This window comes from Berghia stephanieae, chromosome 5, assembly GCF_034508935.2.
Source record: "Berghia stephanieae isolate SIO BIC M18660-M18661 chromosome 5, UCSD_Bste_1.3, whole genome shotgun sequence".
Lineage (NCBI taxonomy): Eukaryota > Metazoa > Mollusca > Gastropoda > Nudibranchia > Aeolidiidae > Berghia > Berghia stephanieae.
Genome location: NC_088364.1, coordinates 65,473,000 through 65,605,499, shown reverse-complemented (window position 1 = coordinate 65,605,499; position 132,500 = coordinate 65,473,000). Strand labels below are relative to the sequence as shown.

Sequence of the window (132,500 nt, the reverse complement as noted above, 5' to 3'; positions counted from 1 at the left end):
TTAAAAACAAAACAACAATTTAAAAAACAACTCAGCATTGAATAACTTGTTATTGTTTAAGTTATAAGACCAATTTCATCACAGTTTGAATTGATTATGTAAATCCCAGGCAAAAAAAAAATAAAGATTAGGATAGCAAAAGTCAATCTCATTTTCATTTTCAAATTTGGTAAGAGTAGAAATTAGGGATATTCTGTGGAAAATGACAAAGTTTAAACACTTTCTTTAATCTTGAAACTAGGCTTCATATCACATTTAATTTTGTTTTTGGAACTAATATTTCATTATTTTTTGTTTATTTCAGGAGAAATTAAAAACGGAGAAAAATTATTTACAGCAGGAACATGACAAATTATCACAAAAAATAGTCCACTCCCCTGACCGCTTCAAACAGGATCAAGAACGTTTGAAGAAGAAAGTACTGGAGTTGAAAGAATTAAATGACGTCAAATTGAATAAACTGAGTACAGAAAAAGCCATAACGGTAATTTCAATTTAGTTATAAAGTTATGTCTTACTATCTATAGATTTATGTTTTATTATTTTCCTGTTTTCTTATTCCTAGTACCAACCTGAAATGAGAGATTTCAACTCTCTTTTAACTTTAAATGAAAGTGGTTAAAGTGACTGAATTCCATTGTAATCTGATCCTCCAGGTTTAAGTCTCATTTCAGGCACTTTATTTTCTTTTCTTCATCTTCTTTTTTTTGTTGTTGTTGTTGTTGATATTTGTTTGTTTGTCCATGTGAGATAAAGATTTTTTGCCTCCAACTTGTTCACTTGGACAACATGGGCAACTAGCTGCTTTTTTATTCACTTCTCTAGGAAGCCTGGACTATTTGAGAACTCCTTACCAAGAATCTGCTCTGGGCATCCGAGGCTTGAGATACCTAAATGATATCTAGATGCAGATGACAACTATTTTTCTAAATAGAGAGATTGCTTTTTTAACCAATTGATTTACAGGCCTTCATATTTATCTCAACTCACTTATGTTTTCTATTCTTTAATGCTTCTCACAGGAACAAACTGCCAATAATAGGGTTGCATCAGAAAAAGTTGTTCGTCTTATTAAAGAGGTTTTGTCTGATTTTGAAAAAGCAAAGTAAGCATTTTGGTTCTTTAATTTTGCATGCGGGTTTTGATTTTACCTTAACTTTACATCATATAGGTCCTACTAGCAGTCCAACCTAGAGAGTAGTGACACAAAACTGCCATTTTTACAGATTTAATAAATCTGTAGCAGATTTTTTAGGAATCCAGATTTGGTCAAGTTGAGATTTTTTTTCTCTCCAAAGTCAGGTTTTATGACAGGAAAATTGATGAAAATAATTTAGATTTAGATAGAAATTGATAGCTGAGCAAAGTGTACTGGACTGTATTTATTCTAAAGCATTTAAGTTAAGTTGATAGAGAGCTTTGTCTCTAAGTTTTTCACAAAACATGCATATATTTTGTTCATTGCCTTATTTTGATTCCAAGACCAGCTAACTACAAGTTCCATGCTGATTGTTCTCTGTCACTTTGCCCCTAGAACATCAGATATTTTACTAAAGCCATAAGGGAGGCTCTTATTGCACTCTGTACATAGCTCACTTGAAATACTTGTACTTACCTTACTTGCCTAAATGTTTTTGATAGCTATTATCATACTTCTTTTGTTCTTATATTGAATTTAATATGTAATAATATCTACCCGTCGATTCAATCGTTGATTGGAAATTGTAAAATTGTTTTTATACTTTTAATTCATGAAAATTGCATTGAGCTCTATTGTTGATCTAGTTATGCACATATCTATATCAGTATCAGTGCCCAAAATCATGATTGTTATTGTTTCGATTGGGTGGGAATGGGGTCTTTTGACCTCCTTATCTCTGTTTTATGAATTGCTCTGTGTCTTTGTCTTGGAATGAGATTACTTGGTTTTGTCCTGGCCTGCTGGAGTCCTTAGCTGAGAGGGAAATAGTCAAATGTATATTGTGTTTTGAGAGGTGACATTTTTTCCTTGTAAATTTTATCTCTGAATGCATTGTTATATTTGTTGTTTTGAACGTATAATGGAAGCATTTGAGTGTGTTCCTCTTAGTGGAATCATGTGCTGGTGACTTTATGGTGGTCTCAAACTATGCACAATGATAGAATGCTCTTTGAATCTATATTCGTTCCCTATTTAAACTATTCCCCTTTGTCTTACTTTTTCTTGTGTGCTTTCAATTGTAAATCTAGAATTTTTTTATTGTCCCAGTTTCAAATAGGGTATTTTGTAATTTTTTTTCTTTTTCTGATTTTTAGCGAGCTTCTAGCAGAAATGGATGACTGTAATGAGAATTTGAGAGAGCGTCAGGAAGAGTTGACGGCTCTGTACGCAGAATGCGATGATGTTAAAGAGAATATTGCCATACGCCAGGGGCAGAAGCACACCTTAACACACCAGCTAGATTTGAAGAAGCAGTGTACACAGCAACAAAAGGTGGATGTCCAACGGTGAGTACTAGTCTTGGACTCTTGTTAACTACTTTCTCCAGAGTGGGAAAGATGCAATTTAATGGATAAGAGTGCTAAAGATTAAGTTCCATATTATAATTATTGTTGTTATTATTATTATTGAATATACACAAGGCCGCATAGTTATATTTTGCTGATGGATTTATTTTGGGGACACTGCCTCTACTAGAAACAGCAATCAATTGAAAATATTGTTTAATGAAGAATGACCTAGATATAATGTGATATCCTTTATTCATGTTGTCAAACTGAAGATAATTATTTAATTAATAAGTGGGGACTGGTGGTCTTCTATTTGTTGATCTTAGGGAGTGGATTTCTTTCCTTGCTCTGACATAAGCTGTCAGATGTGAGCAGGCTTTTCTATCATCTAAAGGCAGTACATTTGTTATAACAAACCATCAGTCTCCGTTTGTTTAGGATCTGTGTGAGGCATTGTGTGGCCTCAGATTGGGTAAAAGCGTAGATTGCTGCATATAAATATATATTTGAATCTTGAAATGTTCTCTCTCTCTCTCTCTCTTTCTTTCTTAGGCATCTGTAAGTAAAAGAGTGTTGTACTTTCTGTGTATGTGTAGCCTACCATTTTCCTTTTTTTTTTAGCACTGATATGCCATTAACTTATCACAAGTGATGTGTAAACTTCTATGACAAGACTCAAGAAAGATATTACAATTATTTTTATTTTATTATTGTTTACAGAAACCATGAGATCTACCAAGAAAAACTGGACAGCATCAAATTGCAAGATGAGCAGATCAAAAAGAAGATATCGGAGTCCAGACAAAAGATTCTTTCATTGGAAAATCAAAATGATAAAGCGACAAAGGAATGGCATCAAGAATTATCTGGAATTTACCAAGAGGTATGGGATTATTTTAATAACGTTCCAGGTTGGATCTAATCAGTATATTATTTTGGAGAATCTCAATCACTCAATGTAATGTACTCTGAGACTGAGATGCTCTTTTTCTATATTCTCAATATGAAATGAAATAATATAGCAACTACTTTGAATCTTTTTCCAACTATTGACTAGCGAGACATGAAATATTTTTTTTTTCTAATTTATTTAATTTCTGGGTATTTTTTGGGGACTTGAATAGGAAGTATGGACTAAACCATAATATGTTAGGGATGGTAAGAACATTGTTAGAAATCTAAAATTTAAAACTTAACAAATAAACAATGCTAATCTGCTATTTGCTATTTTTAAAAAAAAAAAATTTTGGACCTCTTGTTTGTTTTTGTCATTTTAAGCAAAGTGTTTTATTTTCTACATTAATTATATAAATGAACACAAACAAAATCTAACAACAGCGTGCATGAGGAGTTTAGTTTGGTTAGAAATAATAGATCTCACAAGTCATTTGTATATTTACAAGGCGTGTTATGTTTAGGGTATATATAAATATATCATTCTTGATAATATACAGATCCAAAATTCCATTGGTGTTTCACAACTTATTTAGTATTTTTCTTCTTTACTTTTTTTATATTATTCACAGTTGGACATTCTTCACAACAACATTGCAAATGGATGCAAAGACTTCAAAGCACTCCCCTCGTGATTTTGTATAAAATATAAAGATTAAAATTAAACAGAATTATTGAAACTCTTATCTTTTTTTATTGAGTTCCTTGATAATGCTTCAGCTAATCATTTGCTTTATGATAAAGCCATCGTCTTGACATGGGTGATACACAGTTGAGCAACAGTTGCAAGCTCATGGATCAAATAAATAACAATTTGAAATTGAATGTAAGGATCAATTTAATTACAGGATGAATCCTGTTTTGTTGATAAAGGGGAAATCCGAAATGTTCATTTGATCTGTAATTAAATTGATCCTTACATTCAATTTCAAATTGTTATTTATTTCTTTGAGCTTCGAGCAGCAACAGTTGCAAGTTCATGTATCAGGAATTTAGCTGGAAGATTATAAACCCATTGCACGAAAATCCCCTCTTAAAATAAATAATACTTTAAGATTTAGCAGCATGTTGTACAGCCTTATCCAGTAGATAGCTTTTGTTAAATGCAGGGATATTTATATTGTCTGTTTAAGACTGCTTCATTAAGTCAATTGAAATGATTACTACAAAGACAACTGATTCGTTCAATACATTTATTGTTACAATTACAATACAGTGGGTAATTTGTAAATACACTGGTAGAGAGTGTCAGTCACGTTCAATTGTCTATTTCTTAATAATCACATTTTTTTCTTTTAGCTTTTTATATTAAAGATGCTAAGACTTTTGAGGAAAGAGAGGAATGATTAAGAAGATTCTAATTCTATGATTTTTCCATTTTCATGTTTAGATCAACGATTCAAATGTATTTCTCATAATTATTTTATCCATCTATCAGCAGTAACTTTAGAATTTACTTTGAAATATTACTTGTAATGTTATCATATATAAAATGTAGTGAAAATGAGTGATACAAATTATTAAATTATCTTTGTCTTTTATCCTTCAATTCCTGGTTGTTACGAATATGAGTGGTTGCCCCATTATGAACGAAGGTTTAATTTATGTGGGCATTGTAAAGAAATAAATCTCATCTCATGTAGTTCCATATCTGAAGCAGACGTCGGAGGTCATCTTCCGCCAAGCTGATCTATCTCTTGCCAATTCTATTAAAGCAGCGCCACCTTTCTCAGCTTCATCTGTCCAAGTTCTTATCCCTTTCAAATACGTTATTCTTTGTCTTCCTCTTATTCTTTTTCCATTCATCTTTCCAGTCAAGGCGAGTATTTCCAAACCAGGGTGGCGGATAATGTGTCCTAAAAATTCCATTTGGCGTTTGATGATTTTTGTTATCAGTGATCTTTTTCTGTTTGCCATTTCTAAAATTTCTTCATTTCTTTTCCTTTCCATCCATGACACCCTCATCATTCTTCTGTAAAACCACATTTCCACTGCCTCCAGTCTTTTAACCATGGTCTTGTTTATGGTCCAGCTCTCACAACCATATAGCAGCACAGACAGTACATAGCAATCCAGGACTTTGATTTTTGTTTTCATGCTAATATTCCTGTTTTTCATAATTGTATGCAGCTGGTTGAAAGCATTCTTCGCCATACCTATTCTTTTCTTTATTTCACAATCTGATTTTCCATTGGATGTTACATTGAAGCCTAAATATTTGAAACATTCAACTTGTTGTATTGTTTGTCCTCTGCTTGTTATTACACAGGCTGGTGGGTTATTATTTTTAGATACCGTCATACATTCTGTTTTAGATATATTCAGTTCCAGTCCCATATTTTCACTACTCCTGACTACAACATCCAGTAATTCTTGTAGTTCATGTTCAGATTCTGCCAGTAGAACCGTATCATCTGCATACCTCAGATTTGTTACATTCTTTCCTCCAATACACACCCCCTTCTTATGTTCGATATCTCTTAATATCATTTCACTATAGAGGTTGAATAAATCTGGAGACAAAACACACCCTGCCTAACTCCTCTTCTAATAGGTGTAAAACTGCTTAGTTCATTGTCAACACGCATTGCTGCTTCTTGTTCCCAGTACAAATTTTTTTTTTTTTTTTTTTTTTTTTTTTGATAAAAAAAAAAGAAATAAATATAGGTCAATAAAGAGGATTTCCGTGGTTTCACCGTGCTCAATGCACTACAAAATGCTTCATTTATTCCCCCAGCAAGTTATATAGAACTAAAATAATCCACATATATTCACAGGACAAATTCCCTGCTAGATAACCTTACAATGTGTTACTACATACCTACAGATGGCTGCTTATTTATCCCTGATTCAAAAAGGGTCTAAAATGCCTTATCCAAAGACACAGTGCTCCAAAGTTTTTCAAATCATAGTCACCTATTGGAGTTAATATTGCTCGATTTTGGTGACGAGACACCACTGAAGTCACATAGCATGATCAAACTGAACTTCGCTTGCTCTAAAGCTCTTTATTTGAAATCAAATTCACATTAATTTAAGGGTAAAGCCAGGTATTTTGGGTTGATGGAGTTTTTATTCCTAAGATTTAGATTTAAAGAGACAAATACACAATTTTACAAGTTTTCTGCGGCATGTGTGCTACTTTTTTTTTTGACAATCACAATAAGTGACAGAATGGACAAGATGGTTTGTGCTTTTTTTCAGTAGGAAGGAGGGGGAATGGCAGAGTGGATAAGCAGGGCTGCCATTTGGGTTCCATGTGACTTGGAAAACATTTTTATAATGCGGGTTACCCTATGTGTCTTAAAAAACTGACCAATCAATGTCGTTTTATATATACCCTTATGTTGATTAATAAACTTTAAAAAGAAATGTAACTTGTTATTTTATTTCTCTGGAGTTTTTATTCAGATACAGTGGAATTCCCATAAAGTCAACTCAACGTCTTTTGTTTGTACCAAATTTTCTGTTCTTTATCTAAGTGTGGTCCAGTTCCATTGATAATGGAAAAGTCAATCTATCTTTCTGGCCTTCAGTGTTGACGTTATCAGGATTCTGTTGTACTTAATTAATCAGTAGTTTCCAGGATTTTGGTCAAAAAGCAATGATCATTTATAAGACTAGTGGAGTGGCTGCATTAAAAAAAACACCAAAAAATGTAATGTGTTGGTTCTAAATTCTAAATGTGCTCAAAGCCAACAGCATCACCTAACATTTGCAAGGTGCTCTCACTTTCACTTTCACTCATGGACTCATATGTTTGTTGCTGACAACAGCTGTTTTGCCAAATACACTTGGCACATCTTGGTTAATAGAAGATGCATACACTCGAGCCACCTAGGACAACCAACTAAGATGTTCTGAGATTATTAAATTCACAATAAATGTATTCCTTTTTATACTTTACTGTCAATTCTCTGTACGGACCATTTTGTTAATGTCCTAAATGCAACAAAGAGATTTGACAGAACGTGTAATTGGAACCAGCTTGTCAGTAGAGATGGGGAATCCAACTCCATAGCCCAAGGCTAACTTTTCACCTTATGGGAATTTTTCGTTTTTAACGGTTTTACAGCGCTTGTGACACATTTAGGTCATATTAGCGTCAGTAAAAAGGAAGAAAATGGGAGAGTAAAAAGTTAATAAATACAATTAAAGCACCCAAGGAAAAGTAAGACAAAGGGGAAGGGTTGAAATAGGGAACAGATGTAAATTCAAAGAGCACATTATCAGTGCACTTAGTTTGAAATCTCTAAATATCTCATCCTGACACAAGAACGGGTCTCCACTAAGCGGAACACACTCAAATGTAAAACAAAAAATAATACATATAAATATAATTATAATGAATAACAGATGATTTACAAGACAAAAAATATCATCTCCCTGTACTCTAACTATACATTTGACTGTTTCTCTCACTCCCAGCCAGGGCCAGGACAAACCAAGTAGTAATCTCATTACAAAACAGAAAGAAAGTTGGAAAACAGATATCGAGGGATAGAAGTCACAGTAAGTTACCTCCCTACTCACTATGGATGGTCAGAAAACCCCTTATGAGAATTCCACTTCCACTGACTGCAAGATAAAATTTACAATAACATAACAATAACACCAATCACAATTAGTCATTATTTTAACTATCTTTTATTTATGAATATGAAATAAAGATAGCATCAGAATAAATAATATGCATATTATTGTTCATGAAAATGAGAATGGTGATGGTTTTATGAATCAACATAATGAGAACATATAATAATAACAACAATAATAATCACACTCTGTAATACGGGATGCTAGAACAGGGTGACCTCAAATTTTATCTAAATAATCAATCATTGCCTCCCATGAGCATTAGATTTTGGCTTTCTCCAATGAGCAGGACAGAATCCAGTAGTCGTGTATTTAAACAGTTTTCGCGGGCATATTTTGCACTGATGAAATAAGTTATAATTTTTAAACATTTTCGTTGCTTATTTTTACTGGAGATTACCTGAAATTTATATCAACCCTTTCCTTACTAATGCGACATTACCGATTACTTGCTAATGCGACTGGATGCGACATTACCGATCACATGCTAATGGGACTGGATGCGTCTCTCGCGAACGGCCTCATTTTAGCGTAACATAGCAACGAGCTCTCGAGAAACTTCGTTTCAGTGCGAAATCCACGTTTTTAATCGGGGTTTGATGATTCCGAATATCAAAACCGGATGTGTTTATTCAGTTTCGTTTTGAAACTGTGCCCAGTTGAAAATCGCCTACTTTCACGTTGTTCCAAGCAAAGTTTGAGACAGAATCTGGTTGCAATGGCCTTTGAATTTTTGAATTCTATTGTTTTTGAGAACGATTTTGAGGAAGATGATAATGAATCAGACATCGATGTGGAGCCAGAGAATCTAGAACCAGAGTTTAGATCTAACTCGGACTCTGATTCTGACAGTCAAGGTGAGTGTAAACAAAGAAAATGACGTTATTCAAGTGATATTGATAACTAAACTTGAGTTGCTTTGTGTTTGGCTTCTAAATAGATAAATATAATACAGTTTATTTGTAAGTTAAGAATATTTCACAGTAATATGACATCAGTAATTACTTAGCTCCCCCATCCTTCCACTAAGCAACACATGTTAGGCCTTTATAAGCAAATACACGTTGCTGGGACCTCCCTGAACACATCATCATTCATTATCTATCATTTCGTCCTTTATGTTGTCATTCAGTACTCTCCATCTCTTCCTCTTTCTCTACATTTTCAACCTATTTAATCAGTCACTGACCTATTACTAAATCCATTTTTCTTCTTTTTTTTCTTTCATGTCAGCATCTGATGATGGACAAGCGGCGATGGGCGATCAGGAAATCACTTGGTCAGCCATTCTATCCGACGTGACACCACGGATGCAACCCTTCACCGAGGCCTCAGGACCTGTCCATTCACTTGAAGGGGATGAGCCTTTTGATTTATTCAAACTGTTTATTGGTGATGAGCAGTTGGAGAGGATGGTGACAGAAACAAACATATGAACCAACAACAGCAGCAAGGAAAAGGCGAAGAAGACAAATATTGGAAGCCAGTTGACTACAGCGACATCTGTACGTACATCGCAATCAACATCTTCTTCGGCCTCAAAAAGCTTCCTCAAACAGCACTCTACTGGTCCTCTGATCCCTTTTGGCTGATGTAATGGGTCGTCAACGTTTTACCAAGATCCACCAATATTTTCACTTGGCGGATAGTTCGCAACAACCAACTCGTGATCTTCTGACGTTTGATCCTCTGTACAAAGTACGTCCTCTCCTCGATCATGTCAGGGGACAATGCTATGCCCTCTACAAACCCAAACAAAAACTTGCAGTAGATGAAGGAATGGTGGGCTTCACGGGTCGACTGTCATTCAAACAATACATAAAAAATAAACCTACTCCATGGGGCATCAAGATCTGGTGTCTCGCCGAGTCTGACACTGGCTACCTGCTAAACTTCAGGGTCTACACCGGTAAAAACGAGGCAGCATCTCCCCATGGCCAGGGCTATGACGTTGTGTTTTCTAAGGTGCAACCTTATCTGGATCTTCATCATATCGTGTATTTTGACAACTTTTTTAACTCTCCACGTCTGGCTGCTGACCTCCTCCGGCTGGGTACATACTGTTGTGGGACAATTCGACCCAACAGGAAGGGATGGCCTCTTCGCAAACAGAAACAGAAGAGAGGGGATGTGGCCATGAAGCAAAATGGCCTTATGGTTGCTACCCAGTGGATGGACAAGAGGCAAATCAATGTGATTTCTACTTCATCGGACCCTTCCACAACTGTTGTTCCTCGTCATTCCAAGGTCGGAGTTGTGAACCTGGAGATTCCACGACCTGTTCACGATTACAATTCAGGGATGTTTGATGTAGATTTAAATGACCAATACAGGTCCTACTACTCTGTGGGTAGATCAGGGAGAAAATGGTGGCGCTATGTGGTGTGGTATTTACTTCAGGTCTGCATCATCAATTCATTTCAACTCTTGAGATCTGCTCGCCCACGTGCACCACGGGACACATCAGCCTCAAGTCACCTGCTGTTCAGGACTTCCATTGTTAAGTCACTACTAAGGAGAGCAGCATCAAAAAGAAATCCAACTGAGGAACCATCAGCTGCAGGACAATCTAGGCCTTATGCATCAACACACTCCTTGTCAGCTATGCCTGGACGCAAGCGACGCTGCTATCAGTGTGCTGTGGATGGCATCAAAATGGCAAGTGGCAGAACAAGGGAGACCACGACAGGGTGCCATTTGTGCAATATCCATCTTCATGGAGGATCGTTTGTTTTTGTTTTGTTTGTTTTTAGGTGTTTAACGGCGCTTTCGACACTATTTAGGTCATTTAAGCGCCCGTTTCTGTCTTTCATCAATCTTTTATCGGCCCCGAGGGGCCACAGCTGATCAAAACGTGTACTGTTGTAATAAAATCTTTATAAAATCATAATAGTTACATGTTTGTTAAGTAAAAATATCTATTTACAATTTCTGCAGGAGTTCACATTCCTGCAGATACTTTAAAATTGTAAGCGGATCGACCGACTGGAACAGAGACTTCAAGTCTCTGTTATCATAATGTTGTGACCTTATTTGTTCTAATTCTGTACATTCAATTAAAATGTGTTGAACTGTCAGGTCACAGTTACATGTTCTGCAGAGGGGTTTTTCATCCCTCTCCAGAAGGAAACGGTGAGTGAGGGCAGTATGTCCGATCCGGAGTCGAGTTATTTTTACCTCGTCTCTTCTTTTTAGCCCCGAGTTGGGTCTGGGGCCGAGGTCACTTTTAATTTGTTTTAATTTGTTATGTACATCTCGACTCCAGGATCGTTCCCATTCCTTTCGGACATGTTTTTTAATATTGATCTTTAAATCCGCGTGTGGGATTTTACTGCCCTCTTGTAATTCTTGGCTCACCGCCTCTTTTGCCAGTCGATCCGCTTCTTCGTTCCCCTGGATACCCACATGACTAGGTACCCAGAGAAAACAAACTTTCTTTTCTTAATAAATAATTTATTTGCACCTTCCAAGATACTTATGAGTCTTGGATCGGTGCAATAATAATTTGAGATCCCCTTAAGTATGGACAGCGAGTCAGACAAGATCAAGAATTTATTTTTATTCGATCTCTCAGCCAAACGGAGAGCATTTAGGATTGCTCTCGATTCCGCTGTAAAGATCGAAACATTTCTATCCAGGCGAAGTGATCCTGTGCCTTCCGATGAGTGATAGGCACATCCTACTGCATCTGCGCTCTTTGAACCATCCGTAAATATGTGAGTATGGTTTTTGTATGTTTGTAATATTGCTTTTAGTGTCTGTTTGTAAATATGTGGGTCTGTTTGTGATTTTTCCAGTTTTGTTAGGTCCAAATTTATGTTTGGTCTATGTATGGACCATGGTGGTGTCTTTGCCTGGACGTATGGATGTATCCTATCTAGACTGATGTTCATGTCTGCGATGTCTTTTTTTATTCTGCAACCTAATGGTGGTGTCATTTTTGGGTGCTTGCGAAATTTTTCTTCTAGTGTCCATCCGTGTAGTGTACATGTTGTGTGCTGGGTTGTCGTGCAGCGATGTGACCTTAGTAACATACTGGAGAGCCAGTTTTTTCTCTGAGATGGAGGGTGGCTCATCTGCCTCAGCATAAAGGCTTGCCACTGGAGAAGTGCGGAAAGCCCCGAGTGCAAGCGCAGTCCTGATGATGATTGGTCCAGCATGCCTAAGTAGGATGGTTTTGCAGAGCCATATACAAAAGATGCGTAGTCCAGTTTTGATCGATAAGGGTTCGTATATCTTTAGAAGAGTGTTTGTGTCCGAACCCCATTCCATGCTCGACAGAACTCTCATTATTTCATTGCTTTCATGCATCGCAGTCTGAGATCTTTGATATGGCGAGGAAATTTAGTTTCCTATCAAAGATCAAACCCCAGGAATCGGGCTTCGTCCTTTACCATCAATTCTGGAATTGTTGAGATAAAGGTCAGGCTGTCTAATGCAGGTGCGTTTTCGGCAGAAGTGGACAGCTACTGTTTTTGATGGGGAGAAGGAGAAACCATTGAGATTTGCCCACTCCGACAGTTTGTTTAGTTGGAGTTGTAGCTGTCTCTCAATGGTGTCCATACTCGATTTACTTCGATAGCATACAAGAAAGTCATCAACATATAAGGAACAGTCAACATTCTGTCTCATTGCATTCACTATTGAGTTTATTTTAATCTCAAACAGAATGGGAGACAGAATGCTACCCTGTGGAACTCCCTCTTCCTGATCAAATGGATCAGAAAAGGTGGATCCTGCTTTGACCTGAAAGGATCTGTTGTTTAAAAATGCTCTGACAAACATTGGAAGGTTTCCTCGCAGACCAAGATTGTGCAGATCTTTGAGGATTCCGAATTTCCAAGTTGTGTCAAAGGCCTTCTCAAGGTCAAAGAAGATTGCTACCAAGTGCTCACCTTTGGCAAATGCCTCACGAATGAAGCTCTCTAGTCGAACAAGGTGATCAACAGTTGATCTGTTCTTTCGAAAGCCACATTGGAGGTCGGAGAGGGAGTTGTTGTGTTCCAAGTAGAACATCAGACGCTTGTTGACCATTTTCTCCATCAGCTTGCATAGGCAGCTGGTGAGGGAGATTGGTCGGTAGTTTGAAGCGTCCGAATGGTCTTTCCCAGGTTTTGGGATTGGAATCACAGTGGCCAGATTCCAACTAGGTGGAAAAGTCTGTGTTGTCCATATCTTGTTATAGATATTCAAAAGGACAACCAGACTATCTTGTGGAAGATGTCGGAGTATTTCATAACTGATGTTGTCAGGACCCGGTGCTGTGACATTTGTGTCACGGAGGCAGGCACCCAACTCCTCAAGTGTAAATGGTTTGTTGTAGTCTTCAGTGTTTGTAGATGTAAAGTTTATTGGTGTGTTTTCTGCGTTTTGTTTATGGCGCAGAAATTGTGGTGTGTGGTGTGCAGACGAGGAGTTGTGCGCCAGCCTCTCGGCCAGAGTGTTGGCAATTTCTTGTTCTGTTTCAGCCACAAATCCATCGGGACGTGTCAAGTGATTTAGTGAATCACTATCGGATCCCTTCAGTTTCCGTAACATCTTCCACACCCTATTCAGGGGTGTCTGGCTATTTATTTTTGAGACAAAGTTTTGGAAGGATCTCCGTTTGTTTCCTCGGAAGATCTTCCTACACTTTGCTCGTAGTTTCCTAAATGTTGCGAAATTCTCAGGGATTGGGAATCTCATCGCTTTCCGTAGGGCCGCTCGACATTCCTCTGAAAACCAGGGATTGTGTTTTCTCGGTCTACCAGAGGTTGTTGGTATTGTCGAGCTGCAGATATTTGTTAAAATATTTTTGAATTTGTCATAGCTGTCCACCTCTGTCGTAAGGAGTCTGTGACACTCCTGTGAGAAAGTTTCCCAATCTGCTCGCCGTACACTCCAACGTTTGGGCTGTGGGGCCCTTGAAGTCGGGGTGATGTCGAGGCAGACTGGAAAATGGTCAGAACCGTGATCGTCATCGATCACAGTCCAGGAGAGCTCTGGAGCTAATGTAGGATCACAGAAAGTGAGATCGATGGCAGACGTGGTAAGATTGTGAATATTTACCCGTGTTGCCTCGAGACCGTTTGCCAAGTATACATCCATTTTCATTATGAAAGCCTCCACTGCCTTTCCCCTCTGGTTTGTGTCTGTGTTTCCCCAGAGAGGACTGTGAGCATTGAAATCTCCCATTATCACATAGGGAGGGGGAGTTGGTTTAGAACTCCCTCTAGCTCGGCAGACTGGAGGCGATGATCTGGTGGGATGTACACAGAGCAGATGGTGATTGGTCTGTGCAATGTCACTCTCACTGCTATTGCCTGTAGATTTGTTTTCATTGGTATCAAGCGGTGGGGGGTGCTCTTCTTCGTGAGAATTGAAACTCCCCCACACGCTATCTGGCCATCAGAGTGAATCAGATGATTGGCCGTATATCCTTTTACTGTGTAGTCGTCTGCTGGTAATTTTGTTTCCTGCAGACAGACTACATCAGGATTCCTCTGGAGGAGGAGGTCCAATTCTGTTCTATTTGATCTGATCCCTCTGATGTTCCAGGAAATTAATCTTGTCTGACTAGGTATCCTAACTTTTTGTGGGGAGGTTAGGCAGTATGCCTGCCTTCAACCCTTTTACTTTTATTCTCCTAGGAGGAGAGACTTCCATAGGAGAAGGAGGCCCTGTGGAGGGCCTCTCGGTTTTTTTAGGGCTGAGTTTTTTTGAACCCTTGGGATTTTTAGGTCCCTCTGGGTTCTTAGATTTTTTGGGGCTTTGAGGCCCCTCAGGGGGATTTGTGGATCCCCCGACTGGTGTTGGTGGCTCCATATTCTGGGAAGGGGTGGAGTTTTGTTTTTGGGGGGATAGAGAGGGCTCACGGGAATGGAGATGGGGGGTGGGTCCAACATCCACGCCCATGAGGGGGAGAATTTTTTTGTTTGGGGAAGGAGGGGGGTGGAGGTCGCCTTGGAGGTGGATGTGGAGGGGCTGCAGGTTCCACATCTTGAACCTCCAATGTGTCAAAAAGATTTTTGACACATTTGCGACCTTGTTTTTAGGTCTTGATGGCTTTTTCTTTTGAGGACTGTCTTTTCTAGTCTGTGCGATTTTGCCATGGCTGTTTTGGTTATTACCAGCAGCCCTGGCAACTTCTGCATAACTCTTGGCAGATGGAGGATCATGTTATTCAACATTTCATGAAAATTTTAAAAAGTGACAGAAAAACAGTAAGAAAGAACAAAAACACTGCCTTTTCATATCCGCTTTTTTCATTTTTTGGATTTTATTAATTTTTTACAAGACATTGTGGACAAGAAACCCAAACAAAGTATATATTTTCTTAAAATGCATTCTTTTGGCTTTAATATGGTGTATTAAATTTGATTCTAAATGAATTTGGTGATTTTATATGATTTTTATTTTTTTAAAAATATTAGTGTGTTTGAATTTAGAGTTATGTCCCTTGGCTTAGCAATTGGGGGTGGATCTGTGAATTTCCCTTAGCAATTCAGCCTGACTTATGGTGAACCTGTTAGCAAGGAAAGGGTTAAAAATCTGCTTTACTTAACTGGCTGTAGGTCCTGAAATTGTATCTCTGACAAAAAGTCACAGATAAGGCATCCTACATTACTAATGCTGTGATACGGGAGATGCAAATTGAATTGTGAGGTGCTTCTCTCACACTTTGAATTTGATCATCCAGGACTCAATCAAGAAGACAAATGAAATAGATGAGACAAGAAAAAAAGCGAAAGCCATTGTTACATTTTCCAACCATAGCACAAAGGGAAGTGACCACCTGAAAGACAAGCAAAAGCATCTGGTGTAACAGAGAAAAAAAAAAACTCATCTGGGATGTGGAGACAAGGTGGAATTCTAAGACAGCAATGATGTGGTGTTACTGTCAACAACATGAGCTGGTGTCAGCGACGCTGTGCAACCTTGGCAAACAAGATTTGTGAGTCTTGATTCACCCACATCGATGCACGAAGCAACTTGGAGTGACCAGCAGGAGTCATTTGATTGGCCGACGAACCTATTTTTTTCTTCTGGCTTATAGACATTACTAAATAACGCAGGGGGACACAAGATAACTGTAACGTCGCCCAGTTGTTGTAATAACATTTAAACATTTTTTAAAAAAATTGAATTTAAACGATAAATAAATATTTTTAGTCTTACAGTATCCATATTATTAACTTATATTTGAAAAAGCTGGCGGAAAATACTTCGGGATTTGGAAATATCGATGCAGTACCGGTAATAACCTATACCACCCGATTTCAATGGACTCAGCCATTTTCCACGAATCATGTTCTTTGATCCATACATTTCATTTTAACCATATGTTTCTATTTTATATGTTTCTCCTTTTCTTTCTGTTATTATTTTGTTATATCTTCTAAAAATGTCTTCTTATATCATTTTAACTTGTTTATATCCCCCCCCCCCCCTTCTCTCTCTCTCTCTCTCTCCCCATCTCTGCACTTATATGTGTGTCTGTAGTGAAATAATCTGGTTTTATGATAACAAATTCAGGTTTTTCTCACTATGGACCAACAAGACCTCATCAAAAAGTATGGTCCTCCCACTAGCCTGAACAATGGTATTGTTATTGCCATTCATAAAGACATTGGGGATTTGCCTATGATCACATTAGCTAACAAATTGTTGCCTTGGCTGGGCAAAGAAAGATCGATCTGCACCAAAACTTTAAGAGCAAAAATCGTCAGAATAGTCAGAACCGCTTCCTCTAAAATAGGCCAAAATTTGCTGATTAAAAAAATAGTATGTATTAACCTATATCATTCTTTATCGTATTCTTTATTCTTATGGCCCTTCCATTACAACACAGCTCAAGTTGAGATAAACCAAGATCAGGATTTGATCTTTTTGTTTTAATTGACCATTTGTTCTTGATACTTGAGGGATTATGTTATTTATAATGATATCTTATATTATTATTATTATGAACATCATTACTATTATTGTTAACACTGTCTTATTACATCTAGTTTCAAGACTAGGCATTGAAATTTGCCTACATACATTTTCTATTGGTCTCTGATTTATCTCTCTTCTCTTTGTCTTCATTCAAGATAGGGTTACTCGTGTAGCTAAGTACTATAGTGTACACAAGGAGCCAAGACCTGAAAACCGTGGAGGTAGACGAAATCCAGACAATGACACTTCAAAGAGAAATGCCATCATTGATCACATTAAAAGTTTTCAATGTAAACCAAGTCACTACAATCGCAGCAGTGCCCCTGGCAGGAGATATCTGCCTTGTGATTCAAATGTTCCAGAATGTATAGGTTTTTTCTGGCACAACATTATGTTGATATGAATGTGTCATATTCTTTGTATTATTCTGTGTTTGACTCCTCCTTCAATCTCGGATTTGGACATCCCGCATCCGATGATTTTGGAACGTGCCTCCAATTCAGAAATCAGGTTAAAGACAATTCAAAAAGTGATGAACAACATAAAGTGCTGGCTGCACAGTTCATTCTTCATCGCTGGAAAAGTCAGGATGTTCTACAACTTAATGAATTATGTAAATGACACCATAACATTGTGTTTTGATGTGATGGAGAATCTTGTCCTACCACGGACCCCTGTTGGACAGGCCTACTACAGTAGGCAATTATATTTGTATGTGTTTGGGATGGTCATCCACCGTGCTGATGGTTCCCAATGCAAGGAGGACATCATCTCTATACTTGGCAGGAAAATCAAAACAGGAAAGACTCCAACATAATTTCCTCTGCTGTGCCAACATTTTACCTCGTCACCTCAATGGGAGGACGGATTGACGCCTTTTCTCCAACTCTTGCTTCGGACAAAATAAAAACATTAATATGATTTCCATGCTTCTAGCATGGAGAACCAAAAACATCCAAATTTTAAAATTACGTACACGTTCCCCATCAAGGGCCACAGCTTTCTTCCTGCTGATCAAGTTTTTGGCAGAATTGAGCAGGACATCAGAACCCACAACACTATTCTGTTACCAGACGACTATCTGCCAATTCTGTCAAGACTGGCATGCCTTCAACTTTAAAAAGGAGACGGTTTGGGATGGTTTTTTTCTTGTATTTTTCTTTCTTGCTTTTTTTTTTTCTGGCACCTTTCATACACACTTCTTCAGATCTTTAAAAATCAGTTGCAAACTAGTGACATTAAAATTAGAAGTACAATTAAAGTACCCAAGAGAAAGTAAGAGAAATGGGAACTGGGAACAAATAGGGATCAGATGTAAATATGTATAATTTTTTAAAAACCAAACTGATTAATTATACTTATATCACGAAGTTGTCTTTAATTTTTTAAAAATTCAAAATATGGATTTATTTCTTCAAATACATTGTACTTTCCAATGTTATGAGTATGAGTGGGAAAGGGATCCTGGTTGCAGATAGATTAGCAACACAATTATTTATATTAATGTTCTAGACAACATACAAAACTTTATTTTTCATTTAGTTGTCTAGAAGTTTTTTGTTTTGCCTAACAGAGTTTAATTGTACTGCTACCCATTCAGATGATTATGACCCCTCTTAATTTGTTTTCTCTGTTAGGTGCTGCTTGCTTACCCTTCAATCCGAGCCAGCTTCTTATTGATGTTTTCTACTATTTGGATAAGAGCAGCAAGAAGCAGTCCGATCTAAAATGCTGTCAGCTGTTCCACCATATTCAGGAAACAAAGATACTGAAGCATGTGGCTACCAGATGGCTGAGCATTGGAATATGCCTTCCTAGGCTCATCAGTAGTTGGGATGCCCTCTACACTTTTTTTTAGGGAGGAGGAGAAAGGCATGAAATAGGGCCGTAACACAAAAAAGATGGTCAGAGATCTAAAAACCATCTTCAGTTCCACCACAAACAAGCTTTACTGTATGTTTCTTTTTTATGCCGTGAAGCAGTTTGAATCTATCAACACGGAACTCCAATGTGACAAACCCATGATTCAGGAATTACAGGCAAAATTAAGGAAATTGTTTAAAGACACCCTGATCAATTTTGTCAAACCATCTGCCATCAAGGAAGTTGACATTTTGAACGTCGATTTTCTCTCTCCTAATAACACCAAACAGTCCTCTGATATTATCATTGGAGACAAAGCTCTCCAGCCAGCTTCTTATTGATGTTTTCCACTATTTGGATAAGAGCAGCAAGTGGCAGTCCGATCTGAAATGCTGTCAGCTGTTCCATCATATACAGGAAACAAAGATACTGAAGCATGTGGCTACCAGATGGCTGAGCATTGGAATATGCCTTCCTAGGCTCATCAGTAGTTGGGATGCCCTCTACACTTTTTTTAGGGAGGAGGAGAAAGGCATGAAATAGGGCCGTAACACAAAAAAGATGGTCAGATATCTAAAAACCATCTTCAGTTCCACCACAAACAAGCTTTACTGTATGTTTCTTTTTTATGCCGTGAAGCAGTTTGAATCCATCAACACGGAACTCCAATGTGACAAACCCATGATTCAGGGATTGCAGGCAAAATTAAGGAAATTGTTTAAAGACACCCTGATCAATTTTGTCAAACCATCTGCCAACAAGGAAGGTGACGTTTTGGACGTCGATTTTCTCTCTCCTAATAACACCAAACAGTCCTCTGATATTATCATTGGTGACGAAGCTCTCCAGCTGGTCTTTGAAGGAACTCTACTCTCAAACCAGAGAGGGTAGAAACCTTTTACAAAGATGTCATCAAATTTTATCAGGCTGCATGAAAAAAAAACTGCCCCTCACTGATCCACTTCTCAAACACACATCAGTATTGCTGATCCTGCTCAGCAGAACAACACCACATTTACAGACATGCTCTCCTTCCTCGAAAAATTCCCTCAACTGATTAGCAATGCAACATTTACAGGCATACAGAAAGAATTTTCAACATACCAATGCACAGACACATCACACAAACAGACAGAGCAGACACTTACTGGCACCAAGTCGGCCTTCTCAAGGAAGATAGTAAATTCTTTTTAACCACCTGCCTAGGATAATGCTTTCTCTCCTCACCATTCCTCATTCTTCTGCTCATTGTGAGAGAATCTTCTCTGTGGTTAGAAAAAACAAGACGGACTTCAGAGGCAGCATGTCTCACCTAACACTTGAGTTGAGGCTCTGGTGGTGGCCAAGTCTGGACCTGGGGATGCACTAGGGAGGAGCTACTCCAAAAAGGATTTGAAGAGTTTGAAGAGTGCCTACTACAGGTCTCTTCAGGCTTAAATCCTCCACCCTCTTTCTAAGTTCACGTATATATGACTGTGCCGAATAAGCGAAAAATGGGACACCCGACCTTTAAGTGTGGATAAAAAATTATTAAACGGTTATCATAACTTCTTACTCCTGGCTAAGGGGATCGCAAATTGCTTGAACTTTGACCTGTAAGAGTTTGAAGAGTGCCTTCTACAGCTCTCTTAAGGCTGAAATCCCCCACCCTCTTTCTAAGTTCATGTATATTTGTAAATATAATGTAGCTGTAAATATTTTGGTGAGTAACTTTTTATCTTTAAAAACTGTCAATATTATTAGTTAATCTGTTTACCAAGCTTTGCATGAGTTGGTGCTTGCATTCCTCGCATGGAAAATATTTTTCCACGTAAAGTGTTCCTGAAGTTTGAAATCTGGGGTAGGCAGCCCCTGGATTATACAACAGATAGAAGGATATGGCGATATAGCAGTTGAAGTCTCTCTCATTAGATTATCAAGATAACAAACTAATGTCTGTTGTCACTGGACTGGCACTTTTTGCTACTTTTTAACTTGTCCATATTGGAAATTAATGAACAGTTCCACTCCCTATGGTCAGTTCCCAATGCATGTGAAATCAATGAAATCAGCATTAGATTGATGGTCAGAAGAAAGTTTTTTAGTTACTGATCTACAAGACAAAATACCCATTTTTGGTAATGAATTTAGATGCTTCTACCTTTCGGTTAGTTTGTAAAAATAGTGGTACAGTTCTTGTTCGCCAGCTTTCAGATTTTATTGAAGGTGGAGTATATGGTGGTGTCTTGCCCACAGATATTCAGGAGTTGCTAGATAGTTGTCCATTAACAAATGTGATGGGTGAGAGGTTGTTCGGGGATCTTGATTATGACATGACCAAACGAAGAACGGCCAGCACATTTTTAAGATCTACAATAGTAATGTGCAAGCACAATAATGTGTCCCAGTATTTGGAAACTAAAGGTGTCAACGAGTGCAGATCAATTATGCTTTCAGGGCGTAAGGTGGGAAAGGTATTGAAAGAGAAGCACCAAGCTGCCAATTAGCGAGCTAGAGAAATATTAAAAGAAAAGTTAGTTGAAAATTAACGACTTAAGAAAGAGAAAGAAATGCAAAGTATTGAGAAACGAGCTGCTCTGTTGACAGATAATCTTGATCAGGGTGGAGTTTGTTACACGAAAAATGACTTGGACGAGTTGATGAAACAGCCAAATAACATGACAAATTAAAAAATACAAATCAGATTTCATAAATACCATTTAACCCATTACTTGGTAATGCGCCCGTTTGCGACTGATATTTCCCTTGTCTTGTCTTGATAATGCGCCCGTTTGCGTCCAGAGCATTCAGGAAGTGACTGGGTTGCCATGGAACTCATTTACAAAGGGAAATCACATTACTATGATGAATTACCGTGATTCCCGTGAACGGCTGAAATTTAAAACGAAAGTAGTTTTTTTCAGAATCCAATTTGAGTAATATCCACACTAGTTACGATTTTTTAAAGTAAAGCTTTGTTTTTGTTGGAATTTTGATCCTATGGCATTTGATTTTCTCAACTCCCTCTGGGATGAGGGTCTAAATAACGATGAAGATGACGTTAGTAGTATCTCCAATGAATCAGACATCGATATTGATAATATAGACGATGAACCAGCTGATGTGACTTCAGTAAATGATGATGTCAGTGGATCAGACGACGAGTTATCAGAGTTCCTGTCAACTGAGCTTGATTGGAATGATGGTGATGACCTCTCCCATGTGAATATTAACAATTTTACTGGATTTTCTGGTTCCCTTGTTGATCTTCGACCTGACATGACACCTTTAGACCTATTTGACCTTATTTTCCACCTACATTGTTTGAACTTATTGCTGACCACACTAATCTATACGCTAGACAAACCACCCCCAATGACAAGTTTTGGCAACCATGCACAGCCAATGACATCATGAAATATGTCTATATAAACATCATGTTTGGCATCCACTCTATGCCTGACATTAATCTTTATTGGTCCAGTGACCCTAAGTACAGAGTACCTGCTGTTGCTGATGTTATGGGGAGTCCAGATACATGAAAATAAACCAGTACCTTCATGCAGCTGACAACAGTACACGTATTCCTATTGGAGAGAATGGATATGATCCTCTTTTCAAAGTAAGGCCAATTTTGGATGTTGTGAGGAACAAATGTAAAGAGCTCTACAAACCATCACAAAACATCAGCATTGATGAAGCAATGGTGAAGTTTAATGGAAGACTTCAATTCAAACAATAAATCCCCAATAAGCCTGCAAAATATGGGATCAAGATATGGTGCGCTGCGGAATCAAAGACCGGTTATTTGCTTAACTTTTCAGTTTACACTGGAAAGCAGGACAGAGAAAGTGGACAAGGCCATTTTGTTGTGATGAATGTGGCAAGGGATTATCTCCATGCTTATCGTGTGTTTTATTTTGACAACTTTTTTTTTCATCTTTACAGCTGGCAAAAGACCTTTTGGACAACAACACTTACTGTTGTGGTACCATTCGAAAAAATCGAAAAGGGTGGCCATTCAAAGGAGAAAAAACAAAGAAAGGAGAAATAAAAATGAAACAACAGGGGAATTTAGTTGCCACTTCATGGCACGATAAGAGGGAAGTTAATGTTTTATCCACCAACTCAAATCCAGAAATGAAGACAGTCACACGGAGAGGGAAAACAGGACCTGTGGAAAAAACCATCCCAGCTGCCATCGCTTCCTACAATGATACATGGGCGGTGTCGATCTTGCAGATCAATACAGAGCATATTATCAAGTAGGGAGAGCTGCCAAAAAATGGTGGCGGTATATTTTTTGGTTCTTAATCCAAACTTCGATCGTAAATTCATATCTTCTCCTGAAATCAATGGTTTCAAATCATCGTCACCGTGCTGGTGTGTCCCATCATCTGTCATTCAGAATAAAATTAATAGACCATCTGCTTGTTCGAGCCACATCTAATGCAGTGCCAAGGGCCCCTGCTGTCCTTCCATCCGTGGCTTCTTCATCGGTGCCAATTTTATCAACTTAAGAATTGTGTGCTTTTTAGTAAGTTCCATTATTTATTTTGGGTTCAGTGAATTTTTAAACTGAGACAAGTCGTGTTTATGGAAGAGTTATTTCCCTTTGCTTAGTAAAATGGGGTATCTTGACCCCAGTGACCTTATCAAGTAATGGGTTAAATGCATCTGATCTTAGACTTACTGGTAATTTTCAGACATTGTATGCTGGCCTTTGCAATCACTTGAATCCTCATATTGAAGAGCAAGTTGATTTTGACAGTGACTCTGCTTAGCATTTGAGTTGGAAAATGTCCTTTTTCTGTGTTATTATACTGATATCTTTATTTGTTATTCATTATCTAGAAAAGTATTAGATCATAACATCCAGTTTAAATTGGCATCTTTGATTCATGTTATGATGTTATTTATTGTTTGCATTCTGCAGTGCACATTATGACGTTAAATTTGGTATGTTTGATTCTTATATAGCTTAGTTGGTTACTTTTTTATTGACTTTATTGTAAAACATTTGTCATTCCGACTTAGTCATTTTATGTTTAAAATGTTCTTATTTTATCCTATTATTGTTCTAGGATATAATTTGACTTGGTATTTGTTATTTATATTGTGTGGTGCACATTGAGACGTTTGATTTGGTATCTTTGATTCTTATACAGCTTAATTGGTTACTTTTTTATTGACTTTATTGTAAAACATTTGTCGTACCGACTTAGGTCATTTTATGTTTAAATTGTTCTTATTTTCTCCTATTATTGTCCTAGTATATAATTTAACTTGACATTTGTTATTTGCATTGTGTGGTACACATTAAGACGTTTAATTTGGTATCTTTAATTCTTATATACCTCTTTTAGTTAATTTTTTATAAGCATTTTTTGTATAAAAATGTTTGCGAGCGTGTGACCGGATATTTTATTAAATTTTCCTTTTCTCGCATTCTATAGTTCAGATTCAATTTAATCTGATAATTATGATTTTCAGTATGTAGTGCATAATGTAACGTTTAATTTGGTACCTTTGATTTTTTTGTACCTATTACGGTTCATGTTTTATGAGCTTTTTTATCAAGACATATCGAGTTTTTTCAGATTTCTTCCTTTTTAGCTTTTTGAGCTTAGTAGTCATTTTATAGATCCTATAAAATTGTTATTATTGACCTGTAACCTCTGGAAAAAATTGGGCGTATTCTCTGTGTATATGTTATTTAGTATATGTAATTTCAACCTACTGTCACTGTAATTTTTTTTTAATATACCGCCTTGAATATTGTTATTTGAACGATAAATTGTTGCTAAAATGTTCATTTTTGTTGTTTTTTTTGTCAATTTTGCTGCCTTATTACAAGCCCAATAAGAAAGTTACTGGTATGGTTCTTTTTTAAACGTTACCCAGTGTGGTGAAGTTTATGAAAAAAGTGTTTTTTGGATTTTGATTACATAACTTTTTTTTCTTGCTGCAGCTTAAAAATTGTGCCGCAGCGCTCTTTCGCAGGCGCGCGAAATATTGAAAACTTTGAAGCTTCGTTAAATAAGTATTTATTGTCCGATTTTCAAAATTCAAAGTGCTTTTTTCACGATTCATCGAGGAGAATACATTGTCACCAATTTCGTTTCCATACACTATGATCAGAATTTATGTTTTCCACACCTAATAGCACTACCAGAAAAAAAAACCCTCTTTATCGAGTGATAATTAGAAGAAACCAGGTGAAACAAACAAAATGTCCCAACATTTTAATCTAATGGTTCCTTAAACAATGAATGGCACGGTAGGTGACAGTGACACCCTCTCCCTTCCCTCCTCCCCCCCCCCCCAATCCTCTCCCTCTAAACTATCAAGTATATTGTACTTGGAATGCGACGTCTTTATCTATTGCAGGTGATATGGTAACATCGTGGATCACTCCAATTCGGACCAGTTATCTATTCCGGAACAGGAACTAGAGCTTTTTTTACACTAGAGCTTTTATATAGCGCAATATCCACTTAATGTGCTCAAAGCGCTTTACAAAGGGTCCCTGATCCTGACATCAAAAACAAACTGGGAACAGGAACACGTTCCTCTTAATGCCGGCACTGATCTTTACAAACAAATATTTACACTTAAAAACAAACCAAATGCCTATTTTCTTGATTAAATTAGCGTGTCCCATTGTTCCCATTTCAAGAACCAATCTGGCAAAAAATGGAATGCTTCATCTCCCTTTCCTTCCAACACCAGTTGAGACCCTGGTTTCCAGTAAAATACATATGGACATCTGTAAACAAAAACAATATAAATAGAAAATAATTTTTTAAATATCATTTTAAGGAAAAAGGAAGGGGAGGGGGAGAGATTCAACAACATTAACATCGTCTATGTACTGATATTCATCCTGTAAATATAAAAAAATCATCTTTGCTTTAAATATATCAACAAAACTGCTCCTTCATATTTATGCAACTTTATTCCTTATTGTACTCTCCTTCCAAAACTTTAAGATCTAGTGATCATCCCTGATTAACTGTTCCCAAAAAAGGCTCCAAAAAGTTTTCGGATAGGTCTTTTTCTCATGCTGCCCCTTCTATTTGGAACTCTCTTCCAATTTCCTTTAAAAATTGCAATACAGAAGCTACTTTTAAGACAAATATTAAGACATTTTATTAGGAAATATTTGATAGATTAAAACCAGCTTCCATTTATGGATTATTTTTCATCATATGAACGTCTTAAGCATGTTTTGTGTATGACCTGTTACTGCAGCTTGGTGTTTATATTGAAAAGACGCCTAGAGCTGTTTGTATATGGAATAGGTGTGGTATAAATGATTTACAATATTATTAAATAAAAATCATCACCTAAAGACTCACAAAAATCTTAACTAACATTCATCTTTCAAATGTCTTTCATCTAAATTCCTTTGCAAGTTTCATCTGAAGAAATACATGCTTTTCTTGCTCCCAGATGAGCATACTTCAGTGCTGATGGTGACAAAAAATGAGAAAAAAAAAAGGAACTTTAAACTATTGCCTTTTAGCCCCATATTTTCTTACTACACTAACCCCCACATTTAGAGCAATTGAGATGAAAAAGATATCATTGATACTCTAGCTAACTTCTGGAGAATGGGAAACTGCACTTGTTTGGACCACTAAACATGTTTCTCCCACTGCCAGTACCAGACTTGCCTAGTTCCACAAATAATTCGTAGAATTACGAATTTTTGACTCCAGCTACAGAACCTCATTTGCCTCTTTGACTCAATAAATCTTGGTGAAAAGGAAAATTTAGTTCCTTAGATCCTATATTCAGAACATTGAAGCATTTGTGGATCATGGTGATGGCAAATTTTTTATTTGTAAAGCCATCTGTAATGACTTTTTCATTTTTTTTCCCCTTAGAAACTACGAATTTTAAAAATTTCAAGTAGGCAGCTCTGAAGTATAGTTGATTTAGGGAAATGTAATTTTTGAAAGGAGGAAATTCCTCCTCTTACTCCAAAATCGCGGATTACTGCGGATCCGAAGAAAACCATCAGCACTGATAATTTAAAGATGACTTACTTGTCATTATCATTTGGAATATTTGTCTTCACAAAGGTGAGGAAAGAATCTAAAAAATTGAAGCAAACTGCTGGACTCCATCCATTTTTAATGACAGACTGAAACAAAGGGTAAGTAATAAAAATAAATGATGTCATTAAAAATAATATATATAGATGTCCAACCTGATTTTTAATTTCTTAGATAAAAATCTGAAAAAGTGTGCATGAAACAATCCCAAACAAAGCAAAAAGGAAAATAAATACCACTTCCCCCCCCCCCCCCCCCCCCCAAAAAAAAAAAATTCCTAAAAAATCAGTTTTCCTCAACTGGGGATCGAACCTCAGACCTACTGATTACCAGTCGGGTGTGCTACCATTAGACCACAAATTTTGTAACATGGTGAAATAATGCACTAGATCAGTTTATCAGGGTTGGGTACTATCTTGGTTTTAAAAACCAGCAAGGTGTACACGACCAATATATTTTCACGAATACCATGTTGCAATTATGTTATTCCTAAAGCACCCACCCCCCTTTTCTTGCTAAGCCCACTCATCTCACAAACCCCTACCCCCCCCGAAAAAAAAAAAAACTGCAAATGCGCAAAAATCCACATAATCTCCAATCCCTGAATAACATTTATTTTACTTCTGCACTGAAGCCAATGAGAAAAAGAAAAAAAAAAAAGGAAGAAAAGATATGAATAAATAAGCTGGTTTATTTGATAATACTAACAATATGAGCAGCAATCAAACTAAAAAATGCTGAATTTGAGATTTATTGCATGACATTGTATATGTATTATTTGGGTTTTTTTCGTTTCTTTTTTTGTTGTTGTAAAGCGCCAAGAGCTTATGTATAGATTAAGCCCATAAGTTTCTTATTATTATTTTATCATTATTATACAACTTTTTAAAATGAGAACAAATGCGAAAAAATCAATTTTAAAAACTTACACTAGAAAGTTTTGGGATATCTTTGACTTGGTATTCTTGCAATTGATGTACAACTCCATCATCATCCCGAAAACCACAAATAATCTTCTTATCATTATTATTATTTTATTATTATTATTATTATGTACCATTTTTTAAAATGAGAACAAATGCGAAAAAAAAAAAAAGGAAAAAAATCTTACACTAGAAAGTTTTGGGATATCTTTGACTTGGTATTCTTGCAATTGATGTACAACTCCATCATCATCCAGAAAACCACAAATAATCTTCTTATCACTATTATTATTATTATTACTCTTATCATTATTATGTACTATTTTTTAAAATGAGAACAAATGCGAAAAAAAATTTTTAAACCTTACACTAGAAAGTTTTGGGATATCTTTGACTTGGTATTCTTGCAATTGATGTACAACTCCATCATCATCCCGAAAACCACAAATAATCCTCCGGATCCCGATCAAGAAACTTTGAGCCCAGAACTTGATTAGCTTGAATCTAATTTCAAATTGACAAATTTTGTTTTGATTTTAAGGGTTTTACAGTGCCTGCAACACATTTAGGTCATATCAGTGCCAGTAAAAAGGAAGAAAATGGGACAGTAAAATGATTATAGATTTACAATCAAACCAAGCAAGAAAAAGGCGAAAGGGGAATTGCTTCAAATATGTAGATTCCAAGAGCACACAATCGGTGTGCTAAGTGTGAATCACTTAAAATATCAGGGTGGCCAACTTTTCAGAAACTGAATTAGGGAAAATTTTTGGTTACCGCACAATAATGTTAAGAGTGAAGTAATACACAGCCTAATACTAATTTAATACTTTACAAAGAATGAAAATGAAGACAGACATTAAGTTGACATACCTGTAAACCTTGGAAGTGAAAGGGGTAACTTTTGACATATGTATCCTCTATCCAAGCTTAGGAGGTGCATTATGCCCTCTATTGAATTTGGCGCAGAAGTCACAGCCTCTATTCTATTAATAAATATGACTTGACAATTTAAAACTAAAAAACTACACACACATTGAGACCACATAATCACTACAATACTTTTTACACTATGTACATGATAACAGGCTTTGTTTACTGCTATTATTTGCCTTCTGAATGCAGGCTATCCATGGTGGATCTCTTGCATTTTTGCAAGAACTTGTCAGTCAATTGGACAGGTGGCATGCTTGATGAGGAGACCCTAACTTTATTAACTAAAAGACTGTTTAGAGTGGCATTGCTCAACTGAGATCTGCTTTCAGTTCTATTCTTCCTAACCAAACTAAATATCCTCTCTGATGCTGCATTACTGTGAGGAATTGAAAGAACACTCAGGGCTAGCTGTCCCAGGTTCTGGTAAGGCCTACTTCCATCTAGTGGAGATATGTAGTGATGGAGCTGGTGCCATTGTCTATCACATCTTGGCTCATTCAGCACTGAAGCATTAAGTGGAGCTGATTGGAAGTTTGTAAACTCAGAGTGCAGTACATCCATTGAGCATTTGAGAGAGGCAGGCATTTTCTTGTAAAAGTAGAGTACATCCGAGAAGGAATGCTCTGCCCTCTTATGGATATCCACAAATTTGGCATGAACAAGGGTGTCTGTATTTAATGGAAAAAGCAGCAATGTAGAATAATTTTATGTTACTGATGATTTCACTTCTTGACTGAGCCTTCAAATCACTTATGAATCTGGAAGGAATTTCACCAATGTATAGGTCTTTGTCATGAATATGATTAGCTTCTGCCTCAAAATCAATACTGGTCAGGTGAGAAGACTTTGCACTGATGACTTTGGGCTTGATGAACTTAGTGAGTAATTCACGGAACAGTGCTAAATACAAATCATTGAGTTTGTGTATTTGTAGATCTCTAGATTCTCGATCGCCGATAACTCGATCTAGACGTCTAGAATATCTAGACTACTATCTAGATCTAGATATCTATATTTAGTTAGACACGTATTTAAGTAGATGTACCAGTGGCCAAAAATGAATCTAAAAGTCACATCAGATAACACACGATAGATGAATCACGCAGTTTTAAAGAAAAATCCATTGGGAAACACAAAACACTAAGCAAGGATCGTCAACGAAGTTAAATATGACGGCAAATGCGCAAAGGCGGCAATGTAATGTCAACAAGAACAAAGAAGAATCAACACTCCACTTTCGGGAGATAAAAACGGGCAACTCAAATTTGAACACCAAGTATGTCTGTATCGAATGAAAAAGTCGAGTAGCTAGATTTAAAATTTGATTATTATAATAATAGAGTATAGAGCATAATCGATACCCAGAAGACGATCGACGCTACACACGATTACTAGGCAAAGAGTACGTACTAAAAAAAATTCGTACAGATTTTCATTCGCAATTCGTCTTTTTTTACGATGGTTTTTTTTCGGGAAAAAAAAAACGCAGTTTCGGGACATCGGGAACGGTGGATCCATTTAGGGAATTTCCCGAAATAATCGGAACCGGGAAGGTTGGCCACTCTGAAATATATATATATATTACTATTATTCATATGAATCATCACTTATCATATATATACAGATCAAGTTGAATTACAATACATCAATTCCAAAGCATTTTCAAGTGATAATTCATATATGAATAATAGTAAACGTAAAAATAATGCACTTTGGTTCAATATTAATACAATTTATACAATATATATAGATACCAAAGGAAAAATATATGTTTTTTTAATGCAATTTTTTTTGTTTAAAAATCTGACTCCTGAGTCTGAGTTTTAAAAAATAAATAAATAAATAGGGATGACTTAAAATTTGTCAAGATGAATTGAATCTAAATCACCTTTTTAAAAAAAATCAATATAATTTCCTAACTGCAAGACAAAAAAGACACATCACTGAACGTGGGAGAAAAGATAATTTAACAGTTTGTTGATACATGGTTGTGAGTTAACATTTACCTGCAAAAATTTTCATATTGTCGCCTAGATTCAATCTTTCGAGACGTCTTTAATTCCAAATATCTTTGAGATTCGGGGTTCAGTGGGTCTGTGCAATCAACCTCAGCCCCATAGACTGTGAAACAAAGAAAAGGCAACATAACCTCTCCACTGAAGTACAAGTTTCAGGCCTAAAAATCGTCCTCAGCAACAGCACAATCAAACATTCACCAATCATCCATTTGGATTCACACTGTATCCATAGTTTTACTACATTTTTGTTACAGTACTGCCATTTCATTTGCTCAGAAGGGTTGAGGCTCAAAAAGTTCTTTGATAGTAATTAACTTTCTGTACGTTTACTTTGGTAGCTTTATGATTTAAACAGAACTCTTGATTCTCTCTGTGCAGAGAAGCCACCAGTCCCCGATTATTTGCGCAATCTTAAAATCAGTGTCAAATGAACCAAATCTTTTAAGTACTATAACAGTGCTGATGGTGACAAAAAGTGAAAAAGGAGTAAAATTTTGAACAATTGCATAAAGTCCTATTTTCTCTACACTACCCCCTACTTTTAGAGCAATTGAGATGATAAACTATCATTGATACTCTATCAAGTATATCTGACGGGGGAAATTCCTCCTTTGAATCCAAAATCATGAATTTTTGCAGATCTAAATAAAACCATCAAGAACCTTTACCTAAAAGGGTAACATTGCTTCTCAAACCAAAACAATAAAAGTGTCTTTATCTAAGTTGCAAATAAAATTCTTTACCTAATGAATGAGATCCTAGTCTTGAACGTACGACAACTCCATATTCTTCATTGTTATTTACTGGCTTGCTAGTGTCAGGAGTTCCATGGGCCTTGTCTGGTGTTCGGAAAATGATAACATTTTTAAATGAAAAATTACCAAAAATTACAATTTAATTACATTCATAATTATAAGCTCATTGTGCAGTTAAATCTAAAGGATACAGAAAGGTCTTTACAAATGATTTGTAGCATGATGACTTTTCTTTGTTAATAGAAATACCCCTGATAATATTTATAATCTTCTAGGTGAATTTCTCATTAATCCAAGTTTGAAAGCCTTGTTTGTCATGATACATCCATTATCCATAAGCTTAATATAGATAATTAATCTGTCAAATTCAAATGCTCATCAAATAAACCCGGCAAGCAATACAAATACAAATCATTGACGTTAATACATGACCGTTGATTAGCCACTGTATTTTCAAAAGAATACTTTGAGAACTCATCACCTTTCTCGTTTGAATTTTTTTAAAAACAGTCTTGGACAAGTAACCTCACCTAGCTCAATGGGCACAGTTCTTACAGAGACCCGGAGGGGAAGTTCATTTCTCAAAACTAAGTTTCCTCATAGGAATAAATAAAAAATACAAAATAAATAAACAATAACAAAAAATAATGATAAATAAAAAAGAAATATAAAATATAAATACATAAATAAATAATTAAATGACCAAATAATCAATCTGGATGGTAAATACTACAAGTTAGATGAGACTGTTGACTTAGGACCTGTTAAAATGCACTTTGAACACAATAAAAGGATATATATTGTACTATATAAAAGCTTGTTGATGTTTAGGGGTTATTTTTTTCTACTATGATTCAACTCAAGTTTTTATAAAACAGCTGACTGCAGAGCAAATGAGGTTCTGAACAATGCAAGTCGAGCTGTCAGTTTCTCATTTTTTACCTTGAGCAAGTGGCATAACCCCTATTGCACCTATTGCGTATTTTTCAGTGCTGTCCTGTGCCTTTTACCCCCAAGTGATATCACCCTTATCTAAGGAAGAAAAATTTTCCAATAGGTCGATTAGAATGAATTTATGCATTATTTTACTATAATCCTCCTGGTGTCATTTCAATCTTGGTCCCATAAAATAATAGTAAAAGTTAAAACTGTCAATGTCCATTTTTATAAAATTCATTAAATGATTTCAGTGCTGCATGAAACCAGAAATTGTATTACATAAAGACAGTTAAAGTATAGAGGATTATAATTAAATTTTTATAAAATTCATATATGGTTTCAGTGCTGCATGAAACCAGAAATTGTAGTAAATGAAGACAGTTAAAGTATAGAGGATTATAATTATTTTTAACCTTAATACAAACGCAGATTATCTGCGTTCCCTGCTATGAAATTTATTTTTTTTTTGGTTTGAATAAATATAGCCTTGTCTTATATAAAAATATTCAACACACAAAAAGACGAATTTAATCTTCATTAGAGCCATACCAGCTGTGACATACTGCTCAAACTTCCAACCCCAGGCACACATTTCTTTGTTTCGCTCTGTCATCTCCTCTTCTCTTTTCTTCTTTGATTCTGTGTCAAATTGACACATGAAATAAGTCCCCCTTGAGCGAATCACAGCTATCCTCAAGTCCTCTCTGTTTTCAAATGGAATGCATAATATCCGGGTGAGCAGTCCACGCCAGCAGACAAAATCTGTATTTAAACTTCAAGGTCAAAGGGGACATGGATAGAAAAAGATTAATGTTTTGACAAAAAAAAAACTATTGATCATGAATCTAATGTCAAAACAGTGAAAATCCTTTAAAAATTATCCCCCAATAGCTGATAGCCTCGAATGATATTAAACAAGGCAGGATTTGCGAGTGACCGACCGTCCCTCTGCTTGTCGCCCAGTTATTTGGCCATACAATAATAATAATAATAATAATAATAATAATAATAATAATAATAATAATAATAATAATAATAATAATAATAATAGATCTTTATTGTCCATAAATATGACAATTTGTCATTTAGTTACACTTGTTATAACATTAAACGATAACTGTACATTGAACAGATATTTCACTCCTACTTATTTTTTTCTCTCTCTTCTCCTCTCTCTCTCTCTCTCTCTCTCTCTCTCTCTCTCTCTTCTCTCTCTTTCTTTCATCACGTGCGATATACACAACATAAACATATTCATTTCGTTTTCAATTTGTTACGATTGTGGCAATTCGGCACCAAAAATTATCATCATTATCAATTGGTCAGTTAATCTTACATTAAATAAATTAATCAGTTAATCGGTCAACGAATCAATCCTTGGTTTTTCTGTACCATATGAAATATTCAAAATTTTTATTGCTGATGGAACAAACGTTGTGATTTCACTATGATTTACTTTAACTGTGCCTGTCTCCAGTTCGTCACCGGTAGAAATCACCATGTGTGCATAACTTAACCTTTAACATAACCCCAGATGGTAAACCATCTGAGTGAATTCCCAAATTAGTGGGAGTAGAGCATTTGCCTCCTTAATGGAAAAGATTACAAGGAATCCTAGTCCGATCTCTCAACAGCCCCACCCCCCTAATACCAAAGGACTTGTCAATTGCCAAGGAGTGAGTCCTTGGTAGTTGACGGTTCATCAACTGCCAAGGAGTCAAATTGGAACTCTTCAGCTGCATGCAGTGATTTCAACCAAGCCTCGATTTGTGCGCATACAAATCTTGAATCCCGTCACTTTCTTCTTATCATTCATTCATCATTGCTTGTCAATCGTTGTGGAATTGTTTGAGTCTCTACACTCGTTGGCATTTGTTTTTTAAATTTTCATCTTTTCATAAATTCCAAGACAAGTTAAAATCATATCAAAACAAAAATTACTGTTGTATTCGGATTCAGCGGGGGGATGGGGGGGGGGGGGGGGGGGGGAACAGGATGATAGATTAAAAATAAAAGTAGGATTTCCTTTGTTTTAAAGGAAAACATCTTGCACATCGTCATAATAAGGAACAATTCATGTAAATATTTGAACAACAAGATCAATCCGTGGCAGTTAAGAAAAGACTAAATAGTTGATTTACCAACTTGCAAAAAGAGGAAATATGAGAGAGAGAGAGAGAGAGAGAGAGAGAGAGAGAGAGAGAGAGAGAGAGAGAGAGAGAGAGAGAGAGAGAGAGAGAGAGAGGAGAGAGAGGGGGGGGGGAGGGAATGAGTAAATGAAACAGAGATGGAGATAGGAGAAAATCTGACAAAATGAGAGTACGATTAACATTAAAGTATCAATTCATATTCCGTACTAATATTAACATTAAAGTATCAATTCATATTCCGTGACAATTAAGTGTTGCCGATTTAGTTGATGAACTGACACAGTCCTTGGCAATGGACGTTTTGTCAATGTCCTTGGCCTTGGCAATTGACGCTACCAATACCCAACCCTATGGATGGAGAGCATATCCCCAATTATATTTTCTTTTAGCTACAAGACTTTCAGCTATTTGAACTGATAAACCTGGACCGACAATTTGATATGGATTATTTGAAGCCAGTTGGAACAAATTTCACAAAAACACTGATACTGATACCATTGGTTGCCGTGGTTTGTGGGTCCAAAAGTTAAAAAGTTGAACCAACGTACTTAATTCACAGATTTATGATCTGGACACCTGTACATTTTTTACTTCACCCCTTCGAATTTTTACATATATGTCATATCACGCAGGGCTGGCGAGTCGGAGTCGGAGTCGGAGTCGGTTGTTTGAGGGTGGAGTCGGTTTTAGAAGTCCCGACTCCGACTCCTCACCACTTTCAGACATTGCATTTTTATATCATTCAATGTGTAATATTTTAGATACTAGATATTCACAAATAGTAATCTTTTTTGTGTGTTTGTCTTCATGGGAAAAGGGGATGTGTTTTATCTTTTAAATTTGATGATCATTAATCAATATTAATGTATTTATTCGAAATGAGCTAATCAGTCTGTAGCCAAAAAATGATGAAGAGCTTGTACTTTTAATGATGCAATATCAAATATGAAGCGGCTTGTATTGTTACCTGGATACCTGGATACCTCTGTATAGAGCTTTTAGACTTGGTGTAGTCTCCTTCGCTCCTCCTCATCTATTAATGATTGGACCAATTTTTATAATTGAACTTGTTTCCTAGGGTGTTGCTTATCTCCAACTCTGCTTTGAATTTATTCAAATTTTTTGCTGATACTGTGGTTTCTTGTAGTTTATTCCAGTTATTTACAATTCTAGATGAAAAAAAGTTCCTTCTTTCATTTGTTTTAAAACGTTCTTTTTTCAGTTTCTTGCTGTTTCCTCGTGTCTGAATGTTCTTGTTTGGTTTAAGGAATCCTGCCTCTATCCTGTCTATTCCCTTTACTATTTTATATGTTTGGATCATATCTCCCCTTCTTCTCCTGTAATCTAAGGTCGGGAGATTTAATTCTTTCAATCTCTCACAGTATGTTTTGTCTTTCAGGTGTGTGATAAGTTTTGTTGCTCTCCTTTGCACTCTTTCCAAACTGTCTTTGTCTCCCTCAAACTTCGGATACCATATGCAGTTAGCATATTCCAGCTTTGATCTAACCATAGTCTTGTAGATGGTAGTCATGTGTTTTGTTTTCAGATTCTTGAAATTTCTTTTCACTATTCCGAGTGTTTTACTAGCCTTAGATTGAACATCTTTAATTTGCTTCTTGAAGTTTAGCTTCCTATCAATAAATACTCCTAGGTCTTTTTCCCCATTGGATTTCTGCAGGGGGTTTTTCTTTCATTATATAGTTTGCTTCTCTGTTGTTTTTTCCTAGGTGAAGAACTGCACATTTATCTACATTGAACTCCATCTGCCATATTTCGGACCATTCTTCAAGCTTTTTCAAATCTTGTTGTAAGGTGTTTCTTTCTTCTTCTGTATTAGCTACTCCATAGAGCTTAGTATCATCGGCAAAGATTTTACATTTAGATGATAGATTGTCTGGCAAGTCATTGATATAAATCAGGAAGAGAACTGGTCCCAGTACACTTCCTTGTGGAACTCCACTTGTTACCAGTCTCTCTGTTGATGCTGTTCCATTCACTATCACTTTTTGTCTTCTATCTTTGAGGAAATCTCGGACCCATTTGACTGTCTGATCATTAATTTGATACTGTTCCAATTTCCTGATTAGGCGCCAGTGTGGAACTTTGTCAAATGCCTTTCTGAAGTCGAGGTATATGACATCTAAATTGTTGCCTAATTCCAGGTCTCTCGTCCAGTCATCCATTGTTTCAAGTAGGTTTGTTACTGTAGACCTTCCCGCCATGAAACCATGTTGATCTTTGCTGAATAGTTTGTTCTTGGTCATATGATCAACCATTTCTTCTCTAATCAGCTGTTCCATGAGCTTGCAGACGACAGATGTCAGGCTCACTGGTCTGTAGTTTTCTGGATTTTTTCTGTCTCCCTTCTTGAATATGGCTGTGACGTTAGCTTCTTTCCATTCCCTTGGTAGTCTTCCTTCTTTCATCGACTGGTTAAATATCTTGGTTAGGGGTTCTACTAGCTGCTCTGCTAAGTTTTTTAGGATGTAAGGATGAAGTTTGTCAGGTCCAGGTGATTTACTCTCCTTTAGGTTTTGTAGTCTCTTCATTACTCTCTCTTCAGTAATCGGCCATTGTGTAGTATCTATATTACTTGTTTTAGCAATATCTGGCAAGTTTTTCTGGTTCTCCACTGTAAAGACACTTGCAAAGAAGAGATTTAGCACCTCTGCCTTGTCTTCATCTTCAGATGCCCAAGTGCCATCTTCTTTTTTTATGTCACAGGTTCCCTGTCTTGTCTTCATTTTACTGTTTACATAACTCCAGAATACTTTAGGATTTTCTTTCATTTCCTCTGCTATCTTGTTCTCATACTTTTGATGCGCTTGTCGGACTATTTTAGTAGTTGCGTTTCTCACTCTTTTGTATTTGTCCCAATCCTCTTCCTTTTTGCTTCTAGAGTATCTTCTATTTACTGCCTTCTTCTTCCGTAATGCCTCTCTCACTTCCTGCGTCATCCAAGGTTGATTTCTTCTCCCAACCCGGTTCCCTCTGCTTTTCGGGATGTTTTTCTCGAAGCATTGGTTAAGTACTCTGGTAAATCTACTCCAGTTGTTTCCTACGGTGTCCTCGATTAGTATTTCCTCCCATTTGATATGCCCCAGTTCCTCTTTCATACTCTCTAGATCAGCCTTCCTATATCTGAGTGTCAGTTTTTCATCTACAGTCTCTGATGTCGCCCTCAGTTTTAGGAATATGGTCGCATGGTCGCTTTTTCCCAGTGGGTGGCTCAGTCTTAGGTCGATTATGTCATTTTCTTCCTCCATCAATATCAAGTCCAATACGTTGGGCTTTTGGTTTTTTCTCTGTCTCGTGGGTTCTTTTATTATCTGTTGTAGGTAGCAATCTTCAATGGTTTCTATGAAACTTTCCTCCAGGCTTCCCTCTTTTGGTTCGTCCATCCCTTTCCACTCCAGTTCCGGCATGTTGAAGTCTCCCATAATAATTATCTCTGAATGCTTTTTTTGTGATGCTCTCCTTATCATCTCCAACATTCTCTCATTATTTTCTCCTGTGCTATTTGGGCTCCGATAAATCACTCCTACTAGTATCTGACTTTGTCCAGTTACTCCAATCGAGCACCAAGCGCTCTCAATAAAGTCGTGATCTGTGAGTTCCTCTATGGGGTTAACCTTGAGGTTCTCTCTCACCAATAAGTATACTCCTCTGCCGGAAGTTTCAAAATCTCTGCTAGCTATTATAGTGTATCCCTCAATACCTAACTCTGCTATGGTTGGGTGTGTTGTTGCATTCTTTGGCTTAGCTTCTGTTATTGCTATTACATCTGGATCTTCTTCTTCTGCCATAGCCTTTAGCTCCTCTCTCTTATTCATCACACTGTCTGCGTTCGTGTACATGAACTTCAGGGTTTTTTCATATTCACGTGCTGCCCCTCCTTATCATTTACTGGTACTTCTCTTTTTTGAATTTTCTTGTTGTCTTCGAGTCCTTGCTCAGAAACATTTAGGGCAATTGGACTGACACGTTTCCAATATAGTCATTCCTCATCCCAATCCCAGTCATTTCCTCCAACATCGCTGTCTCTCTTTCTTATTTGTTCACTAAACTTCTCCCTGAAAATGACCCTTTTCTTATATATGACTACATCTTCCCCTGCTTCTCGTCTTCTCCTCAGCTCCTCTCTTAACTCCTTGGCCTGCTCTCTTTGCATAATTGTTTGGTCTGCTCCAATATACACCTTTTGTAAGCATTCCCGTTTATGGTCTTTCAACTGTTTGCTGTTCCTAAGAGCAGTGTTACGCTGATCCGTTGACATCAGACTTATTTTCATGGGTCTTGGTCTATCTTCTCTTCTGCCCAATCTGATCACTTGCTCTATAGGGTTGAGGCTGTCTTTGTTTCCATGAACCTGCAACTCTTTGAGTACCATTTGGGCTTTTCTTATATCTTCCTTGTTGTCGCCATCTTTAGCTTCTGGTATGCCATACATAATTACATTTTTCACCCTCTTAGCCCTTTCATTTCTCTCCTCTTCTAGTTCCAGGTTCTTTTTCACCATTGCCTGCTTCTTCTCCTCAGTTTCATTGATTTTCCTCATTTCATTTATATCTTGTCTTACTCTATCTGACTTTTCTTCTGTACTTCTCTTGAGTCTCTCCTTAATCTCACTCCTCTCAGACATAGGGTAGGCCTCTATCTCATCCTTTGCTGTTGATTTCACTATTTCTATCATCTCCTCTGTGAATTCACCTTTTTGAATGATATTCACACTTTTATCTACGTCTTCTACTTTTTTCCTGAGTTTATCTACTTCCTTTTCAAGCTGCATGAAATTGCCCAAGAACTTTGAGGCCACTTTGTTGCAGGACTTAGAGCAGTAGTAATGCAGCAGCGGACATTCTTTTTCTGAGTCTTTCTTCAACAGTTGATAGGTGTCATCATCTATCTTTTCACACAAAGTATGAAACCACTGGTCACAGAGCTCGCACTGTAAGCATTTCTCAATCTCTTTGCATACATATTCACATTTTCCGCAAGTCTCAGTCTCAGCTTTTGCTTTTGCCTTATTTGTACCCATCGGTGCAGGGCTTTCTTTCCTACTACTGCCACTACTAGTACTGGCACTGCCAGTTCTACCTTTCCTACTACTGCTGTTTAAGCTCATCTTCTTACTTGTTAAATGACCAGATCTATCTAAGTCTTAGCTGTACTGTATCACTGTATCTTGTCGTTCACTCCAATCTGATAAGTATCTAACTAATCTCAACTAGATATCTCAAGTACACACACAAGCCGGAATCCTCTCGAAGGCAGAAATTACATAAATCCAATTCGAAAATGAACAAGTTTTGATGTCCGATATTTCATTCAAGTTTTGTGTTTCTGGTGAGGGGAGCGAGAAGATTCAATATCAATATTGAATAATAATATTGAGTACTATTGTCACTGCCTAAATATTTCTAGAATTTAGATCAAGAAGATTGAATCAGGAGAGAAATGTAAACACGTCCGCCATCTTGGATTTCCACCATATTTTATAATACATATACTGGGGAAAAGCTAAAAGTAGCTGCGAGTGTTGGTTGCATATTATTACCTATTAATACTATGCTTGAGGAGTCGGAGTCGGTTTCAAGGCTGGAGTCGAGTCGGTTTAAAAATAACCGACTCCGCCAGCCCTGATATCACGTTCACAAAAACCATGGTCAAGGTGGCAATTCTGTGTAGTGTGGTAAACTAGGGAGTTTAATATAAATTCTAAATGTACCTCACACACTTGAAACCAATGTCATATGAAAGAGTTGGCAACACAGATTACAAAACAGTTTGAATTTTGTTTCTATCTTGATTAGAAATGTAGTTACGGCAGTTCAAAGTCTGAAATTTTAGACCGATTTTTACCCCAAAATCACCATTGCAAAGTTGTGACCGAAAACGCATGATGTTAATAAAAAATGGTTAAAACAGTCAATATGGAGTTCTTATCATATATTGTATACCAAAATGTTCGTCTTATCGAGGACAATGCATTTACATTAATAAAGAGGAAAATAAACATTTCAAATTAACACATTATTACATAATATGACGCAAATGTTACATAATTAAAAACGCGGCTAGACGTAAGACAGAATTTGCTCTATCACTTTTGGCTTTGGATTTATCCCCAATATCTCAATATTCCACTTTATAACGAAGTTATGCATCTTTAATTGAACCCCCCAAAACGCAAACGGCAATTTCCAGTCACAACTTTCCTATGGGCGAGTTGGGTCAAAATTTGACTGCCACTGCTCACTAAACTGCCTAGAGTCTAGGTAAACAAAACAAAGCAAGACCTCGCTCCTTTTTTGTACTTTTTACTATCTACCAATGCCGTGATAGTGATGTTGATGTGCCATCTAAAGTTTGTTTTTTTTTAAAGATGTCTGAATACGTGTAATTTACCATTCCCTAATCATTTGTTCTCACCTTTGAAACTTACGAGAATTTGATTCCGACCAAGACATTTTCTTCATGTTCTTACTTTCACTTTCAATAGGTGCAAAAAATGTTTCTCTGTGTAGCATGGTCCATCTGAGTAAATCGGATATGTATGAATTCACACTTTCATCTTTCCTGATCATCTCATGATATCCAATCTTTAAATCAAAGCAACAGTTCTCAAAATCAGAAGGTGGAATGAAAACTTTAAGTTGGCTTTTATCATCGCGAAATTTACGAGACGAGTCCACACTGAAAGCCCCAATTTCCCTCGGCTCCCTGAAGTATGGAAATTTGCCATTGTATAGCGTCCATGATGAATCCAATTTGTTATGTTGGTATTTCAATGTTTTTGGTGGATCAGCGGAATCACAATTTTCAGGAGGCTTTAAACGCTTCATTCTCAGTTTTGATTTCAAACTCAACCGTTTCAAATTCAATCTAATCACCACAAACTACGGAACACCACCTTACTACTTTCGATTTCGAATTGTGGTCGCAACTTTTCTTTTTCCGTTTCCGCAATGAATTGCGTCTGTAGACTTGGCAAAAACGGGCATTGATAACTGTCAGATTGTCTTATTTTAAGCTGAAATTGTTGTAAATTCGTATAAAATTTCAATTTTTGAAAAGGTCCTTTCAATGTTGAACAGGCCTAGATATATTTATTTATAAAATATCTCTTTCATAATATCAAAGTGAAAAATAATATGACACAGATTTCGGCATGAGAAAATAGGACATTTGCCATTAACACCTTTTTGAGGCGCTCTTAATAATTTGTTGTTCTTTTTCTTTTTCATGATCATTTTAATGCATTTTCCTATCTTTTCGCCCACTATGTTCACAAAATCGGACAAACCCAGATTGGGTAGGTACTGTCGATGTGCATTGCGTTAATCAGAATCAAAGATATATGAGGGCGTCTGTCTGTTCATATTATACCATATTATCATATCATATAAAGGGTTTTTTTAGACCATCTAACCTTTGAGTATCATGTGCATTTAAATTTAATCATAAATAAACCGAAAATTAACTTCTTTATCAATCATTATTTTTAATCTATCTACAAAGGAAGCTTCCCCCCCCCCCTTCATTCTTGATACTGTTCCAAAGTTTTACACTTCTTTTAATAATTATCACTATCATCTCATTGTGTTTGTTTTGTATCTACCATGAACATTTTAAACCGGTCTCCTCTGTCTTCGAAAATGAAAACAAAGAAACAAAACAAACAAAAATAATAATGAGCAAACAAAAAAATAAAGAAGTTTCCAAGTCAATCTCACAATTAACTAATTCAAAATCTATAAAATTGAATGAGGTTTCCCCGAATTCCAAGGCCTTCAATGGTAAGTAATAATTAACATTTCCGTCTCCCTTCTTTGGACATATTATTAATACATTTGTCTGAAGACTTTACCCATCATTTTATTAGCTCTGTTAACACAGACATTAATATGTAAAACGATCCCTCTGTGTGCAATTCATTACTCAGTGGAATGATTCTCATTCTATATGCATCTCATTCTGTTTAGACTGACGTAAATCTTAACCCAAATATTATGATCGTGACAATGACGTAACTATAGGCACCACATCCATGTTTTAAAAATGGATAACAGCATTTTTTTAAATATATAAAACTGAGAAATGGTATATATCGCCTTTTATCAACAGTGCGAAACAGACTCCCTTTCTGTCACAACGCCTTCTATCCACGCTTTTCTCCCGATTCACACAGTCCGCTGATGACTGTCAGCGACTGTGTACCATGGCTGAGCGAGTGACTGGATTTCCCCACTCAAACGATTGCAAGGAGCGGATGTTTGCTGGCACTATTTAAGGCTATTACTATAGTGCTGCCACATTGAATACCTGAGAAAATGGCTCGAATTTTTACTATCTTCACATACGAGAAAAAAACCACCTCAGGTGCCGAGAAATTTTTGCTCCAACTCTGTTGGACTGGGGAATAATAGCTAATGTTTGTCATTTACGTCATGGTCATAGTATGGTAACTTCGACCATCTTTATTATTATCAAAAACACGGTTATATAAGAAGTTCATTTGTTTCTGTCATTTCATTCTCTGTCGTGATTATTGTATATATTAATTTTATTATTTATTATTATTATTATTATTATTATTATTATTATTATTATTATTATTATTATTATTATTATTATATTATTATATTATATTATTATATTATTATTATTATTATTATTATTATTATTATTATTATTATTATTATTATTATTATTATTATTATTATTATTATATTATATTATTATTATTATTATCATCATCATCATCTCATCATCATCATCATCATCATCATCATCATCACATCATCAACATCATCATCATCATTCATCATCATCATACATTATTATTATTATTATTATTATTATTATTATTATTAATATATTATTATTATTATTATTATTATTATTATTGCTGCAAAAATTGATATGAAGGAATGTGAACGAGTTAAGTCAAACATTTCTTGATAGTGATGCTATATGCTAAATGCATGATCTTCGCGTGAATATGGGTGTTTGACTTTGTGTGTGTGTGTGTGTGTGTGTGTGTGTGTGTGCGCGCGCGTTCATCTCTCTCTCTCTCTCTCTACACACACACAGAGATAGGTAGATAGATAGATAGATAGATAGATAGAGAGGATAGATAGAGAGAGAGAGAGAGAGAGAGAGAGAGAGAGAGAGAGAGAGAGAGGGGAGAGAGAGAGAGAGAGAGAGAGAGAGAGAGAGATCTTGTATGGTGTCATGTTTGATTTCCGAAGTGGAATGGGGCTGTTTCATGACGTAACTACAGTACTCTTTTAATAAGCCATGGGCTGTTTACATTCTTACGCTTTCAATGTGTGTCCCTTTAGCCACTTCCCTCAGTGTCCAAACTCCAATCAATATATTCGTTCGTGATTTCTATAAACAAACGATTGAAAAGATTTGCAGGGATAGAAACATCACCATGCAAATTTACTTTACAAGTATGTAAGGTTGTTTTTTTTTACTTTATATTTACAAATGTAGCATGTGTAAGACATTTTCGTCTGGCACCGCTTTATACTGTAAGCATGCCACGCCGCTGACTGGTCGAGATAATTATAGAATATTGTCGGGTTATTGGCTGGTCTGACATTTACAGGGATGCTGTTCCATGCAATGAATGACACTAGGGATGAACGACAGATTGTGCGCATTGATTCCTCCTCCTCCTCCCTCCTTTCCTTTCCTCTCCTCCTCGTTCGTCCAAATTATAACAGGAAACATTTCATAAAAATGGCTTCATAAAAATTGAACATTGGCAAATATGATTGAAAAAAATTGGCAACAGATTGTCGGACATTACAAAGTTATTCAAGATGGACGACAAAATTCTTCACAAACCGTATAATTTTGTTGTGATTCTTGTTCTTTATCTAATGTAACCCATCATTCATGTAGGTTATTCTGTGTATTTTGTGATTTATGTGTATAATAGCACATCCAGTTATTAAAAGAAGACATTTCCTCCTTCAAACATCCACTCACACTCGCTCGGAATCCCAACTGAAAAATTCCACAAAATCATCAAAATGAATCAGTATCCCGCAGGGTTGGTACCCATGATGGTGCCTCCACAGTACATGGTAGTACCGGGAACAGCCCTCCAACTCCCCCCGGGAGCCATTCCCGGTCATCCTGCTCATGCTCATGCAGCTAATGCCTTACAACCAGCGGCTATGCTTCATCAACAAATGGCTGCCCAGGCCCAAGCTCAAGCCCAAGCCCAAGCTGCACAGCAAGCTCAAGTTCAAGCTGCAGCTTCTCATGCAGCTGGTGCTCCAGTTATTACTTCTCCCGTAGTGACATCAGCAGTTGGAGGACTTTCTAATTTGCCAGTTTCAGTTCAAGCGATGGGTGGAATGCATGGATTTCAACCTCATATTGCTGGGCTCGCAGGGGGCCCAGTTGCTGCAGCTATTGCAGGAGGTTCTGTTCCCCCTGGATTGCACCAAGCTTTAACTGCTGGGGGTGCAATCCCATCACCAGTTTCCAGCATGTCTTCCTCTATCACTGCTGCAGGACTTTCACAACAGGCACAATTACAACATCCCCCTCAGCATCAATCTCCTCAACTGCAACAGCTACATCAATTTCAAACGTCACCCAGCCCACAGTCGCAGCATTCTATTCAGAAGAGTTTTGGTGCCAAAAAGAAAGATGATAGAAAGTAAGCAAACTCTTTGAATACCTTGTAAAGAATGATTAGTCATACCTTGCATATTTTATAAGAAGAGTAAGAGGTACCCATTTTTGCCACCTGAGTGGTTATTCAGAGTCGATTCTCAATAACTGAAACTGTGACTGTGAATAGTTATTAGTTATTAGAAGTTGTTATAAGTCTTATAAGTTATTCAGAGTCGACTCTGGATAACCATGTACAGTTATTCAGAGCTGAGTATCGAGTTGGGTTCTCACAAGATGAGTCATTTTCATTTCGATACCAGTTTGCTACAGTTACTTTGTTACTTTGGCAATTTTTGTGTCAGGCAAAAATTTCAAGCCTCAAGGCTGCTTACGCTGGCTCATGAATTGTGTTGGCGACAGATACTTTATGCTGAGCCCAAGGTACGGGTAGAAAAATATTCAGGTATATTTATATATATAAAGGTTTCAAAATTGAGACCTAAGATTCGTAAACGGCGTTGAATTCTTATGCTGAAAAATACTAAATATCAGGCCTGTAAATCTTACGTCTATTGTCGGATTTCCGACAGTACGATTTTGCTCTATAAGAGCTAAAAAAAAATAAAATAAAAGATAATAGTAAAAATAAAATTCGTAACGCCAAAGAACGGAACCAATAAAAAAGAAAATAAAAGACTTTTATTTCGTTCCTCGAAAAATTAGATTTTATTCCGTTTCAAATGCCGACTTAAAAAAAACAAAACAAAAAAACTTATTTGTCGCATCAAAGATAAAACATGCTGTCTATTAGTTAGCTATAATATTATCATGCCACCTACATGCTCTGCTAAACGTTTATGTATTCACTGCCTGGCTACTGTGCCACAGCCAGTGAGAGAGAGGTCGCGAAGTTTGCGCGAGTCGTCTTCACACACTCACACACCTAGTCAGTACATAACGCACACACAGAAGTGTGTCGAACTGGACTGGAAGGTTTCTCTCTATTTTGCTACCGACACACATGCATATCTCCGGTTCTTATTTCTCAGTCTCTATATTTCTTTGGTTCCGTCCCGATGTGGGACGGAAATAATGCGAAATAATTATTTTTCTTCGAAATATATATTCTTCTTCGAAAGCTCTCACACCACCGCACCACCTCTTCTTCTTCTTCTTCTTCTTCTTCTTCTTCTTCTTCTTCTTCTTCTTCTTCTTCTTCTTCTTCTTCTTCTTCTTCTTCTTCTTCTTCTTCTTCTTCTTCTTCTTCTTCTATAAGAATTAATCCAAGTAAACGAACTGGGTGGGGATCCTGACCTCCCATAGCGGGCAGGGAGGTACATACTGTGTTTTCTATCCCCTTATATCTGTTTTCCAACATTCTTTCTGTCTATATCTTGGAATGAGATTACTTGGTTTTTTCCTGGCCCTGGTCGGAGTCCTGGCTGGGAGGGAAACAGTCGAATGCATAGTTATTGTTTTGGGAGATGATATTTTTTTCCTTGTAAATCATCTCTCTCTGTTATGCACTGTATTATGCTTTCTTTATATTATATATGATTTGTAAAACATTCGAGTGTGTTCCTCTTAGCGGGGGCCTGTGCTTGTGTCTGGATGAGACTTTTAGTGATCTCAAACTAAGTACTTTGATAGAGTGCTTTTGGAATCTACACCTGTTTATTTGAACCAATTCCCCTTTGTCTTCCCTTTTCTTGGATGCTTTATTGTAATTCTAGAACTTTTTACTATCCCATTTTCTTCCTTTTTACTGGCGCTGATATGACCTTAATGTGTTGCAAGCGCCATAAAACCCTTAAAAACAAACAAACAACAAGTAAACGAAAGAATTAGCATAAACATTTAACACAAACAGGAGCGAAGATACGCAGTTTCCCCGTGTCGAGCACTAGACGTCTAGATACACATCCTTCAAATTCAAAAGAGTAGGGATTGTTCTCTTCCTTTCATTTTACAACTAACTCAGACCTGGGACCTCAAATAATTGGGATTTTTCTTTTTGATACCATAAAATAAGGACCTTGTTATAAATAAGTAGGGGAAAGTGACATGATTTGACTAGTCAATTGACGTGTCATATCTGTGTTGTGTCCATATTTTTGTCCTGTTGTGTCTATTTTCGCGTGTTCAAAAAGTTCCGACAATTATTTCACCAACCATTTATAGGCCTGTAAATATGTAATAATTTGTTTGGTTAAAAAACCCCACGAAACTCTCTCTCTCTCTCTCTCTCTCTCTCTCTCTCTCTCTCTCTCTCTCTCTCTCTCTCTCTCCTCTCTCTCTCTCTCTCTCTCTCTCTCTCTCTCTCTCCTCTCCTCTCTCTCTCTCTCTCTCTCTCTCTCTCTTTCTTCTTTCTTCTCCTCTCTCTCTCTCTCTCTCTCTCTCTCTCTCTCTCTCTCTCTCTCTCTCTCTCTCTATATATATATATATATATATATATATATATATATATATATATATATATATATAAAACTAAGAGCTGAGTGACATCAATTTCGTTCCTTCTACTTGATCTCAATGTTTGCTTATCCTGGTCTCGTAGATTCATGCCATTTTGTTGGCAAAATAATGAATATCACTCACTCCTTAGAAAAACAAAACACATACCACACGGGATAACATGGAAGAATGTGTGGGAAGCGGGAAGAATGGAGGGGGAAGCAATAATGAATTACACTCTTACATTTAACATTTAACAACAAGGCTGTTGCTATAGTGCTGGAGTTTCATTATATATGTACATTTTCTTTTATTGTCACTGCTTTTCTCTAACAGCTTTGGGAGAGGTGGCAATCGTTGGCAGGCAGATCCTGAATTAGATATAGAAGAAATTGATGTGGATGAATCTCAGGTTACTCTGGACCATTTCAACTCTGATTTGAACCTTGTCATTGACCCTGATGGATATGGTGGTTCCGTCTTGGTTGATCCACCTGGCTTTTGCTTTACCTGGGCTGGTGCCAGGGCCACATATGGTGCCTGTAGAGGCAAGGTAAGCAGTTTATGAATTTGATGATTTATCTATCCTGATTTTTCTTTTTACCTGATAAATATTACTACATAAATGTATTTCTCTGTTAAAAAAAAAATTCTTTTCTGTAATTTTTTTCTAACTTCTTTTTTTTGTTTGTCACTATTTGAAATATGAATACTTGGTCTCTTACTTATTGAATCGGCAATTTGCTTTATTGGTAATACAAAGGTTGCGCAGACGACGATTAGAGACAACGAACAATGGATCGAGTGGTCATTGCCATGCCCACTCAGTTTATCGTCGCATTTATCGTTCGTTCCAGTCAACAACTTGCGATGAACATAGCCAAGCGCGCCGTTTAGCGATGACTCGTAGTACTTGTTGTAGTATGTAGAAGTGGTAGTAGTAGTAGTGGTCGTTGTTGTTTTTGATGATGATGATGGTGATGTAAAATTAGTGGTAGATTTAGGAGAATTAGTAGTTAGTAATGTGGTAGTTAGAAGTATAGTTGCAGTAGTAGTAGTAGTAGCTTTAGAAGAGATTGTGGCAGTTTTAATAGCAGTTAAAGAATAAGCAGTAGTGGTGGTGGTAGTAGTAGTAGTAGTAGTACGCAAAAAGTACAGATTTCAACCAGGGCTGGCGGAGTCGGTTATTTTTAAACCGACTCCGACTCCGACTCCAGCCTTGAAACCGACTCCGACTCCGACTCCGACTCGCCAGCCCTGATTTCAACTGCACTCTGGGGCCTTAAGCGAATCACTTAGTTCTAGTTCACTTTGTGGCGCTGCGCTGCAGAGAAATGGACACTAAAGACATATATTTAAAATTTATTCTAAATTCTTTCAACATCCTTCTATCTTGGAGCTATTAGATCAGAGGTTAGTGGGCCTTGAATCCAATTAAATCACTTATCATCCATATCAGTTCTCATTTCTCATTTATATTTATTAAATACACGCCAAAAAATTTGTCTTTGGAATCTTATGGGAAGGGTGGGGTTAAAATTTTGGACATCGCCTCAGACTCCAATGAACACCTTTAGCATCACCCTCGTCTGTCTATTATATCGTCGTCTAGCATCTTTTCATTCGGCCCGTTGGAAATAGACGATTAAAAGGGGTTCGTAGTCGCCAAAATAAATACAAAATTCATATATTTAAAATGTCTTTATAGTAATAGGAAAATGAATTAAATATTTTAATGGTCTAATATATGCCTGTACATAAATCAAGGGAGGAGCTGAGACATGTTTAGCAAGCGAGCTATCAAAAGAGCAATCGTTGATTGGTAAAAAATCTCAGGATCTCATATAAGGACATCAGTTCTGGAAAGCGATATCCACCCACCTGTCATTGGACAGAACTTTTACTTTTATGAAAAATTAGGGTTCTGTAAAAGTGTTATATCATGGTAGGCTCCACCCTCTCTTTCTATTCTGGCGTAGATGAAGACGAGAGCTTTTCGGAAGTCATAATGACAAGTGGGCAGAGTTAATGCTTCTAAACAATCCTAATCGTCATAATCTCTATTTATCGTATGCGCCACCTCTGTAATGACTGAATTAAGCATGGTAAAGCCTTAGATTTGTTGGAATAAATTTAAATGCAGAGGAATGTCATTCCATGAATGAATTGTGAATCCATCATTTTTGGAATAAGATCATGAAAGCAATCTGCTGTATCGAATCAAATAAAACTAGATGACTAGAAGGGAACCCATTATATTCAAATAAATAGATAATGCTGGGACTGACAGATTCGGTTCAGAGTTGCATCTGTTTTTTTTCATGGGACATATTTATGATAGACACCACTGTTGATGGAAGTATTATCGCAATGTTTATTATTATTTAAAAAAAATAAAAATCCACAAAGTGTAAAAGTTGAAAATTATTAATGTGGTTAATCATGCGAAAATTAAATTGATTGATCTTTGTCTCTATGACTCATGAGCTAAAATTATTTCAATAGCATAGAGAAAGAAATATATATTCATATTTGAATATGAATAAAAGGGCTTGAGAAACACATGTTAATAAAATCAAAAACATTTTAAACTACTGATCAAAGTTTATGCATCTTTCATTGATTCCATCAGTTTACAAATTTTGATTGAAAGATTTGTATAATTTGTGCATACATTTATAATGACTGCTCAACTGTAAAAGATTATTTCCAGCGAAATAGAACTCAGTTTTTAATATTTAACAAATATAATTTGTAACAACAATTTCCATTTGTTTTATTAAAAGATATCACAATATCAGCAACAACTTGACTTCGTTCAATCACCTTCAATGTAAATTTTAAAATTTAGCTCTCAGGTTGATCATTAATTTATGGCTAGTTTTGATGTTCATTTATCTTAACTTAGTATCTCACATTGAAATAGCACATTCTTTCTCTCTTTTGTAGGTATTTTATGAGGCTCACATCATCGAGCACTTGCCTGTAGATTTTGGTGATGACCATAAGGAGACAAATCCACACATTCTTCGTGTTGGCTGGTCCATTGACAGCTCCTCATTTCAGCTTGGTGAGTAGGACAAGTATTGTGTGCTATTCTTGCTTTAGAGTCCAGATCAGTTTTACTCGGAGATTTGCTCAATATTTAATCTTGTTGTGAGACGGGTATTATGTTATTATATTATCTATTGTATACCATATGCTTGTTATATCATGATTTTTATTCACCTTATCTTTATATTCATGAAAAAAAAAAATATATATATATATATTCAGTTGGAGACCTTTTAATATCATGTAATATTTCATTTTATGTGTTGAATGACTTGCAAAATTTAAAAAAAGAAAGTTTTTCATCTGTGCTTACATTACAATTACATAATGCTACTAAATCGACCTAGAATGACGATAGAGGTCGATTATAAATTTAGAATATTTTTGTATTAGATCTCGTTCTTTTTTCTTGTAAATGATCTCCCCTCAGCATCATGCTTTATTGTTATTTCTTTGTAAGCATTAAGTCCATCCCTCTCGGCAGAAGCTTTTGCTTGGTTGGAACTTTTAGGTAGTCTCAGACTAGACGCATGGTTGTCCTTGGATCTACATCTTGAACTATTACTTTTATCCCTCTCTTTTCTCAGGTGATTTAAAGCGTATCAAAACTCAAGTGTACAATCTTTTGACCACCCACCATGTCCTTTCAAATGACAAAAACAATTATAATTAAGTACCCATTTTTTGGTTGGTATTGAAATATAGACTGTATTTTCATATCTATCTTCCACAGGTGAAGAACCTTGGTCCTTTGGATATGGTGGGACAGGAAAATTCTCAACAAACAACCGTTTCAGTGATTACGGTGTTACATTTGGGGAAGGCGATGTGATTGGGGCTATGCTTGACATGGACTCCCGCCCTGCCACAATATCATACATGAAAAATGGTACATGGTATGGGGTAGCTGCTCCACTCCATGGCTTTCCTGTTGGCAGCAAAGAGATGGCGCTGTTTCCACATGTTCTCTCTAAGAACTGCAGGTGAGAGTTTTGTTCACAAAATGCTTGTTTTTATGTCTAATTGGTATTGACTCAATATTTAATAGTCATTTATTGCACACTGGTTTAGCTTTTGTTTAGCATTTTCGTCACAACTGATGAGTGTATTGTACCTGTGGGGGTTACCTTTATTATCTTCATATTTGATTCCTGGTACAGGATGCATGTCAGTTATGACAATTTCCTTAAAATACACTTACAAAAAATTTATTTCCAATCAATTAATGAATTTGATTAAGAAATAAAAATAACAAGCACTTTCGAATTGCAATAAATCAAAAGTGACCTTTTGAGGCTTTTGATCATCATTGGAAAATACAATAATTGTATACTCAATTAAATTTTTCAATTTTTTCCTCTCTTCTTTTCTATCTTTGATTTGCTTAGAATTCTTAGTTTTTAATAATTTTTTAATTTGATATGAAATAGTATCTGATAGACCATGAGTCAGTGGAATTATTTTATTTAACTTGAAAGAAAAATACTGTCTTTAAGATGTAGTCAATTTGAGTATATTACTTTCATGTACAATAGCTCCTTCCAAGGAGAATAATTGTTGATACAGCTATGTCTTCTAGACTTTAAGCTGGGATCATGCTATCTATCTTAGCTATCACTTTACACGTTTCTATGCAAATATATGATTTATAGTTGATGCTTTGTCAATAATACGATATAATTTCATGTGATGGATCAATTAGGTTATAATCTCCTTCCAAAAAATCTTATATATAATAATGATAATGATGATATTAATGGTGATGATAATGATAATAATAATAATAATAATAATAATAATAATAATAATAAATAATAATAATAATAATAATAATAATAATAAAAAATAATAATAATAATAATAATAATAATAATAATAATAATATAATAATAATAATAATAATAATAATAATAATAATAATAATAATATAATAATAATAATAATGATGATGATGATAAAATATTTAATGTCCATAAAGGCAATTTTTCATTTGGTTACGGCATACACATGTATATAGATAAATTTTTGGAGCCACTGTTTGATATAGTTACTATGGGCGCTTTTCATTACTTTGATTTCTGAAAACCAGTCAAATGCAGTAAATGTCAAAATAATTCAAAATCATTAATCTGATTCCTAAGGTTAAGCTAGTTTTGTACCTATGCTGACATCTTATAAAACGACCTTTGAGGCATTCCCATGTTTTCTGTCTGTCCAAGTATCATACATAAAATGAGATAAGATAGATGAGATGAACTGCATTTATCAACTTCTGGAAATTTACACTGGGTTTTGACATAGACTAATGAATTTCTGAAAATAATTAGGCAAATGGTAATGAAAAGGAATTATGACATAGAAGAAGTAAACAAACAAAAAGCTTAACAAAATTAAACACTTAAAAAATACAAAAAAAAACTCTCATACCTCCCAAATTCATTCTCTCTCTCTCTCTCTCTCTCTCTCTCTCTCTCTCTCTCTCTCTCTCTCTGTCTCTCTCTTTCTTTCTCTCTCTCTCTCTCTCTCTCTCTCTCTCTCTCACTCTCTCTCTTCTCTCCCTCTCTCTCTCTTCCCCCACATCCCCTCCCCCTTTTAAAAAATTCTCTCGCTCACACTAACACACACATACACATAAATAAAAAAAGAATTGGAGAAGTTAGAACTCAATTTTGGCAAAATAGAGGTGCCGATGTTATTTGCTTCTCATCATCATTTCACTTCTGATAAATTGATATTTTAAAGGAAAACTTTAATATTCCTTGTTGATATTTACATTTTCTTAGAGCAAATTAGCTGATGGTGCATATTGTCTATAGATCAAGTTACCGATACTTAATCATAATTTCAGTCTTATCCAACTTTATTGGAGTCTTCAATCAATGTTAATTTTATAAAGTTGTCAGGATGAAACTTTCAGGTTGTTTTACTAATTTCTAAAAAAAAGCAAAAACACTTGCAATGAAAATGTTTATAAAGATTTTAGAGGCCTATGAGACTGATTATAAGTTGTGTGAAACTTAATCATTGCCCTATGGATTGATGGTCTATTCCAAAGTACTTTCAGCCAGATCTAACAGACCCACATACCAAATCACTGCTCGGATTTTATCAGGTCGGTCTACTTGTTCTCTTCAATAGACAACTTCAATAGACTTATTGTTGCAAAGGATGATGACCTATTCTTGTTAAGAAATTGACAACTCTGTATTTTGATTGGCCTAACAATAGTTACATATATTGGAAATTTCATCTTTTGGAAAGTTGCTATTTGATGCCTAGGATTTAACAGCACCATTACTTAACTCTATGAATGGTATCCGTTACATTATAAATTTCCAGTGAAAGAATTCTCTCACTATTTTGCTGATCCCTGCCTGATGGACTTTTTGTCCTGTTTCAGCATCTCATAAATAATACATAATAGCTTTATATAAGATGAGTAGGATTAAAATCAACTTGATTTGAGTATTTCTTTATTTGATTTGATTTTTTTTGTGGTAGCGGTAGAAATCTCTGGAGAGGGCGAGGGCTGAGTGAGTTAAAGTTAAAGAACAGAACAAGAGTTATTAATTTTGTCTTCCTACAGGGAAGTAAAAGACACCATGTTGGTAATAAATAATCAACATATGAATATTAATGAGTGCCTTGATAACATTTCTGAGATTCATTGAGAGTGAGTTGAAAAATTGCTAACAATTGCAAACTGCACTTTCTATTTCAATTGAGAAAATGAAATCAAGTTTAATGATATGAATTGTTTTGTTAAATTTAAACTCAAATAACTGTAATGTAATGAAAGAAAAACCCAACAAAACAACTGAATACCGCACATTATTCTGAGTGTTGAAATAGTGCTATTATATTTGAAAGTTGTTTATTTTATTTCTAACAGCATGATGCTCAATCCTACCAAGTTTTTTCTTTCCTCAGGCAACACAGCGACTCGGAAATTTATTAGTATTATGATTTAGATTATTATTATTATTGTTATAATTACTCTCTTCCCATTTCTAGTTTGATTCCATATGAGGCAATGTGCTTGCTCTAGTTGCTTATTTAAAAGACGTGGTTAACAAATGGTTTTTCATTTCCACATCTTTCTCTCGTTGAAAAACGGGTCTTCCCCTATTTGAAGTGCAAATTAATTACACGATTCCCTATAATATGAATCTTTCTTACCTTTTTGTATAATTATAATTCTGTAGTAAATGATATTGTATATTGATCGCCTCTTTCAAATTGAACTTAGAACTTTTTTCCATGCAGTATGTTTTTGTCCCAATATTGATTAATATTTAATACAATTTTTTATGGACTTGTACTTGTATTTTTTCTTGTTGATCGGTGTATATCTCTCTTATTCCTAATTACATTGAAATGCAATACTTCTGTATTATTATTATTATTATTATTATTATTATTATTATTATTATTATTATTATTATTATTATTATTATTATTATTATTATTATTATTATTATTATTATTATTATTATTATTGTATATTAATTATTATTATTATTATTATTATTATTATTATTATTATTATTATTATTATTATTATTATTTATTTATTATTATTATTATTATTATTAATAATAATAATAATAATTTTTGTCTGTTTTTGGGTTTGTTTTTTGTTGTTGTTTTTTTTTTGTTTCTCATTTGATAGACCTCAAATCTATCTCATACTTATGTGTGTGTATTTGTTTTTTTTTTATGTGTTTGTTTTTCAAAAATTGGTTTTATTGCCTGATTGTAAAGAAAAATTCAATTTTCACCAAAATTGATTAGGTTGAAAATGAAACAGATTTATAAAACAATCTATGTGACACAACTTCTGGATTATTATTAAACCCAGTAAGAACTTTAGATTTAAAGACCTACACTATAGCTCAAGTTAAGAAATTGAGAAGGCAGTTAGCGATTTAGAAGGTAGGCAATGATAGTGATTTTTGAAGGCAGGCAGGCAGTGATATAAATAGAGGCAGAAAAGAAAACAAAATTTTTCAGTATCTGAAGTAGGTGGTGGTGGATGAAAAAAAATAAACCTAAAAGAACCTTTATTGGAGTAGGATTTAGATCTGTGCTACACACAGGACACAAAAGAAGTCAGCAAGAAGACGTTTGAGCCTCCACTGCCAGTGAATATGAAGTCAGCATACTAACATCTAGTACTACTAGTATTAGTATACATGTCCGCATGCCATCATTCTTTTCTAGAAAGTTTCTGTCATTTGGGACAAGTTGGAATCCAACGACTGACATTTTCTATTCTTTCTCTCTCTTTTAAAAAAAATAAAATTTTATCCTTCTTTTCTAACGTTTACCTTACAATTTATTCTCACTGATGTAAACGTTTAACTTGGTGGGGAAAAAAATTAAGTTTTTAATAACAATAGAATATTCAGCACTCTGTGCTTTACAACATCCTCTGGTGTGAACTGAAGAAAATTTCAAAACCCAAGATTGTAGATTTCAGCTTCAAGTCATTCAAAAATGGTTTGTTCAAAACCTTTTTGTTAATGATGGTAAAATGGAGGAGACAATTTGTTGATATCATTTTTACATACCTTTTTAGATTTATAGCAGTATTCATTAAGGCCATTTTCTTTCCATTATATTCCTTTCTTTCTTACTTAACCGCCATTCAGTTGAATATTTGATGTAGAGGAAGTCAGAAACTGTGCAACTTTAAATGTAGGCTCATCCTATTTTACTACAAGGCATTCATTTGAAATATAATTGATTCAAAATATGCGTTTTATTCTCCCTCCCCCCTCCTTATTTTTTTGGTCAAATCTCACAACACGTTTATATGCGATGTCAATTGGCTGTGACTACAACATTGTAAAATTATATTTAATACCCTTTGCTTAAAAATACGAATTTTTCCCCAAATCAAAATATACAACATGAAAAGTAATAAGTCATACTGCTAAAATATATACAATGTGCCAGTTCATTTTTTAAAAAAATGTAATAAAATTTTATTTATGTATTATTTTTAAAAGTTATTTATTCATTCCATAAGTTATTTATTTTATTACCTCTTATTTATTATATTTATATTTTTGTTTAATGTTCAATTGTTAATTTTAGACAATATGGTCAATATCATTTTAATGTAAATTTTTATTTATCTGTCCTGTCATTTAACTTGTGTATGTTGGTCATTAATCTTATTAAAAAAGAATAATATTTTTTTAAACTTAAGTTGTGGAAGAAAAATGTAATTTTCAACTGTTTGATACTTGAGGCTGGTCTTTTGTCTTTGCAATTTCCCCACTCCCATATATAGGATAAATGTTGACAAACAATTCTTTGGAAGCTAGCGAGTTGAGTTGTTTTTTTTTTCAAATGACTTTATTGGATTTGGAAATATTTATAATGATTAAAAATGTGTATAATTGCATATACATCATAATCATGACATGTGGGTAATGTAGTATTATATTATATATATTTCTCCAGATGTGGTTAATGCAGCAAATATATTGCTTCCATAAAAAAATTTATTGATATATTTGTATATGAAGAGTCAGACACATGGGCCGCACTTTCTTTATTTGAAGCGCAATGCTCTATGAATGTTATTTTGTTTTACGAAAATCAACACCTCTCCTCACCCCCTCCCCTCCTTCGCCCCAAATGAAAAGAAAGGGGGGGGGGGAAAAGGAAGTAAAATCTCACAATTTCCTTTGTTATTTCTTTAAGCTTTAATTAAGGCTGTTTTATTTGCAAAAAGAACAATTCAGGCTTCTCTGAGTTGTTTAAGTCACTATACATCATAAGATGATGCTTGGGATTGGGTAGCTCAAATTATTTTGTGATTTATAGTTTTTCTCCTGGAGATTTCCCCTGTTTTCTTTAGGGTCTTGAATTAAAAAAAAAAATCCTGATATGATTTTTAATTTTTACCTTAATTTTGTCATTGATGATTTGCGGGTGGTTGGATGGGAGCATCACCCTTGAATCATATACCTATGATGTTCACATGGGTGTACGATCCAATAGTGATGTCGTTTCTTCTTCTCTTTACTAGCCTATCCTGCTTCTTTGGTTTGTGATTGTATTTTTGACAGGGGATATTTTTTTTTCTGTAAATCTTCTGCCTGTTTGTTCTTGGTTATTTATAATTTAGGTTATGATTTTGATTTACATTTGTACTATTTTTGTTAGATTGCTTGTTTTTTTTTTGTTTCAGCGGTCTCTCATATAACCTCAATTGTGTTGGAAGAGACCTAAAGCAACAAACAAACAAAAAAAAAAAATCATTGATGATTTGCAGGGATGCCACTTTTCCGGTTTTAGCCGGAAATCCGGTTTTTTTACCACCAGCCGGTTTTAATCCGGAACCTCCGGTTTTGTCCGTCGTCACTATTTTAAAAAAAAAAAATTAAAGAAGAAAAAAATCGCGATCGACATTTGAGCCGGAGCTTTTTCGCCGGGTGAATAATTTGGGCTGTCACCGCCGGTCGAATATTTGGGCACCTAAATGGTAGTTTATCTCCGCCCATCCCCATCACAATTCCTCCTTTTTAAAAAAAAAAATTGATAAATAAACAGTGAGTTTGAGAGTTTCTTAGAAATTTTCCGCTGAATTTGCTGTGTCAAACATTTCCCTCAAAACCACAAAATCACCATTATGTCTTATGTCATATTTTGACACCTGTGCAATAGTCTCGTGAAATTTAGTGACGGTCCCGTTTTTATGACGTCGGGCCAGACTGAATGGCACCAGATGTCACAATTGACACAGACGACCAGTGGTGTTCTTTGATTAGCTAGTTGATGGTTGAAGGGGAAGGAGAGGGACAAATCTCTCTCTCTCTCTCTCTCCTCTCTCTCTCTCTCTCTCTCTCCTCTCTCTCTCTCTCTCTCTCTCTTCTATATATATATATATATATATATATATATATATATATATATATATATATATATATATATATATTCGCAACCATCCGTTCAATCATCTGGTTATACAGAGATAGTACATTAGCCTAGAATAAAGCAATGGTGATTGGCTTAGTTTATTCTTCTTTCTTTTTACCTTTTGACTATGGCTTTAAATTTGTGAGATTCTTGGGTTGTATTTATAAGCTGAATAACCATTAGGTTTCGGTAAAAAATAAAAGAAATTGTAGCCTGCTTTATAAAGTAAAAATCAAAACAAAACAACACTTTCTGGTCTTTTATTTGAATAACATTGTAGGCCTTTAACATGTGGAAAAGACAATTCGTTAAATGTTTACAAAAAGTAAATTTATGTTTAATGATAAGAATGGATTTATACTAGTAATAGTAATATATTACATAATACCAATACAAAACTATGTTCCTGTTATTTTTACACTTTGCTTGCGTTTGGCCGATAGACGGAGACATAATCCTCCTTTTTGAAAAATTGCTATTATTATCACTGAATAAAAAACACTCACCAAAACCACTACATCATCTCTACCACCACTACTATTACAACCACCACCACATCATCATCCCTACCAACGCTACTACTACAAATAACACCACATCATCCCTACCACCAGTACTACTACAACTACCGCCACATCATCATTCCTACCACAACTATTACAACCACCACCACACAATTTTCTCTAAAAGACCACAACTACTACAACCACCACCACATCATCATCCCTAGAACCACTACTACTACAACCACCATCAGATCATCATCTCTAAGACCAATACTACTACTACTACTACAATCACCACATCATCATCCCTACCACCACTACTACTACAACCACCACCACATCATCATCCCTACTACAACCACCAAATGTAATTACAATTTAAACTTTTGAAATTCTCCGAATCGTATCAGAAATTGCTGGAGTCGTATCAGAAATTGCTGCTAGTGCTAGACAAATTTTGGATCGCATCTCAATGAATTTGAGTGAAGTTCAAATTTATAGGTTATGCATGGGTGGGTCATGATCTTCACAATGAAAAATTTTCTCCTTTTATGTGACCAGTCATTCTCACCCCTGATAGCTATTGATATTAATTTGTCTATATTTTGTTTTCAGCACCTTATTTTATCAATTTGAAAACTGTTAACTCTCCTTTCTTTTGTGTGTGATTTGCTCTCAATTGCAATAATAAGTACTGAAACAATATTCCAAATTTGATATTTTTCAAATCCCTACAAAGCCCTTGACGTTGATTTGTATCTCGTCCGCGCAAGTTTTCAGGCTTTTTTAAATTTTCCTGGTGGCATCCCTGGATTTGATGGATGTCTGCACATGTGATATGACTAATTTGAGAGTGTTTTTAATGACAATTTTCTATTGGACTTCAATATAAAGATTTGGTATTCTTAATGTCTTATTTATTTTAATGAACCAGACTTACTAAAGACTAATATTTCTTTTTTTGGGGGGTTTTGGCTTCAGGTTAGAAAAAAAAGATCTAGATTTTAACTCTTTGCCATTGTAATCAAATCACTGTTTCTGCTGTATATTGATGGTTTTAAACCACACACAATTATCATTACAATCAAGTGCTGAAGAATGAAAACAATTTAAAGAAGCCACTCTACCGATAGTTTTCTGTCTATAAATTTCATCGATTGTAATCAGTCAAACCTCCCAATGCAATTTGTAAATAAGTCCTTTACTTCTTTACTGGCATTATTTATGGGTTGGCAGTTCTGTATATGATATCTTAATTTAGCAGTTCCATGGAGCTCTCTTCTTTTATTGATACAAAGTGAACAAGCATTTATTCTCTTGACATATTTAGATTTATTTTGTCATTTAAAAACATTTATTTTTGAATAGTCAATTGATTTTTTATCTTTTGCTTCAAGGAATGGGATGGGTTTGAAATCACCTCATTATTGTTAATGCTGCTGGATTTCAGGACTGCATGGACTTGTTATGCTGAGTGATTGAAACTTTTACAAATATAATTCTATCAGGAGAAAATAATGTTGGATGATTTTGTTTTTATGATATTTATTTTTGGAACCAATTCATTTCATTCAAGGAAAATCGGGAATTATAAAGGAATAGTGTAAAAATAGAGAAATATTTCGTATAAAGCCAACTTAACCCTGGGCTCAAGTCTGTTTAAAAAAAAAAAATGATTTAAGAAAAATCACAAGACTTTCTTCAAAGTATCACAGTGATGATAATATAATGCAGATAAGGGGTTAGACTTGGTTCTCTACTTTTTGAAACATTGGAGCCATTGAGTGAAATACAGCTCGAGTATCTGGTTTGGAATGACACTAAATTTCTTACTTTTGCATTTTTATCTAATCTTTTTTGAAAATGTTCCACCGACCTTATAATTGCTATTTCACAAGTATAGCAGGGACACAATATAAGATTTTTGATTCTGAAAAATTATACCATGTTTAGGAAATCATGACCATATTCTGTTGCCTTAGAAACTTTCCCAGTATTATTTCTCATTGCTGTAACAACTTTCTCCCATTTCAAATTCCACCACAATTATGTCTTATTGAATATTTGAGGAAAGAATCGTAACAAAAACGTGCATGGATATTATCAAGGCTTTACCATTATTTCCCACAATCTGTCAGTGTATTGCACATTATTTATGAACTCATTTGTCTTTGAGAATTTCTCGGATATGATTGATACTTCTATGTATATCATATTCCTGGTGCTTTTAGTCAGTAACCATATCCATTATAATCTAATCCAAACTGTTGCAGCTTCAACAGTGAAGATAGACGCAACATTTGTATGATGTGGGATGGTTTTACATTATGGCTCTGTATTACAATAATTTGAATGTCTCCTTCTGCGAAAGAACTATTTTCTAATTGACATGTAAATTTTTCATAACTGTGAGAATTTCTCATCATCGGTGAGGGGATTCCAGAACTTTATTTGTACTTTTGAACAAAATGGCTGAATGAATGTGTGCATTCTCTCAGGAGTGGGGTAGCTGACAGCAACACTCCTCTTTTCTTTTTTAGCCTTTAATGTCAGTGACATGGTAGTATTTTACCCATTTATCAATTTGGTGGATTTTGATAGGACACGTCACATGCACTTCCTAACTGGACTCGTGGATTCACAATTACTTTATTCATTAATGAACTGTATTGGATGGATAAAAAAACAAAACTATTTATTTATTATTTATTTATCTATTTATTTTATTTATTTATTTATCATTTTTCCAGTAGGAAGTTTTAGTATTAAGAAAAGCAAAGAGACAGATGCACATGAGCTAAACTATGCATTTAAGTGCAATTAAATTTTCTTTAAATTTTTTAAGCTTTAAAAAAAATTTAAAAAACAGAACAAACATAACCCCCCAAAATACTTGAGCTTTTATATAGCACAGTATCCACTAAACATGCTCTAAGTGCTTTACAAAGGATCCCTAACCAACAGTAATATGCAACATGTAAAACAAGAGGTGTCAATTTTACCAAAAAAAAAATTCCGACTGAGACAACACTGTGAACAGTTGGCTAATCATTTTACACCTTAGTATAGTGAGGGAATGTGATAAAGCGCCTTTTCCAAGGACTCAACTATGGGCTGAGCGATGCTCAAACCTAGGACCTTCCAATCCAAAAGCGACTACATAGCTGCATAAAATGAACCACATTATGGAGATTTCTTTTTGTGTTTCCAGTAAACATCACAACATGAAAATTCTTACAAAAACAAATTACAGATTGATAAAGAAATCTGGTTGTCAGTATTATTCGAAGACCTGAATTCTAGAAAAGAGGTCAATCAATTAAACGTTGTTTCATTTTTCATGTTGTAGGCTGAGCTCAATTGATTTTTGTCAGTTGCAATTTGCATACAATATTGTCTTATAAACAAGGTATAATATGTAAGGCTTGGCTTTTAATTTTGTCACTGATATATTTTCTTTGAAATTTGATTCTTTCCATACATATTTTTGTTATTTAAATCTCTATACTCTTATTTTAAAATACAAAATATGCCTATAAAAGCTATATAGAATAATTTCTTGTTTAGTCCAAATCAGTGGACACCTTAAAGAAAAACACTTTCTAGTGTGTTGTCATTAAAAATCAAGGCGCACAAAAGAGAAAAGACTTTCTTTTGTTTTGATTTCTGCCTTTGAAAATTTTAAGTTTTTAATTATTTTTATTTTACTTATTTTTGGGTTGTTTTTTTTTAAATTGGTGTTTGCTAGCCTTAAGTTTGATTGTGATTCCTTGGTTGCCGAAATAAGATTGGTGTCTTTTGAAATTGATATTTATGATTGATTGCTGCTGCGCTCTACAAAGTTATAAGAGTTTGCTCTTATATTCTTAAAGCTGTTTACCTGTTCTGGTGTTGTAAGGTGTGGATCCATTTGGATGTATCATAACTGAGAACTTTTGCTGTGTTCTAAGGACCAATGTTATGCAGACGATATCTTGCGTTCATCAATAGATTCATATTTGATTTAATCAAAACGTATTTGAAAATATTCTTTTCTTTCTTTCATATCTTTGTTGTTGTTGGTATTTCACTCCCCTTAAGTTGTGTTTTCTGTTGCAATTCAACACACACTAAAGCAGAGATTATGATACCCATGTAAAATATATGAATAAAGGGAAGGAGAGAAAATAATGAAACGACAGCTATAAAGATAATTCTGTTAATTCTATTTATATATGTTGACATTTATGTTTGACCCCCTACTAATTTTTTGCATGCTCCTTTTTCCTTTGTTGTGAACATTTAATTTCAATTGACACTTATCTATCATGATCATATGTGGACGTAATCATGTATTAAATTTCCAGGCTCTGAACTGGCATTGAGGTTACATCATCCTTGCTGACACTTTTCACAAGACCCGTTTGATCCAGGCTTGGCCGTAGAGCTGGCTAAATGTATACTTGATGTGCATATGACGTATATATATATATATATATACAACAATGTATTTTAACTTTGATGAACCATCTCTTGTTTCAAAATGGACAACAATTTTTGCCTTCTTGCTTGTGTAACCTTGCCGTGTGCTTTATCTTCTTACTCTTATACATCCTCCTCTGAGAATAGATTCAAGGTGAACTTTGGACAGATGGATCCGTGGTTTCCACCTCCGCAGGGATTTCGCTACATCGGTCACCTTCAGATGATTGAGAGGGTGAGAGGTATGCCTCCACCCGCCCGAAAAGCCGACTGTGAGGTAATTGGTAATTTATGACCGTGTGACGGCAACTTTGAGCCCCTCTATGGAGGACGAATACGTTATCTTGTTATGGAATTGCCACAATTTTTTGTGCCAAGTTACATAATATATGATAAGTATCCAAATGAAACCAAGGGAACAATACCCATGCTTTTAATTTTATGTTTTTGATCTCTTCGCTGTTTTAACCACAAAAATAAATCATGCTTGTCTTTTTTTTTTTCTTTTTCGGAATGCCTATTCTTTCTTCTTTTACTTTTTTTTTCACCAAGACGATAACATTTTAAATAGGTTTTGTGATGTAAACCTAAAGTTGGAAGAAAATCGATCAAAGCTCGAGTGTAAGGCCTTGTTATTACTATTATCATTCTTATTGTTGGGAATCTTTCAAACTCCGATTTTTATTTTTATATTTTTACCACCAAACAATTTAGTATGAAATTAATTCTTTTTAGATCTTCTTTGCAAATGAGAGAGTGATTAGTTAATACAAAAGTTTAAGTGATGAAATATTTTATTTTGGAATCATCGAAGAACAACACTTGTCATAGCCGAGTTATTATTTTTGTTATCTCCAATGTCTTAGAGTTCAGATAGAATAGGTGATAATTAAGGAATGTAATCATTATATGAAACAAAGCGAGGCCTTTTGTTTAGATACTCTGATGAATTAGCTTTGTAAAAGTGAAATACATGTGTCATCATTTGCTCTATTATCTTCTAATATTTGGTGTAAAAAATTCCAAATTTATAAACAAATGAATCATACTCACACGGCTCTGATTACAATTTACTGCTTTTAATGTTTTTTCAACACTAATCATCATTTCTTTGAGAGTGTCAAATTAGAACACATGTTTGAAGCATTCAAGAGGGTGGGGGGATAGAAAGATTCAATTTACATCTTTATCTATGGGACAAAAATCTTTCCAACACGTGTTGGAAAGATGGTAGACTTAATGTTCTTTAAGATTTTGATAATAGATTATTGATTTCTTAACATTAGATATAAAACATAAAACAAGTGGTAAGTCATTTTTATATATATATATATATAAGTTCTTAAAGCTAATGTAGGTTACAGATTATAGTCGCCAAATTTTTGGACAAGAAGCAAATAAGCAAAGTGTACCATTAATAGATGTTTGGTGAAAACTCCTTAATGCCAGTTTAACAACATGACAAATTTTCTTCTCTTCATAATGATACCCAATATTACGGTTTGTTTATTTAAAGAGAAATTGGTACATGAAATATGCGATTGTTGAAGTTAACCTTGCTCCAAGAGATACAAGTCTGCGTTTAAATGGGTTAAGATAACTTGTGACTTTTGATATCATATTTTATTTCTCTCATCTCATCAAACCTATCAATGGCTCTAATCCATAGTTTTGATTTTACTTGTAGGACAAATATGGTATCGGAATTCACCCTTGATACATCTATTTACTACCTCATTGTTTCTTGATTAAGTAAAGGACAAAGGACATACACTTCCTTGTCAACCCAGCTGTACTAAAAAATATCTAGGTTACCTGTCTCGGCAGAAAATTGATTTTAAAGACACAATTCTTGGAATACTTGATTAGAATGGTATAGAGAGCAATATCTGTAGTTCAGACAGTAGGCAGTGATCAGATTCAAATTTAAGTTTTCCAATGACTCCTACTGAGACAATGACTTTGTTGATGCACTGGGAGTTAAATTTTTTCTCATGAAAGCAAACTATCAATTTTACGATGATGGAATGATAATTAATAATACAAGATCACTTGTCAAAGTTAAGTCGAAAAATTGTTTCCTTGATCTAATTTATTTTGGAAGCTGTTTTTTTTGTCTGTTTTTTTTTTAGTATAAAAGCTTTCTCTCTTCAACATGTTTGAAAGTATCTTCATCTATACTCGTTCCCTCCACTTAACTCCCTTCTTGGGTTCAATAGAATGTCTTGCCAAGTGCTTTCAATAAATTGAGGTTAAAATTAATAAATGAATGATGTTTTCGCTTTAAATGTGATAACAAATTTTCAAACAAATCTTTGAATTTCCTCCATTTTTTTTCCTATGTCAGTGACAAAGTTTCCTCCTGTCTATCACTTTATTTATATTTATTTTGAGCAATTCAATTCGCATTGTTTTCAATAATTTACAAGAAAACACCTTAGATGTCAGTTACTGTAAGATTATTCATGTGCAATGTAGGGTTTCGACTGCGTTCATATGCATGGAGAATATCAAGCCTTTTTAAACAATTAATTTTGAAGCAAAGTGTCAATTAAGTACTGTCTTTTTAGGAATGACACAATTTACACAAAGGGGGAATGCGAGGGTGGTACCATTTTTTACAATTTTAACTTATGACTTCTCCTATCAGCTATTGAGACTATTTGGGACTTAATTTTTTAAAAACTAATAAATCACAATTATTAAATGCATTTGTCATTTGTTACCATGATACAGATAACATGATCAACAAGTGGTTGGTTTCAATATAAATTTAAGATTTAAACCTCTGTTGATACGATCAAAGAATTTAAGAAAAAGATATGTGAAGATATAGAGCTCTGTTCTCTTTTGTCCATTTGGACTTTTTCTTATATGTAGTGTCCCCAAAAATGTTTTTTAAATCAAAAATTAAAACAACACCCCCCCCCCCTCCCCTTAAAAACTTTATTTATATGGATGTTGCTGACAGTCAATCATGCAGTCCCAAAAAGTACTAGTGAATTTAGTGTTCTAAATATTGTTTTTTCAATGTGTCGAATATCAGTAAAAAGGATTAAATAATTCAAAATATGAGATAGATAGATAGATAGATAGAGAGAGAGAAGAGAGAGAGAGAGAGAGAGAGAGAGAGAGAGAGAGAGAGAGAGAGAGAGAAAATAGAGAGAGAGAGAGAGAGAGAGAGAGAGAGAGAGAGAGTATATAAGAACTTCAAGCTTAAGGAATATCGTTTTTGGCAAAGGAATCAAATATTAGAAAATATATTCTGCATTGGATGTTAATTTTATGGTACCATTCTTCCAACATTCTCATAATTTTGTATAGAATGGAGTAGCATCAACCAACTATATACAAATGGAGGCCGAATACACATTTTTACCTTAAAGCTTTTCATAGATTGATTCATATTGCTCAATATTCAATCGACCAAAGCAGCATGTTTACCGATGATGTCTCTCAACCTTGATATGGATCCATCTGATTTTGCTTTTATGTCTTGTCTGTCTTGAGAAAGAAATGGGTATACTGCTGAAACGTTCTGCTTTTTCATTCACGCCTAGATACTGATCCTCCAAGTAGCCTGCAAAGACATTTTTTGATATCTTTTCTGTTTCTTAGATGCTTAAAGGATTTCTGTTGGGTTTTGTAGAAGAAATAAAGCATTCCTGTCATCTTCTCCTTGATTTAATCATGCATGAATTTCCTCATCTGATCCAATTTTTATTCTTTGTTCATTCTTGAGTTTAGGTGTCATAAGTTTTCTCTCTTTCTCTCTTTTTTTTTTTTTTTTTGGTAAATGATAACAATCTTGAACGATGTTAATTTATTTATTTTTTTGGTTTGCTTTGTCTATATTTAGCTGCTAGTTCCCACCACATTAACAAATTAAACAAATGAATAATTCTATATGTGATATAGTTTGTTGTCGATGTACCCATTTGTCATAAAATTCAGTTTCTACAAAGGGAATATTCATGATTTGATTGTTGTACAAGATTTAACGCTCCCGTTTTATTTTTACTTGGGCTTGCTATGGATGCTTATTTTCAATCTAAAACACCACTCGTTACCAATCAAGTGTATTTTGTTCTCAAGACTAGTGGTAGGCTGTCCATAGAAGAGATAACAATATGCAATTCTTTTTTATGGCACTTCACATATCGCTCTTTTAACTTCACATAATATTGCTGATAAAGAATTGTGGGTTTTGTGTAACTTATCCTTGATGTTATGATGTTGTGTTTTATCTTTCCTTTTAAAAAAAAAAAATCTTATCTTTCTTCCTTTGTTCTTTCTTTTTTATTTCTATGCTGTAATGTACTTTGGCTTGTCCATCGATCTGAACTTTTCTGTTGTGTTATTTGTTGTCTACATTTAAACCTGGATCTGACACATTACAAAGATGGGTTCATGATAAGTATTAAGGTTGAAACAAATCGTGGAAAAAAATTGACACTTTTGTTTTTTCTGTTTCGTTGTCGTTATGGCTTTGTTTATAATCTCTTGAATTATGCTTGACTTGCATGATCTTTTACCTGCGTCTGTCCGTTTCTGCCAAGTCTATAGTTTTAGCTTTTGTCTTTCTTCATTCATTCAAATATACTTTTTAATCCAGCTTGTCTTGATTCATGTTTTACTTTCTAATCCGACATTTTGATGACACTAACCGCCCGTTATGTTTTACGACATTGCCGATTGCCTGTCACTGTAAATGTTCCTGAAAATCTCGTGAAATGAAACATTTTATTGGTAACACATGTAGCCAGTGTTTTAACTTACCTCACTTCTTTCTTACTTTCTCTCTCTCTCTCTCTCTCTCTCTCTCTCTCTCTCTCTCTCTCTCTCTCTCTCTCTCTCTCTCTCTCTCTCTCTCTCTCTCTTATTGTTTTGATTCTTTTTTTTTTTTTTTCTTTCTTTTTTTTTTTGTATATTTTCTTTACCATTTCTGCAAAGTTCACATTCGAAACCTCAAACAAAATTCTATAACATGTATATGTTTTCACTCATTTTTAAGATGCCTATGTTGTGCGGGTTGTACTATTTGTACCATATACTTCACTGTCTTGTGAAACTCATTCTACTTTATCTTTCTTGTTTATATTCACATCACTATCGACTAGCATCATGATAAGCTTCTTAAGATGGATTCGTTTTTGTGCAGTTATTTGGTTTCAAGCTCATGACTGTTTGACAAAGAAATTAACCCAAAAATAATTTGTCATCAGTTCAACATAACATTTATAGATTTACAGCAATAAGAAATGGTCTTGAGAGTGAAATTAATTAAAAGCTGTGCCCAAATATTATTTTAAATGGCAGATTAAATCATGCATCGTTTAAATATCTTACCTGTATTTTTTTTTACGCATTCAGACTTGATTATTGATTTTTCAATCGTTATTCCTTTTCTTTTTTTTTTTTCTTTTTTTTTCTGGGTTTTTTCTTTAAGATGGTTGTAAATAGGTTAATGATCCACACAAGCTAATTATGAAACATGTCACCAGAGTGCACTGAATTGCCATTTCCTTATTTTTCTTTTTCATTTCAATGAAGTGACAATTTTATTGCAAGTACAGTACGTCTCTCAAAATCATTAAAAAGACATGTAGTAGAGTATAAAATGGAGTAAATGCACCATACCCCCCCCCCCTACTTTCCCCAAAAACAATACAATTTTTAATGGAATTCTTATCATCTAAACCATAGTTGTCATGACTGTACAAAAGAATTTACCACAGTAACAGCATTGCTCTGATCTATTTTGAAGTATATTCTCCATGATTTCCCGCCTTCCCCCCAAAACATTTTTTTGGTATTAATATTTGTAAAACCTGAAGAGAAATAACATCACTAACCCATTTCACTTATATTAATATCATGATATTTTAGGTGTGTTTGGTGATTTTTGTCGGCAATATGTCATTTTATTGGGCATTCCTATTTTTACGTATAATTTTTTTTTTTGAAAGAAAGCAAAAGATTGTATACAAAAATGGGTTAGAAAACAATGATTATTTATACTGCTATAATGTACTTCCTTAAACAAATACTAAAACGATTAAGAAACGAGTCTACCTTACTAGAAACCTGAGTTAAGAATAGTTGTTAAATTGGTAGTTTCAAGCTATAATCTCTGGTATGATTGGGTATGTTTTCCCCCCAAAAAATGAAATTTAGCATCTATTTTAGTGTTTCCGAAATGGATATTATTATTATTATTATTATTATATTATTATTATTATTATTATTATTATTATTATTATTATTATTATTATTATTATTATTATTATTATATGATTGTTGTTATGATTATTTTTATTGATTTTATTTCATTGTTTATTTATATATTTATCATTTTTTAATTTATTGTTTAAAATAATTTTTTTAAAGCTCTTATGCCAAGAATATTGAAAAGAAAAATATAAATAGCAAGAAAAAAACCAAATTCATCTGTGTGTCAGAGAAGTAGGTTTGTTATTACATTTTCAAGTAATGCTTTAGAAGAAGAATCAAAACTCCTTTGATATTATTTTCAATCATGACATGCTCTTTCCTAAATATAAATAATACTTACACAATAATTTCCTCCGTTGTGCATTCACTTGAACACTTGTGTATCAAAAGCTACAGTTGAGATCTCAGTGGTTCATCATATCTTTCTCTTTATGTCGATGTTGTGCATAAATGTACAATAAAGAATTTGAAAAGGATCTGACTTTAAATCAATTTCTGTCTTAACTAGGATTCTTATCTGGCGATTATGCATTGGTGTTATATGTGCTACCATATCCAGCTCAAATTATTTTCTCACTCATTGCAACACTAACCGAAACTCAAATTACATTGCATTTGCTCTCTTATATTAAAAATAAATCAAGATTCGTATTATTAACGTGAGCGGGTTTTTTTCTTATCTTTATCTATCTCTTTTTTCTTGAAAATTACGTTTGGTTGATCTTATTTTCAGTTTTTAAATTATCAAAAAACTTTTTTTTTCTCTTAAGTATCACATAATGACTGAATATTACCACCAGGTACCCACCCCCCACCCCCCTATCTAATTCTCTCTCTCTCTCTCTCTCTCTCTCTCTCTCTCTCTCTCTCTCTCTCTCTCTCTCTCTCTCTCTCTCTCTCTCTCTCTCTCTCTCTTCCACCCCCCTCCCTCCTTGACCCCTTCTCTCTCTCTAGGGCTGGAAAATTTATATACAAACATAAACAAGGCTCATAGTTGTAATTGTCGGTTGACATTGACATGTATTTTTTTTGTGAACTTAATCTGTCAGTATATTTTTTTTCACTCCACCCTTTCAACTGCTCCTTTAAAATTCTATCTTCCCTGTAAATCTTGCTCGAAGAAATATGTATCAATTTGTATATTTACTCGTTTGGAAATGATACCAGATTGCTTCTCTTTGCTCATCCTCCCTAAACTTTTGAATTATTTACCGTATGTCAAGGAGAATTTTCTGTTTCTCCCATTTCGTTAAAGATGATCTTAGAAGAAAATCATACTTTTATTTTTTTTAAAGACTGGATTTGTTTTTGTCTTCTCTCTCTCTCTCTCTCTCTCTCTCTCTCTCTCTCTCTCTCTCTCTCTCTCTCTCTCTCTCTCTCTCTCTCTCTCTCTCTCTCTCTCTCTCTTTCTCTTTCTTTAAATTCTTCTTAATCTTTTTTTTTTTTTTTTTTTCAATCTTGTCCTCTTTCATCATCAATCATCACATACAGCAGACTTTTAATCTATGGGTAACTTTTTATAATTAAATATAATATTCTTACTCAAAGAGATGCATGCATGCTGCATTTACTTTTCCGATTTTAATGGTGATCACCGTGATTGGACTTCTATAAATGTCCCATATGTTGAAATTTTTTTAAAACAACCAAAAAAAACCCCCCCACAATCTTTGACTTCTCTTCCATGATTTTTGTGGCACAAAAAAATTTGTATCAAGCTGAAAAGTGTGAATGATAGCAGGGCATTGGTGGTAGGAGCTTCTGCAACTTCTGTCTCTTAAAATTGATGTCTTCATCTCCTTAATCTTATTTTTTCTTTATTTTTATTTTTCCTTAAAATAAAACTTGATAAACCAAAAACAAAATAAAAACCAAACAAACAAAAAAAAAAACAACAAAAAAACAACAACAACAACAAAATTAAAAAACAACAGCAAACAAATACAAAATGCTTATTTAGCACTGACACTGACATTTAAACCTGATTTTTTTCACAAAATTTTCTGTCTTGATTTGTTGTTGTGATAATACTATAATGATTATAAAGGACCTTATTTGTGGGCAATATAATGCGTCAGATTTCAGCTTTGTTCAAAAGCATTTCACTTTTGACATATAACTTCACTTCATATAATGGAACTGAAGGACATTAAAACAAGAAAACAAAAACTGGTCCAATCTTAATGATTATTGTTATTATTATTATTATTTTTTCAAGATTTTGCTACAACAGCATAGATAAAAATATTGGTTTAAAAAAGAATCTCTTCATTGTATTACAAATATATTTCAGATTAAATTTTGGTCGTAGTTCATGAACATGGAAGTCCATGAAACGTTCAAGAATTTCTCAGTCTAAAAAATGCCTTTAAAACATTCTCATTTATTTCCAGTTAGTCTTTGAGTTCTAAATTTTCTGTGGGTTTTTTTTGGATTTAATTAATACCTACTTACATATATTTGCAGGTCTGATAATCGAACCTAATTATGGGCTTGTTTTAACATTGTTGTAATAGACAATATTTTGCATTGGTCTGAAAGTATCTCCACTAAAACAATGAGCCCGATTTGGGTTATCAGACCTGCAAATAAGTACACATTGATTGTACTTTTTTTTTTGGGGGGGTGGTGGGGGGGGGGGGGGTACTTTTTTCTCTCAATAATTAGTCCTTTACATTTTATACTTTTTAATAGTGTTTATGCTAATTTTTCTTGAATTCTTGTATTCCTTTTTTTAAATAACTGTTTCTCTCACATTATTTCAAGTATTCAATGATTGCACAGTGTTATTTTGATGAATAGAATTATTCTCCTATTAAAACCAACTTTCCAATCTTCCACAGATGATCATGATTGTCGGTTTGCCTGGAGCTGGAAAGACCACATGGGGTATTAACATGCAAAAAGGACATCCGGAGAAACGCTATAACATTATTGGCACAGACACTCTGATAGACAAGATGCGTGTCATGGGGCTGCCTCGAAAACGCAACTATCATGGCCGCTGGGAAGTTCTCATCGAAAAATCGACCAAATGCCTGAATAAACTTTTTACCATCGGTGAGTTACTGCAAACTACTAATGGTGTAATAATTATAAATGGCATTTATATAGCGCTTTACCCCACTGTCACAGACTCTAAGCGCTTTACCGTGATATAAAACAAAACATATTACACAGGGTTCCCACTGGGTCGGGAAATCAGGAAATGGTCTTGAATTTTTTAATTTCCTCAAGATCGGGAAAAAACGGTCTTGTCTTGATTTTTCTTGTCTGAGTCGGGAGCTTTCAAATCGGGTGTAGTCATAAACTATAAACCTGAAGTTTGGTGTCTTATTATTTACTTATTTAGCAGTGATGATAATCTTCTGCAGAATTTCAGGATTATGGGAATTTCTCAGAAATTTGCTGTGTCAAACATTTTCCTCAAAATCACCATTATGTCTTATGTCATATTTTGACATCTGTGCTCAGTCTCGTGAAATTTGGTGACGGTCCCGTCTTTATGACGTCGGGCCAGACAGAATGGCGCCAGATGACACAGTTGATACAGAAGACCAGTGGTGTGTTCATTGATTAGTTGATGGTTGAAAGGGAGGGATAAAAATGGGTCTTGGTTTTTTTTTTTCTCTGATGTAGATGCCTATTGCCTTTTCAATTTCTCTCTCTCTCTCTCTCTCTCTCTCTCTCTCTCTCTCTCTCTCTCTCTCTCTCTCTCCCTCTCCCTCTCCCTCTCTCTCTCTCTCTCTCTCTCTCTCTCTCTCTCTCTCTCGCTTTATTTAAAGAACTTCTAGATCACTGTTGAATTATCAACATAATGTTTTTGTTCATGTCAAAATCGTCATGAGTGAAGGTGGACAGTAAAGGAAGATTCAGATTTATATTGTGACGTACGGTATCAATGATCTTTCAAAAATGTTATTGGTATATTTCATAATAAGTGGCATCAGTACTCAATTTTTATCAAACACAATTCCTGATTGTCTGCTTTCCATAAATAAGATTAAAGTACATTGTTTCCGTTTTGTATAAATATTTGTTTTAATTACAAGGCAAATTCAAGGTATGAGTAAAAGCTTATTAGAATGGGAAAGGAAAGACATAATAAATACAAATATAAAGTATATTTTGAAATGTGTATTGATTAAGAGGCTAATCAAGGTAAAAATTAAAGCTTGTCAAGAGTGGGGTGGGTTGAATGCTGGGAGGGGGGAAAGAAAGAAATGGTATAAATCAAAGTAAATCTAATAGGACTTTTAAAAAAAATATGTGGCTGTGGTGTAGAGTTATGATCTTAAACTCACTACACAATTAGGTTTAAGGGTTCATCGTGGGGATCAGACTCCCTTGTGGGAAAGGTATTTTGCACATACTTCCTCATTCTATCAGAGATGAGCATTAATTAAGAAGTTATTCCTGGTGTAGAGCTGTTGTCTGTTTTATAGAATTGTTCCAACTCATAGTAGGCTGCATGTCGTTTCATATCTTTTAAATTAAAAAAAAATAATTAATAAATCACACTGAACTTAAGAGTATGGTCTTTACCATGCATGCATGTAAGTGTAAGCTCTGTAGAAAAGAAATCTTATTGCTCAAAGCAATTTCGAGGACCAGCAGCCTTTTAAAGGCTGAAGAAGAGTGTTATATTAGAAGTGAAAGCTGAATTGTAGTTCTCCCACTGTATGTGAATTCTTTACTGGATTGAAGATCAGCATTACTATAAAAAGCTATTGCTCTGAGAAATTACCTATATGTATAGATAAATCCTCATTACTAATTAAGGTTTTGTTTTTGTTATTTTCTTAGATTGATGACTTTCCTTATGAATGGGCATATAATAATGATAATAATAATAATTATAATCATAATTATAATAATAATATGATCTTTATTTATTGTCCATAAATGCAATTTTTTGTTTGATTCACAATGTTCGAAAGTTCACACACACACTCATTTCCTGGTACCAACATGTATACAATTTCAAAGTCAATTACATACCATATTGGAGAACATACCCATTCAATTGTTACAGAAATAATTTAAAATAGATGGCTCATCATAAAATAATTAATGTGATATCAGTACAGTCAGTACTGTAATTCATAAAAGCAATTCGAATTCAATCAGTTAGACATGATAAATAAATAAGAGTTTAAAATGATACTAACAACCATTAAGTCTTGTAGTTTTTTTGGGGTTTTTTTTGTATGTTTGTTTGATTTTAAGAGTTACATGTAATGATTGCTGTAAAAACGTAATTTATTTCAGCTGCCAAGCGGAAACGCAACTACATATTGGATCAAACTAACGTTTATGGTTCAGCAAGACGCAGAAAGATGAAAAATTTCACAGGCTTTTATCGTATAGCAGCTGTCCTCCAACCTGATGACCCTGAGCTGGAGAGAAGGTCCAAGAAGCGTACTGTGGAAGATGGTAATTTTTATTTTTTTATTTTTTTCCTCTACAGCATCTCAAAAAGAGATTTTTATCATTCAGATAAATGATAACTGAATTTCTAGGTGGGGATCCTGACCTCCCATAGTGGGCAGGGAGGTACATGCTGTGTCTTGTATCCCCCCATACCCGTTTCCCAATTGTTTCCTGTCGTTGTCTTGGAATGAGATACTTAGTTTTGTCCTGACCCTGGCCAGAGTTCCTTGGCTGGGAGGGAAACAGTCGAATGTATAGTTACAGTTTTGGGAGATGATATTTTTTCCTTGTAAATCATCTCTCTGTTATGCATTGTATTATGTTTTGTTTGCATATTATATAATATGATATGTAAACATTTGAGTGTATTCCTCTTAGTGGGGACCTTTGCTTGTGTCTGGATGAGACTTTTAAGTGATCTCAAACTAAGTACTTTGATAGTGTGCTCTTGGACTACATCTGTTTCCTATTTGAACCAATGCCCCTTTGCCTTACCTTTTCTTGGGTGCTTTAATTGTAATTCTAGAACTTTTTACTATCCCATTTTCTTCCTTTTTACTGGCGCTGATATAACCTTAATGTGTTGCAAACGCCGTAAAACCCTTAAAAACAAACTATTCACCTTTTCATATATATTTTTTATTTTCAGGAAAAATAGTGCCAGAATCGGCTGTACTAGAAATGAAAGCTAATTTCTCACTGCCAGAAGACAGAGACAACTTGTTTGACAGAATTGACTATGTGGAACTGCAAAAAGACATAGTGTCTCAGCTTGTCAGATCGTAAGACATTGTTATATATTTATTTCATTCTGCTTTACATTGTAAAGAAAAAGTCATTTTTAAGATTGCTATTTTATATAAAAACTGATATTTTCATATGTTTTAGATGATCATAATTGTAATAATAAAAATAATTGATAATAATAATGATAATAATAATAATAACAACAATAACAATAATGATGATAGTAATATTCATAAAAATGATGATGATGATGATAAAAGTACTTATAATAATTGTAATAATTAAAATAATGATAATCATAATGACAATGATAATTTGTCTCAGAGTGAGTAATGATACATCTGTTCAATCACATAATTGTTTTTTTTAAATTAGCATTTCCATTGATACAAATTAATATCTGTTGTATGGATTTGTTGTTTAAGCTTCTGTGGCAAATCTGTTTTTGTTTCTTGTCTATTGTCGTGTGATTTTATTTTGTTTGTTTAAAATTTAAAAAAAAAAAGAATCTATGCAGTAAATAAATATAAAGTTGATATCCTTGATTTTTTTTGTGTAGTGCTTATCATGGTATCACAATTTTATAACTTTTTAAATTTCAGATACAACAATGAAGGAAAATCCAAACCACGAACTGATGGAAACAACAGAAGACCACAGGTACGAATTTTAATGAAACTTGCTTGTCCAAAAGTTTTTTTCATATATATGGTTTATTATTGTGATGTCGATGGTTAAGCAGAATGATGCTTTGTAACAAAGTGAGGGACTAAGTGACTAAGGGTGATAATGATTGCATAATCTCTCTCATTGTATCCTTGGGCCCTTTACACACTAGGCTCAGTAGATCTGGTAGAAAGAACTTTGCAATACATTCCAGCAAACTGCCAGGTCAAAATGACTTGATGGAGAGGGGGAGGGTGGGGGCAGTGTGGCTCAGTGGTTTTGTCTTTGATTTGTACCCGAAAGATATCTAAATTTGAATATTCACTGCATTATGTGGCCATAAGCAAGCCACCTCTCCCTAGCTCAATTTGTGCCGCTGAGTTGCGACTGACACTTGGGTTATTCCATTCTTCCCTTTGAATAGACCCTTAGACAAATCTCTGCTTGAGGATGAATAAAGGGAACTTTTTTATTTATGATATGTTGAGGGAGACAATTATATACATGGCATGTTACAAGGGGTTTGGATGTGTGTGTGTGTGTGTGGGGGGGGGGGGGTATCACAACTTTCATTTACCGTCGTAGACAACCATTAGCAAGTCATGACATGACAAAAAGCAGAGAAGTGTCGGTTGTGCGAAACGGTGATGGAGTGTGTGAGTGGCCATATATGTCTGCAAGTGTATCATGGTGTATACACACACCTGCAGTGTAGATAGGTACACATAGACGTAACGATCAATGTTATAGTAAATCATCAGTGGTCGAAATCACTAGTCGCATTAAAAAACCCTTGAATTATTCTAATTTTCTCTTTACATTGGTTAGGTGAAATAAGTTCGAGGGGGAAACCGTGTTTGAGATAAAGATTAGTTCGAGGAAGGAATAGAATGAAATGATAGAGAAAAAAATAAGAACAATCGAATGAGGTCGAGGAAACCCTGTCTTTGATTGTAGAACTATCCTAAGGATGCCAAGCAAGTGTAAATTAACATTGTTTGATTTATGCTAGAGAAACTAACTTTATTGTTGCCAGGTGGACTAATGAGTCCGAACAAAAGCCTGAAACCAGATTGTTTGCATAATTTCAATATCAAATTAAATTTTAATCCTTCATTATTTTCATTTTACAGGAACAGAGAGGTCGACAGTTTGGTGGCTACTCTAATCAGTCTCAGGATTCAGGCCGATTTGGTCAAGATGGGGGCCTAAAGCGCAATTCCTCCGGTTACGATGATAGGGAAGATTCCAAGCGGATCAGAGGTGATCCTGGAAGTGCATTAGATCTACTCAAACAACAGTATGAAGAGGAAGATAGACAGCAGCAGCATCAGCAACAACAACAACAGCAGCATCAAGTAGTTGGGGCTCTACCACCTCATATGGCAGCCCTTGCTGTTGCTGGTAGACCAGCTGGCTGGCCTGATCCAACAAAAGTCAAAGAGGAGTTGGGGCCTGGTGCATTAGTGACAGCTGCAGGTGCTTCAGTGACAGCTGCACAGTGGCCTCCTGGTGCTGTTGTCGCCAATGGGAATAGTAGTGCGGCTCTTCCACCTGGCTATCCTCAAACTCTTGTCCCATCTCACCCAGCTGCACTTCAACCTGGTCTCTTAGGAGCACCCCCACTTGGCGCCCACTCTTTACCTCCAGGAGTTCAGCTGGCTTTTCTTCCCCCTGGCATGCCACATCCAGCATCTCATGAGTTAGCAGCAGCTGGCCTAGGTTTGACACCAGGTGCTGCTGTAACTAAAGTAGGTCAAGGTCAAGACTCTCAATCAGCTCAACCAAGTCTAGCAGCCCAAGTTCAAGCCCAAGCCCAAGCCCAGGCCCAGGCTCATGCACAAGCTCAAGCCCAAGCTCAGGCATATGCTCAGCATGTACAACTGGCTCATGCCACCGCTGCTGCAGCAGCTCAGGGTCAGATTCTTGTTGACCCCAGCAAATATCAAGGTAGTCCCTCAGCCACAACCCCTGGACAACGTCTGTATGGTGCACCACCTCCCGGTTATGACCCATCTTCTTCAGCTAGTCAAGATGCTCAGCGTCAGGCAGCCCTGCAAGGTCTGCAGCAACAGCTTGCAGAACAGCAACAGCAACAATGGCCACCATCCTCTTCAGCAGAATCTAGCAGCAAATCGTGGCAGGACAAACAACCCAGTACTTCATGGCCCCCTGACTGGCAGAATGATAATCAAGATGATAATACAAGCAGCAGCAGTGCTAATAACAGAGATTCTAGTAAGCGTAGCAGGGATTATCATCACAGAGATAGAGACCAAGATCGAGAGCGGGATAGAGACCGAGAAAGGGATAGGGATCGCGATAGAGACCGGGGAGACAGGCACAGAGATAGAGATTATGGTTCATCCTCTTCCTACAGTCGAGACAGAAATAGAGGGTCTGACAGAAGAGATGGATATAGCAGAGACTCGTCCAGTTCCTCCCACCATCGTAGTTCATCTCCTTGGAATCAGTATTCCTCCAGTCCAGATCGGCAAGATTACACCAATTCAGACTCCTCTCAGAGAAACAGCAGTGGAGGTGGTGACCGACAAAGGAGGCGTAAATCCAAATGGGACTCTCCAGATGACACGTCTTCAACATCAGATATACCTCAAATTAAGAGTGAACCTTCAAGTCTTTTCAACATCCCCTCTGTTGTCAGTTCATCTCAAAGCATTTTCAATCAACCCCCTCCTGGGTTTTCAGCGCCCAATTCATTTGCTTCACCTCGCCTACCATTCTCTGTCCCTGGCAGTCAATCTTCTAATCGTCCTGCAAATGCCGGTGCCTCTTCCAGCAAAACTTCATCATCATTTGATATGAACTTCAGTCGTCCACCTCCTCTTCTTATGAATAACATAAAGAAAGAGTTCCCAGATAACTCCGGTGAACAGCAGCAACAGACCCCTGCATCCTCTCTCCCAGATATCAAACCCCCAGTCAGCAGTTCAGGAGATGGGCTTTTGGGCCAAGGTCCAGGTCCTCGGCCTTTGATACCAGGATTGAAAGGTCAATCCGGCCCAGGTCAATTTAGAGCTCCTGGTGCCTTGGGAATGCAACCACCTTTTAAACCACCAGGTTTGCATGATGGAGGTGCTGCTGCAGCTGCAGGGAAATCCGCAGATGCTTCATTCTCTCCAGAAAAAGATGACCAGAGTAACAAGCGTCCAACACCCAAACCGCTCATCCAGCTTGATGACAAAGGTCTCCCAGAGGATTCTAAGCCAGGAGATAAAGATGATGGAGACCACAGCAATGCCCCACCGAACATGCGTGGAGGACCTGGGAAACCAGGCCTGTTCCCCACACCCGGTACTCCTGAAGCAGAGGGACACTTTGGTGGTCCGGGCGGCCCTAGTGGACCCCCATTCTGTCCTAGAGGACCAGGAATGATGGGTGGAAGGTTCCACGGCCCACCGCCTCCTCATGGTGGACCAATGGGAATGCCAGGTGGTGGGCCAATGGGAATGCCAGGTGGTGGACCACCCGGACCTCCACATGGAATGGGAATGCGTCACCCAAGAGGACCTCCAATGGGACCAAGAGGACCACGGATGGGAGGACCACCAGGACCGATGAATGGCCCGCCGCACCCAAGAGGCCCAATGGGTGGCCCTCCACGAGGACCTCCAAGAGGACCAGGTGGACCATGGAATAGGCCGCCGCCCAGATTTGGCCCCAGGGGTCCACATGGACCACCTAGGCCACTCTTTGATGGTCCACCAGGAAGATGGCCTCGGCCCCCGAGATAGATAAAACAACCAATAATCAATCTGGCATTTATCATCGAACCTGATTAAGATTATTGATAAAACTCTTGTCACAATTTTTGTTTTGTTGTTTGTTTATTTTTTTTGTATCCATAAATACTGAACCAGTTGAGTTTGATTATATATGAATATTGAACCTTTTAAGATCTTTTGGCTTTGAACATTAATTAAGCCATAATAAGATAGGATTTAATAGGATTTGATCTTTATGACAAATATGCAAACTTGCCATTTTTGTCCTACTGATTACAGATGTTAATAAAAACAAAACATTTTGTAAATTGTGTAATCAGTACTTCTCTAACCAGTGTCTCTAAAATCCTTTTGTAATACATTTTACTCACCATTGTTGATAGAATGTTTTTATTATCATTATTCATTTCTTCTTCTTCTTCTTCTTATTATTATTATGACTTTTTTTAATATGACAAAATCTATCCAGTTGAATTGTAAATGTGATATTATTAATTTTATTAATTATAAAGTTTTTGTTCTGTCTCTGTGGAGGACTGGTATGTAGGTCCCACCTTCCACCTGTTTTTTATCTTTGTAGTACAAGTGGGCGTGTGTGACGTGTATATGTTTTACGTTTTTATGCGATGGTAGTTGAAAATATCTTGGTTGTTTTACCTTTTTTAAAGAAATCAGTTTGGTCATTTGTTTATTTTAGTATTTTTATCAATCCAATTCTGAAGTAAATAACAATGTTGGTTGATGGACTGTATAATAATGTGTAGCTTTTCATCTTGGTGTTATCCTGTAATCCTTTATTGTATAAAGATATCTACCAAGCAGAAATGTTGTTAAGGTCTTAGCGAATATGTTTCATAAACATAATATCGTGATGGGATGATTGGTTCAGATTTAATACGTACTTGGTAATTTATGTGAAAAGAAGTGGTTGGAAACTATTCCCTGAAAGAACGTTTTGATTCACTATTAACTTAATAAACTGAACAAAAATCTATTGCTTGTGTTTTTTGTTTTTAAAAAAAAATATTATTTATTGTCTTATGTTTGGGGTGAATTACAAAGAGCCTGCCTTTGCCTTTTGTGTGGTAGATTGAGCATTGACAGAAAATTGCTGATTGTCATAGAACTGTAAAAGTTGAATTATCTCTCTTGTTATCCTGTTTAGCTACATACATACCACCACGGAACCCCTTTCACCTATAGAGGTCTAAATAAAGCACTGAATGAATATTTATTGAATTTCACATTTTCAAGTGCAACTTCATCAACTGTTTTGATTCTAAATGGCGATCACCAGTTTTTTGCTACTGGCTTAATTTACACTCTTTACCGGGAGCGGTGCTTGCTGTCTCTTTCACTTTCCCACTAAATCTATTTTTATCCCGAGGGCTTCCTGTTCTGGAGTGAAAGAAGCCCTGACTTATGTGGGCAAGTGTCTGGATAGTTTGGGTAGATTTTTGGGTGAGGCGACATGCTTTTTGTCTAGGCTCTGGTTTGAGAACTATCTGTAATGGAAATATCTGATAGGAATGAATGCTATTCAAAAATGATATATTTTTACCTGTTACTGGTCAATCACCAAGTGACTATTTTAGTTTTAGTAGTATGTTAAGAACTATCGGAGCCTGGGTGGGGTTCCTTACCTCCCATTGTGGGCATGGAGGCACTTACATACAGCATCTTCTATCCCCCTTTTTCTGTTTTCCAACATGCTTTCTGTCTTTGTCTTGGAATGAAATTACTTGGTTTTGTCCAGGCCCTGGCCGGATACCCTAGCTGGGAGGGAAACAGTCAAATGTATACAGTTATGGGAGATGATATTTTTTTCCTTGTAAATTAGTAAATCGTCTCTGCTATGCACTGTATTGTTTTCTTTACATACTATATAATGATTTGTAAACATTTGAGTGTATCTCTTTTGGTTGGGACCTAAGCTTGTGTCTGGATGAGACTTTTAGTTGATCTCAAACTAAGTACTTTGATAGTGTACTCTTGGAATCTACATCTTGTTTCCTATTTGAACCAATTCCCCTTTGTCTTACCTTTTCTTGGGTGATTTAATTGTAATTCTAGAACTTTTTACGATCCAATTTTCTTCCTTTTTTACTGGCGCTGATATGACCTTAATGATGTTGCAAGCGCCGTAATACCCTTTAAAACGAAACAAACACTATCGGAACGTCTTCCTGTTTGCAAGAATCCAGTGCCATTAAGTCTTGCCGTGGGAACAGAGGTAGATTGGTGTTGTGATTTACTTGTACAATACCCCTAGGTCTCTTTTTTTCTCGGTCACTTGTAATTGAGTACAGGCTTTGATCTCTGGAAAAATATACTGTCCTATTGTATATTATCTTCCTTTTCTCATATATTTGAGGACTGCAGATACTTTGAGATGCTGGGTGGGGATCCTGACCTCCCATAGCGGGCAGGGAGGTACACACTGTGTCTTCTATCCCCTTATATCTGTTTTCCAACATGCTTTCTGTCTTTGTCTTGGAATGAGATTACTTAGTTTTTTTCCTGGCCCTGGTCGGAGTCCTGGTTGGGAGGGAAACAGTCAAATGCATAGTTATTGTTTTGGGAGATGATATTTTTTTTCCTTGTAAATGCGGGTGGTTGGATGGGAGCATCACCCTTGAATCAGATACCTATGATGTTCGCATGGGTGTACGATCCTATAGTGATGTCGTTTCTTCTTCTCTTTACTAGCCTATCCTGCTTCTTTGGTTTGTGATTGTATTTTTGACAGGGGATATTTTTTTTTCTGTAAATCTTCTGCCTGTTTGTTCTTGGTTATTTATAATTTATCTTATGATATCTTTAGGTTATGATTTTGATTTACATTTGTACTATTTTTGTTAGATTGCTTGTTTTTTTGTTTCAGCGGTCTCTCATATAACCTCAATTGTGTTGGAAGAGACCTAAAGCAACAAACAGACAGACATTTCCTTGTAAATCATCTCTCTGTTATGTATTAGTATATTTGTTATATTTGAGTGTGTTCCTCTTTGTTGGATTTTGTTCTTGTGTCCGGATGAGACTTATAGGTGATCTCAAACTAAGTACATTGGTGATATGCTCTTGGAATCTACATCCGATCCCTATTTGTTCCCAGTTCCCCTTTGTCTTACTTTCTCTTGGATGCTTCAATTGTAATTCTAGAACTTTTTACTATCCCATTTTCTTCCTTTTTACTGGCGCTGATATAACCTAAATGTGTTGCAAGCGCCGTAAAACCCTTAAAAACAAAAAACTTAAAAACATACTTTGAGATGTTGCGAGCACAGTAAAAGTAGAACCCGGGAAATATCTCTTAGCTGAGCAAGTCCCTTTTATTTTACTGGGTTTTTTTTTTGGGAGCTTGTGGTGTCAGTATAGGTGTAGATCTCTCATTTCCCCCATCCTGAGTGGATTTTTTACTTCCCATAAGGGGCAGGAAGTCACTTGCTGAGTGTCCTCTTGGCTGACAAGGCGGTTTTTTGCAAAATAAAATCCAAAATTTTGAAACCAAATTCCCAAATTGTTGCAAGCAAAAAAATCCCAACAAAGTTTGCAAAAAAACAATTGCGATTGATTTTCGTAAAAACTGACAATACATTCAAGAAATAGAAAAGCGTTGTGGGCCTGAGTAATTGATAGATAGAGATCAACTAAAAAATTATCATTACAAAAATCTAATAAAATTTTTTAAAATCCTCCCCAACAAAGCTGTTGCAGGCATGCCTACCCTCAATCTCAAATTTCAGGGATATTCTATGGATAAAACATCACATTCCAGGAACAATATGTTCCCACTTATTGTGTCCACCTCCCATAGTCCCGGGTTCACTCCCCAGTGGTGTCCACCTCCCATAGTCCCGGGTTCACTCCCCAGTGGTGTCCACCTCCCATAGCCTCAGGTCTACTCATTGGAGTCCATATTCAGTCCTGGCTTCACTCTCGGCTGATTTCAACATCCCATAGTCCCACTTTGTAGAGCACTAGCTTCACGCGAGGAGGGACCCGCAGTGATTTGTATCTGTTAAATCTGGTGAAAAGTATTTGTGATAGTCTACAACAAGATATGAAGTGAGTAGAAAAGTGCCAGAAGACAATAGAGAATAATATTTTTTTTTTTTTTTTTTTCGCGGCGGTGGTGGGGTTTGAACCTGCGACCTTATTGGTACGACAACTCCGCCTGGCAGGTGAGAGCGTGGCTCTACCGTGTGAGCTATCCACGAACACAAAAATATTCGTTTCAAACTCAAAGTCATTTCTAGATCCCTCTCTCACCCACTACTTGAGACCGCCGATTCGTTCACCACCATCGCGAAGTAATTTTGACCAGCAGTTAAGCTTAATAGCCAATATTCTCATCACAAACATATAACATAGAAACGATTGAGACATTGAGTATGCTCCGGTGTATGGGGTGAATTTTTAATTCAGAAAAGTGAGTGGAGCAGGCACTTATGTTGGTAACAACAAGATATGAAGTGAGTAGAAAAGTGCCAGAAGACAATAGAGAATAAATTTTTTTTTTTTTTTTTTCGCGGCGGTGGTGGGGTTTGAACCTGCGACCTTATTGGTACGACAACTCCGCCTGGCAGGTGAGAGCGTGGCTCTACCGTGTGAGCTATCCACGAACACAAAAATATTCGTTTCAAACTCAAAGTCATTTCTAGATCCCTCTCTCACCCACTTCTTGAGACCGCCGATTCGTTCACCACCATCGCGAAGTAATTTTGACCAGCAGTTAAGCTTAATAGCCAATATTCTCATCACAAACATATAACATAGAAACGATTGAGACATTGAGTATGCTCCGGTGTATGGGGTGAATTTTTTATTCAGAAAAGTGAGTGGAGCAGGCACTTAGGAGAAAAAAATAAAAATAAATAATTTTATTCGCTATTGTCTTCTGGCACTTTTCTACTCACTTCATATCTTGTTGTTACCAACATAAGTGCCTGCTCCACTCACTTTTCTGAATTAAAAATTCACCCCATACACCGGAGCATACTCAATGTCTCAATCGTTTCTATGTTATATGTTTGTGATGAGAATATTGGCTATTAAGCTTAACTGCTGGTCAAAATTACTTCGCGATGGTGGTGAACGAATCGGCGGTCTCAAGAAGTGGGTGAGAGAGGGATCTAGAAATGACTTTGAGTTTGAAACGAATATTTTTGTGTTCGTGGATAGCTCACACGGTAGAGCCACGCTCTCACCTGCCAGGCGGAGTTGTCGTACCAATAAGGTCGCAGGTTCAAACCCCACCACCGCCGCGAAAAAAAAAAAAATAATTTATTCTCTATTGTCTTCTGGCACTTTTCTACTCACTTCATATCTTGTTGTTACCAACATAAGTGCCTGCTCCACTCACTTTTGTGATAGTCTAGCATTCTTTCCCCAAAAGAAGCAAGCAATTGCTATAACAACGGCAGTATTATTAAATTATGGCTATAAAAGGGGGATTAACTGGCTCTAAGGGCTTTATTCTCAGGATGATTTGTCGGAACCAGCATCATGATAAAAAAACAAAACAAAACAAAACAAAAAAAAAAAAAAAATAGCAAAAAAGGGGGAAAATTCTAAACACGCCGATTTTTTGGGATACGGGTCATTGCTGTTTGTTTTAAAGGGTTTTATGGCGATTGCAACACGTTTAGGTAATATTAGCGCCAGTAAAAAGGAAGAAAATGGGATAGTAATAAGTTTTAGAATTGCAATTAAAGCACCCAAGAAAAGGTAAGACAAAGTGAATGGTTCAAATAGGAATGTGGATTCCAAGAGCACACTATCAAAGTACTTAGTTTGACATCACCTAAATGTCTCTTTCTGACGTTACAAAGTACTTAGTTTGACATCACCTAAATGTCTCATTCTGACGTTAAGCACAGATAGGAACACACTCAAATGTTTACAAATCATATACAGTAAAATTACTTTAAACCGAAAGAAGCTAAACCGAAAAATACCTTAAACCGCAAAGAATTTAATAAATTGTACTAGTTTCTTCATTATCTTTGTACTAATTCTTACGATGAACCGAAATACTTCTAAGCAGGACTTTCTTTAAACCGAAACAACTTGAGAGCACCTTCCCTTTTTCTCTCTAAAATTTTCTTCAAAAATCGGGAAGGAGGCCACCCGTAATAATGCCCGGCGATACAGAGCGTAAGTATAAGATGAGGGTGATGGGTGGGTGGGTGGGTGGGGGGGGGGGGGAGGCAAACACTTCAATCACTGCACTTGGGCTTGGCCAACACCACAATCGCACAGACTGGAAGACAGCGGGTGACTGGCAGGCGAAAAATAAGGAAAGAGGAGGAGTTGGGGTGTAGAATCACGCAAGCGAGATGTTCTCGCTCATGTGTTGATGCTTTGGAACTGACTGGATTTGCAACACGACGATAAGGATGGGGGGGCGGGGGGGGGGGGGTGGTAGACAACTTACCATTGACATGCCATTTCATTTCCACTTTGTTTAAATGTGTGTGTGAGAGGGGGGGGGGGCTTCTATGTAATTAGGCCTTTGAACCTAATGCCTTTTCAACAAAAGACAGCTGAGCATCGACACGCCTTTTCATTTCCATTTCACTTCACCTCCGAGTAGTTGCGCATCATTCATTATCAATTATTGCACAAGAATTTTCGATCTTATTTTAGCTTTGCATTTTACTAAAAGATGTCTAAAAGAAAGCACTGTGCTTACACGTTTGAGTTTAAAATCAAAATACTATGTGAAGTCGATGAAAAAAAAGTTGATCAAGAAGGAGATATGTAAAATACACGGCAAACACTTCAATCACTGCACTTGGGCTTGGCCAACACCACAATCGCACAGACTGGAAGACAGCGGGTGACTGGCAGGCGAAAAATAAGGAAAGAGGAGGAGTTGGGTGTAGAATCACGCAAGCGAGATGTTCTCGCTCTGTGTTGATGCTTTGGAACTGACTGGATTTGCAACACGACGATAAGATGGGGGGGGGGGGGGGTAGACAACTTACCATTGACATGCCATTTCATTTCCACTTTGTTTAAATGTGTGTGTGAGAGGGGGGGGGGGGCTTCTATGTAATTAGGCCTTGAACCTAATGCCTTTTCAACAAAAGACAGCTGAGCATCGACACGCCTTTTCATTCCATTTCACTTCACCTCCGAGTAGTTGCGCATCATTCATTATCAATTATTGCACAAGAATTTCGATCTTATTTTAGCTTTGCATTTTACTTAAAGATGTCTAAAAGAAAGCACTGTGCTTACACGTTTGAGTTAAAATCAAAATACTATGTAAGTCGATGAAAAAAAAGTTGATCAAGAAGGAGATATGTAAAATACACGGCATCCCGAACTCAACTCTTTCAACAATTTTGAATTGAAAACGAAAACCCCAAAAATATTTTAAAACACACCAGAAAAAAAACAAACAAATTAATGGTTACGAAGACGGCATTTATTCAACAACTCCATTTAACGGGAAACCCATGATACGATAAAATGAGCAAAATCCTTAAATAGTTACTACCCTTGAAAAACATTGCAAAACAGGAACTTGCTTTAAACCAAAATGTCTTTAAACCGAAATGGTTTAGAAGGTCCCCAAAATTTCGGTTTAAAGTAATTCTACTGTATAACATGTTTAAAAAAAACATAATACATTGCACAACAGAGAGATGATTTACAAGGGAAAAAATATCATCTCCCAAAACTAACTATACAGTAGATAGTTCGAAGTTGACGTCACTCAGGTCTTAGTCTTTGTTATTGTTTTTTTGCCATCCGCATTTATGATTAATTCTCACTCAACTGTTTTAACAGACTATAAACGTTCAAGGTTACACATAGTTGAGTGTGTTGGTCCGTTATACTTCCTGATGGCAATGTTGTGAACTCCTTAGCCAAGCGCATACTATCTATACATTTGGCTGTTTCCCTCTCAGCCAGGGCCAGGACAAAACTAAGTAATCTCATTCCAAGACAAAGACAGAAAGCATGTTGGAAAACAGATATAGGGGGTAGAAGACATAGTACCTCCCTGCCCACTATGGGATGTCAGGAACCCACCCAGGGATAAAGGTCAAATTTTGTTGTTACATTTGGTATGTGACTTGTAGTTGAAGATTTGAATTTTGATGTGGGCAGCATGAGTCCTTGGAAAAAGTTCTCTAATTACAGACCAGCCTACCTGGACTTGAAAAAAATCGAAGTTTCCAGGGGTTTAACATACCAGACACTAGAACTGCTAGTAAAAATTACCAACTTGTCATTAATGTGTTAAAACACTGCTTTGAACTCCCTTGTAGTCTAGTTACAGCAACAAAACTTTGTTTTCAAGAAGTTTTATTGAAACAAAGATCTTTATATAATTGTCTGTTTGGAGCCAAAAATCAGTAGTTCTACGAAATTTCCGTAGTAACAGGCACATCTGTAATTATATTTTCTACATGTTAAGTATTGTTGGTGGCTTGGGACTCCATTTAATGGATACTGGGCTAAATAAAAGCTCATTTTTTCTCCCCATCATATAAGACAGACGTACGATAATTATGTATGTTTTAATTAACGGTTTTATGGCGCTTGCGACATTTTAGGTCAAATCAGCGCCAAGAAAAAAAATAATAAAATGGGATAGTCAAAAAAGTTCTAGATTTACAATTGAAAGTACGCAAGAAAAAATAAGACAAAGGGGAATGGTTCAAACAGGGAACAGGTGTAGATTTCAAGAGCACTCTACCAGTGTTATTAGTTTGAGATCACCTAAGATTCTCATCCAGAAGCAAGCAAACGTCCCCATTTAGAGGAATTCACTCAAATGTTTACAAACAATTATTGTATATATATTCAAAACAGAAAATGAAACAGTACATACCAGAGAGAGTATTCACAACAAAAAAAATCATCTCCCAAAACTTTAGCTATACATTTGACTGTTTCCCTCCCAGTCAAGACTAGATCAAATCTAAGTACAGTCCACTCCGGATAATTGCAACTTAAGGTTAATCGCAACATTTCCCAAGAAACGGAATTAATTCTATATAAAAGTCACTGGTTAATTGCAACAAGCTTCGGTTAATCTCATCGGTGAAATCATGACAGGTTGAAGAATCGAGATTGGGTGGGGCTTAATGCTACAGTAGTGTGTCACCATCTATTAGAGACAATAGAGGGCGGGGCTTTGAAGTATGTGTTTGTGAGGTCATCAGTGACAATTAAATAGAAGTCGAGGGGGCTGGGCTTAGTCTTGACAATAGGCAGATAATGACAGTTGTAAAGAGAGACTGAGTGATATCCTTTGTTTTGGGATTGACAACTGTGTATTGTGACCAGTGGGTTTGGTGAGAGCTTAGTGTCTCTCATCACGGCTAATCTCTTACTCTTACAAATGTTGAGAATAATAGATTGAAAGTGAATCCAATCTGAATAAGATGTTGGCTTGCATCAAAGTTGTTTTTGCTTGCCAAACTCTACAAAAGCCTGTTATATGATTCTTGTTTCAATCAAATTGTTGTATGTATGGACTAGAAACAATGTTTGCAAAAACTAGTTTGAGTTTACCTTATGTGTTTAAAATGTTGCCAATGTGAACTGGAAACTCAACTTCGGTTAATCGCAATAATTTTGCTGATCCCAATGTGTTGCGATTATCCGGAGTGGACTATAATCCCATTCCGAGACCAAGACAGAAAGCAACTCGGAAACAGATAAACGGTGATAGAAGATGCAGCACGTGACCTCCTACGATTATTATGCAGGTCTGATAATCCAAATAATTATGTGTTCATTGTAATTGTAATAAAAATATACTATCAAATCAATGCAAACGTTTAGTCCATTACAACAATGTTATAAGTCGAGTAGTAAAATGTGTTTGGTTATCAGACCTGCAATGTATGTGCACTTCGTATAAAACCAAATTGAGGCAAAGAGTCACAGTGTATACATCCTCCATCACCTTTCATAGAAAACATTGGTGAAGTCTTGTAAAAAGTAATAAACAAAAATGAATATATTATCTCTATCTGTAATTTAGTAATGTATTTATGTCTTTATTGTTTTTTTTTGATGTTGGCTGAAGAAGGGTTTTGAACCCGAAACGTTCCGTGTTTGTTATTTTGCTCTTTTTTGAAGCTGTTATATTCATTTTTGTTTATTACTTTTTACCGTCCACAGCTTTTAGCAGCCTAATATCAATTTGAAGTCTTGTAATTGTGTTCTTGGCCTAATACAGCCACAACAATTTTTATTGTGTAAACAGTGTACAGTACTCCATTATAGTTAGTAACTATATTAATCATGTACAAATTCCAAGTTAAATAATATGGTATAAAAATGTAGATTCGATGAAATAATTTAACGCTTTCGATAATAATCATACAATTAAATAAATTTTATATAATACGTATGAATATAAAATTGGGTCTACTAAAATGGACTTCTGTAATTTCAAAGAAAATATATTTGTAAATAAAAAAAAAATTTTGTCAATTTATAAAACGACAAACTAATGAATGGGACTAATGTAAAATTTTAATTTTATACAGTGGAACCTCCCGATTACGACACCTCCGAATAACGACAACCTCCTGATAACGACATTGACCCGTGGTCCCGATTTTTTTTTCTATTTAAGATCAGTAAAAATAACCTCCAAATAACGACGCACTTTTTGATAAAACCTCCGAATAACGACATCATTTTGGCGATTTTCGGCAGTTTTCGTTGATATCTGATACTAAAAATACCGAGTATGAGTACTCAAAAGTTTATAAAAACGATTCCTGCCTGAACCAATGGGAACGCAGCTTTTTTTTGACGAATCTTGGCTGATATGCATTAATAAAAACCAAGGTATAAATGTAAGTGTAAGCAAGTAAACACAAAATCTTGGAAAATGTGATATTATGTGGTGATAGAAGTAGTAGTAGTAGTAGTAGTAGTAGTAGTATAGTAGTAGTAGTAGTAGTAGTAGTAGTAGTAGTAGTAGTAGTAGTAGTAGTAGTAGTAGTAGTAGTAGTAGTAGTAGTAGTAGTAGTAGTAGTAGTAGTAGAAGTAGTAATAATAATGATAATAATAATACTGTGTGTGTTGTAGTAGTACTAGTGGTATAGTAGTAGTAGTAGTAGTAGTAGTAGTAGTAGTAGTAGTAGTAGTAGTAGTAGTAGTAGTAGTAGTAGTAACAAGATATGAAGTGAGTAGAAAAGTGCCAGAAGACAATAGAGAATAAAAATATTTTTTTTCCGCGGCGGTGGTGGGGTTTGAACCTGCGACCTTATTGGTACGACAACTCCGCCTGGCAGGTGAGAGCGTGGCTCTACCGTGTGAGCTATCCACGAACACAAAAATATTCGTTTCAAACCCAAAGTCATTTCTAGATCCCTCTCTCACCCACTTCTTGAGATCGCCGATTCGTTCACCACCATCGCGAAGTAATTTAGACCAGCAGTTAAGCTTAATAGCCAATATTCTCATCACAAACATATAACATAGAAACGATTGAGACATTGAGTATGCTCCGGTGTATGGGGTGAATTTTTAATTCAGAAAAGTGAGTGGAGCAGGCACTTATGTTGGTAACAACAAGATATGAAGTGAGTAGAAAAGTGCCAGAAGACAATAGAGAATATCTTCATATCTTGTTGTTACCAACATAAGTGCCTGCTCCACTCACTTTTCTGAATTAAAAATTCACCCCATACACCGGAGCATACTCAATGTCTCAATCGTTTCTATGTTATATGTTTGTGATGAGAATATTGGCTATTAAGCTTAACTGCTGGTCAAAATTACTTCGCGATGGTGGTGAACGAATCGGCGATCTCAAGAAGTGGGTGAGAGAGGGATCTAGAAATGACTTTGGGTTTGAAACGAATATTTTTGTGTTCGTGGATAGCTCACACGGTAGAGCCACGCTCTCACCTGCCAGGCGGAGTTGTCGTACCAATAAGGTCGCAGGTTCAAACCCCACCACCGCCGCGAAAAAAAATATTTTTATTCTCTATTGTCTTCTGGCACTTTTCTACTCACTTCATATCTTGTTGTTACCAACATAAGTGCCTGCTCCACTCACTTTTCTGAATTAAAAATTCACCCCATACACCGGAGCATACTCAATGTCTCAATCGTTTCTATGTTATATGTTTGTGATGAGAATATTGGCTATTAAGCTTAACTGCTGGTCAAAATTACTTCGCGATGGTGGTGAACGAATCGGCGATCTCAAGAAGTGGGTGAGAGAGGGATCTAGAAATGACTTTGGGTTTGAAACGAATATTTTTGTGTTCGTGGATAGCTCACACGGTAGAGCCACGCTCTCACCTGCCAGGCGGAGTTGTCGTACCAATAAGGTCGCAGGTTCAAACCCCACCACCGCCGCGAAAAAAATATTTTTATTCTCTATTGTCTTCTGGCACTTTTCTACTCACTTCATATCTTGTTGTTACCAACATAAGTGCCTGCTCCACTCACTTTTCTGAATTACAAATTCACCCCATACACCGGAGCATACTCAATGTCTCAATCGTTTCTATGTTATATGTTTGTGATGAGAATATTGGCTATTAAGCTTAACTGCTGGTCAAAATTACTTCGCGATGGTGGTGAACGAATCGGCGATCTCAAGAAGTGGGTGAGAGAGGGATCTAGAAATGACTTTGGGTTTGAAACGAATATTTTTGTGTTCGTGGATAGCTCACACGGTAGAGCCACGCTCTCACCTGCCAGGCGGAGTTGTCGTACCAATAAGGTCGCAGGTTCAAACCCCACCACCGCCGCGAAAAAAAATATTTTTATTCTCTATTGTCTTCTGGCACTTTTCTACTCACTTCATATCTTGTTGTTACCAACATAAGTGCCTGCTCCACTCACTTTTCTGAATTAAAAATTCACCCCATACACCGGAGCATACTCAATGTCTCAATCGTTTCTATGTTATATGTTTGTGATGAGAATATTGGCTATTAAGCTTAACTGCTGGTCAAAATTACTTCGCGATGGTGGTGAACGAATCGGCGATCTCAAGAAGTGGGTGAGAGAGGGATCTAGAAATGACTTTGGGTTTGAAACGAATATTTTTGTGTTCGTGGATAGCTCACACGGTAGAGCCACGCTCTCACCTGCCAGGCGGAGTTGTCGTACCAATAAGGTCGCAGGTTCAAACCCCACCACCGCCGCGAAAAAAAATATTTTTATTCTCTATTGTCTTCTGGCACTTTTCTACTCACTTCATATCTTGTTGTTACCAACATAAGTGCCTGCTCCACTCACTTTTCTGAATTAAAAATTCACCCCATACACCGGAGCATACTCAATGTCTCAATCGTTTCTATGTTATATGTTTGTGATGAGAATATTGGCTATTAAGCTTAACTGCTGGTCAAAATTACTTCGCGATGGTGGTGAACGAATCGGCGATCTCAAGAAGTGGGTGAGAGAGGGATCTAGAAATGACTTTGGGTTTGAAACGAATATTTTTGTGTTCGTGGATAGCTCACACGGTAGAGCCACGCTCTCACCTGCCAGGCGGAGTTGTCGTACCAATAAGGTCGCAGGTTCAAACCCCACCACCGCCGCGAAAAAAAAATATTTTTATTCTCTATTGTCTTCTGGCACTTTTCTACTCACTTCATATCTTGTTGTTACCAACATAAGTGCCTGCTCCACTCACTTTTCTGAATTAGTAGTAGTAGTAGTGTTTTTGTGGGAGGAGGAGGAGGAATTTTGTTTGTTTTAAAGGGTTTTACAGCGCCTGTGACACACAGGCCTAGAAGTGATTCAGGAAAATATTTTTCCCTGCTTTTTCCTGGTTTTTTCCAGGCTCTAGGGAAAATTTTAAGGTAGTAATTTTCAAGCATATTCATCAATTCTAGACCAGTTACCACTACCTATATATATATATATATATATATATATATATATATATATATATATATATATATATATATATATATAAAGAGAGAGAGAGAGAGAGAGAGAGAGAGAGAGAGAGAGAGAGAGAGAGAGAGAGAGAGTCAGAAAAGAGGGGGAAATTATTGACTCGTAGTACATATTACTATTACTATAACAAGCCATCCAGTATCTAAGCCTACACCATCCGTGGGGGGAAAAAAGGAAAAAAAAAAAAAAAAAAACAAAAAAAAAAAAAAAAAGAGAGAGAGAGAGAGAGAGAGAGAGAGAGAGAGAGAGAGAGAGAGAGAGAGAGAGAGAGAGAGAGAGAGAGAGAGAGAGAGAGAGAGATGTGAGTGAAAAAGAGAGTGGCTGAGACTGAGGAAAGAAATATATTGACTCTGGCTATTAATACTTGGACGTATTCCTGTAAAGTCTAGGCCTCCTACAACATGCAAAAAAAATATTTAAAAAAAGAGAGAGATAGAGAGAGAGAGAGAGAGAGAGAGAGAGAGAGAGAGAGAGAGAGACAGAGAGAGAGAGAGAGAGAGAGAGAGAGAGAGAGAGAAATGGGGAGAAAAGAGACATAGAGAAGAGAAATCAATAGAGAGAAAAAGACATTTTTGAATATTACTATGAGAGAGAAAGTAGCGTCCAAAGACTTGTGGCCTACTTATTGAATTGCACATGAATGAAATAAAGCTAGTTAATCTAGAGACAGACAAAACAAACTTAGTACAAATTACAATGAGTAAACGACCTTAATCTGCCATCTCCAAATAATTGAATAACAAGTCACGAAAATTAATTAAAGTAGCCCAAGGACGTCGACCGTCTTTCTTAGCTTAGCTAACAATCGCATTCATGACCAAGTCAAAAACACACACACAAAAAAAAAAAAAACACACACACACACTCACACACTACTAAGATGAGGGGAGGGATTTGTGTTTCTAGCACTCTTGTCTTGTCGACAATGATGAGTCGACTGAGTGAATCAAGCGTCTTTAAGTCTTCGACCAATCACAGGCTATCTAACCGAACCGGCTGGTCGAAACAAAGACGCTTCTCGCCGTCGATGTATTACGCTATTGTTGTGCAAGTGGCAAGGAATATAACACCTTTTTGAGTAGGCCTAAAAGCTAAAATCTAAAAGTAAAAAATATAATTCTGAGGAATTTGAAAGTCACATTGTTGAAATCGGCTTGAAAAAAGAAGAACATTGGTCCTTGTTTCAGAAAAATCGGTTGAAAACCAACTGTTTTACGAATAAATTCGATTTTAAAAATTGCTTTTGTTTATTTTCGATTTTTTAGCAACTTTTTTATTTATCGGCCGATTTTCTTGATTTTTATATCATTCTTTATATCTCAATGAGACGAGATCAGTGATATACTTTGTTTGTTTCAAATGTAACTACAACATAATTTGGTTTTTTTACTTATCAACCGTGCCTGGATAATTTATTCAACAACTGACGCAACTATCCCATTGCCGTCTTCCAGTGTTTCAGCGATGACTCTAAACCACTATAATTACGTCATGCACAGGAAACATGGTAATAGTCTGTGTACTCTACGAATGCGGACCGGACTTTGCTGATTGGGTCGATCGCATTGTCTACTGAAGAAGTCACTGGTCGATCGTCATAACATAGGGCCTAGTAGTGTGAGGAAACCATAAGAGTAGAGGCTGCTGCCATGCTCTAAGCCGATCGTTCGCAGGTTGGGTAATGATTACGCGGAAGAATACATGTTGGGTTGTTGTTCACTTAAATTTTTCTCACGGCTTTTTCCCGGCCCCAGACAATTTTCACCGATTTTCCCGGCTTTTCCCGGTCGGGAAATTTCAAAATAAAGTTCCCGGCTTTTCCCGGTCCACTTCGAGGCCTGGGTCACACATCTATGTGCCAGTAAAAAGGAAGAAAATTGGATAGTAAAAACATTCTAGATTTACAATTGAAATGACATAAGAAAAGGTAAGACAAAGGGGAATGGTTTAAATAGGGAAAAGATGTAGATTCCAGGAGCACACTATCAGTTTACTCAGTTCAGATCACCTAAAATACTCATCCAGACACACGCACGAGAACCCTCTAAGAGGAATACACTACAATGTTTTTTTTTTGTTTTGTCAATGTTAATAAAAACTGGTCCCGCGGGCCTTACCACGCCCACTTTGTCCGCCATCTTGGAAACCTCTAAATAACGACACCTCCAGATAACGACATAAAAACTCGGTCCCGTGGCATGTCGTTATCGGGAGGTTCCACTGTACATAAAGCCATAGCTTACTTGCCATATCTCTGAATAAAGAACTCTCACCAACAGGTTCTGATTATGTCACCACTTTACAATCTTAGAATTTCAATAAATGGAACCGATTTTATGCATGTAATACAATGTGACAGTGATGGCCAAGCGATACTCTGCAGAGTAATGTAAACACATCAAGCAGCACTGAGAGTGATCAATGACTGGATAAGTGTCCATCATCACAAAATTTCTCTTACCCTTGACATAGTATCCTTATGTTTTAAAGGGTTTTACGGCGCTTGCAACACATTAAGGTCATATCAGCGCCAGTAAAAAGGAAGAAAATGGGATAGTAAAAAGTTCTAGAATTACAATAAAGCATCCAAGAAAAGGGAAGACAAAGGGGAATTGGTTCAAATAAGAGACAGGTGTAGATTCCAAAAGCACTCTATCAAAGTACTTAGTTTGAATCACTAAAAGTCTCATCCAGACACAAGCACTGGTCCCCGCTGAGAGGAACACACTCAAATGTTTTACAAATCATATATAATATAAAGAAAGCATAATACAGTGCATAACAGAGAGATGATTTACAATGAGAAAAATATCATCTCCCAAAACTAACTATACATTCGACTGTTTCCATCTCAGCCAGGACCAGGACAAAACCAAGTAATCTCATTCCAAGACAAAGACAGAAAGCATGTTGGAAAACAGATATAAGGGGATAGAAGACACAGGATGTACCACCCCCCCCCCCCCCCTGCCCACTATGGGAGGTCAGGAAATAGTATCCTTAAGACACTTTACACTCTAAACAGGCGTGAATAGGCGAGTGGCCTTTTTTTGTTGTTGTTGAAAAGTGACATTATATATTGTAAGAATGCAACTTCAAAACATTTGATAGCCTGCACCATTTATTTGAAATTTTGATTCCTTAAGGCCCTTTAGTCGAATAAAAGAAGCATTGCTTGTTTTTAAGGGTTTACGGTGCTTGAGACACATTTCGGTCATTTCAGCACCGGTAAAAAGGAAGGAAATGGGACAGTAAAACAGTTATAGATTTACAATTAAAAGCGCACAAGAAAAGTAAGACAAATGGAAATGGCACAAAAAGGGAACAGATGTAGATTCCAAGAGCATAATGTTTTTGTGCATGGTTTGAGATCACCTAAAAGTCTCATCCTGACACAAGCACAGGTCCAAGAGGAATACACTCAAATGTTTACAAATCATATGTACTAAAAAAAATTAGATACAATACATAACAGAGAGGATTTACAAGAAAAAAATTATCATCTTCCAAAGCTATAACTATACATTCGACTGTTTCCCTCCCAGCCAAGGACTCAGGCCAGTGCCAGGATAAAACCAAGTAATGTAATTCCAAGACAAAGAGCAAGTTGGAAAACAGATAAAGGGGGATAGAAGACACAGTCAGCACCTCCCTGCCCAATATGGGAGGTCAGGAACTCCACACAGAGAGAATGTGCCAAACTTTTACCCTAAAACAAAAGAAAACTTCCCGAATAAAGTTTTAAACAAATATGGATATAAATATCTTAAAATGGCTTCACCAATAATAAATGATAAATAATTAGTCAATTATACAAAGGCCATCGAATCAAGTGACGGTCAATGATTACTTGGACATCACTGCCATCTTACACTCTAGTGCTTGTGTGGATCATAAAATACAATTTTGATATCATCACTCACTTGGTAAAACTTAGTTTCAAAACCTTTACAAATGAATTGTTGTACATAGAGATGACACTGTACATTGTAAATTCTAGAGAGCAAGTTGAAAAGCCTCATATCTGTTCATTATAGAAGCTAAATTGGCATTTTAAATTACACTTCTGTCTATAGTTATGATTATAAACGTCTTCTGAGAGAAATTTGTAAAAAAATAAATAAATAGAATGATATGTGCGTCATAGTGAAATGTGGAGAAACTGATAATCAATATAAATCACATCCCTTGTGAATGCATTACAAAATACAAACATAAATCATCAAGGAGGGACATTATTGCACTAATGGAGCTAAAGAAATATAGACATCAACCCGTGCTATGCGGCCTAGTGGTATGACACCCACTTTCGGATCGGAATGTCCTGGATTTGAGCCTTGCTTGGCACACAGTAGTTGAGTCCTTGGAGAAGGTTCTTTACTCACATTCTCTCACCGTAATCAGGTGTAAAATGAGTACCTGCCATTACCAGCGTTGTCTCTGTCCGAAAATTTTTTAATATTACCTGACAGGCGTCCTGTCCTGTCCTGTCCTAAATGACAAATGTTGCTGTTGGCCAGGTATCCCTTGTCAAGCACTCTGAGCACGTTTAGTGGATATTGCACTGTATAAAAGCTCAATTAAACCTACTCTGCATTGCAAACTCCTTGTTATTGTAAACACTGGTATATACTCAATTAAACCAAGGGATAATGGAACCTGATTCAATTAGTAAATTCAAAATGAAGAAAAGGATCCCACCGACTAATAAGCGTTTGTAAAATTGCCTTTCAGTTTTAAAGAGATCTTATACATAGTGAACACAGATCCTGGTTCCCATGGAGTTTTTAAAAATCCGAGGTCCACTTTTAAATTAGCGGCGTGGCACCGCAAGAAGCCGACACTCAAGCATTCCATGAAGCAATAATATAAATAATCCAACAAACAAATGTTTGATGTTCAAAAGAGCGAATTGGGGATTAAAAGCAAAAAGCGACTTAAGCAGATCTCAAAACGCAGGACCTCATAATTACAGTGTATTCCAAACCACTCAAACATGCCATGCCCTCCCCCTATTAGCTATCATAACTAAGCGCAACGACTCTCTAAATTAAAAATAAAATATTACGTGAACATAGACAACCAATTTATGATTAATATCATTCTCTCTATTTTAGAAGTTTGCACTTGGGTATGTACAAAATACAGGACCTCCTAATTACAGTGTATTCCAAACCACTCAAACATGCCCCCCCCCCCCCCATTAGTTATCATAACTAAGTGTAAAGACTCTCTAAATTAAAAAAAATAAATTACATGAATATAGACAACCAATTTATAACCAATTTGTGATTACTATTATTCTATCTATTTTAGAAGTTTGTACTTGTGTATGTACAAGACCAATTGCAATAAGTTAATGTGGAAAAAAACATATTTTGAAGCAACAAAAAGGATTTTGATTAAAAAAGAGCTCAATCTCTCCCAATTTCTTTATGATCCAAGAAAGTCCATCGGCATCCTGAACATTGAAATAAAGTAATGTAATGCTTCGGTAATGGGGATATTTATATACATAAAGACATAATCAGTAAAAAAAAATTTTTAAACGGTTGTATTAACTCAAAAAGTATAAATTATTGATAAAAAATAAAAAGATCACATCAGGAAAAAGTTTTGGACATTCGAATGAGTATGAATAAACCATGTGTTCGAGGAAACCGTGCTGGGGTGTGTATATATATATATATATATATATATATATATATTATATATATATATATATATATATATGGAGAGAGAGAGAGAGAGAGAGAGAGAGAGAGAGAGAGAGAGAGAGAGAGAGAGAGAGAGAGAGAGAGAGAGAGAGAGAAAGAGAGAGAAAAAGAAAAAGAGTGTAAAAGAGAAAGAAAGAGAGAGAACCATTCTAACTAAGAGTCAATTCAATCAGAGATATAGATTAAAAACTGAGTGAGATCATTTGATCAGAGAACCTATATAATGAATTAAGAATCTAAACAAAGATATCTGTTGTGACATAGGACTCCCATTTTATCATTTAAAAATGTAAGAACTTATTCTTCACAATTAAGTTTTTCACATTTCTATACATTTCTGTGGATAAAAACAAGACATTACAAATTTTAAAATAAATATATCGCATAAAAACATTCATCAACAAAGATTTACAAAGAGAGGTTTATACAAAAAAGTCTTTTATAGAAAATGTCTCTCATAGCAAAAAACTAAAAAAAAAAAACAAACAAACAACCAAACAAACAAAAGGCAAAACATCCCAGCCACCCAAAACTACAGGTGGACAAGGATAGAAAGCCACATAGAAGAGGAACAGACTAAATAAATAAATAAAAAATAAAATTCTCTTTATTCATCCCATAGGGAAAATTTGTCTTTAATGATTATTCCAAGGGAAGACAGGAATAACACAGGTGTTTACCGCAGTGGAGCACCCAGAACTGAGCTAGGACGAGGTGACTTACTTAAGGCCACACAGCACAGTAGGTATTCAAACTCGGTACCTTTCGGGTAAGAAGCAAAGGCTACGCTGAGCCACGCAAACTATACAGGAAGATGGAAGACCCCTCCATTCCCACCTTCCAATGGCATCAATCAATTGTTCATTCAACATTCATTCTTTTATAGTTTTTATGCGGACAAAATCTTGACATGACAAAGAATGAAAATCTCCGCCTATAATTTTAAAAAGTTACAAAGAAAATATTAATTAAGAAGAGAATAAGTACAATTTTGTTGGGAATGTTGATAAATTGGGAAACATAACAATTAAAGACATATATGATATAGTATATCATCATTCTAGACAGTTCAATGGCATGACTCCTGTTATAATCAACACATACAACACTAAACAAACAGCAGACACTTAAAAGTGACAAAGAATACTTATTTCACAAAAGTACTGAGCACAAATGAATATGCATATCATCACATCTTCAATAAATATTAAAACGCATAACTAGAACTAATTAACAAAAATGAATATTATAACAGCTTTGAAAAAGAACAAAATACCAAACATGGAAAGTTTCAGACTCAAAACCCTTCTTCAGCCACCCCCTCCCCCCCCCCCCCCCACTAAAAAAGAAACAGACAAAAAAACAAAAACAACAAACAATTTAAACATGAATACATCCCATAAAATCCAGAGAGACAGAGAAATATTTGACATATCTCACTTGTGGACAAGACGTGCTAATTACTTTTCTATTTCTTTCTGAATTTTAATAGATGTATCAATGTTTTATTATTAATTTTGTTATTGGCGGAAGAAGGGTTTTGAGTCCGAAACATTCAGTGTTTGGTATTTTGTTCTTTATTGAAACTGTTATATATTCATTTATGCCCATTACTTTTTACAACCCACAGCTTCTATAGCTTAGTATGATTATAAATAGAACTATAAACGTTTCTATTATGAAACTTCTTGCCAATGATAATAAAATCATTATCAAATGATAATATTTGTAGTTGGCCATTGAAGGATTTGAAAGAGAAAATGTTTTTGCTATGTATTTTGTTGTTAACTCCACCATATACTCCAGACCTGGCCAAAGTATGCAAAAGCAAGAGGGAAGTTTTGGCCTGGTACCAAACCGCTGCAGACTAAACTTTATGGGCCCCTGACAGAGCTGAGGAAGACAACGACATTCTTTCACCAACCAGACATTCAAACGATGAAGACAATATGAGGAGGAACAGAAAAGAAGTTCTTTACTGAAGCTTTTATATTCATTTGTGTCTGATCTTTGAACAGTCAACAGCCTTGGGAAGATTAACCAAGAAATAAATCGTCCTTAGTATTTACACTGATGTAATTCCCAATTACATTTCATTCTACCATTGAACAAAGCTGATTTACCCCTTATTTGATTTCAAAATGCGAGATGGAAACTTTTCACATACAAAATTCTGAAAATCTATGGGCACATCTGGGACATAATGAAGTATGAAGATGTGTTGGTGATGATGACGATCCTTTTTCTTGAATAATAAAATACAATCAAATTCGGGAAAATAATTGGGTAATTAGGGAAATCAGGAATAAGAACAAATAACGAGAATTTCCAAACAAAATTGGGAGAATTCCTAGATCTGAAGATGCTTTGAAATAAGATTCACAATAAATTCCAACCCCCTCACCAATCACAGAAATTCCCTTCAATCCCAAATCTTGTATGCATAATTGTTTGCTTTTGAAAGTTCAACAGCACTTGCAACAATCTTAGGTTATACCAGAGTTCAGGAAAGACTAAGAAGACCACTGGATAAGCTGACAGGGCAAACAGAAATAACCAAAAGAAAGCAGAAATATACCTTTATGTAGTGAAAGTGAAGCAAAGTATGACAGTGTAACTGTGATATCTACCAAAAAATTTTGATTCAATACTGAATATAAAAATAAAAATAAATAACTGTACATGGACAATTTAAAGCGAGGTAATTTACAACAGGGAGATGAAAAATATTTTTTCTCATAAAATCGTAGATAACAACAATGACCGCATTTTAATGACTGTGATTTTCCATTTTAAACATTCACAACTTTCTTGCAAATTTTTTTACAGTTAAATCTATAAAAAAACACAACCTTCTCCCCCCCCCCCCCCTCCCCCCAAAAAACCCCAAACAAACAAACTTTGAAAAGTTTGAATTTACAGTTGAGATACACACGTCGCTGACATATGTATTATACATATTTCTTTTGCGTGCTGTCACATGAAACCATGTCAAAGGTATTCTGTGGCATTTATCACACAACTAAATTAAAAAAGCAAAACAATATGGGACTAATTTTGGACTAGACGGCTTCTTACTGTCAGCAATGATATGAGGCTGTCCTAAAAGGTCACTGCATCACATGAGTAAGGATATGAAAAGATTCTAGTGGGAGGGGAAATGAACAAAAGTGTTTTGAACGAGAACTGATTAGTACATAATCCAATAGTTACAATATTAAAATCTTTTGGGTCTGAGTATCAAATTATTTCATTACTTTTGCACTTAATCCTCTGCAATGCCCTACTCTGAAAAACATTAAAAAAAATTTTGGCCAGAAAACCTGTTCTTCAAATATCAATCAAGTAAAAGGACCCTGATCTTGTCAAAAACTCTCAAACCTGGGGCTTCAATTCAGTCCCAGGCTTGATAGTTTTTGACAATCGATATTTGAAGGACAAGTTTTCTGGCCAAAAATTTTTACATACAGGGTCTTTCTGAGTACACAAGTGACTCCTGATATTCTTTTGATGCTAAGTCTTTGTCTTTTGATCATCTCTCGACATCAACTTACACGGGGGAAAAAATCTTTTAAATACAAAAAACAAATTTAAGCCAACCAGCTAGATTGTTTCCTTATTTCTTCAAAATTGCAATACATCTTTCTTTTTCAGTTCCCTTTGTTCTCTTAAAGTGATGAGTCATGTCGACACCAGGGACAAATATGTACTAAACAATCTGTATCACACATAAAAAAGAGAAAAAAAATATATTACATATTGACATTATATATATATATATATATATATATATATATATATATATATATATATATATATATATATATATATATATATGAAATCATGACAAACCTTCTCTTATAATCAGTACAGTTCTGACTGAACATTATCCTAAGCTTGTAAGCTATATATTTACAAACAAACGGAGATTTGGTGCACGACACTGACATTACTATATATATGATATAAAAATAAAAATAATAAATAAATAAAGCTAAAACAAAGCTTCTCTTAATTCCTATCTTCACCTACTCCCCCTCCCCCCTCATCCCCATCCCACCATGTCAACTTATAGCCTGACACTTACCAAAAAATTATGTCATCACACAAGACAATGTTTTGATCATCAAAAGAAAGTGACAATTGAGTTGTTAGTAGTGCTCAGGGAGACAAATGATCCCATTGTTCGTTTTAGTGAATACTACTCACTTCTCCCTTTCCTTTTTGTAGTCCTCGCCTTGTATTGTGACAATTTTTTAAATTTTTGCTCGGGTCAGTGTCATGCTATGAGTTTACGGGGCTTATGTACTCATCCCCACCCCCCCCAAAAAAAACCCAACGCTCATCTCTCTTCATACGGGGGAAGACAACTCTGATCCAACTTCTCCTGATATTCTGGCAGAGGGCAGGTAGCCTCCTCATATTTTGGTAACTCAATCATCACAGACGACGCGTATCCCGAGCCGGCTTCACCGTCGATGTAGATGGACATTGGCGTCATAATGGGGTCTTGATTCAATGGATGCAATGATGAATACGATGGAGGGGGCTCGGCACTGCTACCTTCGTGCACAGCTGAACCCATTTGATCTATAGAAGGACTGTAAATAACTGGAAAAAAAAAAAACAAGTGTAAAAAGGAAAGTTTGAACTCTCCTCAAAGTCTAGAAACTAAAACGGTTCAAGAAAGTCAGACCTAACAACCCTTCACATTCCAAAAGTGGAATAAGAACATCTGAAAATAGGAATTTGAGACAAAAAATAGGATTTTCACCTTTTTAACACGCCCCCCCCCCCCTTCCACCCCTCTTTTTTATTCTTACCATTATCATCATTTTTTAAAAATCGGGATTTTAGAGACAATGGCGGAATAGTACAAAAAGGAAGAGTGAAAATAGTTGAATTGCCTTTGTTGAACTTATCTCATAACAGAAACTACAATCTAAAATTCAGGATATGACTGAAAGCCATTATCTTTAAGTTGGTGAAAAAAGTGAGCCATCTTGTGTCTGTCGACTTCAATGTTTTTGAAAAACTGCTAAATCTATTTCAATTAAATTAATTTCCCTCAACAAAATATTTAAAAAGTTCACTTGCTGTTCATATGGGGAATGTTTAACCTTTCAGTAATTGCATTGGATTTAATAATCCATTCACGGTAAAGTGATTAAATTACTAACATGTTTTCTTATTTCAGCACCACCGTAATCTTTAGTTGGAGGAGGAAGCAATCTTACTTACTTCTCCTCTTCGTGCCTCAATCTGCTGTTTTCATTCTACCCTACAAGTGGCTGTGTTCCTTGCCTGGTCCCAAGTTGTCCAACCTGCAGCATTTCCTTATCTTTCAACAGTATGCCGTTAGGTAGTTTTGAGTCTGACGTGTTTCCCCCCCCCCCCTCCCCCCACTCCCTGGAGTCCATGTCAGTGCTTTAACATGGTCATTATCTAATTCTTTCCTTTGTATGTGACCGATGTATTTCCATCTCTTTCTTCAGACTTCATTACTCATTGTCTTCATTCCTGCTCATTCTAATAGTTTCATTGCTTATGTGGTTCTGTCATTTTACTTTCAATATTCGTTTCAGACATCTGGATTGGAATACATCGAGTTTTCAGTTTTCTCCTTTCGTTATTTTCCATGTTTCTGATCTATACATCAAAACCGATATGACTAAGGTTTTAAATAGTTTTAGTTTTGCATTGTGGTGTATGTTTCTAAAGTTCCATACAATTTCTAAATGGTTAAATAGTCACACGATTCCATGACATTTTGTATACTTAAAAAGATGAGGTTACTCATGCTCAGTGAGTGTAACACACTTATCTCAACGCATTCATACATAAATGAAACAATTTCATAAACCATAAACAAGTTAAGATAAAATTCACATTCACAGCCAAGGGCTAAATTCTCTTTGATCTTTTCTTTTTTTTTTTCTCAAAATATACAAAAAATTATCAAAAGATAACAATCTCCTGAAATAATCTTTTTTTTGTCTGCCTTACAAAATTAAGAGCTTAAGACTTCACACCCATTTATTAAACTTATAGAGTAAACAAGAAATAAACATCCGACTTACTTGAACACGTATGAAAGCACTGTGAAGGGGATGCATCCCGGCCTGTACATTTGTCCCATTTCCTTGTTATAAGAAGTCTCCCTAGAATTATTGTCCCAGCAATTATAATAATTCCAAAAACTGAAAGGAACAAATAATGAAAGCATGAGAAAAATAACAAACATTAATTTAACACCAGAGGCTACAACAAAGTTTATTGAGAGAAGAGTTTTTCACACCTACAGTGCAGTACAGGACCAATCTTAATATCTGAAATTTGTTAATTTCTTTATTGCCTTTGTACAGGTTTCCTGTATCCCCCATTTTGTGAATTCCTTGTCTAAAATACTTTGCTTGAATAAGGACGAGGAATATGTGTTGCAATATACGGCTATGTGGCCTTATATTATGACACTTGCCTTCGGATTGGAAGGTCCTGGGTTCAGATCCCGCTCTAAGCGGCGCAAAGGTGAGTCCTTCAAAAGAATCTAAACTTACATTCCCCATACCGTACTCGGGTGTAAAATGAGGACCTTGGTATTAACAGCATTGTTTCTGCCGGAAAAAAAAGATGTAATTTCGTCTAACAGGCGTCCCGACTCGTCTTACATAAAAGCATTGCTGTTAGCTAAGGACTCCTTGTAAAGTGCTTAGAGCACGATAAGTAGATATTCCACTATGTAAAAGCTCAAGTTTCTGTAATGATTGACATGGTACGTTCAAAACTGGATGGGGGAAATTGATCTCGTGAAAATAAGATATGAAACAAATTCATACAAGGAAGAGCTAAAAGGGATTATGAAAGCTTACCTATACCCATGACACAAAGCATGACAGTGATTGGCTGCTGTTTGGACACGGCACCCGCTATGAAGATGGTCCCCAGTACCAGCATGGTCAGACCCACACAACCCGCACATGTGAATCCTATCATCATTTGACGCCACAGCTGTGGCCCTGGGAACACATGTTTTGACTGTTCGTTTTGCTGGGCTGCTGCTAGAACACATTGCTGCTGGTTCACATAATCCTGATATGATCTTGCTGATGGTCGGACCGACACTGGCGAGGTTCTTGTTGTCATCTTGTCTGAATGTTGCGTTGCTCTGTATTGCCTTCACAAAGTCACTAAAAGAAAGGGTTAATGAAAACAACAAAGATAAAATTTACAAGTGATCTATTTGGATTCAAACATTTTAAGGAGTATGGTTATCTTATGTTAAGGCTAACAGACACAATACCAAAAGTTACTGAAATAATTAATCGATTATTTATGCCCTCGTTGTCATTGATTTTGAAAACAAAGGGTCGCAATTGAGGCGATCGATAAGAGTTCAATTTGAGTTAACCGAACACTCTTAAAAAAGTACATTACAACTGCAACCAGGAACAAGACCGTCATTCTCAAAACTCAAATGAAGAAACAAGTTAAAATGCTTTTCTTCCTTTGAATTTTTGAGAATGAGCGTTCTTGTCCCTGGTTGTAGTTGTAATGTACTTTTAATTTTAACAGTGTTAATGTTAATTCAAAGGCGTACATCAAATTGGACTCTTATTGATCGCCTCAATTGCAACCCTTTGTTTTCAAAATCAATGACGATGGGGGTATTAATCATCAATTAATTATTTTATTCTAATTCTAAATCTAGATAAGTCTAGACATCTAGAAAGAGTGAGTCTAAGTTAGAAGTCTAAGCAGGAAATAACTGGTTTACCTGATAATAAAATTACAAGGGAATCTTATCACTATCAAGCATACGTAGTATAACACATTTTAAAGAATATATTAGCAAAGACTTTGGTTGACAACACTTATAATGCACTATCACTGACCCAAGCCAATGCCAATACCTTGTCACTGCAATTGACAATTGCAATTGCATCTGAATTTGCACTGTCATTGACTCACCCACAAGTATGCACTTAATCGATACCGCCTCTACTCTACCTCATGAAAAGAGCAATATGAGATTGAAGCACATTACTAATAAGAATGAGAAATAAGCAAAATACATTACCTAGTTAGTAGTAAGCTCGAGTTCAAGACATTTCTTATTGTCGATTTCAATAACGGTGACTTAGTACATAACTCGTATTTTGTTGCCGTATTTTGCATCTAACATCAACAAAATCTATGCCCCGGAAGTAAATATTATGCTCAGATAATATTTTAGCATATCGATATATATTGTATTAGTGGATAGTTCTAGAATAGAAATAAATTTATTAAGTTAGTCATCCTTTCATCCGAGAAAATAAAGAATTAAGGAAAGCATAAACTATAATGTTTTTCTAATAATTTAGTAAAAAAGTTATGACCTCATCGGTGTAGAGAAATGATAACAATTTGAAGGAATTATCAATTATCAATAGTCGAGTATCACATGAGTGAAATGTAATGACGTCATATCACAATGATGGGTATGCTACGGAAAGATGGTGAAGTCCGAATACGATAACACGGGTGTTACGTAAGAGCGCTCGCATCCGATCCCACGCAAATTGAGTTCCTTTCCATCTCATCTTGGACAATTTAGAAAGTTGTGTTTGATTTCTGTTATTTCTGTTTTCACGCCAGAGGTGCGCAAAGTTGATTCCTTGGAAAAGGCTCTTTGCTCACATTTTCTCACCATATTCAGTTGTAAAAGGGTACCGGGGTAGTAATAGCGTTGTCCCTGGAGAAAAATAAATAAAATGAAATTATGCCTATTAGAATTAGACGTCAATTCTGCCGTTAAAAAAAAGAACACAGTGTGTCCATTTGGTTAACATTGCATATATACTGTGTTTTTAAAAACAACGGCAGAATTCTTGTCTTCTACATGTCAAGCGTTGCACATTGCGTTTGAAGTACATAATTTAGTAAATATTGCCCTGTTTTTTATTAATGCAAACTTCTTGGTTTCATTGTTAATAGATAACATTTATTCTTTTCATTATTATCCTTATTTAAATTCAGGTTTTCTCATTTAATGTTAGTTAACCAGTTAACTGCCGTACTCTAGTACTTAACATTTTGGCCAGAAAACTCGTCCTTCATATATCGATCAATTTAAATTCAAATTCAATTACCTTCATCTTGGAAAAAAAATCGGAATTTCCTTGAAGAGCTCGCGAGGTCCCAGTTTTGAGAGTTTTTGCCAAGATGAGGGTCATTTTAAAAGATCGATATATGGACGAGTTTTCTGGCCAAATTTTAAATACGTGTTTTTCCAGAGTACGACAGTTAACTGGTTAAATTGTACAAGATGGGGAAAAGCCAATGTAGGCACACAGTGGCGGCTTTTTGTACAGGGGCTGCAGTGTTCAACCCCCTCCCCCCAAATCTAAATGACTTCATTCAGAACTTCGATAGATTTTCGCTAAAAATCGTTCAATATGTTGTATACATGACGTAAATATAACACTCTTTTAGTACGCCATCGTTGTATATTTCCTATAATAAATAATATTTATCATTTACAAACAAAATTTAAACGGAATAAGACCCTCAAATGGTAATCTCTAACTATAGGCGAAGATTAGCAAATAAAAGCTAATTTGCGGCTGCAAATCAAAACAAGCAGCCAATGGTATTCCTGTAATAACAAGTGCAGAAAAGGTTGTCATTTTAAAGGTTGACAGCCTTGATACCTGTTGAGAAGGATGATTTTCCTTGATTTGTTGACAAGCAAGTCCTTGGTAAGTTGTTTAACCCATAAACCAACTATTTAAGATTCTATTGTTAAAAATAACAACGAAATACCAGTGTTGTAATATTATCTTTATGTCTTGTTGTTAAAGCAGATGAGTGGTTTTGCTAAAGACTATTGCGTATTTAAAAAAAAACAAAAACAAAACAAACAAAAACAAACCCCCAAAAACAACTACTACGATTCCCCAGGGCCATGTTTTACGAAGCAAGGTCAGACGCAGAAAGTGACGATGGGTTGGCCATACCTTGCGGAAAGAGCCCTGTAATAGAATCAAGCAGGCTCTTGAATGGAATCCACAGATTAAGAGGAAACGGGGTCGTCCAAATAAGACTCGGAGGAGAAGCCCTCACCAAGATTTGTGCGTCTCCAATCTTACCTCTAATCTTGGTGAGAAGTTGCCAGGCTTTGATACCAGTAAGAGGAGACACTGGGTGACTGCGAATCAGCTTCGGTCGAGGAGTTGCCTCACGGCCAGTGCGCTTCATCGGTGGGGTCTGTCTACCTGTCCAACATGTACCCGCTGTGGGCAAGAACCTGAGACGGCAGAGCATCTAGTCGAACGGTGTGTTGTGACGATGCTACCCGGCGGGTTTGCGACGGTGCACGAATGCGGACCAGACTTTACTGATTGGGTCGATCGTCATAACATAGTAGTGTGGAAACCATAAGAGGCTGCTGGCTACCTGGAGTGAGGCAAAGGTCTTTCCCGAGGACAGAAGAAGATGAAAGAGTGCTGTTGAGGCCCTATGCTCCGCCAGGAGCCAAGAGGCATAAGTCAAAGTAAGTCATGTCAGTGGGATGGTTCCAGCGGTCTTATTAATTCTAACATTAATTGTCAGAAATCACGGATATGTCCGCAGGAGAAAGAAACAACATGAAATTTTAAAATGAATAGATACTAATAAGTTAGTTATTAGATAAGGTAATTTCATACGGTTATGAATGAAAATATAAACAGATTGTTAGTGAGTGTGTATTCGTGAGTATGTATGTATGTATGTATGTATGTATGTATGTATGTATGTATGTATGTATGTATGTATGTATGTATGTATGTATGTATGTATGTATGTATGTATGTATGTATGTATGTATGTATGTATGTATGTATGTATGTATGTATGTATGTATGTATGTATGTATGTGTGTGTGTTAGTATACGAGAGTGAAAACTCCCCCCCCCCCCGTTTTTATAAATACATTTACTTATAGTTAGTGGAAGTTTTTATCCCCTTATTGTGGAACCACGGTGACGCCACGCAACTGCCTTTGAAGCTTAATATTTATTTACAATCAATTTTATAAGGATTAATGTTTCGGCCACAATTCTGAAAGACAATTTGCGACAAATTATATTTTATTTCAAACGTTTAATCTGTTCAAATAGAGAATTGTTTGCATGGTTTTAACTGGCGGACAAAGTGCCCTCAACAAATTAAAAATACACAATGTGTATGGTATCTTGTGCAATAGTCATATCTTTAAAAAAAAAAAAAAGCGGCTCCATGTTATGATTCAGCAGTTGTGTCAGTCATGGCGTATATTCAATGTCTATTTTATCTTTGCCTATTTCGTCGAATAAGAAGCACCTTATCGCGACTTGTTACATATTGAATTCTATTTTACCATTTTAAAATAGTTTATTTACACCCTCCCCCCCCCCCTCCTCCCGCTATTCCTCTTCAAAGAAAGACCTCCTGATGATAAAATCACGCACTGAAAAAAAACAAAAAAAAAAAAAAAAAGCTGAAAATAGTCGAGTACAAATTGAAGAAATCCTTCTTTGCGCAGCCATAAATTAAGGTCACCCAGCTTCTTCTGCTAAAAAAAGCAAAGAAGAAAACCCAGTGTCGTAACATCATAATAAACATTGATATCCTGTTTCTCTCAACTTGCATTGTGAAGAAACAAATATATTTTTTTTTCTGTTTTGATTAATTGTTACATTTACCCGAAATTAATTCAGTATAATATGGCTCTTAACAACTCTCATGCCCAAGGAGGGGTCCTGATTTTTGCAGGAGAAAGGTAATTTAATGTTCAGTGAGTATGACTATGAATGAATATGAATGAAATGAATATGATGAATGATGATTATGATGAGATGACGATGACCACAGCCACAACCCACTTCAGCCACTTCACTAACTAAAACTATGACCACTAAACTAATAATGACAAATGAACGAGTCTAATATACGGATTTTGATAAAATCATGAGATATTCATTAAGATAACAATGAAAGACTGAGCAGTAGTATCTAGCAGTTGTGCAAAAGTTATTAAATTATATTTTTTCCAATGTCAATATTAATATAATTATGTACCTTTTTTAAGTTTAGACATTTCATATGTTGACATTGTCAGTGTTAACTATTCTAATGCGTTATTTTTCGATCTTTATTTTTATCTTCTTCTTCTTCTTGTCGAAATCTCCAATATTGTCGAGGTTCACTCCACATATTGTAGGGTATTACTATTACATTTTAAACTTGATAAAACACTGCACATACTAGATACCAATAAAAAAAAATAAAAAAGTCACGATGTGAGCTCTAGCAACCGTGTAAAGGCATGTTGACAACCGTTTTCAGCCACTTCAGCTGGGAGTATATTCCCCAGTCGGGCAGTGGAAGGGAAAAAACGAGTACAGGTGGGCACCCATTTTGATGTTGGGATGGTTACTCAACTCTTTATCTCTGGGTCTAAAACATGAAATCAAAATCATATATTACTCACAAGGCCCGTATGGAAGAGGAATAAAGGCAGAGGATGAGTGAAGAATAAAACTAAAATGCAAGAACAGAGATACCTCAATATGAATATCCACACAGTCATCGACCATATAATGGCCGCGTCTATGTTTCATTATTTATAATTAGTTCCCTAAGGTTATGAAACAAATTTAATACGAGGTGTCTGTAAGGTGCCCCATTTATGTACAAGCATTCTCACAGTATCCCTGTAGACTGTAGTCAGGTACTTATTGACACCATTGTAAAATTACATGATCCGTGATAGATGATCAATGATCATGCTCAATTCAATATCACTTGACTCTCACCCATAACATCTGCTGCTCCAGATAAATTTGCTGCTGGAACTTGAGCTGTTGCGAATATCGGGACAGAAAGAGATTGAGATCTGTTTTTAATTGACTGCCTATATCCAAGCAAGGAAGTGAAAAGCATATAAAGTGCTTCGCTAAATCACACAGCCATCGATACATTTGATTCTGCCCATTCATAGATACCAGAACTACAGGAATACATATCTCTCTCTCTCTCTCTCTCTCTCTCTCTCTCTCTCTCTCTCTCTCTCTCTCTCTCTCTCTTCCTTTCTTTCTCTCTCTCTCTCTCTCTCTCTCTCTCTCTCTCTCTCACTCACCCACCCCCAACCCCCCTCCTCCTCTCTTCCAGGTATTGAGGGTGAAAGATTTTAAAGACTGATTAGACTGTCAGCTGGAACTTTGAGTTGATTAAAATCATCCATGATATTGAATTCCTTACACTTTTTATTTCACTATCTTTTCTTTACATTATAATTTTATGTTCTATGATTTTTACAGAATTTTGATTTACTATGATGGCATTGAACTACAGTTTTCAGAACATCCTAATGATGTGGTACCAATGAAGGGGAAGAAGAAAGGGAGATGTTATTTGACCACACACAGGGTAAGTCATTAATGATGTTGATGATACATACTCTACAGCACACTTCATATTCCCAAATCTTTCAGTATGTCATGTTTGGATGATACCTGTCTTATTCCTATCATTCTTTTGTTCAAAATACACCTTTGAGATCAATCTTTCCTTTTGATACATTTTTAGAGTGTCATACAAATGGAACTAAAAACAAATAAAAATAAAAACACTAGAGCTTTTATATAGTGCAATATTCACTAAACGTGTTAAAATAAAAGCCCTTTACAAGGGGTTCCTGGCTAAGAGCATTAGTTTACATGTAGGATGTGGCCTGATGCCTGTTAGATGATATTACAATTTTTTTTATTCGGACAGAGACAATGCTGTTTCTGTTAACGGATAGGTACTCAGTTTACACCAGAATTTGGGGAGAGAATGTGAGTAAAGAGCCTTTTCCAAGGACTTAACTATATACTGCTCAGAGCGGGACTCAAACTAAGGGCTTCTGATCCAAAGGCGAGTGTCATACCACTATACCACATAGCCGCATGCTTTAAGGATTGAAAAAATCGAATAAATTTTGAAATAGATATAAATCTTATCAAAAGAGTGCCTGGGCATATTTTGCATTATTGAAATGACATTTTAGATATTTATATCAAGTTATTTGTTGACAAATTATAAGATTTGTTATCGCACAGCTTTGCTATTTATTTTTATTGACACCTGCATTTTTCATGTCAATAATGTGCTCTATCAGGGCGAGACAACTGTAGTAATATGTTTTTATTAAACATTTAGGACTTTAAATATTATAATTAAAGGTTTGCAAACTTTTCTTCTGGAAGTCTGCTCTATTAACTCTCATGTAACTTAAAATGTATAAAAATGTTTTCATACTTTTTAGGTCCAGGAATATTTATGTTATAAGATATGCTAATTTTGTTTGGCAGTTTTATTTGCAATGGGATTGTTCAGTATTTGTCAAACCTAAGTATCTCGCTATTGGTGCTATGTATTTAGGTGGAGTGATCACAACATATACCAGTCGGATAAAACGTACCAACACACAGAACTATGTGTAACGTTGAACGTTTATAGTCTGATTGATATAATTTAGCTGTCTAAAGACCAGAACAGTGATAATAACAATGACCCCAATGTCGTTTCTTTCTATGTTATCCAGCACGTCAAACTAGTATTATGTTAGAATGAAGCGGATTTCAAAAAAAGAGAAAAGGAAGTTAAAATGACGAAAATTGTGAAATTCTGGGTTTTGGACCTTATCAAGTTAAATATCCAATTTCGTCAATATTTCAAATTTCATATTTATTGCTATGAATTTTGTTTGTAGCAGCAATACCGCTCTGACACAATACTGTTTTGAGACTATGGGTCACATGTTTTATATTTAATTTAAAAAAAAATTTCAGGTCATCTTTAACTCCAGTGATGGCAAGGACAGCATGCAGTCGTTCTCTTTTCCCTTCCTGCTGATGAGAGGAGTTGAACTGGAGCAGCCCGTCTTTGGCTCAAACTACATCAAGGGATGCATTTTGGCCGAAGACTATGGTAACAGAAGCCTTTTCAGTCTTAAATTCCTTTTTATTTAGGCTTTGGAATGATGAGAAAGATTTATGTAAAATAAATAGATTAGTGTTGAAGAGCAGATCAAAAATCAATGTTTAGTTTTACTTGGGGTTTTAGTTTGAGTTTTTACTTATTTCTCGAATATCTTATGAATAAGAAACAAGAAATTGATTAACTTTGTATGAGCGACCCGCGGGTGGTTGGATGTGAGCATCACCCTTGAATCATATACCTATGATGTTCGCATGGGTGTACGATCCGATAGTGATGTAGTTTCTTCTTCTCTTTACTAGCCTATCCTGCTTCTTTGGTTTGTGATTGTATTTTTGACAGGGGATATTTTATTTTCTGTAAATCTTCTGCCTGTTTGTTCTTGGTTATTTATAATTTAGCTTATGATATCTTTAGGTTATGATTTTGATTTACATTTGTACTATTTTTGTTAGATTGCTTGTTTTTTTTTTGTTTCAGCGGTCTCTCATATAACCTCAATTGTGTTGGAAGAGACCTAAAGCAACAAACAAAAAAAAAAATAATATGAGTGACACCAAGCTTGAAGGCTAGAAGATTGAAACGGAAATTTGGCAGAGAGAAATTGGAACTACTTAGAGCTTCTTTTGAAAATAATTGCCGTAGAATATTAGTTTTTCATAAAGTAAAAACATTTCATACATCTCATACAACTGTTTATGGTGCAAAGGTACCATAAATGATTATTTCAGTGTTGTCAGGAAAACAAAAAAAAAACTACAGCTATGATGTGAATTGAATTAACCAAACCAAATTGCTCAGCTTATTACAATTTCAGAACTTATTTTATTTGAACATGCCATTAACCGGGTGAATTTTTGGCTTTGCAAATAGGAAAGGTATTGGATACTTCTTTAATTGCTGTGAAATAATAGTAAAAGATACTGTTTTGTTTTTAAATTTTGTTAAAAGTTTACTTTGTATGTTTATATATTATATATTATTTATTTATTTATTTTTTTCTTTTTTACAGGAAACTGGTCTGGCCAGGCCAAATGGAAGATGTACTTTACACACGGAGGGGCCATTGAGTTTGGACAAGCCATGGTTACTGCTGGAAGACTGGGTGAGTCTAGCATTTAGTTCAAAGGAGCAGAGCAATAGAAATATGAGATGCTGACACAATGTCAGTTTTGTGTCAAAGGAGGTGAAATGACCATGTAAGTGAAGCATTTAGATGGTTAAAGGAGAAGAGCAATAGAGATATGAGACACTGACAACGTGTCAATTTTGTGTTAAAGGTGGTGAAATGACAAATATTCGACTACAGCTTGTTTTTATCAACTTTTCTTGGTTTGATAAAATAATTTTTAAAAAAATCAACATACAAACAAACAAACATTCAGTAAAGGATAGCTGTATATTATTATTATTATATTATTATTATTATTATTATTATTATTATTATTATTATTATTATTATATATTATTATCATTCTTATTATTATTATTATTATTATTATTATTATTATTATTATTATTATTATTATTATTATTATTATTATTATTATTAAAAAGAAGAGAAGGGGTCTGCATAGTCAGCCCAAAGACATAGACATACTGATTAAGATAACAGAGTAGATCTGATTATTTTTAGAGTATGGACGATATCTTATCTGCTTTCCTCAATATATAATTCCTAGAATAGGTCCAATTATTTTCTACTTAAAAGATTTGATCAGTTTTAAAATATGGATGATATCTTCTCTGCTTTACTCAATATTATTTTATTATTATTAGACTATGTCCATTTCTTTTCTGTTTAATAGAATTGATCATATTTAGAATATGGATCATTTCTTGTATTGTCAGTTTTACTCAATATATTATTATTAGGACATACTCATTTCATTTCTACTTAATATATTTGATCATTTTTAGAATATGGATCATATTTTATCTGCTTTACTCAATATATTATTTTTAGAATATGTCCATTTCTTTTCTACTTGATAGATAGATTTGATCAGTTTTAGAATATGGATCATATCTGGTTTACTTTCAGCCTCCAGAAACAGACCACCCAACCCTCCTCCTTACTACCCTCCCCCAACCTCGGGTTACTACAATGCACCACCCCCAGCATACTCGCCTCCGACTTCAGATTTCTACTCGTGGGTTCCTTACTCTACATTCCCTACCCCTCCTCCAGGTAAATTGAATGACTGGGAGAAGAGTAGTGAGGAATGCATGAATGATATTTACAAACATAAATTTTACTTATTGTTGCTGTCAATAACGTATAGCGTAATTCACTCTTTTATAGTACATTTTAAATTTATAATATGGTTTGGAATACAAAATCATAAATAACAGCTTGAAATTTACACCTGTGCCTCCTATTTATGTGAAATATTTTAAAAATCATTTTGGATTTCCAAAATTTGTGATACAACTAAAGGTTTAGATAAATAATGAAAGTTATAGAGCACTAATCTCCACCTACTATGTTTAATTGTGATTCTTTACAAGTCGTAGTTGACATAAGAATTTTAAGAAAATTAATTACTATTGTAGATGAGCTATTTATTTATGTTGATACCAGTATTAAGGAAAAGTTAATCAAAAATATTCCGTTTTCAGTTAAGATTTGAAGCACTCAATAGTATGAGCACTTCTGGTAATAGACAGAGAGGTTTAACAATATTTTTGTTTGTTTGTTTTCAGATGTTGATTTTCTTAGAACCATTTAACTGATGAATTATGTAAAACAAAAGAAAAGACTTCTGTACTACTGATAGTCACTTTTATTCCTTGTTGAAGAGTATTGCTGTTTTTCTCTAATGGATATTGGTTGTTTTTTTCTACAACAGATTCGATTTACCATCAGGATTAGAATTATCTCTGATGGATATTGGTTGTTTTCTACCGCAGCATATTAGATTTACCATTAGAAATAGAATGATCAAAACGCTCTTCACTTCATTCCTCTTCTTTCCTTTTTCAGCGAATAGTATCTACACCCATGAGGCCCCACCCCCTTACCCTGGTGTCGACCCAAACATGGCATACCCACCCGTCTACCCTGCTACCCCCTCCGCTCCTCATGCCATGAACGGACACGGTAAGAGATAGCCTTCATATCTTAATTTATTATAATTATTTTTGAATTCTTCTCTCATTTTATTTTCCCATTTCAATTATCAGCTATTTAAAAATGAAATGGAGTTAGCAACATTGTGTTTGTTCTGTCCCTGTTGCTTAGTGGTTCAGTCTTTGACTCACATCATGGTGCTAGTTGGTGCACTTTGAAAGTGTGCTCTATGGCAAGGCATTTTGTATAGTTTCTTCTATCTATCCAAAAGGGATTGTGTAGCTGGTTCTGTTAGGTCTGGCATAAAAAGCTTTGTATTAGACTAGCGTCCAATCCAACATGTTTAACGCAATAGAAATTGGTATAACTCATAATAATAATATAATATACTTATATAGCGCCCATTAATCCACTGACAAGTGCTCTATGGTGCTTAACAATCTGACTAAATAAACTATCATACATACTAACATGTGTACACACATACACCTGCACACTCAAGCCCACATACGGAAACTTCTCCGCATGTACATACTCAAACTCTTTGCATACACATAACAATACCATCTACCCTGAATTTATAACATATAAGGCACATTAATTGTCCTATGGGCCTATGTCATAAAGGACTGCTGTCCAGCACTGTTATTAGAAATTAAAGAAGAATGATTGAATGCTTGAACCCAAATAGAAAAGAAGGGTTATAAAGTAATATGAAGGAATAAAAAAACAACTCCCAAAAAGCTCCCTCAAAACTTGAGCATTTAAATAAGAAATCAAAATAAAATTCTCTTTATTCATCCCATAGGGGGAATTTGTCTCTAGGGTCTATTCCAAGGAAAAGCAGGAATAACACAGGTGTCAGCCACAGTGCAGTGCCGCAAAGTGAGCTAGGGCGAGGTGACTTGCTCACGGACACACCGTGCAGCGGCGAGGGATCGAACTTGGTATATTTCGGGTACGAAGCAAAGATCGTACCACTGAGCCATGCTGCCCCCCAAATATAACACAATATCCACTAAACATGCTCAAAGTACTGTACAAGGAGTCCCCAGCCAACAGCAACACTTAAAGTGTAGGACAAGACATGACGCCTCTTAGGCGATAATACAATTTTCCCCCCAACAGAAACAACGTTGTTAATGTTTAAGTACTCATTTTGCCCCTTAGTATGGTGAGAGAATGTGAGTAAAGAGCCTTTTCCAAGGACTCTACGATACTCCGCTCAGATTGGGACTTGACCTATGGACATCCTGGTCTGAAGGCAAATGTTATACCACGTTGGATTGAGCAACATCCAAACTACAACAGAAAGGACCCATTTTGCCAGTTGAACAGACAAGAGCAGGTCTTTCGGTTGCAAACTGGTCAAAATAGATTAAACCACCACCTTCATACCAAATTCAAGTTGGGAAGTCAGTGCCCCTGTGGAACAGGAAGTATGACAGTTGAACACATTCTACAGAATTGCCAAATGCTCTCTGTCCTTAGGAGAAAATACTGGCCACTGAATGCCCCAACCAGCCTGAGGAGTAGCTCCATGATAGCCTAGAGGATCTCCAAAGGACAGCGTAATATCTGGTGGAGACTAGACTTACATTTGAGCGAATGCAAAGATGATACCACGAGAGGAAGTGCATTGAGCTTCGCTGCTATTCTTACTTCTTACCTTATTTTTGGTCTTCACATAGGAGACAATAATAAGGACAACACACAGACAGAATCCAGTGAAATCCTCATAAACCAACACAGCCGGACCAGAAAGATTGGTTGACTTAAAGGAAGGTCGACTTTATCCATTATCAACCGAACACACTTAGAGAATGGAAAATTTTGGATCTCATGCAGATTACACCATCAAGTTTAATTAGCTTATTTATTTGTTTATTTATTTTCATGCAGCAATGTGTGTTGGACGGCCTCATTTTCTCGATCTATTGCTTACAATTGGTAAATCAGCTGTATTAATGATATGGTTTATATTTTATCAACAATGATTATTATATATCTCATCCCTCAACTCTTAAATTCATTTTCAACACCAGATGCCAAGGCCCAAGAAGCTGCTGCCAGTGCATACATGGACCCTGTGAACCAACACAATTTCTATGCTCCTGCTAACCAAATGATGGCACCACCTGCTTACAACTACCCGAATGCCCCGCCACCTTCGTACTACGATGCCCAGAAAAAGTCTAATTAAATCCAATTGTTGACCTTTGCTGTACTGTATACCTTTTAATGTTTGTGGAATTTCCATGGAATTTACCAAATGATACACAGGATGGTTTAATTTTATTTTCTTTCTTTGTTTTTTTTTTTGTGGGTTTTTTGTTTGTTTGTTTGTTTATTTTTTAGATTTCATGTTCATAAATTATCCAATATTACTTAGATATATAGTTACTGAATCGACTGGAAGACGGTCATACCATGGATGATATTTTCTGTTGCTACTTGAAGGAATCATAGACCAAATTTAAGTTTACATTCATGTCTATCAGTCAAATGAAGTTTCAGTTTAAGGAATTCTGGAGATAAACTTACAATGTTAATAAATAAACAGAAATAGTTGATGTTGTTGCTATTTGTCACATTCTATGGGGGATTCCATTTTTATGGTAATTGTGTGCAGCATTGTAGAATCTGTATTTGACTTTGTATGAATTTATCAAATTTATGAATTTTGACGTATATAAAATTCAAAATAATAATTTTTTCCTCACTTGAAACAAAATCATGAAATATTCACTGAAACATCCGTTACAGAAACCACTTTTAGAAGTGAGATTTTTTATCTAAAAATTTTTATTATGTTTTGTAAAATCTGCTGGAATGGGAAAGAAATCAATTTTTAAAGTAGGAAAACAGTTGTGAGATTAAATTATTGTGATATTATTTTATTTCTTGCAATGCATATTTGATAATATTATAAAGAGACTACTTCAATATCTTAATCTAACATATTGCAACCATTTGATGGACCAAATCCTATATAATGTTTTTTTTTTTTTTTCATTACAATACCTATCTTTGTAGAATGTTTAACAGTAACTCAATGATTTTACATGCCTTTGGAAATTGATTAAATAAAATAAAGTTATTAATTTCCATTATCAGTCAAAAGCGTTGTTCATGTCTAAGTTTCAAACCCACACACATCTAGTTTGTGATTGCTTATATTAGGCACTGACAATGCCATCTGTCATGTCTTAACCCTCTCCTTACCAACTATAGGAAAATCATCACATTCGTTACGATACAACCAATTTTTTTCTTATTCAAATTTATTCTTTACATCATAAAATTTAAAGAAAATAAACAGTGTGTTGTCGAGAATCTTTTGCTAAAGAAAGTATGTATCGCAAGAATATTACTGCTATTATGTTTGAGTGATAAAAAATAAATTTTGTGTTAGTTGGGTTTGAAGTTTTGGGGGAAAATCTTGAAAATGGCTGGTAAGGAGAGGGTTAAACTTTTTAAATCGAGATTAAATAAAGATTAGAGACCAGATAAATTAAAACTCTTGGACAAACAAACATCATTTAAGAATTTTTAAGGCAAAACTGAAAAGGATCCTTTTCGTCACACGATGATGGATAGAAATTGATGCTTCTCACTTGTTTGGTTTAATCTTCTTGCAAGTTTTGCTATATTTTAAACTATTTAAATCTTTAGTTAATATATATCGACAATTTAAAATATTACAAAAATAAGACCCCATGCTATATAATTTCAAAATAAACTTTCCATTTCCTACAACTAAAAGCATCCCCACTGTATAACTTAATATTTTGTAAATATAGACAGATGGTCGACGTTTTAGTTTTTGTATTCAGAAAAGGTTATAGTTGAATCTTTATTCTAAGGATTCACATATCATGTACTTTGAAAAATGTTTTTGCATATTATTGATGTTATATTAAATATTATTTTTGTTATTTTTATGGTGATGATGATGATTATTATTATTATATTATTATTATTATTATTATTATTATTATTATTATTATTATTATTATTATTATTATTATTATTATTATTATTATTATTTATTATTATCATCATTATTATTTATTGATACGCAGATCATGAAATTAATGCTGTCTTTAAGCATTTCACTTTCAAGATGGTTCGTACCTTTCAACTCAGCGGAGTTGAAATTGTGATAATGCATGATAATGCATAACAAACCTTTTAAAAAAAAATATCCTCTGTGATTAAATGTCCTGTTGTTTTGTCCATTTCAACCATTGAATGCCGACATTCATTTTTGATTTTGTTTACTTTATTATATTTTCTTTCTTGTTACTAAAAGCACCAAGCTTTGTGAAGTGGAGAAAAAAATTGATTGAAGTTTCTCATTACTTATAACCACAGGGTACTGATAGCTTAGTTGGTAGAGCACTCGCTTCTAACACAAAGGGATTGAGATCTATTCCAGATGAAGTCGAGATTTTTTTTTTTCCAACTCCCCCTGTCCTCCACCCAGCAATGATTGGGCAGCTGGATATGCGATATATGGCAGAAAGTACTTTGTGATAGACTAGTGTCCTATCCAAAGGGTAGCAAGCAATTGCTATTGTCCTTTTCACACCATTGATAAACTCCAGCTCTATGGGAGTAATGGGTCTGATAGACTACTTTATAACGAATTCTTGAGAAAAAAAGAAAACAATATAAAAGTTTATAAAAGGGAAGGGGCAAAGGGATTTGAATTACTGTGCACGATTATATCATTTATATCAGAAATATTCTTTTATTTGTCTTGACAAAGGGTACAAAGATTTGTGAATTAAAAGTATTCAAAGGATATTAGGTAAAAGTCATCTTACTCTCCAAATTCCAGAAAGATAATGATATGGCTACTGATTGTTGTTGATCTAGTCTAGAACTCTCTGGGGTTTTGTGTTTGAAACACACCTGTTGCAAATCCACTCTCTCTCTCTCTCTCTCTCTCTCTCTCTCTCTCTCTCTCTCTCTCTCTCTCTCTCTCTCTCTCTCTCTCTCTCTCTCTCTCTCTCGCTCTCTCTCTTTGGATTATAAAAATAATCACATCGCTTTTGAAATTAAACTGATCTATAAAAATTAAAATGTCCTCACGTCTTTTTTAATTTATTCATTAAAAAAAATTGTTTTCTGTTATTATTATTATTATTATTATTATTATTATTATTATTATTATTATTATTATTATTATTATTATTATTTATTATTATTATTATTATTATTATTATTATTATTATTATGATGATGATATATTTTTTGTTTTGTTCCCATTTCTTTTACAGTAATTTCGTTTGCTTTTTATTTTAGTTGTAATGGGATAGAAGTTTGATTACATTGACTTTGGTTTGTTTATTTTTGTATTTGTATCTCACAATGTTTGGGTTGTCGTCTCGTGTGGTTATTTATATTTATTAATAAGAAATGTTATCGTTGTTATACATCTGTTGAGTTTCATCTGGAAATTGAATCCATTTAAAGATATTGCTGTTTATCAGGAGTATCCTTCATAAAGTGTCCAACTCTTGATTACTTGATGGAGTTCCTGACCTCCCATAGAGGGCAGGAAGATAACTCACTGTGTCTTCTATACCCCTATATCTGTTTTCCAACGTGCTTTCTCTCTTTGTATTGGAATGAGATTACTTGGGTTTTGCCATTTCCCTCGTCGGAGTCCTTGGCTTGGAGGGAAACAGTTGAATCTAGGGTTATAGTTTTGGGAGATGATTTTTTTTCTTGTAAATCATCTCTCTATAAGTACTATTACATTTTTTTGGTTATAAATATATTTGATTTGTAAACATTTGAGTGTATTCCTCTTAATGGGGAAAATCAAAAGCTAAAGGTGCCTAAATTATGAGCCAATAAGATGGAGAGAAAAATAAAGTGAGTAAATGTGACTCATATAATATATTGTGTTGTTCCCTAAGATATGAGTCACGTTTACCCTATTTTTCTCTCCCTCTTAGTGGGGACCTGTGTGTGTGTTTGGATGAGACTTTAGGTGATCTCAAACTAAGTACACTGATAGTGTGCTCTTGGAATCTACACCTGTTCCCTATTTGAACCAATTTTCCTTTATCTCACTTTTTCTCGTTTGCTTTCATCCATAAATCTATAGCTTTTTTGACTAACCCATTTTCTTTTTTTTTTACTGGCGCTGATATTACCTTAATGTGTCGCAAGTGCCGTAAAACCCTTAAAAACAAAAACAAAACAATCCATTTAAAGTTATTGTTGTTTGTCAGCAGTATTCTTAATAATATTTCCGACTGATTAACATTTTAAAAATATTTTTTAAACTGGATTATTCCTTATGAACAGATAAACAAAAGTATAATTTAAAACAAACACGGACACAGGGATGTGTTGTCCCTAATCGTTCTAATGCACCTTGTCATCTTACTGTTGTTTGTATCATGTTTTGTCAAATAAAATCACCTTTCCTCCAATAATTATTAGTTATTTTTGCCTAATAAATGAATTTATAAAGGTTACAAAGTGGGCCAAATCATCTCTGTCATAGACCATAGGGTGAATTGGAGAGATAAGATTAAATTTCTTCCAATTTTTATTATTATTAATTTTTTTTTTTAAGATTGGAAGGAAAATATCTTCTATCATTACTCATGACTGACTTGCAGGGAATAATACTAAGCTGTGGACTGTAAAAAGTAATGAACAAATTACCAAACACAGAACATTTTGGGCTCAAAGCCCTACTTCAGCCAATAACAGGAACAAAAAACATTAATACAGCACATAAAATCCGGACAGTTGGCAGAGAAACATTTGGTTAGTCTTGTCGGCAAGTAAAAGGATTGATGGTTAGACTCTCCTGCTGGATGGGTTCCTAGTGGGCAGGGAGGTACTTACTGTGTCTTCTGTCCCCCTATATCTGTTTTCCAACATGCTTTCTGTCTTTGTCCTTGGAATGAGATTACTTGGTTTTGTCCTGGAGCAGGTCGGATACCCTGACTGGGAGGGAAACCGTCAAATGTATAGTTTTGGGAGATGATATTTTTTTTCTTGTAAATTATCTCTCTGTTATGCATTTTATTATTATTTGTTTTACATTTATAGTATATGATTTGTAAACATTTGAGTATATTCCTCTTAGTGGGGACCCGTGCTTGTGTTTGGATGAGACTTTTAGGTGATCTCAAACTAAGTAGGCTGATACTGATAGTGTGCTCTTGGAATCTACATCTGTATCCTATTTGAACCAATTCTTATTTACCTTGTAAATCATCTTTTATGTACTACTATTATTGTTATTTGTTTAAAATGTATTGTACGTTGTAAACATTTGAGTGTATCCTTCATAGCGGGATTCTTGATTTGTGTCTGGAAGGGACTTTTTGGCAATGTCAAAATAGGCACATAGGCAGATGACTCGTTTACTATTTTGTTTCCAACATGAACCAGTCCTCTATGTCTTGCTTTTTTTTTTTTGTTTGTTGATTGCTTTTAATGTCAAATCTACAATTTTTCTCCATTATCTTTCTTTTTACTGGCTCTTAAATGGCCTACTTACTTACTCCTCTTTGTTTTTTTCATAAACTCATAAGGTCGACAGTAAGGAGCGCCAGTGACTTCTGTCTTCTTCCAGCTTCCGGACCTCACTCCAGGTCCAACCAATGGATGTCATTTCTCTTTCCACCGATCTTATCCAAGTTTCCAGAGGTCTTCCCCTAATGGGATTACGCTGCGGCTTAAATGACATAATAGTGTCGCAAATGCCGTAAAATTCCCAAAACAAAAAAAATAATTAAGTTTACAAAAACAATTGATGTGGCCGTCCACATCAGCTTCTATAAGCAGCAACCTTAACATCCTGGGCGGGGTCCTTTGACCTCCCATGGAGGGCAGGAGGTCTTATATCTGTTTTCCGGGTTGCTTTCTGTCTTTGTCTTGGAATGGGATTACTTTGTTTTGTCCTGACCCTGGCTGGAGTACTTGACTGGGAGGGAAGCAGTCAAATGTGTAGTTATAGTTTTGGGAGAGGATTTTTCCCTTGTAAATTATCTGTCTGTTATGTATTGTTAGTTATGTATTCTGTAAACATTTGAGTGTGTTCCTTTTAGTGGGATCCTGTGCTGGTGTCTGGATGAGTCAAACTACGTACATTGATTGTATGCTCTTGAAATCTACATCTGTTCCCTATTTGATTAGAATATTTTGACTATTCCATTTTCTTCTTTTGTTTTTTTACTAGCGCTGATATTACCTAAATGTGTCGCAAGCGCCGTAAAACCCTTAAAATTAACAAAGAAAATCGACATACATGCACAATTCTTGAAATCGTCACCCGTCCCCACAACTGAATTTAAACACATTGAAGCAGTCCAGAGTAGATTATGACTGTGCAAGCCACTGTCAGGAACCTGACCAGCAAGAGTACTACACAACCTTCAAAATATGTGATCCTGTCAGAGAGAAGCTCGTATTTGAGGGAAAATTCACTTTCCGGGGTAATATTGCTATTTCTGGTTTTAAAGAAACATTTTACAGATTTCAATTATCTGAATTAGTTATTTTCTTACGACTGTCTGAAGATGACAACGCCCAGAGCTTGCGATTGTGACAGATCGATTCGGTTTTTAACGGGTTGTGTCTCATCCGTGCCTTTCCCAGGCATGCACACGTTTGATATCTGTGTGGTCACCAAGTTCCATGTGCTTTTGGGCTAATCTGTTCTTGAAAAACATAATTACCATCAGAATACCATTGGGAATAATTCTCCCACTCTCCAGAGAAACGGGCATGTGTGATTGTGGTGCAGGAGAAGACGCCCAACTCGCACTCCAGACCAACCCAAAGTATGCAACAGCCAGAGAGGATTTTATACCTGGTTCCATACATCCTTAACCCAAATTGTATGGGCCCATGGCAACACTGAGGAAGACAACGGCGTTCCTTCACCAACTAGACATTCAAAAATGAAGACAATTAAGTGATGGAACGAAGAAAAGAAGACAGAGAGCGGTTTGTCATTTTTGAAGGGGCGAACATAATATTTGAAAGAGGAAACTCTATCTGGGCGGCCTTTGGTGACGCTGGCACTCAGAGAGTCGAGTCAGTCAGTGAAGATTTGAATCAACACGGAGATAGAGCATGCACAGAGATTGCCAATGACATTGACTTGCCAAGCACAACTATTTTTAGGATTCTGCCGAGACGCACTTGAGTTCTTACCAATAAACTTCAAGAGGTTGGTCGAGTTCGCGGTCAGGCAGCGGAATGTTGGATGCTCCTGAGCCGGTGGACTCTTCCTCGGTCCATAGCTTTGCTATCGCTTTTATTCCCCTATATTATTTATCATCTCCATGCGGCTTTATATCAATGTTTTATAACATTCTGCAACCAAAGAAATCCTGTGGCAGTGTTTGGGTGGGGGTGGGGTCTTTTGACCTTCCATGGTGAGCGGAGAGGTCACTCATGCCGTGTTTTCTCTTTCCACGTTTCTCTCGTCTATGTTCCGGATTGACATTGCTCGGATTATTCCTTGTCCTGGAAGGGCTCCTTAGCTGAGAGGGAGACAGTTAAATGTGTAGTTACTGTTTTTTAGAGATTTATTTTTCTTTGTGGCGTCATGTCTCGTTCTTTATGTTACGTGTTGCTGTTTGTCAGGGACCCTTTGTGTTTAGTGGATATTGTGCTATATAAAAGCTCAACCCTTTTTTTTGTTGAGTAATATTTATTAGGTTTCACTTTACTGAGTCTCTCCAGTTTGGTGAAGATCTCATGTTGATTGGCCGTAGAATGCATAGGAAGACAAAGGAAAATGTGGCTGGATAACATCAAAGAACGGACAGGATTGACGCTGAATATACTGAATGAGCTGACAGAGAAAGCCAATGACCGGAATGTGATGGTTGCATCCCGAAAGCTCCCCCCCCCCCCCCCGACGACCATCCGGTCATGGAATGAGTGAGTGAGTGAGTGAGAATGTATAGCTTGTTGTAGGGATCCACTTTGTGAGCTTTTCCATTTTGCCTTATATTTTCCCAGGAGGCAATCATCCAAAAACAGTCACAGGCAGTCTAGATCGACTGTCCTTTTGTTTTGAGTGACATCTTCATTTTCTTAGGCGCTGAAATGACATCAAAGTGTTAAAAGGGTGATTAAATATCTAAAACGAAACTAAAGAAAGCTATAGGCAGTGACATTACCTGCCATGCGATCCTTGTGACAAGGACTGAAGCCTTTCAGTATCGTGATTCGATCAATACGAATGGAACTCTTGCTGGTCAAACGATATGAATGTCTTGTTGTGTAGTTTTCAGGGAAGGCATTGCGAATTGTTGTCGGCTTGGATTAGTCACACATAGTTTAGCCGTCTTAAAGAAGTTATAATGCCATAAACTGTCAAAACGCATTTTTATAATTTTTGCCAGAAATTGTTTTCTTCGAATTGTCACAAAATTCTTAAATCTGAGATTTCTTTAAAGTTGTTTCATAGACTTCTTTGGAAGTCTCTAATGTTTCGGAAATTGACAAGTTGAGGACCATTTTAATTCAATAATTTTTGAAGTGAAAAGTTTGTCTTTTTTTTCTTCCCAAAACAAAATAAATCTGTTTCGTGATTTAGATACGTCCAAATACGTCTTAGCGATATTGATTATTTTTTAAATTCGATCCTCAAATTGTTTTCCTCTAACTGAAAGGGTCATCCAGTGTAAACTTTAAGGCGGTCGGTCGGTGGCGGCTCCTGATAGGGTCTAATGATATACCCATTCTCCGTGGCTTCCTGTCTTGCCTTTGATGTTGTGAGGTGATCCGGTTTTGCAAATGTCTTAGTTTTGGACTTCTCCATGAGAGGCATTGGTGAAATGTGGCAATCTCGCCCAAAACAATAGATAATCTTGTGGTATTCCACCATCTTAATTTCTGTAAGTTTTGCAAAGGCCATTATACTGCGATGAGTTGAATTCTCCCTTGGACGGGGAAAAGTTGGCCCTCCTTGGACCGGTGGATTCTCCATTGATATTGATATCGATAATATGCGTTTAGGCAAAATACTCACAACATCTACCAGACTGATATAACGTACCAATACACAAAACTATGTGGAACCTTAAACGTTTATAGCCTGATTGAAAAGTAATCAATAAAATGGCTGTCTAAAAACAACGACAAAGAGCTGAGTGACGTCAATAATATCGTTCCTTCTATATAACCGAGTTATTTCTTCTATCTTTCTTTACATTGTCTTTGTGTCCTTGTGATGGAATTAGGCCATCATTTTCGCCTGGGCCGTATATTGATTCTCTAGCTGAAAAGGAGAATATCATTGTCTTGTCCAACAATTATGCTAGCGCCTAATAAAATAAAGGAAAAACAACAGCAAACAAACAAACAATAAACCCCCCCCCCCCCCCAAAAAAAAAAAAAAAAACCAGTAAAAAAAGCAACAAACAAACCAACTTGAGAATATATTTAGCGCAATGTCTACTTAACGTGCTCAAAGCGCGTTACATGGGGTTCCTAGCCAACAGCAACACTTAACATGTAGGACGAGACATGACGTCTGTTTGGCGATATTGCAATTTTTTTTTGTCGGACAGAGACAACGTTGTTAATGGTCGTATAATCATTCTACACCCCTGATTACGTTAAGAGAATGTCAGTAAAGAACCTTTTCCAGGGACTCAACTATACGCCGGACTCGAACCCTGGTCCTTCCTGTCCGAAGACGAGTGTCATACCACTAGACCACAAAGCCGGCATTACATCCCTTCCTAGGTGTCAATCGGACATTGTTCCATAATCGGGAGATTAATATTATTATGTTTTTAGAAAATATTCAATACGCTTACAGCATGGCCCTGATAGCTAATCAGTAGAGTACTCACATTACAAGCAAATTGACAGATATCGATCCTGCATGCAGTCGAGATTTTTTTCTTCTGACCATCCTATCCATTAAATTAAATTAAATCGAGCTTTTATATAGCGCAATGTCCACTAGATGTGCTCAAAGCGCTTTACAAGGGGTCCTTGGCCAACAGCAACATACTTAACATGTAGGACGAGACATGACGCCTGCTAGGCGATATTACATTTTTTTTTCGGACAGAGACAACGCTGTTAACGGCCGGGTACTCATTTTACACCCGAGTACGGCGAGCGAATGTGAGTAAAAAACCTTTTCCAAAGACTCAACTATGCGCCGAGCGAGGCTCAAACTCAGGATCTTCCGATCCGAAAGCAAATGTCATACCACAAGACCACATAGCCGTCCATTCAGCAGTGATTGGGCAGTTTGGCTTGTCAAATCTGGCAGAAAGCCGCGAAAACTGTCATCCTATCTTTAGGGCAACCAACAATTTCCCACTGCCTATTAAATGCCTTAGAAACTGAGATAAGTTCCGGATCTGCGGACTTGATATGTCTTTTTACGCTTTATTATAAATGAAACCTCTTTTTAATAAAAATCAACCGTTTCCCAGTTAAATCCCGTACTCTGGAAAACCCTGTAATTAAAAATTTGGCCAGAAAACTCGTCCTTCAAATATCGATCGATTTAAATGGCCCTCATCAGGGCAAAAACTCTCACACCTGGGACTTCGCGAGATCCCAAGTTTGAGAGTTTTTCCAAGATGATGGTCATTTAAATTGAATAAATATTTTAAGGACGAGTTTTCTGGCCAAATTGTTATATACGAGATATTCCAGTCAGCTGGTTAAAGGGTTACATTTAAGGCATTGTCCCTAATCACAAGGAAAACAAGGTCCAATCATTACATAATATGGAGCTTTTAAAAACTTCACATACTCCAAGTACCTACTGATGTTTATTATCAACACAGCAATCGATAGTTAGACTGAGGTGCCATAAGCCTTAGTTGTTTAACCAATTACCACCGATAGAAGTATTGTTGGTAGTACTGGTACCGAATCACTAGATACAACTGCCACCTACCAGCAGCAATATTGTGTCTGTATTACTACTGAATACTTTAGTCTGAGTACGAAGACATTAAGACATTGTCCTTTACATTTGGAGGGACTGCGGATTTGTTCAGGTTGATTAGTTAAGCGGAACTATAACACATCGCTCATTAATGTTGGCGATCAAGAACAAGGGGCTAGTCCTATGGTACGGTCTGTGGTTTTGTTATGCTTAACGTTGACTATAACAAGGTTTATCGATGCAGCTAAGCGCTAAAGATTTAGCGGACTGGGCCCCTTCTCATATCTAAAGGTTGAGTGCAACACACCATTAAGAGCCCCTGCCATGTGATCAAAACGTAGCGGTCGGTGGTCGGCGGAGCTATAGTCAGGCAGTCAGTCATACCCGCTTCTCTTCTGCGTGTTCTTCGCCACTGCCGAAAAAGAAGCCAACTACTGGTAACTGGGAACGCCGTAGCCCCTAGCAACCAACGAGAATTCAATCGGCGGAACGAGAGTTTAGTTGGACGTGCTACCAACTCTCAATAAATGTCGGAAGGATATTTTTCGTGGGTTTCTATGGTTCTGTTTATAGAATTTAATAAACTCTTTCTGGTGGAATATCAAAGAAAATAAAAGTAAGTATGTCTGTGGTTTATTACAATTTACAAATGTCCACTTATTTGTATTCCATATCATACAAAATAATATACAAAAAATGGACGTTCTTTTGTTTTTATGGAAACGCGCATAATGAAACCAATGATATATAACTATTTACATAAACTTAATTTAAAGGTTTATATATTAAAACCCATTGATATAAAATCAATCACCACAAACATTATCATTAGTACTTATTACGCGTTTACTGTGTCCCTTTCTTTTATATGCTTGAGATTAAAATATTTTAGGCATACTGTTAGATAATAACTTCAAAGATATAACAAAAAGTTTCATTATTACGTTTTACAACAAGCAAGACAAAAGTCACTTTGATTCAAACGTAATGCAGTGTTCAAACACAAATCAGTACGTCGGGCTATATATATCTTACTAAAAGGGTCACATGACAAAAATTACAATTTGTCAAATTTACGCTTCTTTGGGATAAAATTGGACATAAAGAACATTGTTATAGCACGAATTTTACCAGTTAACCATCTCCTCACCTACAACAGAAAAATAGTCACATTCGTTACGATACAACCAACCTTTTTCTTATTCAAATTTCTTTTGTATGTACATCATAAAATTTAACGAAAATGAAGTGTGTTGTAGAGCATGTTTTTTGCTAAAGAAATTATGTATCGCAAGAACTTTCTTTGAGTGATAAAAGATATATATTTTTGGTGCTAGTTGGGCATGAAGTTTTGGGGAAAATCCTGAAAATGGCTGGTAAGGATAGAGTTAACTGCCAAACTCCGGAATGACACGTATTTA

At 35.7% G+C, this 132,500-nt stretch overlaps 6 protein-coding genes across 11 annotated transcripts in view; 4 read left to right on the top strand and 2 right to left on the bottom strand.

The window, feature by feature from the left end:
• The window catches only part of LOC144973419 (kinetochore protein Nuf2-A-like), a 25,127-nt gene extending 19,604 nt beyond the window's left edge, over nucleotides 1-5,523 (top strand). For all 3 annotated transcript variants that reach the window (XM_078915853.1, XM_078915855.1, XM_078915856.1), the window contains exons 9-13: nucleotides 305-484; nucleotides 1,023-1,105; nucleotides 2,296-2,487; nucleotides 3,211-3,373; nucleotides 4,017-5,523. In XM_078915853.1, coding sequence (XP_078771979.1) covers nucleotides 305-484; nucleotides 1,023-1,105; nucleotides 2,296-2,487; nucleotides 3,211-3,373; nucleotides 4,017-4,079 — 681 coding nt within the window. In that variant the 3' untranslated portion in view covers nucleotides 4,080-5,523. The remainder of the gene's footprint in view (nucleotides 1-304; nucleotides 485-1,022; nucleotides 1,106-2,295; nucleotides 2,488-3,210; nucleotides 3,374-4,016) is intronic.
• An 18,340-nt stretch (nucleotides 5,524-23,863) lies between these two features.
• On the bottom strand, nucleotides 23,864-41,504 carry LOC144973417 (decapping and exoribonuclease protein-like). 2 transcript variants are annotated; one of them, XM_078915851.1, is made up of 7 exons: nucleotides 41,018-41,504; nucleotides 32,985-33,208; nucleotides 31,485-31,580; nucleotides 30,730-30,844; nucleotides 28,156-28,291; nucleotides 26,856-26,953; nucleotides 23,864-25,570 (listed from the first exon to the last, which is right to left on the bottom strand). In XM_078915851.1, exons 1-7 carry the CDS (start codon nucleotides 41,428-41,430, stop codon nucleotides 25,447-25,449), a joined length of 1,206 nt encoding a protein of 401 aa, XP_078771977.1. In that variant the 5' UTR covers nucleotides 41,431-41,504; the 3' UTR covers nucleotides 23,864-25,446. The 2 variants fall into 2 exon arrangements, 1 of the variants encoding a protein (XP_078771977.1); XR_013645543.1 differs by lacking the exon at nucleotides 23,864-25,570 and having other exon boundaries at nucleotides 26,904-26,953; nucleotides 27,976-28,291; nucleotides 41,018-41,501.
• Nucleotides 41,505-44,375: 2,871 nt separating this feature from the next.
• Nucleotides 44,376-81,459, top strand: LOC144973416 (uncharacterized). The gene is made up of 10 exons (XM_078915850.1): nucleotides 44,376-45,272; nucleotides 48,020-48,236; nucleotides 50,633-50,753; nucleotides 51,471-51,720; nucleotides 63,787-63,916; nucleotides 72,717-72,933; nucleotides 75,145-75,309; nucleotides 75,956-76,088; nucleotides 76,656-76,713; nucleotides 77,853-81,459. Exons 1-10 carry the CDS (start codon nucleotides 44,635-44,637, stop codon nucleotides 80,472-80,474), a joined length of 4,551 nt encoding a protein of 1,516 aa, XP_078771976.1. The 5' UTR covers nucleotides 44,376-44,634; the 3' UTR covers nucleotides 80,475-81,459.
• A 22,444-nt stretch (nucleotides 81,460-103,903) lies between these two features.
• LOC144973415 (uncharacterized) lies at nucleotides 103,904-108,552 on the bottom strand. 2 transcript variants are annotated; one of them, XM_078915849.1, is made up of 4 exons: nucleotides 108,478-108,552; nucleotides 106,969-107,286; nucleotides 106,180-106,299; nucleotides 103,904-104,710 (listed from the first exon to the last, which is right to left on the bottom strand). In XM_078915849.1, the coding sequence occupies exons 2-4, from the start codon at nucleotides 107,240-107,242 to the stop codon at nucleotides 104,442-104,444; spliced, it is 663 nt and encodes a 220-aa protein (XP_078771975.1). In that variant the 5' UTR covers nucleotides 107,243-107,286; nucleotides 108,478-108,552; the 3' UTR covers nucleotides 103,904-104,441. The 2 variants fall into 2 exon arrangements, with proteins under 2 accessions (XP_078771975.1, XP_078771974.1); XM_078915848.1 differs by lacking the exon at nucleotides 108,478-108,552 and adding an exon at nucleotides 108,177-108,421 and having other exon boundaries at nucleotides 103,906-104,710.
• Nucleotides 108,553-111,695: 3,143 nt separating this feature from the next.
• LOC144973414 (WW domain-binding protein 2-like) lies at nucleotides 111,696-121,178 on the top strand. Its single transcript, XM_078915847.1, has 7 exons — nucleotides 111,696-111,881; nucleotides 113,422-113,530; nucleotides 114,937-115,075; nucleotides 116,097-116,189; nucleotides 117,129-117,275; nucleotides 118,071-118,187; nucleotides 120,203-121,178. Exons 1-7 carry the CDS (start codon nucleotides 111,826-111,828, stop codon nucleotides 120,358-120,360), a joined length of 819 nt encoding a protein of 272 aa, XP_078771973.1. The 5' UTR covers nucleotides 111,696-111,825; the 3' UTR covers nucleotides 120,361-121,178.
• A 10,262-nt stretch (nucleotides 121,179-131,440) lies between these two features.
• Nucleotides 131,441-132,500, top strand: part of LOC144973413 (EF-hand calcium-binding domain-containing protein 6-like) — a 39,153-nt gene continuing 38,093 nt past the window's right edge. Inside the window, exon 1 of one of the 2 annotated variants that reach the window (XM_078915845.1) lies at nucleotides 131,441-131,695. The gene's annotated coding sequence lies outside the window, so the exon portion shown is untranslated. The remainder of the gene's footprint in view (nucleotides 131,696-132,500) is intronic. The other variant, XM_078915844.1, reaches the window with a different exon arrangement.

Excerpts from the sequence above, each read along its gene's own strand:
- LOC144973417 (XM_078915851.1), bottom strand. The coding sequence starts at position 41,430 with ATGAAGCGTTTAAAGCCTCCTGAAAATTGTGATTCCGCTGATCCACCA. Across the intron at positions 30,845-31,484 it reads ACTAGGATCTCATTCATTAG|TCTATGGGGCTGAGGTTGAT; the intron begins GTAAAGAATTTT and ends TTTGTTTCACAG. Across the intron at positions 26,954-28,155 it reads ATATCCCAAAACTTTCTAGT|TCTGTCATTAAAAATGGATG; the intron begins GTAAGGTTTAAA and ends CCTTTGTTTCAG.
- LOC144973416 (XM_078915850.1), top strand. The coding sequence starts at position 44,635 with ATGAATCAGTATCCCGCAGGGTTGGTACCCATGATGGTGCCTCCACAG. Across the intron at positions 50,754-51,470 it reads CAGCTCCTCATTTCAGCTTG|GTGAAGAACCTTGGTCCTTT; the intron begins GTGAGTAGGACA and ends TATCTTCCACAG. Across the intron at positions 76,714-77,852 it reads GAAACAACAGAAGACCACAG|GAACAGAGAGGTCGACAGTT; the intron begins GTACGAATTTTA and ends TTCATTTTACAG.
- LOC144973415 (XM_078915849.1), bottom strand. The coding sequence starts at position 107,242 with ATGACAACAAGAACCTCGCCAGTGTCGGTCCGACCATCAGCAAGATCA. Across the intron at positions 106,300-106,968 it reads GCTTTGTGTCATGGGTATAG|TTTTTGGAATTATTATAATT; the intron begins GTAAGCTTTCAT and ends TGTTCCTTTCAG. Across the intron at positions 104,711-106,179 it reads GTGCTTTCATACGTGTTCAA|TTATTTACAGTCCTTCTATA; the intron begins GTAAGTCGGATG and ends TTTTTTTTCCAG.
- LOC144973414 (XM_078915847.1), top strand. The coding sequence starts at position 111,826 with ATGGCTCTTAACAACTCTCATGCCCAAGGAGGGGTCCTGATTTTTGCA. Across the intron at positions 115,076-116,096 it reads CATTTTGGCCGAAGACTATG|GAAACTGGTCTGGCCAGGCC; the intron begins GTAACAGAAGCC and ends TCTTTTTTACAG. Across the intron at positions 118,188-120,202 it reads TCATGCCATGAACGGACACG|ATGCCAAGGCCCAAGAAGCT; the intron begins GTAAGAGATAGC and ends TTTCAACACCAG.